Raw genomic sequence first — 144,179 nt, 5'->3', positions numbered from 1 at the left:
CTATCACAGCCAATTCTAAGGAATAGTGGTATTTGCAGTTCAATAGCTTCAGAGGGCTTCTATTATCCTTAAACTCTTGTTCTACAAGTATCAGCACTGCCTGCAAAGAACAGTGGGAATAAACAGCTAAGTAGAACTTCAATACTTATTAGGTATGACACATTCAAATCCCCTTTTTATATTGACATATTAGCTTTAAAAATGAAGTACTTGATTACAAAGGATAACAGAAGGATCTTCGAGGCTAAGGTAAAGGTAAAGATTCCCCCTTACATTAAATCCAGTCCTGTCCAACTCTGGAGGGTGGTGCTCATCTCCATTTCTAAGCCGAAGAGCCAGTGTTATCCATAGACACCTCCAAGGCCATGTGGCCAGCATGACTGCATGGAGCACTGGTACCTTCCCGCAGAAGCGGTACCTATTGATCTCACATTTGTATGTTTTCGAACTGCTAGGTTGGCAGAAGCTGGGGCTAACAGCAGAAGCTCACCCCACTCCCAAGATTTGAACAATCAACCTTTTGGTCAGCAAGTTCAGCAGCTCAGCAGTTTAAACTGCTGTGCCGCCATGGAAGCGACATCTTTGAATTAAGAGGGAAAATCAAAATAAAGATGAATAATAAATTTTCCTTTCTTCGGAAAGTCATGTGCTCAAAACACCCAATTTAGGAAGAGGCTTTTTCTTAAGCCCTTTAGCAATATTTGACAGCAGGTACTAAGACTAGGCTTTCATTTTATCTCCAACCAAGTGATAAATTTATGTCTACCTATCTCATTGGTGATAATGAATTCTTTTTAAACAGCCTGTGATCTGACCATCAAAAGCTGGTCACAAAGGCTGATCACATTTGGATCTATGGCAGTTGAAAGAACAAAAAAGACAAACATCAAACACAATCATAGCAAGACCCATAGAATCGGATAAGTGCACTCAATAGTATTTCTCAAGGATTTGATAGGGATTATGGCGGAGTCTCTTCTCACAATATTAATGATTCTCCAGTTTGGTTACTAACAGGACTCCTAATCGCATGCCAGCAACTAGGGTGTGTTCAGTATTCCTGGTATCTCTAGTTCACACTCAGTTAACTGGGCAGTGTGTATGGTAGGCTCACGCCTATGTGTACATGCAACTTATTTTAGTCTCCATCAGCAATCAGAAGTAGCAGGTCACAATAAAGGAGTGTAGCCTCATTGTAAGAGGCAAGATATATTGTAAGCAGCATTGCAACTAATGCAATCTCAACATTAAAGTATTTTTAAGCTCTACGAAGGGCTCTCAGGTGCTACATGCCTTCCTTGGGCCATCCTCTCAGCATAAGGACAGGGTCGCTTACACTGTCCTTATGCCAGGAAGAGGGCAAGACAAGCAGTGGCTGAGAGCGCTCCAGAGGGCTCTCAGCAGCTGTGTGTCTTCCTCCCCCATCCTTTCTGCATAAGGATATGGTGGGTCACCACATCCTTATGCCAAAAGAATAGGGAAAACGAGGAGGGCCTGAGATAAGCACCCAGGGGGTCGCATCTGGTCCCCGGGCATTAGTTTGCCCATGCTTGTTGTAGAACCTCCTGTTGTTGTTGTTGTTTTTTTTCCAGTTCTGAAACCACAAGCTAATTCCTGGATACTTCTTGGTTTCATTACCCCCCCCCCCCTTTCGCACACGCACTCACTTTTGACAGCACCCAAAGAAACACAGTAGCAGAAAGTTGGCCCTCAAACTTTCCAAGCCTGCCAATCTTGGAAAATGGCGATTTCAATCTTTCCATACTACTATCTATGGTGTCTGGTTATTTACTTAATTGCTTATTTACTTATCTACCTAGGAGCCCCAGTGGCGCAGTGGGTTAAACTCTTGTGCCGGCAGGACTAAAGACCGACAGGTTGCAGGTTTGAATCCAGGGAGAGTGCAGATGAGTTCCCTTTATTAGCTCCAGCTTCCCATGTGGGGACATGAAAGAAGCCTCCCACAAGGATGGTAAAACATCAAAACATCTAGGTGTCCCCTTGGCAATGTCCTTGCAGACAGCCAATTCTCTCACATCAGAAGCGACTTCAAGTTTCTCAAGTCAGTCCTATTTAATACTCAAAGCAGGCTAGGCACAAAACTCAAAGCAGCCTAGGCATATGGGAATTGTTGTAGTTCAGCAACATATGGAAGCTCAAATTACAAATAAGTAAAAAAAAGTATCACAGCAATGGTAGATTGTGCAATAAACCATTATTATACTGTTTGCCATACAATGAGAAAAATGATATTATTTTTCCTAATGCAAAACCCCACAAGCTGGTCTTGGCCTCATTTTTTCAGTGCATTGACACAAAAATTGCACCCTGGCCCTCTTTTTGTTAGAAAATTTTCCACCATGTTTTCAGTATTCAAAGTACGTTGTCTATCCTTGAGTCATTTTTTCCCCTGGCAACTGACCTTTTTGCGTTTTTCCCAGGGCCCATGTGAGGTAAAGCTGGGATCCAGCCTAACTAGCTGATGCATGGCTTGGACAAAACTGACGCAGGACCGGCTGAGGCAGAAAAACAAGCAGAGGAAATGGAGGAGGTTATAATTGCTTCCTGGACCAAGAGAATGCATCCACTTTTTGTTTCTCAGTACATCATTCAGATAATATTTTTTCTGGTCCTTACAATGGACTACAACTGATAAAACTATATTCTTGAAGACTAGGGGACACACTCCCTTTGCAGGTAACCTTCTGAGGCCCTCCTGTGAGCTTTTCAACAGTCAAAAATAAATTTGGATTTTCACCCAAAACAGTGTGGGCCTAAGGAATAGAATCATAGAATCACTGACTTGAAATAGGCCACAAGGGCTTTCCAACACCATGGATGTCCAACTGAAGCAGCAAAATGCCTGTCTGACCAACTGCATCTCCACATATTGACATAATCTGGGAAGCCCCATACCTCTGTCCCACACTCTCATTGAGATATCTCATTGCTATATGGGAACAGGAGAGGAAGTATTTTCAGTGACAACTTTCAGAGTCTGGAATTTCTTTCCTAGAAATGCTGACTGATGTACCACCTGTTATCCTTCTGTAGGCAGGTCAATGCTTTGTTTTGGCAGACCCTTGAAGACTGATTGGACCTTTAGTACTGTGCTTGCCAGGTATTTTCTAAGACCGTAGCACACTGCTAGAAGCATCTTCAAGCCCCAGTTCAACTGGGATCCAAGGTCCCTCCTGCATGGTGTAGGAATTTCACTGCAAGAACAAAACAGACTCCAAACACAGATGTTATTTCCTTTATGCAGGAAGACTTTATCTTCAATAGTTCCAGAAGATATGTACAGCTATACAAAATATATACTTTATCTCCCCATCTCTACTCAGCACCATTATCTCCTCCACTGTCCATGCACTCTCTGTCCAGCTTTCATACTGCATCAGTTCTTCATCGAGCACATGGAAGTCACTTGCTTGTAAACCCTTCCATATTGCATCAGCCACTTGCTTAGTTATGGGGACACCGCAATTTATAAGATTCTGGGCCTAGACCTTAGTGACTCAGCAATTTATCATGTGGTTAGGCCTGAATGCTTCAGTAATTTACCACTTTATATATGCCAGTTATTTCCAAACTCTGACCGTGATGTATATGGAGCCAGTATAGTATGGTGGTTGTAGCTTTGGCAAAGATCTGGAGACCAGAGTTCAACCCCCTCTCTCACTGCGTGACTTTGGGCATGTCACACTCTCCTGGATTCAGAAAAAGGAAAAGGCAACCCTTTTGAACAAATCTTGCCAAGAAAACCCAACGTTAGGGTCATCATAACTTGAAAATGACTTGAAGGCACACAACAATAACTATTAGCTATTTTTGTTGTTTTTCTTATTAATGGACACACATTAGTTGTTTTAAATTTTATCTATAGTTTTATTCTATTTTAAGTTTTGTGAGACATGTACTTTTAGCTTTATCTGTTTAAAATTTTGTAAGATTCCTTGAGTTCCAAGGTTGGAGAAAAAAAATAGAAAACTGATAAATTAAAAAGGGCCAGTTTTCAAAGCAAGGAATGAAGTCACAGGTGGTGAGAAGGTTCACCCATGCATCCCCCTTCACTTTTAACATCTTCACCTGTAGTTTTGGCACACAATTATGACATCTTCACCAGCAGTTACACTGGAGCTTCTCTTTTATTGAATCAATCCACCTGTTGTGTAGTCCCTTCTTTTCCAATTGTATCCCACTTTACCAAGCACTATCGTCTTTTCTAGTGAGTCACATTGTCTGGATATGTCCAAAGTTTGATAGCCTCAGTTTAGTTATGTTTGATTCTAATGAGATTTGATATTTGATTTGCAATCTCCCATAACCACATTTTGAATGAGTTGGTTCCCCTTCCCTGGCAGCTTTCTTCATCTTACAGCTTTCACAACCATACACAGAAAATGAAAATATTGCGACCTGGGCAACTCTTGTTCTGGTTTTGATATTCCATTACATGTCTTTAAACTTGGGCTTTAAAATGGGTTCCCCATTGATTTTTTGTTTGGTTCCTGTGTTTCTTTTTGTGTTCTTGATGCCATGAACACAGTGGGGGTGGGGGGGAGAGATTTTACAGAGATGTCTGTCTATAAAAAGAGCTATTCTGGTCAAATACCAAAAAGAGCTACTCTGGTCAAATCCCAAAGCACTTCATAGACAAGCCATAGCATATTTAAAGCTTACCCATATTGATGGGGAGGGATTTGCCTGTGGGGACAGAAGACTGTTCTAATCTTTCTGCACTTCACAGCAGGAATCCTTAATACATACATTTCTTGCTAAAAGATGCTGCAATTAGATGTGCAGCTAAATCATCACACACCAATGAATTGCAGAAAGACACATACCATGCTATGTTATACATTATACGTTGAGTAGTTATGAGCATCATTTTGAAAACAACTATCATATACCATTGAAATATACTGTACAGCTATCTTAAACATTTTTAATTAAGCTGAGAAGCCAGGCCCTCAAACTGTAGGGCATTGTTATTTGTAGTCTCATTATATTTAGTAGACTGACTTCCATGTAAAGATGGCATTGGAACATATATAGGTATTGGGGATGGGGAGGTGGACAATCAAGATAATAAATGGGAGTTTAAAGGGATGGAAACTGCAGCGCAAATATTACCTTTATAATTTTGACCACACTACTGGAAGGACAAGTTGCAGTCTTTTGTATCTGTCTGAGACTTAAAAGGAGTGCCTGAGCCACTGCTTTCTGGTCCATCAGTATTTGTTGCAGATCTGTTGGGTATCAGGGACAGGTCATTTTACGTAGTGATCTTTTTGTGTGTGCTTTCAGGTTGTCTGTTGACTTATGGCAGCCCTTTACATTTCATAGTGTTATCTTAGGCAAGAAATAATCAGAGGTGGTTTTGCCAGTCCCTTCTTCTGAAATATAGTCTATTTACACCTGGTATTTTTAGTGGTTTCTCATCCAAATATTAATAATGGCTGAACCTGCTTTGCAGCCAAGATCAGATGGGATTTAGATGGCCTGTTAAGTCTGTACTATCCTCTGGAAGAAGACATGTTTGCTTCTCTTCTTGTTTGTTTTTCGGTGGATTTGAAATAGTTTTCCATTCCAGTTCTCTGTTGGATGGTTATTTTAATGTTTTGTTTGTTTATGTTTTTAATTGCTGTTCTTCGTTTTATCTGCTTATTTGGTTCAATCTATTGATGTATGTGCCAACGTTGTTACAATATTTTAATGCAGTTGATTCTGGGTGATCTTTTTATGCTGTTTTAGCAATCCTGAAAGACAGTTTTTATAGGTCTACTAAATACGTAAATTCCCATGTTCAGCCTGTCTGCTAAGACCTTCAATGGGCTTTTCCCTTCAGCTCAAATACACAGGAATCCACCCCCATCTACATTAGGGGAACAAGTATTTGCTGCTCTTTAACAAAACTCTTAGTCTCTTACCAACCAGACTCCTACAAAGTCTGTAAAAACATACACTTTAAATGTTACAGCTTTTCTCTTTACATTAAAGGCTCACCCACACACCCAATGGAGGACCTTTCATAAGGTCATAAAAAAGCTGTATTTGGAGCTGTATAAAATGAGTCACAATCAACACAGTGAGGAAAGTGCCCTTGAGGAAAAAAACAAAACAAAGAAAGCATGTGGGTATAGATTTAATAAGTATATGTGTGTCCCTATCTTTCTTTTTTCCTCTAATAAGACAATGATCACCATATATAGACACTGAAGACATTTTGCTTAAGGCATGGTTGTAATAGCCTACAGTTTTGTTGCAAAATTCACTCTTCATAATTGATAAACAGTTATGCCAGAAGTTACAAGTAACTGTACCACTTGCACAGGTAGTTGCATGACTGTCTTGTGCAAAGTTTCAATTAAACAATAACATTTACATTGTGATTTCATATCTAAAATGCCTTCTGAAGAGATCTGAACTACAGCAACAGGTTGAATTCTCTGAAGAATTTTGGAAAGGCACTGTCAGAATGAAGACCTATCTTGGTTTTCTGAGGTAAGGAAGGTTTGTTTCCATATTTCTGTGAATAATTTGTCACAACCATATTGGTGGTAGTGTGCAGTACATGCCAAAGACAGCACAGTATGGCCCAGAGCCATGACTAGAGAACACCCAAGTCAGGAACATTTTGCTCTTCCTAGAGATCTAAATTTATTGTTTTTTGGGGACTTCTGAAATTAGATCATGTCATCCTACAGTGCCAGGTTGCCCACAACTGATGCAGGACTTGGAAACATTCTTCCTATTCATATTTAAATAATTTAATGTAAAAACTTCATTTTCTCACACACATGTTTTTCCAGATATAGCAAATGTGTCGGGGCAGTGTAGCCTTTGTTGCCATCATTCTCACTGAAATAGCCTGACAACGTTTCTGTTGATCTAGATGACTTTTTGACTGTATCCAGGATGAACATTACATTTTTATTCTCACAGTTGAACAAGTTGCTTTTAAATTCATACCAGAACCAAAAAAAATCCTCTTTTTAATCTCCCTTCTCACTCTTACTCTTTTCCTCTTTGATTTATAATACATCAATGCCATGGGGAAATAGCACTTTTGCACTATAACACTATAACTCTTAAGATTTATTTTACAGGAAAAAAAATCAGGGGAGAAAATTTGCTCTTCAAACCATAGAACCACCTCAGCAAACTACTTTTTTAAAAAAAAAAGAAAAGAAAGAAATCCTTTGAAAGAATCCTCAAAAGAATAGATCAAATGGATACAGAGGTGGCTACAGCTGGCAATCTTAAAGAGCTATGCTATGAGAAGTCATGCTTTTTATGGAACAGTGGTGTTAGCTGATCAGTAAAATAAAACCAATGAGCTGCAGCTCTCAAGATACCTTTGGATTCCAATTCCCAGAAGTCTCAGCTTGCATGACCACTGGTCAAGGGTAAACACCAGAAGGTTTGTGTGCATTTCCTAAAATGTTACACAGGCAGGGCTTCATTGCAACCCACCATAAAGGACCAATTTTCATGTTGCGGCAACAAAAGGATTTCCCTGGAGGACGGCCACAATTAATCTTTCTCTTTCATCATAATGATATAGGAGAATATTTGCTTCAATACTAAGATATAAATGTTGGAATGCTTTAGGCATATATGTGATTAGCTGATTAGCTTTGACTCTTCCAAGCCAACTTAGCTCAGTCAGCAACTGGCGTGAATGATTAGCCACCGTGTTTCCAGATATGGATTTATTTTCTCTAAGGCAGTCCTGAACACATTCATACCATTAAATCTTATGACTGAAACATTAAAATTAGCTTTGTTAGCCTTTTATTAAACTACTTCAGATTATAAATGGTACAGAGAGTATTTTTTTTTTACATAATAAAAGATTCTGGCAAGTAATGAAGCACGATGAGTATGAAAGAGGCCTATTTTCTTTTGAATTTCTAGCTCACCCTTTTACAGTCTGGTGCCTTTCAGAATTGTGAATGACCATTCTCATTATAGAAGAGTCTAGAAGTTGGATTGCTGGAGTGCAACTCTGGAGAACAAGGTTCAAATCCTTATTCAGCCATATAAATTCGCTGGGATTTTGGGCAAGTCATACTTTCAAACTCATCAGATGGGCAAAATTGCCCATCCTACGACACTTCAACTTCACTTGAGGCACGGAGCCCACCAGCTCCCATCATACAACATTAATCTACTTTTGGTGGGGCTCCATGCCTCAAGGGAAGTGGAAGTGTCACAGGAGACAGTGGCAACAACTTCAAGTGGAAGTGTCACAGGAGGTAGTGATGCCAACACAGAAGGCTTCCCTTGTTGCATAGGAAACAACGGAGGTAAACTGGGTGACAACGCTTCCCCCCGTAGGATGAGGAGAGGGGGAAGGCGGGCAATGCTACCCGTCGGGCCCCTCCAGATTTATCACAATGCACGGCAAATCTCAGCCTTAATGTGATGAGATCCTTAATCAGCCTCAGAATGTTATGTAATTTCAGCTTCACAAAAACTCTGCATTCAAGTTCCTGAGGTCCAATCCAAAATAAGACATGGCAAGGTGAATGCAAGGACCTTCACTTCATTTTATTCACTTTGCCCAAAAGTGGGTGTCAGAGAGACATAAAACAATGGATACATACAGAGGGGCCATCCAGAAAGGCCCTTTGAAGTGAGAGCTCCCACTTGTTTATTTGGGGCATCCAAACAATGCCCCACAAAAAGATGCAACTGCATTCAGCACAAAGCAGGAAAACCTTGTTTTGTGGCAAGGTAATTTAACACCTGGAAAGACATGGATCTTTCAGAAGACCTGTGTCTTTCTGGGTGTGGGGCTGTGTAGATGAGGACTGTGGATTGTGCCGCATGACTTCCGGTGCCCATCTACACAGCTTTCTCAGGCTGCTTCAGCTCCTGGAGCCCAAGAAACCCGAGAGAGCCCCCACTCTTTCCCAAAACCCATTTAAAAAGCATTTTTTAAAAATAACTTATCCAGTCTCCATTAAATTGCTGCCAGAGCTCTCCTGAAACATAGGAATGATGCACCAGGAGAACTGGGGGGGGGGGGGGGAGAGAAAATTGCTCCTGCCCCCCTTTCTCCTTGTGGGTCATTGGTTCATTGGTTGATTATGCCATCTGCCTGAAGGAATAATGAGATTATCCTGGTGTCCCGTGTGCTGTTCCCGTCCCCCTCCCCCCCCCCCCCCCCATGTATATGCCTGTGCAACTAAGAACAGGACGTCAGATCACCTCTGAATGTTATTCAGGTCATGCCTTTGAGCAAAAGGTCACCCTTAGACTTTGTTAGTGAGACCCTTCATGGCATCTTCCTTGGCCATGGATTTTGGGGTCCTTTTGGGGTCCTTTCAAGTCTCATGAGACAACTGCTGAGGGGTGGCGACTCAGAAAAAAAGAAGTCACCAGTCTTGGCTACAAAGGGAAGAAGAATGAAAATGCAATTCATTTTCCCCCTTTGCCTCAAAGCTAAGACCAATCAAAACTCTACCTCTCTGACTGGGCCAGTGAATAGTCATGTCATCCCCAATAGTAGACATGACAGCCACTGGTGGAGAGAAATGCAGAGCTGCACAAATGTGATGTTAAGTGATCCTAGATTTTGGTCTATCTTGAGAGAATGTGTTAGCCCAGTTTTCTTCATATGTAAGAAGGGGGGGCACATATTTGGGATATGTTGCATTTGCCAAATATTTCATGAAAATATCCCTTCTTGCAGTTTTAAATCCTGCTTCCTAAGGCTTTGAAAACAGAGAAATAATAGAGATGCAAAGGACTATTTGCAAGGAACATGATATCTCCCCCACCCCCAACATTGAAAATCCCACAGATCCTTCCCAGTAAATCTTCCCTGCATACCTCATTATCTACAAACATTGGGTTGGGACCATACTTGCCTAAACAGCATTTAGGTTTCCCCTTAAATTTCTTGATTGCAAAGTGGTCTCCTTCCTAATTCTAAAGTAACAAAAGTAAATTGTTGTTTATGAAAGTGGTCCTCCTAATTTTCTGGTGCTTGTAGTTCTGCCTCTGTTGTTTCCATTCCAAAGACCTTTGCCAGCAGTGCTGATGGTTTCCATGTTCAGTAGATGATAATTTTGCTTTGGGTTTTGGGGTTGTTTTTCTGCAGACTTTAATGGAGTCGTACCAGGTGATGCATCCCCCAAACTCTTATCATTTTGGATAGTTTCTTTGAAACTCAAACTAAAATCCAGAATGGGTTCACTACAAACCTCTTCACATGGGGCAAAATATCCCCTTTTACCACTTTTATTTGCAGCTTCGACAGGGCCCATTGAGCGCCATCAGATGATACATGGCAGGCCCCACCCATATTTCTCCCAAAGTGGAAGGGAAGCCCCAGAAGGCCCTTCCTCCATCGCCAAGGGAGGGAAATGTGTTTTGGGTAGCTCCAACAGAGCTACCTGCACTTTCCTTCCCTTTTCCCTGTATGATGGGGGAAACGGTGATGGGGCAACATGTGCTGCAGTGCGTTGCCACCCTTTCTCCCATTTAATGTGGATAGGGTGCCAATGCTCCCTTTCCTTTCTCCACTGTATGATAGGAATAGGAAGGGCAGGTGGGGCACCTTCCCTTTTGCCAGCAACTGCTGGCAAAACAGTATGGTCTGAAAGGGCCATGTGAAGATATCATGTATCATGTTCTGCAGTTGGTGGTGGCTGGTGGTGGTAGGCCTAGCCGTTGGAGATGAAAGGGTTAATGTAAATCTTATTTCTAAAGGGTTGAGTAATCTGTAAGTAAGAGTTCATGGGTGAAAGCAATTAAAGGTGGAGGTATGCAAGAGATGGGTTGCAGCTGAGTGTTTCTGGATATAAGGAGCTAGCCTTGTGACTGATCTTCAGGAGAAAAGTATTTGTCTTATTTTAGTGGTAGATGCTGCTGGTTTCCCCCCAGGTTTGTTGGATTTTCAGTATCCTGACCTGTCTCCTGTAATCTTGGAACTCTGGAACCTTGAACCTCTGGACTGGCTTTTGACTATGGTACAGACTCTTGATCCCTGGACTTTGCTCATTGAACTCTCGGCATTTGACCACTGGACTGGACCCTTTTACTATGGTGTAGCGTTTGCTATCAGTTTTTGTTTATTCTGTGGCTGAGTGCTATCTTTATGTTTTATGTTTTGGACTATTGAAGTGCTGTTTTAATTAAATTGTTTAACACAAACTGGGTGTTAGTTTGATTCACTTCTGCCGGAAATAACGGCAGAGCCCTGGCAACGTGACAGAAGAGGTCCTACATCCCTAACATGAAAGTCAGGAATTATTCTAAACATTTTTCTAACTGCTCAAGAAGCTAGAAGGCTAATAACTAGGAGACACCTGGCACTACGTGTTAATTTACTTGCCAATATAATGCATTGTTAAAGATGCAGTACAACATATGGTACTCGGCTGGTCTCTTTGGTACTGATGTTCTGCCTTCTTGTGAAGTTACCCAGAGGGACCTCACCAAGATCATAATTCCAAATAAAACCATGTGGCAACGTCAATTGGACTGAATCAGAACTGACAATGTTTATGCAGTGGTGAAATTAATTACACAATCTGATGGTGAAATCCAGTACCTTCTAGGCACCAATGAATTGTACATCTATGATACAAAAGGTGTACTGATAGGCACTGCTGATATAGAGTATGGCCCGAACCAGCTAGACATATCTTCATCCATGTGTCCCCCTCAGTCACAGATGAAACAATTACATGTGTCTATATGTGTACATGAGTGTATGCATGTGTGCCTCTCGACTATAGTAACCCCATGAAATTCACAGTATTTTTAGGCAGTTAGTGTAAAATTATATAGACTGAAAGATAGTAGCAGATCTTTAAGTTTTCTAATGTTTAAATTTTTCTTATCTATTTGTGTTAAGGATTAACCTTATTCCTTAACATATTGCTAACTGCAGAAGAACGTATTTCCTACTGCAGATTTCTTCCTTCTGCACAAGAGTGTCAAGTTACACATTTAAATAGGGCCTTATGGAAGACACTATCTGGTATAGACCTTTACTTTATGTACTCTATGAGCCACTGACATCTGTGCATGAGAATCAATCCACAAGCAGATTACAGACTTCATATTTCTCATCAGCAAAATACTGCCCAAACATCAAAATATACTCTGTTCATCATAAGGGTTCTTATATAATTCCTTGCCCTATTTTTTTTTTTTTTAGCAATTAAAGGCCTTTGACTGTGCCCAGTCCACTCAACATCCCCCACCCATCACCATCTATGTACTCCTGAACTACCATCATAACAATACCGGCAAACACCAGCAGCTGGAAAAAAAACTAGGTGGGGTGTGTATGTTTCTGTAACCTGGATACTATGTGGATACATATGCTGTGAGTCACCTACACACACAGGTCATTTCAATAGGTTTCATTTCTACTCTCTGTTCCCAGAAAACATTGTGCAGTGTAACAGCTGGGAAGCTCCAAATATTTGTAAAGTAAGAGAATAACGGCGCTCCATGCAGTCATGCCGGCCACATGACCTTGGAGGTGTCTACGGACAACGCTGGCTCTTCGGCTTAGAAATGGAGATGAGCACCACACCCCAGAGTCAGACGTGACTGGACTTAATGTCAGGGGACTACCTTTACCTTTACCTTAAGAGAATATGGCTAATGTTCTACAGTTTAAAAAAATCAACAATCTTGAATGTTTGCTGGCATTGTGTTGATGGTACAAAATGCAGCTTTTTTTACTAGCTCTAGTTATTTAATCTAAATAGATATGTGGGACTTCAAAAACGTTCCACATAATCCTCTACCAAAAATGACCAGGAGCTCCCATCCACCCTATGATATATCATTGTTTGTTCCTATTTAGCACATACATATTTAATTTCCTAAAGTTAATCATTAGCTGCTTTGAGTCTCCTTGAGAGAGGGGGGGTACAAATACTACAAATCAATCAATCATTACTATGTGAAATTAGGGTCTTGAACTAGACAATCTCTCAAATTCCTTCTGTAATTGTACAGAGAAACTCCGAAGATGGTCAAAACTGTGTGAACAAGTCTAGCCAGGTACATTCTTTTGCTGGATAAATTAAAATAATAGGTTGCTATCAGGCCCGTAGCCAGGATTTCGTTTCGGGAGGGGGGGGGCTGAAATTTTTTTCAGGGGGGGTTTCGGGGGGGGGCTGAGTTTTGGGGGGGGCTGTGTCTGAGTGAAAGAGGGTCTACCCTAGCAAACCTTTTGTATCATTACCCCAATACCCCCATGCATATGGGATATATTGAGTATGGTGATCAGATCATGATATGAATAAACATAACAGTTTAAATAATGCACCAGTAAGGCCTTTTCGCGAACCACCATGAAAATTTCGGGGGGGGGGGGGGGGCTGAAGCCCCCCGAGGCCCCCCCCCCCCCCGGCTACATGCCTGGTTGCTATAGAAACTAATTGTTAGATAATCTTCATTTGAAAGACAATTGCTCCTGGATTGTTGGGAGAGGCAATGGATGAAGAAAAGGTATGTTTCCCACTCCCTTCAGATGATCAAAATAGGAAAAAGCAGATTTGGAAAGGTGTAAGACAGACTTGAATTGGTTCTAGACAGTGCCTTGAAAATACGTTTTTTGGACTGCAAAAACCTAACTTTAGCCAATTGTGTTTAGAAGTATCATCTAAGGGTGACCTCTAAGAACTGTTGTTGAATTATTGTTAGACTATTTGATGCTGGTTCACCACTAGCAATACTCCAGGCCCTCCAGATGACCTCCTAAAGGCTGTGCATCCAGGTACAGGTCTGATACTTTTCTGCCACTGCCCTCTTATTCTCCACTGGCCAATAAATGCAAGTATTGAGAAGTTCAAAATACAGAAGGCAGGCTTTTCAGAAGGTTGCACAAGGGAGGAAGACTGCATAGTGACTGTGGAGCTGAACATACACACAAACACACACATGCAGTGCTATTTGTCAGAAAAAAGACATATACTGTAGTGTCGAATTCAGCATCCCACTGGGGACCAGGTGCAGCACCAGTGTGGTAGAAATTTCTTTCTTCTGAATTTATATTAACTATTTTATCAAAATAGTTCTATCCTACCTTCTATCATGACCACATGTTCAGAGCAGCACAAAACTGCAAACCGTATAGACAATTTAAAACAATTCAAGATAAAAGAAAAAAAAGACAAGGCTGAGAGGAGACATGATGGCCATGTATCAATATGTGCAGGGAAGTCATAGGGAGAAAGGAGCAAGCCCTGGAGACTAGGATGCGGAACAATGGCTTCAAACTACAGGAAAGGAGATTCCACCTGAACCTGAGGAAGAGCGTTCTAACTGTGAGAGGTGTTCAGCAGTGAAGCTCTCTGCCTCGGAGTGTGGTGGAGGCTCCTTCTTTGGAGGCTTTTAAACAGAGGCTGGGTGGCCATCTGTCGGGGGTGCTTTGAATGTAATTTTCCTGCATCTTGGCAGGGGGTTGGACTGGATGGCCCACCAGGTCTCTTCCAACTTTAGGATTCTATGATTCTAAAAGAATTTAGACAGGATGAAAGCATAGTAAAACAATCACCAAGTGAAAAAAAGCAGAAAATGTGAAAATATTCAGCTCTATCACTCCTTCTCACCTATTACTAAGGAGGCTGTTCAGGTCCTGAACCAGTGCTTGGCAGCTGAGATGGTCCCCCTGGTCAGTCAAAAGGCCGAACAGGGCATAGGGTTACAGCTTATGCTGGACAGGGTCACATTCTCCCTGAAGACACAGCTTGGGAGAGATCCTAGACTCATCACTGAGCCTGGAACCCCAGATCTCGGCAGTGGCTAGGGGAGCTTTGGCACAATTAAAACTTGTGTGCCAGTTGTATCCATACCTTGGGAAGTCAGACTTGTCCACGGTGGTCCACGCTCTCATTACATCCTGAATATATTATAGCAACGTACTCTACGTTGCTTTTGAAAACTGTTTGCAAGCCTGGTTGCTCACCAGAGCAGCATATACAGAGTGTACAACCCCTCTGCTACACCTGCTTCACTGGTTGCCAATCTGCTACCAAGCACAATTCAAAGTACTGGCTTTAGCCTATAAAGCCCCGAACGGTTCTGGACCAGTTTACCTGTCTGAACGTATCTCCTGCTATGAACCATTGCAAAGTCTAAGATCGACAGGAGAGGCTCTCGGTCCCACCATCCTCGCAAACAGGACTGGTGGAGATGAGAGACAGGGCCTTCTCAGTGGTGGCCCCTCACCTGTGGAACTCTCTACCCAGTGACATTAGATTGCCCCCCTCCCACTTATCCTTTAGAATGAAATTCAAAACCTGACTATGGAATAAAGCATTCAAACAGTAGAGGCAGCAATTTAGAATGAGTCCTAATTTGTGTGAATAACAATGGACTGACCTGGACTATGATTTCAAACCTGTGTAATTTAAATGATATTTTAGTAATTTTAAAGCATTAACAAATTGTTTTAATTGCTTTTATCATTTATTACTGCGGTTGGCATTGAATGAAGCCACCCTGAGTTAGAAGGACGAAATACAAATATGCAAAATAAATAAATATATAAATAAATACAATAGTTAAAATCATGTACAATACTTGTACATTAAAAGAATAAGATTAGCCTCCAAAGGCTGTGATAAAAAGCCATGTTTTAATCTGGCACCTAAAATTAACCAATCAGGGCTCCAAGGAAAAGCATTCTATACATGGAGCATCATATCTTATAGTTTTCCCCATTTCTCAGAAATTATTCCAGGCCTTTTCCCAGTCTCTTGGAACAGGTTTTAGGAGTGTACAAAGCTGAAGTGACAGTTGTGAGGAATTTCTTTGAATTCTGCTGAACACTGAAACTTGGATGATGATACAGCTGTATACAAGCAGATATACACAGTGTCAGTGTCACTGTCAATACATGTTTAGATGTTCTGTCATTTATGCGGGTGTCAAAGCATTCTTGTGTAAATTCAGCATCTGAGATCTTTCTTTGTTCACTGTGATTAAATTCATCTGGAGAAATATCATGCAAACAAACTTTCTAAAAGTCCTATTGTATTCATGTGCTTATGCTACAATGAAAGAAAAAGAAATATACCTAATTGGTTACACATGATAGCCAACGGCAAGCTATGTTTATTTCTAAGGGGATGCTTAATTTCCTTACCAAACCCTCTCTTCCATGTCCTATACCAAGGGAAGTGGGAAAGCCTCAGGGTCATTGGGCAAGAATGGTGAGTCACTGTTATTGTTACTTTTTTAAAATCCCAAGAAGAACATTCTTGGCCCTTACAGTCTAATAAATGTGCATACAAAGCCTGCAAGCCAGGGGTGGGAAGCAAATGTCCCTATAGATGTTGTTAGACTTCAATTTACCACTGAATATGTAGCCCAACATCTGGAGGCCCACATGATTCCTAGCCTGCTACAAGGAGAAATGAAATGTTTAAAATGAACTACATAACATAATGTATAGGTGGGTATCAGATAACTCTGGACAGATCTGATGATACTGTTGGGCAGAGTGCAATGGGAAGCAGGATCAGTCCCACCCAAACAACTCTCCCCTCTCCTGTACGTGTCTTTTTCCATTCCACATCAAAATCACATATAATAGAATATGGATCTATAACTCCCAGCTCTCCTGAGTTGGAAGGGACAGTCACAACTAATACTCTGTTCTGCTTTTTCACAGGCCTTTAAAATACCATAGTTTCTCTCTCATAGCACCATAGAATAATAAAGTTGGAAGACACCACACGGGCCATGTAGTCCAACCCCTTGTCATGGAGGAAAAGCACAAAGTACCCCTGATAGATGGCCATCCAGCCTGTTTAAAAGTTTCCAAGGAAGAAGCTTCCATCACACTCCGAGGCAGAGAGTTCCACTGCTGAACAGCTCTTACAATCAAGATGTTCTTCTTAATGTTCATGTGGAATCTCCTTTCCTGCTTCCTCTTTCTTATGTCATCATTTCACATATTTATACATAGCTATCATGTCTTCTTTCAACCTTCTCTTTTGCAGAATAAACATGCCCAGTTCTTTAAGACAATTCTCACAGGGCATGGTCTCCAGACCTTTGATGATTTAAGTTGCCCTCCTCTGGACACCTTCTAGCTTGTTAATATCTCTTTTTAACTGTGGTGCCCAGAATTGGACACAGTATTCCAGGTGAGGTCTAACCAATGCAGGCTAGCTGCTACATCACACTGTTGGCTCATGTCACTGAGTTGTTCACTAAGAATTCAAAGATCTTTTTCACAAGTACTGTTGTTGATCCAGGCATCACCCATCCTGTATCTTTGCATTTCATTTTTTCTGCCTAAGTGTAGTGTACTATCTTATATTTGACCTTATTAAAATTCATTTTATTAGTTTTGGCCCAGTTCTCTATTCTGTTAAGGTCATTTTTAATTCTGTTCCTGTCCTCTGGAGTATTAGCTATCCCTTCTAATTTGGTGTCATCCACAAACTTGATAAGCACGCCTTCTAAACCTTCATCTAAGTCATTAATAAAATGTTGAACAGTACTGGGCCCAGAACCAAACCCTGTGGCTCTCCAGTAGTCACTTTTTTCCAGGATGAGGAACCTGTTGTAGTTCAATCCATGGTTGTGGCTGATACCAATGTAAATGGGGAAGTGGATCATGGGAACTCTGGGCCTGCGAGCCAACATGAGATTTTAAGTCCTGGAAATAATCAGTCTGTGTCTCCAGCAGTTAGTGAAGGTCACATTCCAGAGAGGTACCGAGATGATGCAGAAGAGTCTTTCTATAGGTAAATGAATTCAGAGGCTGAAATCTCAGGTGGAGAGAATAATGAGTTGCAAGATAATGAGCTGGTTGATAGGAGACTCAGCTTTCGTAAACTTAATGCTACTCAACAAAATCTCCAAAGATCACAGTGCTCGCTAGAGAAGATGTCCATATCAGGAAGTCATGGGAGAAGGCCAGAGGCGGCCCTAGGTAATTTTCAACGGTAAGCAAACAGTATTTTGCCCCCCCCCCCATCAATCATTGATATATATTTTCTGTTTGTCGTGGGAGTTTTGTGTGCCATATTTGGTTCAATTCCATAATTGGTGGAGTTCAGAATGCTCTTTGATTATAGATGAACTATACATCCCAGTAACTACACTTGCCGCATTTGCTCCCTTGCCTGGCCCGCTTTGGCTCTGGAGGCATGCCTGAAGACCCCGGCATGTGCACCAAAAGTCACCTCTTCTCCTGACTTTCTCCTCAGCCATTGGGACCGAGAGAGAGAGAGAGAGAGAGAGGTGGAGATGCCCACCTTTCCTGAAGGTAGATGCAAAAACAAAGGAGGGAGCGGAGGTGGGAGATACCTCCAGCTGGAGGGTCTCTCTCTCTCTCTCTCTCTCTCTCTCTCTCTCTTTGTCCCAATGGCTGAAGAGAAAGTCAGGAGAAGAGGTGACTTTTGGTGCGCACGCTGGGGTCTTCAGACACGCCTCCGGCCCCAAAGTGGGCCAGGTGCGGGAAAGGGAGCCTGTCATGGGGAAGGGATCTAACATGGAGAACGATTGAGCGCCAGCTCTGCTCGCGCACCCGGTGGCCGGGTGGAGCAGGAACGAGAGGGGCTAGGCGAGGCTCAAGGGCCTGGCCCCTTTGGGAAGAGGATCGCCCGGCAGCGAGGCAAGAAAGCCGAGGCTCCCCCCGGACTGCTAGGGCTGTTGTGAGCTGAGGGGGCGCTCCTCAAGTGGCAATCAAGGGACATTTACAGAGGCGCCTCTGTGCCCCTGGCAAAAAAAAAAGTGTTCTGCGACCGCTTACTTCGCGTAATGGGCGAGCTGCCCCTGGAGAAGGCATTATTTCATGTGTATATTAGAGAGGCTGGGGCATTTTCCAGCCAGTCTTGTCAATGTTGGTAATTGAAGCAACAGCTCTTGCCAAGTCCTAGTCAAGCTTTCTGAGAGAATTCTAGTTCCATGTCTTTGCTCCTGTTTCATGCTTTCAAGTTTGAAGGATTGTTCCTGGATTTTTGTATTGGATTCTATGTTGCCTTGAACTTCCTGGTTTTCTTGTATTCCTGTGCTAGATGTCCTGTTTGCTTTGGTATTTTGGATTATTCTTATACCTTGAATCTTGTGGACTATTTTATACATATAGACTTTGAAATGTTTTTTTTTACTATTTTTGCTATAGTGCTTTTTATATAATCTTTAATAAACTGCTTTGCTGATTTAACTTGGACTGGAGTGTAGTACTTAAGTACAAAGGTGTTTTCTGGCCTGGAGTGCTACAGAACCATTGGTGAGCACTCTTTGGGTTTGGTTGTTTAACCAATTACAGACTGCCTAGCCAACATTTGACTAGTTTGCTTGCAAGAAGGTCATGGGAGACTTTGTCAAAGACCGTAATGAAATCAAGATATGCTATGTCCACAGCAGTCCCTGCATCTACCAAACTTGTAACTCTATCAAAAAGAGAGATAAGATTAGTCTTGCATGACTTGTTTTTGAGAAATCCATGTTGACTTTTGGTAATCACAGTGTTCTTTTCTAAATTATTGCAGACTGCCTCCTTAATTATCTGCTCCAGAATCTTTCTTGATATTGATGTCAGGTTGACTGGACGGTAATTGTTTGGGTTCTCTTTAACTCCCTTCTTGAATATAGGGACAACATTTGCTCTCCTTCAGTCTGCTGGGACTTCTCCTGTTCTCCAAGAATTCTCAAAGATTATTGTCAGTGGTTCTGAAACAACTTCTACTAGTTCCTTCAATACTCTTGGATGTAGTTCATCTGGCCCTGGAGACTTGAATTCATTTAGAGTAGTCAGATATTCCTGGACTACTTCTTTACCTATTTTGGGTTGCATTTCCCCTATAGCCTCTTCGGCTTCATACTGGTCTCCTACTCTCACTTTCCTCCTTAATCCTTGGTATACTGAAGATGGTGTAAAGTAAGTTCAAAATGCAAAAGAAGTTTGTACTCAACCTGATGTGGGCAGAGGGAGGGCAGAATCTGTCCTTTTCATGTAGACTATGGCCCCATCTACTTTACCATATAATGCAGTTCCAGAATGCAGTTTAACTGCATTAACTAGATTATATGAGTCTACGGTGTCAACTGAATTATGAAACTGTATTATATGTCATTGTAAATGGGGTCTCAGGCAAAAGCAAACTGTTTCAGCTTTCCCAGCTTGTGAGTCTTTTCTCATTAATAATGTTCTCATCATGGCCATCATGTTGTTTGGCCACACATATCCCAGTTTTCATCTATGACTTTTCAGATGATTATGGACCATCTTCACATCAACTGATTATTAAATTTCGGCCATCAATAGAGCAGGAGGAACAATGGAATAATTAATTCCATGGAATGGAAAGTAAACTACTGATATGGGAGACAGACTGAGCCAAAAACAAAGAGTTTGCTGTACAGCTCCTAAAAGAAAAGCAACCATAACTATGTTCCAAGTGGTATCAGGCCCTACTTATGCTGCTGGGCACACTTGTCTTCTGTGCTGGAGGAATGATTGGAGTAGAAGGACTCTCTATACTTCAAATGGTTATGGACAGACCAACAACTTGTCAAATTTAGACTCACTGGGACTCAGGAACTGATCATACTAAAATAAGTGTCCTAGGATTTTTCAAGCCTTCTTTAAGAATGGAGTCCTATGTCAGCCATCACATGATGTTGCATGGCTACCAGAGGAGGCCCCAACCCCAAACAGGGTGGAAGTGTTCTTGGACACTTCTGCCTAAACACAGAGGCTTTCAAGTGTTGTGCTGACTCCAATAGAGCCAGCACGCTTCTGCCCTGTTTGGGCAAAGCCTCCCCATGGGATGGGAGAAGAGTCACCATACCACAGCACTGTGCGAGGTGATGGAGTCACCCCTTGTGGATGCCATTTTGCAACACTTGCTGGCTAAACAGGATGTGGGGTGGTATGAACCTCATCAGGAGGTCTGATAAAAATGGTCCTACCTAGGGAGTTTATGGATCCAGATGGATTCCTGATAGTTCTTCAAAAAACTCCTGTTATTTTAGGGGGCAGTTCTGTCAAATTTCATGTTGACCTCTGAAATGAGGTCAACACATTCATTCTTGAATATAGTTAAAGCAGACCTTTGCTTTTCTAAGGAGTTGGTCTTAATGAAATAACTATGACAGCAACTAGAGTGAATTCACAGAAAACGTAGAGCAAATCCAACTGAATCCAGATTGGACCCTACTTGAGGGACTACTCAAGGTTGGACCTTACTTGAGGTAATGCGGACAAAAGAGGGGATTTTTCCTTCTCCATCACCAATGTACCTGCAAAAAATCCATCCACTAGATCTGTTTTAAATAATTAGGGGGCTTAGCTCACAAGAAAGAAATTTAGACCTCTTCATAGCCTGCTGTGAGCAATTTATGGACTTTGAAGATAAAATTGCTCAGATCTGCTCTGACTTTGATGCTACAATACAGATTCTATGGATGTAACTTTGTCCAATGTTAATGAATATGTTTCCGTTTGTTCAACCTGAAGAAGTGGACAAGATCTTTGGAGAAGTGACAGCCACCACATCATGTATATTGTATCCTTTATCTTTCCTGGCTTATCAAAGAGGCCAGAGGAGGATGGGAAATGGGATACCTCTCTCCACCAAAGCATAGTCCCAACCTACCTAAAAGAAGCAGTTTTAACAGGCCCTGGTTTAAAAGAGGCCTTTCTGAATTTCATCATATGTGATAATTATTGGCTGATATCAAATACCCTATTTTTCTGCAAAACACTGGAACAAAATTCTGGAATGTGCAATGGCCTCCCAACTTCAACAGTTTTGGGATGAGATTGATCATCTGGATCCATATTGATGGCTTCAAGTTTGGTCATGGGATGGAGACAGTTTTGGTTAGCTTTGTGGGTGGAAAACTAGATGTCCCTGTTCCGCAGGATTCTTTAGTGGCATTCAATATCATTGACCAATGTATCCTTTCGGACTGCCTTGTTAGGATAGAACTTGGAAAAACTGTTTCATATCAGTTCCATTTCTTTCTGGAGGGGTGAACTCAGATGGTAGTCTTGTTTGACACCTTGGCTGTCAACCTGTGGCATGCCTGCCCCCCCCCCCCCCCCGCAATATTAGTTGATACGTACACAAAGCTGTTGGAAGAGTTTATATGAAGTTATGAAGTCAGGTATTACCAATTTGCAGATGTCACTCTATATTATACTTTTTCAGCTGGTTTCAAGGAAGCTCTTCCTGTGCTAAACTGGTGCTTGGAAGCTGCAATGGACTTGATGAGAGAAAATAAACTGAAGCTTAATGCAGTCAAAACGGAAGTACTCATAGTTACCGTAGTCATAAGACAGATCAGGGAATGGGAATTCAGCCTGTGATGAATAGGATTTCACTTCCCCCACCCTCAAAGACACAGGTCTGCAGCTCAGGTGTACCCCTTGATTCAGACCTGATCTTCAGTGCTCATGTTTCCATGGTAGCCAGGATTGTATTTACACAGTTCAAACAAGTACACCTATTGCTTGAGACATCTCACTTGGCTGCAATGATACACTCCATCTCAATTGGATTACTATAATGCACTCTATGTGGAACTGCCATTGAAAAGTTCAGAAATTTCAACTGGTCCAAAGAGCTTCAGTCAGATTACTTGTTACTTGGAGCACACAACTCCCTTGTTGCAAAAACCTCACTGGCTGGCAGTCTATTTCAGGGCACAATTGAAAGTGTTCATTTTGATAAGCCTTACATGGCTCAGGCTCAGACTTTTGATGGAACAAAACTTTCCATATGAACCTGGCTGATCCTTAAGATTTGCAGAGGAGGCATGTTTCTCTAGCCTACTGTTTTACAGGAATGATTGATGGGAGCATGGGAAAAACCCACACTTTGGACCTTCTTTTCTTGAGAAGCTAGGTTGGCTCCTTCTTTGTTCTCCTTTTGGCGGCAGGTTAAAAGCTTTCTTTTTCAGCAAGGCTTTGGAAACTGACTTTAATAATAACAAAATGGGGACTTTTATAGTTTTGAACTGATTTTAGCATGCTTTAAAGTATTGTTTTAATTGGTTGTAATTCTGTTGTTATTTAATACTATTTCAATTCTTTCGTTATTTCATACTGATTTAGTTTTAATCTTATTTTTGTATGTTTTCAGTTATGTGTGTTTTTACTGTAATTTTCTGGGGGTTTTTTTGTAAGTTATGTTGAGTCTCAGCATGGGAAAAAGGCAGGATATAAATAAAGTGATGGATGAATGAATTGATGGATGACAGAGCTTGGAAAGTTCCCAAGGCAGTGTTCTACCTATCACTGCTCAGTTAGGTATAGTTTCAGCACAGCATTATATTCATCTTTCTTCACATGAAGTTCTCCCTTACTCTAAGGACAAGAGAGTTTGCTTTGTGGGGACTCATGGCAAACTTCTCAATTGGCCCTTCCTCCATGAACCTTGCATCCAGAAATTGCAGTGCAGCAATAAAAATGGTTGGAATCCGTTTGCAGGAATGAATCAGCCCTGGATGGACAAAGCGTCTGTTTGCTAATTTTACTCTGCAACTATCTCCTCATCGACTTAATAGGACAGCATGAAATTCCCAACTTTGTGCTTTCCGCATAATAAATTATTCTGTCATATGGATGAGTTCACATGATGGTTTCAGGATATAGGACTTACGGGCAAAGCATTAGGAAGTTCATCCAGTATTGCTTGGGCTGGTGTTGATGACTTAACACATGCCTTTAGTGAAATAAAAGTTTGAGTGGTAGCACCTTAAACATGCTTTTATACCAGTGGTTCCCAGTCCATGGGCTGCAGTCCAGCAATGGGCTGCAAGAACAAAAATCTGTGCGTTCATCTTTATTTTATTTCAGCTCATTTCAGAATCAGCACCCCAAAGAACCAAACTGAATCTAAAATTGACCAAAAAACCCAATTCATAACCCTTTTGGTACTAATGTTGGAGAGTGGTCCCTGGTCAAAGCGGTCCCTGGTCAAGTGGTCCCTGGTCAAAAAAGGTTGGGAACCACTGTTTTACACTAACCGTGTATCCATACTGTAAACTTAAGACAGTCTGACAGCACTTTAACTCATGGTACAATACTGTGAAAATATGGGAGTTGTAGTTTTACAAAATCTTTAGCTTTCTCTGTCAAATGATATAGTCTCAACAAACTGCAACATTCATGATTCCATCACATTGAGCCATGACAATTGAAGTGGTCTCAAACCACATTAATTCTACAGCATAGATGCTCCCTAAACTCTATTCAAAGTGGCCCAATCACAGCAATCTCCTTTAGGGATGGGTGGAGCCAAAGGTTGCCAAATTTGCATGAAATGTTCAAACTCTCAACCAAGTGTAAAACCAAGTTTGCTTAAAATTACTTCATAATTATGCATTCTAAAGCATCATCATCATCATCTGATGCTTTTTTTTAGGAAGTACTCACAGTAGTTATTAAATTGGATCCAAAAACCTTAGACTTACTTAGGTTTTATTAGATAACAAAATTTATTGAATGCTATGGTAAAGTGGGTTGGTTTGAATAGATATAAAACAGCAGCTAGAGAAACTGACAGTTACCTCTTTCTACTGTAAGAATAAGGTCATGAAAGACTTTATAATTTATTTTTTCTTTCGACAAAAGAAGCACACTATGAAAGTTGGGTAGTTAGGATTTTTTTCCTTTTTGGAATGTATGTCTTAAATGATCAGCAGTATGTTGCCTTATAAAGACTCATGATTTCTTTATCACCCTTTTAGTTATTTTTCTCTTGATAGCAACATTGGAAATAAATCAAGAATGCACAAGGATTTTCCGCTTTCTCGCTGACATAATAAAAGATGAAAACTGAGGAGAATTTTAAAAATTAAATATGATGGCATGCTCATATACTCTGGAAGTTATGAGAGCAATTTTAAATATTTTGTAGCTAATTTAAATCCTCCCTTTGATTATAGGCAGACTAAGTACAGTTGTATGAAAGGCAAAAAGTATAATCCACTTATGTGGGTATAAGTAATCATAAAATAAAAATGTGTAAGGCTACAATCCTATCCACATTTACCTAGATGTAAGTCCTATTGTACTCAAAAGAATTATCAATAAATAAATACCCATGTTATAGCAAAGGGGTTGCATCAGTCAGTGTCCCTTACTGATGACCTATCAGCAGGTGGCTATATAAGTAGGAGGAAAGAATCCATCTTTCTCTCTCCTGTGTGACTCAGTGTGAGGATCTGCCTATGTTGTATCTGACTATCTGATGACTCTGATGGTTTGTAAGTGTAAGGAATGAGGCTCTGTGAATACTGATTGTACATTTGTATATATTGCACTGGTAAAAATTAAATCCTCTGAGTATTTTGGATGAAATAAATAAATAAATACCCATGTTATATGATACATCACTATATATATATATATATATATATATATATATATTACAAACAAGTACACCTATTGAATTAAATATTTTGCTTTTAATATAACAACTTTCTTAAAATAAAGGAAAAACCAGTCTCATGCTCAAAGTCATATTCGCAAGGCAGTGGCTATGTAGCATTTGAGGGTGAGAAGCAATTGATGGAAAGGTTGAATCTTCCCTTCACTGCTATTCAAACAAATCAACCTTGTTCGGTGAAAAGTAGTCAAGATGAAGGGCAGCAGAAGAAAAGAAGTCAGGGAGAAAATAATCACTTACTCTGTTTTCCACCCAACAACTAATATTTCTCTCAGCAGTTTGTATACTGAAAGTGTTGCTGTCGTGGTGGTGGTGGTGGCTGTTAGTGCCTACCAATTTATTGGTAGCATTTGTACTTTGCCCTTTAACTGAAAAGCTCCCAAGGCACTTTACAAATAGGAAATTTGGCAGTTCATGACTCCAGGCTTACAATCTAAATAAAACATGGCACACAAGGAAAAAGGGAGAAGGAGAATCAGGAAAAAAATTCTACAGCCAACATACTATTTGGGTGCCTAATTCAGGATATCCTCTTATGTCACATTTGGCAACTTTCACCCACTCATAAAAGGTTCCCATGCTTGAAAAGCTTGCCCAGTTCTATAAAACAATGAAATAGTTAGAACCATGTGTTAATTTCCCTGCATAAACCCATAGAGATACATGCAAAACCTTAAAATTTTGAAGCGAGGGTCATGCCCAAATCTAATAGTATGCAAGGCTAGATTTTAGATGTTGCAACACAAAAACTGGAAAACAGGCTGTCTTTCATTCACTACAAAACAAGTTACTCAGCACATTACTATCTTCTCATCATCATCATTACCATCATCACCCCCACAAAGGATTTCCTGCATAATAAAATCTAGCAGTGTTAGCAACCATAGCACAGTCCATGGCCTTCACTCTCCTCTGTGACTCGTTGTTCAAGTCAACTGAAGGACAACAGCTGATGTACCAGATCCAATGCCAGAGTAATCATGGTAAAATATGACAATATATTTTGAAATATTTTTTTATTTTTAAAAACTTAATTCATTAGTTCTTTGCTACATTAAAAACATAGACAAATAAAACCAATAATTAAGCCACAAATATCAAAACAATCACGATGTGATTCCCATATCCAGGTTAGCAGGTGGGGTATCCATTAATAACTTAAACCATGGATAACAGTGAACCCTGTGTTTTTGCGATGATAGTAAACCCTATTTTTTCTATATAACATTTAAGAGACTAAATGCAGCACAGGAATAACTAATAATAATATTAACCACAACAACAACTACTACTACTACTACTACTACTTTATTTTTATACCCTGCCTCCATCCTCCAAAAGGGACTCGGGGCTGCTTACACATGACACAAAGTGCCTAAAAACAACACATAAAATAAACAGACAGTACAATACAAAAAAGTAAAACAAATAGCATATAAAAACAACAACTCAGAAATAAGGACAGACCAGTCAAAAGCTCAATAGTGAAAACCAATTAACTAAGCAGCAGCATATAAATAACAGAAGAGCTACCCAACAAATGGAAATCAATCACTAAGCAGCAAATAAATCACCGTCAATTTATTGAATTACTATTGCCTAGCCAAGGAGGAGTGCTTGGTACTTACTTAGCCAATTCTTCATTGTCTGAGTATGATGGCCGTCCAAGTTCTTGGAAGATTCCTATACAAGAGTATTTTTAAATGTGTGGAGGCCGGTACAGAGCTGATCAACACACAGTCTTCACAGGGTGAGTGTCCCAAACAGTAGCATGGTTAACACGATGATAGTGGTTTCTAAATCTGTTGCAGCCTTCTTCGGCCTTCACAGCCATTGTAACATGTACCTTGTTATCTTCCGCCTGATCCGCGGTTGAGGTATTCGGATTGTGCTTGGTCTGGAACCTCCCCTGTGGTCCCCCGTGGGAGTGCATGACTCCAGTGGTTACGCCCGCAGGTTCATTGGAACATGCAAGCCCCCTCACCACAACAAGGTGAGAATCCATTGAGGAAGGCTTGGTGCATACATGTAAGGTAGCCTTGTGGTTCAGAATAGAGATAAGCAAGCACTGCCTTGCTAACCCCAGTCAAATCAGAAATGAACTGGCTGTTTGCAAGGATTGTGGTTGCCAAATTATTTTTCAATTTAACCTGGGGCTAATAAAACCACCTTCTAAGAGTCTTCTGTATCTCCAAACATCCTTCAATAAACTGTAGTAGCCCAAGCTGGAAGAGGAATGAGGTTTGCCCCTTCCTGTCTTCCTGATGGTCCTACTGCAGAAGAATTTGGGTAGACTGATACAAGGACTGGTCTATCTCTCCCTTAAGGCAACTGGAAGAACAAGAAAAGAGGTAGATTAGCTATGAGATATGTTATATCACTACAGTTAGGGGATGAAGCCATTCAGAAAGATGAAGATTTTTTTCTCTAGTGAGATTTTAATCTGAGTTGGGAAAGGCTTCAGGGGACTGTTAGACTCACTTCTCCTTTTAGACAACTTTTGCAAGCCCTTGAAGTTTGGAATCTGACTAAGAATTACTTTACCTTTTAGTTCACACAAGATAACAATGCTTTGGTTATGCTTGGTCTATCTCCTCATTAAATAAACTGGTGTCCAGGTCATGACATTACCCAGAATATTTTGCAGCTGAATTTTGTTCAAGTGGCAGAACACGTTCACTAGAATTTAAAAAGACTTTAAACTACTTGGGGCTCATTCAAACTTGTAATGTGTAGCATAGAATTTCCACTGTTTCTTAACATTTCTTGCTTCTCTGCCCAAAGGCTGTTAGAATGTTCTGTGAAAACAAACCTCCCTCTGCAGAATTTATATTATAAGCACACCCAGAAATGGCCTAAATCTTCAGTATCTAAAAATCGTGTTCCTGCCATCTTCCAAATCATACAACAAGAGATAAGAGCTATTGGGACTTCACCTAATAAAATGGTTGATTCCTATGTGACACTAGATTTTTTAAAATATCAAAATAAAAAACAATTAAAGCCTGGCAATCAAATGTGGGAATTTTCTATTGTTAAAATAATTCACTCAGAAGTGAGTTAGGAAGGGAAGCCAATTTTTCTCTAAGAAATCTTTCCCAGAAGGAAGTGAAAAGGCATGGACAAAAGTGCCAAGAGGAGGTAGCTGGATAAGAAACAGAATGTATTGTTCTTGCTTGCCTTCCTCTGTGATCCACCCTTGTCGTCCAACACCATTACATTTAAAGTTCTAGGGACCGTAGGCATTTTTTAAAAAAAGAAGTTCTAAAGGCATTTAAAAAATATTCACACCTAGCCCCAGCAGACAAAAGTCCTTTGTCTCACCCTGGTCATTCCACAGATATATAAACCCATTTTTCCTACTTCCAACAGCCTTCACTACCTCTGAGGATGCCTGCCATAGATGCAGGCAAAACGTCAAGAGAAAAATTGCCTCCAGAACATTGCCATATAGCCCGGAAAAACCTACAACAACCCATTTAAAAAATAATTGTAGAAATTGTCAAAAGCCGTTAAGGGGATCTCATCATGTAACAAACACTCATCACTTAACATGTAACACACACTCTAAAGGACCAGAAATGTTTTCTTTAAGTCACTTTCATTGTTGTGTCCCTTCAAGTTGTTTCCAACTTTTGACCATCTTAAGACAACCCTATCACGGGGTTTACTTGAGAGGATTTGTTCAGAGAGCATTTTGTCTTTGTCTTCCCTTAATGTTGGGAGAATATGACATGCCCAGGGTCACTGACAATGAGTTTCCTTGGCCAGGTTGGAACAAAACAAACATCAGAACAGGAAGGAAATTATACCTCAAATGATGTGATTAGCAAGATATCTTTGGGGGCGGGGGAACTATGTCAAAACAGGTAAATACAGTATTGAAAACCCATGAAATTGCAACACATTTTGTCAGTTTCAGCCCAGTAAAGCAGGAGAAAATGCGGTTTCTCTTGCAGAGAAAGGTAGCTCCCATACCCTCCAACATTTCACAGATGAAAACTAGGGCACATATAGCCAAGGAAAATCATTGGTGCAATCAAGATCGAAAATTTGTTAAAAACACACCTCATCACAAAGGCCCATGGATTCTCCACACATTATGGCAAATCCGTGGGCTCCCGGTGGGGGACCTGGAGAATCCGTCACTCCATGCTCCGTACTGTGCGATTTGCTTTTGCCCCATCCCATGGGGGGGAAGTGTTGCCAACCAGCTTCTCCCCATTACTAGTAAGGCAAAACCGGGAAGGTTCCCATGCTGCCATTGTAGTGTCATACACCACTTGCTCTCCCCTTTCTGGACAGAACCCTACCGGAAGTATGTGTGTGTCATGTAATGGGTCCATCCTGAAAGGGGAGAACAAGAAGCATACGGTAAGCCAAGGGATCATAGCTATTTGCATTATCCCTTGCCCAGTCCTTTTAGCTTGGCCACACCCCCTTTAGTAATTTTGGCCATTGGTCTTGCCTGCTGGAGCTTCAATATAATTGGTTTTGTACTTTTATCTTTATTTTATCTGGGTTTCTAATTTGGGATGCTTTTATTTTAAGATGTTTTGTTCTGTGGATTGCTTTTACTTTTATGTATTGTTTTTCATTTTTATGTATTGTGGACACTCTGTCCATACGTAAGCCACCCCGAGTCCCTTCGGGGAGATGGTGGCAGGACATAAGAATAAATGTATTGTTATTGTTGCTGTTGTTGTGGTTGTGGTTGTTGTTATTTAGCCTGTCCGATAGGTAGCATCAGCTGTTTTTGCCTGAAACTACTGGGAAGGCCAAGATTCCATCTCCTCTTCTCTTTTTCCTTCCTACTTGGGAGGAAACTGCTTTTCACGTTGAATTATTGGCAGCAATTGAAGTAAAGAAAGACAAAGGAGGAAAGTTGGGAAAAGAAAGAGGATCTGGAGAAAAATGTACATTTTCAAAGCAACTGAAAAGGTGGGATGGCAGAGAATTAACCAGGACTATCTCTCTGCTAACTTAGGACAGTTAGGGAGTATGAGACCACCCCCACCCCCACCCCCCCACCCCCCCCACACACACATACCTGGTATAACAAGCTACCCCTACATTGAACTGACAAGGCAAAAGAAGACACTCTCATGGAGCAGCAATGAGAAGTGAATACACAGTTCAGCCATTAAGGATAGTGGCCCTTTTCTAGTTGGACAGCATGGATGTTTTAGAACTGCAAGATATTTATGTAAGTTATTGAGTTACACCCAAGAGTGAACTTTGTCCTATGACAAATCAGATACTGCATGATGTGTTTACTGACTGGAGCAATTCACTACTCAGTCTTAACACGGCACTTTTAAAATTAAACTGACATCTTGTTCACACTCTGAATACAACAGCATTATAATCTGAAAGGAGCTTTGCAGTAAATTCACATCTCTCGTTGTTTAAATTTTTATAAAATAGCAAAAAATGCACACATATCTTTCTATCATTCCTGAAAGTGGTGGTGGTAATAGAATCATGCATATTACCTCATTCAGAAGAAATTCTAAACATGTGCCATTTCAACCATATTCAGACATTATTTGCCTAGTTGGAAAGAATAGTAGAAATCATAGGAAGAGATCCCAAGGGCCATCCAGTTGAATCCCCATTCATGCAGAAAGACATAATCAAAGCAGTCCTGACAGGTGTCCATTCAGCTTCTGTTTAAAAACCAAAAAAAGATGGAGACTTCACCGTATAGCAGTATATTTCACTATCAAACAGCTTTTACTATCAAGAAATTCTTTCTAGTGTTTAGATAGAATATTCATTTTTCTTGTAGTTTGAATCCATTGCTCCATGTCCTAGTCTCAGCAAAAAAAAACAGCTTCCTCTATCTTCAATGTGACATCCTTTCAAGTATTTCAACATGGCTATTGAATACCCTTTAAACCTTCTCTTCTCTAGACTAAACATACCCAGCTACCTAAGCAGCTTCTTCTTATAGGGCATGGTTTCCAGACTTTTGGACACCTTCCAGCTTGTCAACAGTCTTCCTGAATTGTGGTGTCCAGAACTGGACACAGTATTCCAGATCAGGTCTGACCAAAGCAGAATGATATTATTATTTCCCTTGATCTAGACACCATGGACAGCATATGTACAGCCGAGCATCTTCCTCCCCATCTAATGAGTTAAAGTAGGGCAGAGATGCTCAATTATTGCTGTCCTAATGTGATGACAATTGGGGGGGGGGGGGGACAGTGTCTATTGGTGTCTTGAACAGCCTCTGTGCAAACAGGAACCTATCCTGAGACTTGCCATTTTTTACTTGAGAAAAGCAACAAGATAAGTACTGTAAATAAACAACATCTGAAGAGGACTCTTGCTCTTCACCCCAGCCAGCAAAATGAATTATGTTAGCCCAGGGTTTGAGTTTTATGGAAACAAACCACAGAAAAAACTTACGGCATTTCTCAGTAAGGCCCCTTCTACACTGCCACATAATCCAGTTCTAAGCAGATAATCTGGATTTTATATGGCAGTGTAGAAGGGGCCTAAGACAGTCATTGCACTGAAATTCCTGATATCATTGATCTGATCTAGCACCAAATCTAACACCAAATCATCCCTATTGCTATCCAGGATGAGGATTTTTTTCCCCCAAACCACCTGCCATCTTCTCTACATCCAGAACATCTTGCTTGGCTCTGCAGACAGTGTTGAGTAGGATGTTTGCGTGGGTGGGAGCACAGAAGGGTAGTTGTATTAAACATTTGCCATGAGTAACATTACCATCTTCCACATAGCACACAGACATGTCCCCCCTTCCATATATGGGGGGGCGGGTGCTGTCTGTTCAGAAGAACCCATTCAAACTGAATCGGTAGCTAGGAAAAATTATCAAAATTATACTAGAAAACTGGCTGCTAATCAAAAATGCCAACAATGTCTGAGTCACCATGTACTGTGAATTCAACTGGCAGTCACATAATTAAGAAACAAATAACAGAACGCCTGTACCAAGGCCAAAATATATTTGCCAGCCAGCTTCCAATACCACACATCCATCAAGCAAATTAAGTTTCTTTACAAGCTTATACAATACATATTCAGTTAAATTAGGTGCCGTTTAGTATGATATTGTTCTACACTATAAAGAGAAGTATAAAGAGAAGGAGGGCATATTTTAACTCCCTAAAGAAGAAATAGTTGCAAAAGAAACAAAGGCTATATGAGTATTTTATGCAGGCAATGTCAAACATTCTGATGCATGTCTACTCAGAAGTAAGCTGCACTGAAGTCAGGACTATAGTATAACTTTTGATGGTCATTTTAGCATTTCATTATAACCTTTATCAAGAAGTAACAGTCATAAAGAGCATGTATCCCTTAAGCTGATATAGCTTATTCTGTTCAATGTAGTTTTTGAAAGATATTGAGGAGGAGGCAGGTTTGTTTTCTGCTATTCTGGAGACTAGGACACAGAGCAATAGATTCAAGATAAAGAAATGTAAAAGTTTCCCCTGACATCAAGTCTAGTCATGTCCGACTCTGGGGGGTGGTGCTCATCTCCATTTTTAAGCCAAAGAACCGGTGTTGTCAATAGACTCCTCCAAGGTCCATACAACTCTGCTTTTAATGTAATGCAATCTAGAAGAGAGATTCCCTTGGCATATATCTCCTAAGGAGGCAACCTAAGTAAACCCAAATCTGTAATGTACACCCATTCCCATCTTCACAGGGTTTTCAATGTTATGAGTGACCAAGTTTGGTGAAGTCAAGAAGGGCATGTCTATAGACTAAGGAACACATTTTATATAAAACACAAGCAATGTAAATGCTAAAGGATAGTGGGATGTGTGGCCAAATATGTTCTTGGACTACATTTTCCATTTTCCTAAATCATTAGTGATGGTATCTGCTGTGATTCAGAGGGAGTCCAACAACATCTAGGACAGTGGTTCTCAACCTGTGGGTTCCCAGGTGTTTTGGCCAACAACTCCCAGAAATCCCAGTCAGTTAGGATTTCTGGGAGTTGAAGGCCAAAACATCTAGGGACCGACAGCTTGAAAACCACTGATCTAAGAGGTTACGGGTTTGTTATCTTTGAGTGAAAGGAAGTGGACAGCCTTAATGTAATAATACTGTATGCATGCATGTATGTATGCCTATTCTACCTTTCTTTCAGTATAGCTCCCAAGGTGTCTCATGATAGTTTGAAAAAGATAGAGTGCATCAAAAACCTGATTGATCTAAAGTTAAAATAATTAAATACATATTTTAAAAATACATTTCTGCAGTTAAATATATTAAAATGTGGCAAAAATAATTGATAAATAAAAAACCAGACATACAGAGCAGATAATAAATAAGTATGTGGATGTAATCCAGGCATAACAGAAACAAGCTGCAAAATAGTTTCAAAAACTAGATTAGGAGAAAATAACACTAAAACCATAGCAACTTAGTTGTCAGCAAGCTTATGCAGATAAGGACACAATGCTAGACACTATGATATGCTAGCTCTGTGACTGCGTGATAGGGCAGAAGCCCTGCTGTCACAAAGAGATATCCTGGCACAATTGTTAAGATAACCCAGAAGAACACATGGTTGGCTGAATGGCTACAATCAGGTGAAACATTAAGAAAAGAGCAATCCTTCAAAACACAGCTATGACCCTGTCAACAGCATAATTCCACGGAGACAGTGGAACTGATGCTAACACATCCCCTCCTACTGAAGTCATTGGAGGCATGGAGAGAGAAAAATCACACAATAATTCATTTCACTACTGCAGAGTATAGGCTTAGATGGAGTTCCACAGATAATCACAACATGCCAACATTTCTCTCTCTATACAGATAGGAATCCACAGCAGATGACAGGGTACATGATTTGCAACTATATCACTCTGGACTAATCTCATAGCACACATAAGTCAGAACTCTGGAAAAAGGAGCTGGATTCAGTGTAGACTCACTGAATTATATGGTCCGTGTAGATCAGCGGTCTCCAAACTAAGGCCTGATGTGGGCCTCCAAAGTCATTTACCTGCCACCCACCCTAAACGTTTATTTCTTATTATTATTTATTAATTTCATTTGTACCCCGCTACCATCTCCCCAAGGGACTTGGTGCGGCTTACATGAGGCCAAGCCCAAACGCAACAATACAAGCAATAAAACAACAATACAAGCAATTAAAAACATAGACAATAAAATAAACAACATTATCAAAAAACAACACATAATTAAAAACAGAGGGGAGGCCAAATGTAAAGTTAAAATTGGAGATATGCTGGGACATGAACGGAAGATGATACTGGTGTTTATGGAAGGGCATACGAGCAGACTTAAAAAATGTAAAGTGCTTTGGAGGACAAAGTGCTATGGGAACATTATTCCGGGAAAGCACACTGGAACAGCCACATCTTCAAGCTCCTCCTGAAGACTGCCAAGGTTGGAGCCTGTCTGATGTCTTTAGGGAATGAGTTCCAAAGTTGAGGGGCCACCACCGAAAAGGCCCTCTCTCTCATCCCCACCAATCGCGCCTGCGATGCTGGTGGGATCGAGAGCAGGGCCTCACCGGATGATCGAAGAGATCGCGTGGGTTCATATATAGAGATGCGGTCACGCAGGTAGGTGGGTCCCAAACCATTCAGGGCTTTGTAGGTAAGAACCTGCACCTTGAATTGGGTCCGGTAGATGAAAGGCAGCCAGTGGAGCTCCTTAAGCAGAAGGGATGACCTCTCTCTGTAAGGAGCCCCAGTTAACAACCTGGCTGCCGCTCGTTGGATCATCTGAAATTTCCGGGCCGTTTTCAAGGACAGCCCCATGCAAAGTGCATTGAAGTAATCCAGTCTAGAGGTGACTAAGGCGTTTGACTTAGGGTTGCCCTAAATCTGAAACAACTTGAAGGCACACAACCACAAGAACAACAATCCTAATTAACTTTACTATCTCATCAACCAAAAAGAGGCCCACACTTCCCATTGAAATACTGGTAAGTTTATATTGTCTAAAAATGTTCTTAATTTTAAATATTGTATGATTATTTCATATTTTTGCACTACAAATAAGATGTGTGCAATGTGCAGAATTCGTTCTTTTTTTTTTCAAACTATAGTCTCGACTTCCCCCCACCCCAACCAATCTGAGGGATTATGAACTGGCCCTGTTTAAACATTTTGAGGACTCCTGGGACAGATCTGTCACCCCATAGATCTATCCTATAAGGACAGGGATTTTTCACAAAAAAGGAATGTTTGCAACCCATAGAAGAATTAGAGCAGGCCACTAAAATGTAATTTCTTAAAATCTTAATACCTTCCTTGTAGATTCTAGATATCAACACCATACACGAAGCTCTCCTCAGCTTCAGTTTATGGTTGCATCAGCTTCTTTCAGGTAAGCAATGGAAGGAGCAGGTCTAGAAGGAATAGTCACAAATATTTGAATTCAAGTGGGAAGTAAGAAACAGTGACAAGAGAATCCTGGACAAACGTATTTCACATGAGAAAATGTGTGCCTTGTGTGTGTATGTGTGTAGAAAATGGCATAGCTGGACTTAAAAAGGGAGGATGGAGTTGATCCAGAAACTACATTTGATAGGTTTTTGCACACAAAACATATTTCATATGTAGAAAACATGGGGTTTTCTACAGGAAAAAGGTTTTCTGCACAAAAAAAGGAAATAAAAACAAACACCAAATGAATGAACTCTTCACAAACTATGGCCTCAAATGCAAATTGTCTTCAAAAACTGTAGTTTTCAAGGCCTTTTTCATGGTGGGAAGAAAATTGTTATTTTTTTTTTCATTCTGGGAAAGATAATTACAAAGATTTACATCTTTAGGAAGCAGGCATCCCTGCTACAAATGTTTCCATCTGTTTTGTTCTACATTCCTTTTGGAACCCTGGTGGGCAGAAAAGCAATTGATACATATGTTTAAAGCACACACATACAAATTGTTGTAACATCCTCCATATCCCTCCTTCCACCCCAACCTTGCATAACTCCTCCTCCTTTACAAACTCTGGTAAAAACCAACCAATTTATCCCATAGTGGCCTCAGAACAAAACCTGCCTGTTTGTTCATCTGGCAGTCACGGTGGACTCACTTCCAGGAAATATTTTGCTCTTATTAGCTCCAATTGAAGAGCATATATTGAGCTGCATAAGGAATGAAGTAGATCCTGCACAGATCTGTCATCTGAGCAGGACTCATGTAGTTTGGGAGAGACCTGGAAAATAGAGAGTACTCTCCATTCCCATAACTACTATCATATTTTTTATCAGACTGGGAGAAATTAGAGCAGATCAATTTGTTAGCAAAGCTAGCTATTTTCTGGGAACTAACGTGAACAATCAGGATAGTTTTCTACATAAGTGCTGTAAGATGCAAAAAGATGGGAGGATTGCTGTTTTGGGGAGGATAGGGTAAAATGGTGGCTTATTCAGGTTTTCTTCTTTTGGCTTGGGTTTTGTTCTCTGTTCATTCTTCTAAAGGTCGGATACTCTTGCCCTTTGCAAGAGGAAAAGGAGTCACCTTGCAGCCCTGCCTGCTCCTATGAAACCATGTGAAGAAGGGATATTTTTGGATGTACTAAAATGCTTTTGATGCCTGTGTACCCATGCATGCACTTTCATGTAGAAAGCAAGCATTTTAGATCTCTCTCTCCCACCATGTACACATCACTTAAATTATTTAGCTTTCATAATCTTTTATTTACATGTACAATGTGTATATCAATATAATATTAAAAATTTTCCCCAATCCTATTAAGATTCTGACTGAGAATCATATTTTTGCAAAAGAGAAGCAAGAAATGTTTTTTAAAAACCAACTATTGTTTGTTCCTTTCCTTAAATTGATCTATTTTAATGAAAATGAACATTCAGTTCCTCTTCGGCATTCCATCTTGACTGTCATTATCTTCAAGTCTACATGTTCAAAATATCTACCTTCTGGATCAGATGGATTGTACAGTCTATAAGGAAATTGTGATAATTGGATAGTAGCTAAAGACAGGATGCAAACAGAAGAAGTGAAGAACTGCATTCCCCACCAGCTTATCTTCCATTCTCCTCTCCTGTGTTTTATTTTTAAGTCTAAGCTCCTTGGAGCTACACTATTCTCTTCTTGCTGCTTCTCAAAATGCACAGTGATGATAATGTGTAGTACAAATAGAGGGGGAAAGACTCAAGCATTTTCTGAAAGACAGAGTGTAATCCTAGTCATGTTTTCTTGGAGGTACTTACCTCTGTGCAGTGGAGATTGCTCCCTAGCCGGTGTGTTTGTGTAGGATTTTTGGAAAAGCACATACTTGGTTCAAAATACAGTTACAAAGGATAGTAAGACAAGATGTAAAATAAATAATAATAGATAATGTATAAGCAATAGATTATCAGACTGAAATTATGCTTGGGAAAAGAGAGTTGTCTGTGATTCTATTGATCAAAAATCATTGAAACTAGATTATAATTGGAATGCATATTCCCTCCTCACAAGGATATTTCCCCAGAGATTCATGCCTCACAATTAGACTTGTACATTAAGCCTGTATTTACCTTCCAGTGATTAATTACAAAGTGCAATAAATGCTATGACAGACAGATGTCTTTTACCACTTGAGGGAGCACCTTTCTAAGTTCTAAACTTCTCCACACTACCTGTATCCCTTTCCAAAAAGTGGGGAGGAGGGAGTTGGAACCCCAATGCCTATTGAGCCTGAATGTCCTTAACCCTGGAGTGGCTTAATCAGAGCGATCATTTGGTAGTATCCACACAGCCACTTATGTTTTTTCCCCAAATATGAATGCGAATCTGAATAATAATGGTCAGTGATGGAACTTGGAAATGTTAACTATGCTGCTGTGGGAGCTGTAGTCCAAAAATAACTTTGGTAAAACTTTGGCAAAACCTACAACAGGATCACCATTTTCAAGTGAATTAATAGCACCAGATCTCCAAATTGAAAAACCTCAAATAAAAAAACACACCTTTTTACTTGAGGAAAATACCTCTCTAGGAATTTCTAAGTCTTCTAGTACAACTCTGTGGTCAACAACCAAAAATTCCATCACAGAGACATATTTGAGGTTAATATTCAGAGTTAAAGCAGTTTGACACCACTTTAACTGCCAAAGCTCAATGCTATTGAATCATGGGGGCTGCTTTTTACAAGGTCTTCAGCCTTTGCTGGCAAAGAATGCTGCTGCCTCACCAGACTACAACTCCCAGAACCCCATAGCATTGAACAATGACAGTTAATGTAATACCAAATTGGATTAATTTTACAGTGTAGATACACCCCTAAAAACAACATATTAATAAAGATTAAACCTGCAAATGTAGTGGGCTGGTTGTAATGGTTTGCAGTCTGTTTTCCTCATAACTGATTTCATTCATCCACCTAAGTATAAGTTAACTGTATACGTTTCTATTTAATCTCTGTGTAGTTCCTATTTTCATTTGGAAGTCCATACTCCATCCTGCTCATGGCTGTGAAGCTCAAGCATATTGATTAGCTGAGTAAAATGGTGGCATTGTATTGTCAGTAGATCCAAAATTAAACCGTTTGTAAACATTCCCCTGTGAGGAAAGGGGAAATTTCTGATTTGGTTGGCATTATAACTTGAAACAGATATTCTGAAGACTGGGGAGCTAATGGATAGTTTGGAACCAGAAGCAGAATGAAGAACACTGAGTAAATAATGAATTGAGAATCATAAAAAAACCCCTAAGCAACTGGAGGACAGTATAGAAGAGACATGCTACCGAGGAGGCAAATTGTTGAGGCTAACTAGAAGAGATTCTAAATAAATTTCTGTGTAGTTAATATCAGGAAGGATTTATGTTATGAAAGGTGGAGCTAGGTTACAGGAGCCACAAGTATTGGGAATATGGCTTGCTGAAGTAAGGAAGCAATTTTTCTAGGGTCATAACATGGGTGGGAAATCTTTGTTCTACTTTAAATTCTGTTTTACAACTACTACAGTCATTTAGTGTTGGCCACATTGGTTGGGGCTGATGGAGAGAATACCAAAACTTGGGGTTCTAGCAGAAGAATGAAGGAATTGATATACAGTATGATGCCATTATCCATAGATTCAATATCCGTGGACAAGGGGATCATACTGTGCATCAGTTATTCCCTCTGCAAATGTTTGCACACTTTTCTAAGTCCAATTCTGTGGTATGCTTCCAGCCCAAGCACAGTTGGTTTTCTGTATCCACAGATTTAATCATTCAGTGGTTGAAAATATTACACCCCTGCCCCCAAAAGAAACCCCATTAAAAACACAAGCCTTGATTATGCCATTCTATATAAGAGCACAATTTTACTTTTACTACACCAGATGTGAGCATCCATGGAGTTAGGTAACCGCAGAGAGTTTTGGAACCAAACCCCAGCAGATATCAAGGGCCTGCTATATATTGTATTAGTTAAAAGTTCTACTGATATTTTACTCATTTCCCTTGATTTAGGTTTTCTAAATCTGTAGAATTCTAAAACAAATTTTTCTACTGTTCATGGCATAAGGAATCACAGATGTTCAAGCTGGGCTCAGAAACAAAAAGGCATGATGGATCATATTGCAAGCCTATGTTGAATAATGGAGTGCACCAAAGAATTTCAGAAGAAAATCAGCCCATGTTCTGTAAAGACAAAGTGTTTAATTGTGTGGGGCATAACAAATTGTGGATCATTCTTTGAAAAATATGTGTTGCATGAACTGTAATCAGACCTGTCCCTAAATCTCCTATTTTCAGGGGTTATCCTCATATAGGAGGTGAAGTTCAAATTCTGCAGTTTGGAGAGGCTCAGCTCCAGGCACAGAGGAAAGGGTTGGGTACAAATATTTAGTGCAATTTGCAAGGCTTAACTGATTTCTTCCTCTAATTTGCACCCTACCCCCAGGTGTGTATGTCTATGTATTTACTTAATTAGCTTTCTCCTTTCCTCCCAGTCCTTGTGGTGTTTAGTCTCAGCTCCGATCTGTTTCACATCCTTCTGCTTAGAAACAAGTTGTTGTTCTCCTGTGCCATTGAGCTGTAATGACCCTAAGATGAACTTATCACAGGGTTTAGTTGGCAAAATTTGTTCAGAGGGTTTTTTTTTCTGTCAAGAGCGGCTTGAGAGATTGCAAGTCACTTCTGGTGTGAGAGAACTGGCCATCTGCAAGGCCATTGCTCAGGGGATGCCCAGATGTTTTTCCATCCTGTGGGAGGCTTCTCTCATGTCTCCACATGAGAAGCTGGAGCTGACACTCCCCCGCTCCCCCAATTTGAACTGTCAACTTTTCAGTCAGCAGTCCTGCTGGCATAAGGGTTTACCCCATTGCACCACTGGAGGGTTCAGAGAGGTGGGGATTTCCTTTGCCTCCCTGACAAGACTGAGAGAGCATGCTGTCCTCAAAACCAGTGGTTTTCCATGGCTGAGAGTGAATTCAAATAGTAGTCACCAGAGCCATAGGGTGCATCTACACTGTAAAATTAATGCATTTTGACACCATTTCGACTGCCATGGTGCAATGCTATATAATCATGAGAGTGACAGTTTTACAAGGGCAGTAGCTGACTATGCCAAAGAGCACCAATGCCTTATAAAACTACAAATCCCATAATTCTATAGCAATTAAAGCTGCATTAAGCTGCATTAATTCTACAGTGGAGATCCACCCAAAGTTCAAAACTCAAACCAGTGCACCACACTGGATCTCTAGACTCAAACACGTTGGATTAAATGTTCCTTATTACATCTCACTAAATAAGTAAGAAGCTTTAAGTCTATCATATCATCTCGATCTGGAAACAGGCCTCTAGGGTAAGATTTCTATCTTAATTTTCAAACAAGAAAAATATGTTCTGTCTTTATTTGAATGAGAAAGTGTGAACAATGTGGTTGGTACATAAAGCATATTGATGACATCACCAGGGACTGTTTTTGGTTTTGGTCCAGAAACCTTGGGGCCTGGGACAATCCTGAACTAACAATCTTGCCTGGATTGCACTCATGCCTGTTTTCACAGTCAACTGAACAACATTTCTCAAACCATCTCTTAGAGAGATCTCAGGATTCCATAACATCGAGTCATTGCTGTTAAAGCAGTGTCAAGCTGTATTAATTTTACAGTATAGATGTCTTTGGTTATCTCTGAGAGTTGCAAGTATGGTTACACAGGAACCTTATTAATGGGAGATTTAGGCCCACCTGTCTAGAAGGCCAAAGGGTCCTCCACCCATAAGTTTAGATTCAGTCTGGCACCTTCCTTTCTATTGTTGAATCCTGCAGTGAGAAACCCGAACTGGATTGTGTGATTTTCACTTTTTTTTTTTTGCTTCAAGAAGCCTGTGTTATGGATTCCAGAGCTGCGTTTGGGTGTGACCCATAACAGAGGAAAGTAATTTGGGCATATATTCCATTGCTACACATCCAGAGTTTGGGAGGATTCTTTGCTTTTGCATTATCGGGTTTTTAGTTGTTGTTTTTTGCTTTAATCTTATTGTAAAGTAATCCTTGTTGTAATCTCCTCCCCCACTGCTGGCCCTTTTCCTTGTGTGTCTTATTTGGATTCTAAACCTGAAGGTAGGGAACTGTTTCTTCTTTTCTTTGTAAAGTGCCACTGACAGTTATGTGGTTGTTGCTTATTCGTTCAGTCGCTTCCGACTCTTCGTGACCTCATGGACCAGCTCACGCCAGAGCACCATCACCGACAGTGATGGTGCTATATAAATAAATGCTGATGCCTTGAGTTATTCTCATGTTTATTCTTATTGCAGATAAACTATTGTGCTTTTTTATGTAAATCATTTTTATTGTTTGCTTTATGAAATGCAAAGGTACAGGAATACTATTGAATATTTATACCTCAGTATAATCAAGTATGTAGATTGACTGTAGTTCAGTCTTATTAATCTTACACAGAGCTTTCAAAATTGTGTGTTGCAGCACACGTGTCATCTGCAGTATGTAGGCATGTTGTGTGAACGTAACGACAAACCTCCAAATCTATGTGAAATAAGCAATAAATCCTTATACACACACACACACACAAAAGAATTTCATGAGATATGTTGTGTCCCCATACATTTCATGGTCACAGTTTATGTATGTGTCCATATCACTTAGGGCCCTTTATCCCAGGATCTGCTCCCAGTTTTTCTGTTTATCCCATATTATCTGGCAGTGCGGACTCATATAATCCAGTTTAAAGAAGAAAACCTGGGATCAGATCCTGGGATAAAGGGCCTAGAACAGACCTTGGAAGAGGTCAGTTGAACCTCTGGCTTGCCAGTAAAACTGAATGACTATGTTGTGAAATGGTGCATGTATTAAAAAGAAATGTTTGACACCTTGTTGCAGTGAGGGGGCTTGCATATTCCAATAACCTGTAGGCATAACCACTGGAATCACGCACTCCCAAAGAGGTGGATGAGGGGGGGGGGGAGGTTCCAAACCAAGCACAATCCAATGACCTCAACAGCAGATCAGGCGGTACATGGTACCTGCTGGCTTGTCTGTGGGAGGCAAGTGTCAGTGTCACAATTGACCACTTTGATTAGCACTGAATAGCCTTACAGCTTCAAAGCCTGGCTGTCTCCTGCCCAGGGGAATCCTTTGTTGGGAGGTGTTAGCTGGCTCTGATTATTTCCTGTATGGAATTCCCGTTTTCTGAATGTTGTTCAACAAACCCCTCAACCTCTGAGGATGCCTGCCCTAGATGCAGGCGAAATGTCAGGAGAGAATGGTTCTGGAACATGGCCATACAGCCCGGAAAACACTGCAACCTAGTGATTCCGGCCACAAAATCCTCGACAACACAATATACCTAATATTTACTTCCTTCAAAAGGCAACTCAGTGGGGCTGGTTGGGTTCCTTCTTCCCAAGCAGGGTAATAGTATGGTAGCTGGGTCCGGAAGCTAGGAGCGTTATGCTGTTTCTGCTTCGCTCCTTCGGGAGCGCTGTTTGTGCACCGTGATATCATAGAAGCAATGTAAGAGTTCTTTAATGGTAAAACCCTAACCCTAACCCGAACCCCTAAAGCTTACCCAATCCCTAACCCTAAACCTTACCATAGGTAAAGGTTTTCTCCAATTGTGTCTGACTCTGGGGTGTGGTGCTCATCTCCATTTCTAAGCCGAAGAGACGGCGTTGTCTGTATACACCTCCAAGATCATGTGGCCAGCATGACTGCATGGAGCACCGTTACCTTCCCGCTGGAGTGGTACCTATTGATCTACTTACATTTGCAAGTTTTCCAACTGCTAGGTTGGCAGAAGCTGGGGCTGACAGCGGAAGCTCACTCTGCTCCCCGGAATCGAACCTGCAACCTTTCTGTCAACAAGCTCAGTAGCTCAGTGCTTTAACCCACTGAGCCACGGGAGGCTCCTTACCCTACCTTACTAACCCTAACCCTACCTCTAATCCTCACCCTAACCCTATACCTTTCTCTAAACCTTATCCTAACCCTCCCCTCCTTTCTATCCTTCCGCCCTCACGTGGTCCCTTTCCTTATTCACAACCGCAGTTGCGGAAAGTGCGTAAGGCTCGGCGCTTCCGGACCCAGCTACCATACTATCACCCTAAGAGCGGTTCCCCGGCGCGCTTCGGGTTCAGCGCAGCTTTGATTGGGTGGCCGTTCTCCGATAGCATCCACCCCTTTCCAAAACTACATCTCCCAAAATCCTTTGAGGGGAGGAGAGAGAGCTCCGAAGCCGGCTCCAGATTGGAGGGCCGGTACCTGCTGGCTTTTGCGGAGGGTCGGCGCCTTTTGACAGCCTCCCCCCGTCCTCATTGCACCTTCCTTTGGGGCGGCTTTGGCGTTTTCCCGCTGCCTGAGTCCCAACCCTTCTTCCCTCCTCCTTCCTTTCGGGACTCTCTCTCTCTGTGTGTCACCGCGTCTGAGAAGAAGAAGAGGAGGAGGGGCCGGTGCCGCCCTGGCTCTCCTGTCGGGGCTTTGAGACCGAGAAGAGGAGGAGCCAGCAGGAGGGACCCGTGGCTGCCGCATCCCTCGTCCAGCCTGACGGCTTGCCTTTGCGCCCAATTCGCCGGCTGCTCTCGCTTCTCCAGAAGAGCGGGGCGAGGGAGACGGAGGGAAGGAAAGGCACCTCCGGGGGCGCAGAGCTTCCCTCCCTCCCTCCCTCTCTGTCTTTCTCTCTCTCTCCTCCCCCGCCTTTCGCTGCTTTCAGAGCTGCGGGGAGGGGACGCCTTCTCCTCCGGAGACGAGAAAGGCGGCCCCAGACAAAGGAGCTCGGCGCCCAGAGAGAGAGAGCGAGCGAGGAAGCGAGGAAGCAAGGAAGGCAGGCAGGCAGGCAAGAGGCGGAGCTGAGTGGAAAGCCTGCGTTCCCCTGCGGAGGCCAGGTAAGCGCCCTCGGATGGGGAAAGGCGCTCCGGGGAAGCCTCCAGGCCAAGCAGGGGAGTGGGCCTGCACTTCAAGGGCGGCCTCAGAGCGCAAGGGGGCCTGGCAGGAGGGGAGAAGCCCTGGGAGAGTGTGCAGGGCGCTCTCTTGCTTTCCCTCCCGTTTGGGAGACAGGCAGCGAGGGTGGCCGCCTCTGCCATGCAGAGGAGAATATGTGTGTGTCGTGTGTGTATGTATAGAATACCCACGCGCATGTGTACACATATGTCTCTACTCCCTGGCGCTGCCTTTCCTGCCAAGGGGAAAAGGAAGGAGGGGTGCTGGCTAGGAAACGAGAGGAGCCAGCCCTATATCCCCGAATATCAAGGCAGAAAGACCCACATTAGCTGAGTGTAGACTCAGGGCCTTTCTACAAAACCCTATATCCCTGAATATCAAGGCAGAAAGCCCCACTTTATCTGAGCGTGGACTCAGGGCCCTTCCACACAGCCCTATATCCCCGAATATCAAGGCAGAATGTCCCACATTAGCTGAGTGTGGACTCAGGGCCCTTCCACACAGCCCTATAACCCCAAATTTTAAAGCAGAACATCCCACTTTATCTGAGTGTGGACTCAGGGCCCTCCCACACAGCCCTATATCTCCAAATATCAAGGCAGACAGTCACACTTTATCTGAATGTGGACTCAGGGCCCACACAGCCCTATATTCCCAAATATCAAGGCAGAAAATCCCACATTACTTGAGTGTGGACACAGATGACTCAATTTAAAGCAGATATTGTGGGATTTTCTGCCATGATATAGGTCTATGTGGAAGGGCCCCTAATCCACACTCACATAATGTGGGATTTTCTGCCTTGAAATTCTGGGATATAGGGCTGTTTGGAAGGACCCTTAATCCACACTCAGATAATGTAGGACTTTCTGCCTTGATATTCGGGAATATAGGGCTGTGTGGAAGGGCCCTGAGTCCACACTCAGATAAAGTGGGATTTTCTGCCATGATGTTTTGGGATATAGGGCAGTGTGGAAAGGTCCCAGGCAGCCGTAAAGTAGGGAAGTATTAAGAATGGGAAGAAGCCTGGTTGGAGTTGGAATCTCTCCCTCCCTCCCATAGTTTCTCTTTCCCTCCCTCCCCCTCTTGGTGCATCTATACCAGGTATGGGCAAACCGGCTGTTAGGAATTGTAGGAGTTGGAGTCCAAAACACCTGGAGGGCTCAAGTTTGCCAGTCCCTGATCTATATTGACTAACACCACTTGAACTGCCCTGGCTCAATACTATGGAATTATGGAGACTGGCTTGCTGTGCGTTTTCCGGGCTGTATGACCCTGTTCCAGAAGCATTCTCTCTTGACGTTTCAGTGGAGAAGTCAGCCATAGCAAAGCCCATGATGAACCAACTTGGACACAGCATATTATTTTAGAGCACAGAACTGCTGGACCACTCTTAACCACCCTGTCAGGCTGCACAGAAAAGCCATTGAAATCCACAAGCATGTGCACAATTTCAACAGAAAGGAGGAAACCATAAAAATGAACAAAATCTGGCTACCAGTATTTAAAAACTCTAAAATTCGAACAATAAAGAAAGAGCAACACTCAAAAAACAAGGGCATTCCAGATAAGAAACAATCAGGGCTAGCTAATCATCTCCCAACAAAGGATTTCCATGGGCAGGAAGCAGGCAAGCTTTGTAGCTGCAAGGCCATTCAATGCTAATCAAGGTGATCAATTTTGACATTCAGACTTGCCTCCAACAGATAAGTGTTCTGTCTCCCACCCTGGACCTTCCACAGATATATAAACCTCCCTTGCTTACTTTCCAGTATAACTCGCAACCTCAGAGGGTGAATGCCATAGTTGCGGGCGAAAAGACAGGAGAGAATGCTTCTGGAATATGGCCATATAGCCTGGAAAATTCACAACAACTGAGTGACTCAGGCCCTGAAGGCCTTCAACAATACATTATGGATAGTTTTTGTCTGCTGTAGTGTTTATCTACTGTAGCCTTCATTGCTAAATAGTGCTGAGGCCTCCCATGGCACTGAGCCATGACAGTTTGGTGATGCCAAACTGCAGCTCTTCTACAGTGTGGATCAGGCATGGGCAAACTTCAGCCTCCAGGGGTTTTGGATTTCAACTTCCCCAATTCCTAACAGCCTACCGTCTGGGTTGCTGTGAGTTTTCCGAGCAGTATGGCCATGTTCCAAAAGCATTCTCTCCTGACGTTTCACCCACATCTGTGGCACACATCCACAGAGGTTGTGAGGTCAATTGGAAGCTAGGCAAGTTAAGTTTATATATATTTGGAAAGTCCAGGGTGGGAGAAAGAACTCTTGTCTGCTTGGGGCAGGTGTGAATGTTGCAGTTAACCACCTTGATTAGCATTTAATGGCCTTGTAGCTTCAAAGCCTGGCTGGTTGCTGCCTGGGGGGGGGATGAAATTGAAATTGTCCATCAACTGTGCTGGATGGACAATTTCAACAAAAAGGAGGAAACCATGAAAATGAACAAAATCTGGCTGCTAGTATTAAAAAACTCCCAACAGAGGATCTCCCCAGGCAGCAACCAGCCAGGCTTTGAAACTGCAAGGCCATTAAATGCTAATCAAAGTGGCCAATTGCTACATTCACACCTACCTTATGTAGACAAGAATTCTTTCTCCCACCTGGACATTCCACAGACATATAAACCCCACTTGCCTAGTTTCCAAAAAACCTCACAACCTCTGTGGATGCCTGCCATAGATGTGGGTAAAACGTCAGGAAACAATGCTTCTGGAACATGGCCAGAAGCATTCTGGCCACGGAAAACTCACAGCAACCCAGTGATTCTGGCCATGAAAGCCTTCGACAACACACTGTGTCAGTCCTGTTGTCAAGAGCAGCAGAAGGAATGGTCTCTCAGTTTTAGGGAAATAGAAAAACAGTTGGCTCAATGCATCCAGGACTTTCAGCATCCTTTGCTTGAAAATATTTTGTTAAAAACATTCTTTTTTTTAAAGCAAGCCTTGATGTTGCCATTTTATGTAAGGGACACCATTTTGCTACAGTGTTGTCTACTATGAGACTTGAGCATCCACACATCATTGGTATCCACAGAGTAAACCTGGGATCACTCCACCCTCGTGGATGCTGAGGGTCCACCTCTGTAAAAGGTGTTCCTCTGCCATCCACTGAATGGTTCTTTCCCTGTGCAGACACTGGTGAAATGAAGCAAATATTACAGTTGGGTTTATTTAAATCATGTAAATCTCATGATCTTCCTCCCCCCCCCCCCCCTGCATGCTCACCTTTACTCATTTGTCTCCTGCCCAAATAGCCTGCATTAAATAAGTGCATTGGATTTTCCTTGTACCAAAGCAGGAGGAGGGGCAAGGCAGCCTTGCATTTTTATTTTCTCTCCTCCCTTTTATTTGGAGTGGCTCAAGATCCCAGGTTTGCTTAATGTACCCAGTAGTATAAATATCCTTTGAGTGTATTGATGCTCTTTAGTAGAAGAATTGCTGCCAGGTAAAAGGATTGAAATATTTTGGGTCAGAGATTCTTGGGCTTATTTCTAAAGGGAGTGTATCAAAAGGCTGTAAATAATTTAAAAGGTGCTGGATGTCTTTGGAGGGAGAAGGGGTGAATAGGTAGATTATAGAAAGTGCCTTGAACAGGTTATTCAATTTTAGTCATTTCCTGGGCTCAAGGACAAATGGAGGCTTCTGTACTTTTGGTTTGTGTGTGTTTTCCTTGAGAGAGAGGGTGTGGTAATAATGGCTCTGTAATGCAGTACTGCTAACAGTACATGCGCTTTTGCCAGTGCATGGCTAGAAAAAAAATAATCCACTCCTCTCTCCAGCAGAGAGATGGGAGAAACATCTTCAGCTTAGAGCTTGTCACTTTCATAGCCAACATAGTATTTTTCTCAGGCAGTAATTTAAAAGGATGGGGGGGGGGGGGGGGGGGAGGAATGCCAGCCAAATCTATGTTATACCTCCTTGTGAAAATGTACGTATGAGGTAAAATATGATTATAGTATAGTATTTTATATATGCTTTGCATTTAATTACTAAATACAGATAATGTTTTGAGTTTGGTTTTAAGTCGTCTGCCATACTTTGTCCATCCCTGTTTTGTGCATGTTTTTTTGGGTGTGAACCCTCACTTCATTTAAAAAATTGTAGCTTAAATTGAATCTTAATGAGAATACGCTTGTAATAATGGGTTTTGCCCAAGCTGTTGATGTCTCACGGGTGTAAAATGTATAGCATCTACCTGCATGCAGCCAGTTCATTGTAAATAACAGGGTGAGACATGGTTTGAAGTGAATATTATTTAAAGCTAGATTCACGTGTTTCCTTCAAAGAGATGTTTGTTTTAAGTGAGGTCGTATAGGATAATCTTCAGATGAAATAAACACATTACTCTGATATGAATCTGGAAATTATAATTAAGATGTTGCTAAGATAAATACTTATAAATAACTATTCATATCACAATGAAGTATTTTTCATTAGGAATCTGCAAAGGTTGGCGTACCTTTATTATATTTTAAAAAGACTTACAGGAATACCTTGAAATAGTTATTCTTTGATCATACACACACACACACACACATTTGGTCATCGTGTCAGTTTATGACCAAATAATATATTTGAATGTGTTGTCGAAGGCTTTCATGGCTGGAATCACTGGGTTGCTGTGAGTTTTCCAGGCTCTATGGCCATGTTTCAGAATCATTCTCTTCTGACGTTTCGCCCACATCTATGGCAGGCATCCTCAGAGGTTGTGAGGTCAGTTGGAAACTATGCAAGTTTGTGGTTTATATATCTGTGGAATGTCCAGGATGGGAGAAAGAACTCTTGTCTGCTTGAAGCAAGTGTGAATGTTGTAATTGGCCACCTTGATTAGCATTTAATGGACTTGCAGCTTCAAAGCTAAGCTGGTTGCTGTCTGGGAGGATTTTTTGGGGGGAGGTATTTGCTGGCCCTGATTGAATCTTGTCTGGAATGCTCTTTTTTTACTGTCCTGATTTTTAGAGGGTGTTTTAAAATATTGTTAGCCAGATTTTGTCCATTTTCATGGTTTCCTCCTTTCTATTGAAATTGCCCACATGCTTGTGGATTTCAATGGCTTCTCTGTGTAGTCTGACATGGTAGTTGTTAGAGTGGTCCAGCATTTTTGTGTTCTCAAATAATATGCTGTGTCCATGTTGGTTCTTCAGGTGCTCTGCTATGGATGACTCCTCTGGTTGAAGTAGTCTAGGGGTGGGAGAACAATATAGTGGTGTAAGTATTATGAAATATATATGGATCTTCACAAAAATAAAACATGAAAATCAGGCCACATTCTGTGGTATCTCATTAGATTGCAATAGTATTACGTTGATTTTACATTGTGGTATTAACTCTTCAGGTAAGGTCGCGTAGATCTATATAAGAAAAAATGTGTGTGGAGGGGAGGCTAGATACGTTCTTAAAGAAGGTATTTTGTATGTACTTGTAATATGGTGTCATGTTTTAAGTGTTGGACTAAGGCTCTGAAAGACCATGCTTCAAATACCTGCTTAGGTAGCAGTAGGTACGTCATTTCCTCTCAGACTTAGAAGAAAGCAATGGCAAACATCTTTTTAAAATAAACTGTCATAAGTGAACGAGAAGCCACATAACGACAACAAATAAATGTACTCATCCATTTGGTCACACGGAGACCATGTCTTTGGCTTGCCATATTGGTGAGTCATTTCCCATGATGCCCTCAGTTCACCTTTCTACTCATGCTTTGTATGAAACTGCTGACTGCTGCATCTGTTGTTGAAATGGATGAAATACCAAATGAAGTCAAGTGAAGTGAAGACTGTTTCCTAAGAAATGGTGTGTATTAGATTGTAGCTTTGCAGTTCTTTTGTAATTATTAATCTTTGCCAATTTCTCACTGTTTAATTGTTTGAATTGCAACTATTTCTGGTTTCACAAATGCCTGTCTTGTCATTTTAATTGTTGCTTTGAAATCCAAGATTGGTTGTTCCAAGCAAATCAGGCAAATAAACAGACTGGTTATCATTATAGTTATAATTTTTAGGGCCTAAAGGTTCTAGATCCTGTCTTATCATGAAAGTTAACAATTAAAACCACAAGACAGGAGTTTGTGGAACCAGAAATAGTTGCAACCAGCGAGAAAGTGGCAAAGATTAGTAATTACCGAAGAACTGCAAAGCTACAATCTAATACACACCATTTCTTAGGAAATAGTCTTCACTTAGTACAGTTGAACTTAGTCTGACTAAGCAAAAGAAAACCTTTTGGTATTATCACTCTTCACTGTTATAACACTATTATTTCACTTTAACTGCCATATTTTTCTTTGAAGTCCAAGATTGGTTGTCCCAAGCAAATCAGGCAAATAAACAGATAACTATCATTATAGTTACAATTTTTAGGGCCTAAAGGCTCCAGATTCTATCTGATCATGAAAGTTAAGCAGGCTCAGCCCTGGATGGTGCTTGAATAGGAATCCAGTAATGAATATCAGATGCTGTAGGCTATATTTCAGAGGAAGAAAATGGCAAAACCACCTGTGTATATTCGTTGCCTAATAAAACCCTATGGAATTAATGGGGGTTGCCATTCATTGACAAAGAACTTGAAGGCATATGCATCCTTCCTGTTGACTTGTGCAATGTCTGTGGAATGCAGAAATTGCTTCTATAATTTTTAATCTTTGAAGTTAGTAAAGTATAGCCCATTCCTATTATAATGTATAGAAAGAGAAATTTGGGACATACAGGCAATAATTTAATCTGGAGGAAAATTCAGAAGCAAGTAGTTATTGTGGGAAGGAAATTGCTGTGCTCTTGAAATAATAGGAAGTGTGAACACTACCTCTGAAATCTTGATGCATTTCCAAAGAACAGCTTTGTCAGCTTTGCAAGGTTTTAGTTACAACCAATGTTGGCATTTCTTTATGCCCAGAAAAATAAAAATCCGGTCATATGCCAAGAAAACCCCCAAAAACTCAGAAATAAGACAGTTTATGCCACTTTGCACAGTTGCTTGGCCTGTGTGATCTGTTTTCATCAAGATATGTAATCTTGAATTCAATTTATTATTGCAGGGATTTGCTTGAACAAATGATGTACTTGGCTTAAGAAGTCTAGTACTGTAATGATTAGAACTTCCCTTTTGGTTTCTGAAAGCTTCCTATGTATGTAGTTGTTAAATCTTTCACAGAAAGTATCTACAGTTCTAAGGGCTAGAAGCATAGGGTATAAGATGGACAATATTTATGTATTTGTAAGCTCAAGTTCGAATTCGGGGAGTGGGGTGAGCTCTTGCTGTTAGCCCCAGCTTCTGCCAGCCTAGCAGTTTGAAAACATGCAAATATGAGTTGATCAATCAGTACTGCATCGGCAGGAAGGTAACGGCAATACATGCAGTCATGCCAGCCACATGATCTTGGAGGTGTCTATGGACAATGCTGGCTCTTCGGCTTAGAAATGGAAATGAGCACCAACCCCCCCCCCCCCCCCCGAGTCAGACACGATTAGACTTAATGTCAAGGGGAAACATTTACCTTTACTTAAGCTCAAGTTGAACCTTATTCTGATGAGTAGAAGAGGGAACCAGTATGAGTTAGTAGTTGCAGTCTGAAGGTGAGACGTGAGAGATTTACTTATTTGTCTATAGAGATCCATAGAACTCAATATATGATTTTGGCTAAGTCACGATTTCAGCCTTGTCTATTGCACAGGGTTCTTGTAAGGACAAAGAAGGGAGGACAAGCCTGGAGCTCATAGGAAGGAAAGTATTATATAAGTGCAACAAATATAAAACTTTACCCTGAAAGAGAAAAAGCGTTTTGAAGTGGCCTTGTTTCTGGAGAAAATTGAAACAAACAAGCAGATCGAGCAACTTTACTTTGGTTCTAACTTGGCTCATGAGTAATTTCATAGCAATGCCCCGCAGCAAGAGAAAAGTCTGTCTAGTGGCATTTCAGTAAGTCTGACCCCCACGTTGCTTGTTGCTTGTCAGAGCTCTGCTTCCCTTGAACTGTCATTATGTGAGTAAAGGCTGCTATGTCTTGTCATGGAAGAAAGACAGCAGGGGCGTTTTGAACCTTTTGTCATAGTATTTTTTGTATATGACATGAAAAAAATTAAATTGGTCTTAGCAGGGTGGAGAAAGGCAGAATAAGTAGCAGATGAAAGAACAGCAACAGTGTTTAAAAATGATTCTTTTTTTTGTATCTCTTTTAAGTTGCATCACTTGCTGCCTTAGAGTTTTAAAAGATTAATGGTTTGGTAATAAATTGTTGGGAGAAAGACAATAATTATGCGACAATGTTACAGTGAGTACAACTGTGTAGCATTTTTAGGTCCTGTAAGCATGTAATGGAAAATGGATCCTGGAGATAAATCAATTAACCGTAGCCTTCTAAATGTGCAATTAATTGTGATAGAGGTTATCCCTCTTGCTGATAACATTTGCTTTCATTTTAAAGATGTTTATTCTATACTTCTCCCCCTTTTAATTCTTGCCTGCCTTGGTTTCTTGGAATTCAAAGTCAAGGATGAATTAATTATTTGGAAACTTGATCAATAATATGGCATCTTCACTAGTCTATTAAGCTTATTTGTATTAGAATTTTAAATGAGATTTAGAGTGACATTAAGTAGTTATGATAATATTTCTTTAGAAATATTAAAGCATCAGAAGTTGAAATGAACCCTGAAAGTGATGCATTCCTGATGCATCTTAAAGCAAAAATAATAAAATAAATAAATCATATTGCACTTGGTGTGTAAGTGTGGTCCAGATCTATTTTGGGTGCTTGATGAAAGGTACCTTCTTTTCTTGTACTCTTTGTTATTTGAGGACAAACTTGCAGTCACCTATCTTGCAAAGGTGTCCTAGCATGAATCAAAACATTAGCAGAATTAGTGCTAAACATACACGAAGATGTATGTATGGAATGCCCACCCTGGACATTCCATAGAGATATAAACCCCACTTGCCTAGTTTCGTACAAACCTCACAACCTCTGAGGATGCCTGCCATAGATTTGGGTGAAACGTCAGGAGAAAATGCTTCTGGAACATGATCATACAGCCTAGAAAACACACAGCCATCCAGTGATTCCAGCCATGAAAGCTTTCGTCAACACATACACAAAGGTGGTTAGCAACTCACAAAAGTATTTAGTAGAGAGAGGTCTACACATAGGGTCTTGGCTATTCAGATATGGCGAGTTAATTTATGAAATCATACATAATGGTGAAATGTAAGGTACTAGTCCTTTCCTGACATTTTTCTTTGTGGTTTAGTGCTCCAGGCAGCTCTGGGTGGAAACTATCAAACATTTGACCTGGCTTTGGGGTCATGATAATTAAACAAAACAGTCTGGAAAAAGCAAGTGATACTGGAGGTTTAGAATGCATTGATTACTTTTGATAGATTTTTATCAACTTGGTTAAAATTTAAATAAGCTTATGGATGGTGTAGCACATCATATTTACATAATTTATGTACAGCGTCTGTTATATTTAGTGTTGTAGATTGGATGTTATGTATTACAGCACTGATATTGTTGGAGAACTTGCTTCATTTACTAGATTTATCTCAGTCTCCCTCTTGGTTACATCTACTGGTGTACCTTTCAGGAAGAGCATTGGCTACTAATCATGACAGCTATGTATCTCTACCATCCAAGACACTGTTGCTGTCCATACCATTCATTGGGGAGCATGGTAAGCTGCTATTTCGTAGCCTATTTATGAGCCTTCCATACCTATCTGGTTGGCCACTGGTTGGAAGAGAATTTTGCAGATATGAACTCCTTTTGGGTATATATATGTGTGTGTGTGTGTGTGTGTGTGTGTGTGTGTGAGAGAGAGAGAGAGAGAGAGACTCATACCTGTGAAACTGATATACATAGGCATTTCAGGGTCCTCCAGTGTAATTCTATGATATGCTTGAGCTGGCCTTCATTTCAATTGTATTTATTATTTCTCATGGTTTTGGATATCCACACAAAGTCCTGGAGTATATACCCCACTGATTGAGTCAGTGGGTGGGTGGGTCATATGGTTTATCTCAATTTTTAACTTATTCATGTTCCAGTGAAATAACTTCTTTACCTGCCAGTAATTGGCCCACACTTCAATTAGATAGCCTCTAAAGTGCCCTGAACAATTGACAGACAGACCAACAGACACACCAATCTTCCAAATTATTGTTGATTTGCTGCTGCAGGTTCATATGGCTATTTGGGGAAGAGGGGCTTTAACCTCAAGATGGTCTGTTTTCCTTGTCCTAAATATTATCTGTATCTTCATAGTAGAGCACTTGTAGTAGTACTTTAAGACACAAGTAGGGATAAAATATTTAATTCTCTGCAACTATTTTAGGGCAGAACAATGAGCTGCTTGTTTTCTCTGTGTATAAAACAGACAGCAAGCTATTTGTTTGCTGAATAACTCAAGGTCACATGTGGCTTCTAAACATAATTAAAGTACTATAAGATTGTGATTTTTAAAATACAATTTTTGTTTAAGGAGGAATTTCTCTCCCTTGATTTCTCCCCCATCCAATTTTAGTTTTTGTGGCAAAATGACCAGATGTGTGTATGGTGAGATGGGGGGTGGGGCGGGGGGGGGGGGTCTCATATTTTATTGCATAATCTGAATACAGGTTTATGCCATTGTGTGCATGCATGCATGTGTGTGTGGATATACACAGTCATCTTCCTCAAATGAAATAGTTTATGAAATTGTTTATTACTGTCTTAGAAACTCTTTTTGTTAGACAAAACTGATGTGTAGATGTGGTGATCTTTTAAAAACTGAGCAGAATATGCTTTTTCTAGCTTGATCATGAGAATATTAAAGTGCTAAATCTTTATTGTTACAGAGTGTTGTACATCTTCCTTTTAAAAAAATTAAATTATGTAAAGTGGCTTTCTGGCATAACTTTACCCATCTGCTGTAAATCTCATCTTGGTTCTATACACAATGCAGTTGATCAGTATCCAACATAAGGTGCACTTAAGCAAATCATTTGAATAAGAATAAATTTCTACACTAGGTAGGTCTCTGTTTTAATATGGACTGAAATTTGGAGAATAGATTTAAAAATTATACTTGTTAGGGAAAACTACCTAAAAATAAAGCAGAGCATCCAGAATACAAACAGGACACTCACAGCATCTGCTCACGTGATGCAGACGTGAAGTGCCATGTGATGTAGCTATAAAGAATTTAGAGCTTAGGCAGGCAAAGATGCAGAGTGCAATCTTAAAAATCACAGAAGTTTTATTTGCAATAATAAACAATAACTGGATTTCTTAATAGTTAAGAACTGAGCTACTCTCTTCTATGGTTTCAAAGAGAGGGGGAAAACACCAGTCACTACATCTCTCTGACACACGCAGAGAGAGATCTCAAAGCACACAGCACATACTCCGATGCAACAAACAGAAGTCAAAGTAAAGGTTTGCAGTAGAAAAGTATCCATTCTACACAACTGATCAGAATGAGAGTTGAAACAGAGAGGAGAGAAGAAATAGATACATTCCCAACTGTCATCCAGGAGACATGGAGGAAAGGAAACCTGTAGTCTATACTAAACTAACTCCTCCTTGTTGAGGACCAGAGAGTTGGGCAATGTGGGATTGAATTACAACAATACCTACCTTACAATAACTTAACAATACTTAACAATACCTAACAGAAAGGAAGAGACCATGAAAATGAACAAAATCTGGCTACCAGTATTAAAAAACTCTAAAATTATAACAGCTAAACAACAGAGAGGAAAAAACCAGGCACAGATTAACACCTCCCAGCAACAGATTTTCCCAGGCTCAGGCAGGCCTTCAAATGCTAATGAAGGTGATCAGCTAAACATTCACACCTAACTGCAGCAGGGAAGAGCTCCTTGCCCCACCCCAGCCATTCCACAGATATATAAACCCATTTTTCCTACTTCCAACAGACCTCACAACCTCTGAGGATGCTTGCCATAGATGCAGGCGAAATGTCAGGAGAAATGCCTCTAGAACATGGCTCTATAGCCCGAAAAAACCCACAAGAACCTAATACCTACCTTCTTCCCCCCCCCCCCTAATCTTAATGGGTTTCCCTTCTAGTTCAATATATAACTGACTTTTCCTGTCTAATACCAATATATGACTGAGAAAATTGAAGCAATGGGATCACAGGAAGAAAAATAAAGTAATGTTTTATACACATTTTTACCTGTATTTTTCTAAATATTCTCAAAACAGATGTGCATAAAAATCTCGAGAGTGCTTGGTTTGTCATAGTCTAACAAAGAAAAGTCTATAATGTTCAGTTTGTATTACTCAAGATGAGAGAGTCCAGTCTTCAATTACCTGAATGGAACTTGGCAGAGTGTTGTTTGTTAAGCACTTTTATTAAGCAATGTATTTTCCTTTCACCCTTTTCTGCCAATTTCTCATGCCAGAAGAACTTTGCTATAACAGCTGTTTTATATGACCATGTAAAGAATATGGTAAAATATAGTGGTTGGAATTTCCCATGTGCTTCCTTGCTTTATGCTTGGCAATACATTTAGTATTGCACTCTATTCACTATTCTGTTCATGATCTTTCCCCATATTGAGTTATCTTGCCTTATTTTGTGTATCAGTCCCCTTCAATTTTCATACTGTGGTACAAAACTATTGTAGAAGTGATTTGCATTGTGTTGATATTTTGTTGTATATGACTTAATGATTACTTTGCAGTATGTGAGCCATTACAATGCAATCATATATAGCAGGGTGCTGGACTATAAGTTTTTAATAAAATGAACAAATTCCTATGCACAATGCACGTATCTTATTTGTAGTGCAAATAAAATAACAGAATACAAAATTTGAAATAAAGTACAATTTTAGCAAACATATATTGCAGTATTTCAATGGGAAGTGTGGGACTGATTTTGGCTGATGAGATAGTCAAGTTATTTAAGATTGTTGTCATTGTATACCTTCAAGTCATTTCAGATTTAGCATGGCTTTAAGTCTAAAGTTTAGGTGGGGTTGAGTAAATGAACTTGGAGGGCTGCATCCAGCCCACAGGCCTTAGTTTGGAGACTCCTGATTTTGGGTATTGTACTATGAATCTAATAATTATGCTGGTTGATTTTATTGTTTTTAACTATCATTGCATAGTCAGCCTTCACCTGATCAGAGTGATCTGTTGAAGGATATGCTGATATTTTTCTGTTTAGAACATCTTCTGGGATTGCTTGACAATAAGATGCGAAATTTAAATACATTTTTGCTTCAATCATAAAATGATTTAACTGCATGTAGATTTCATAATCTCAAACATTATTGTTTTGCAACTTTTGAAATGGAGGCCTTTATATAGAGAAAACCATACTATTCCTCCAAAAGTAATGTTGATAGTAAAGGGATACTCAAAATACATACTTGCATGTTCTAACTCTGTACTGGGTCTCTCAAAAAATAAGAAAACATGTTTTAATGCCACTGTTAAGGTGATATGCATCTGATTTAATTGTATCTTACCTGGGATTCATTCACTGTATCTACCATATTTCAGCTTGATGATGGATTCCAAAATAAACATTTTCTTAGTCTAGTAGTAAAAAAAAAAACCCTGTGTTTCTCAATGTGTGGATGCAATTTAATCCATGCAAAGAAATGTAGAATAGGTAGAAATCAGGTGAAGTGCAGGTAGATCATGAGAAGTGATGTTAGAAAATTTGGGATCTCCATTTCATCAAGATGTATCATAATATTGATGCGATTAAATAGATCATTTATTAGAAGAGATTACCAGAGTGATTTGATAAAGGTGGATTGCAGTTTCCAGGACTGTGATGAATGTAGGCTGAATGTTCATGTTATCTGGTGATTATTTAATTTTAAATTAGGTGACAAAAGAATAACCAATGTGGTGGTGAGGAGACATGCAAATCTAGAACCATGGTAAAAGTTGTTTGTTTTTTTTAAGAGGGGTAGTGGGTAGTAAGGAAATAGTAAGATAGCTAAGTCTGGATACAGTTGCAAGGCATTTGTTTCACAATGTTAGACTAAGCAAATGTTGCTGAAAATGACTTCTGGTTTATTTAGTTGCTCCCTTTGACAAGTAACCATTATAACAGAAATGACGTAGGTTTATTGTAGAATCAAATCTAAACATCTCTCCCAGTCAGCATAGCTGCAACAGTGAGATTTGCCATCCAATGCACCTGGAAGGAATCTTGCAGGGAAGGTTTTGTGAGTTTCCCCCGGGCTGAGAACAGCAGTATAGAAGCACAGTAAAATAAATAAATAAATAAATAAATAAATTTTTCTGTGAAGGCTGAAATATATCTGTGTAGAAAAACTTTGGTGACTTCCTTTCTCTGACAATATCTTCTTGACTGGATGAAAACCTCGTTCCTACCATTGTGAATGTTAAACTAAAATCACAGTGAGCTTTCTTTTCCCCCTTTTTATCATTTTCATATGAAAAAATATTATTTATTTATTATTTATTTATTTAAAGCATTTATATTCTGCCCTTCTCACCTTGAAGGGGACTCAGGGCGGAGCACAACATATAAATGGCAAAAATTCAATAATTCACCACATCTATCTACTTTGGACATTCCCTTTTACAATACAGAGAGAGAGAGAGAGAGAGAATTATCTAAAGTGCTGGGGGTTTTTTCTTCCAAAATAATAAATTTGATTGGAGCTGTTAGTGGACATATTATCTCATGCCAGGAATGCTGTTCTTAGAGGTGGTGATCTGTTTGAGCAATGGAAGTTTGTTCAAGTTTCTCATTTGTTACACGCTGCACAATTCACTTGTTGAATGATGAAACTGCTCAGCTAACATTTGAAATGTTTGCCAAAATTTCTTAAAGGACATTTAAAATTTAGAAGCTTGAAATAATAGAAGCTGGTCTGAGTCCCTCTGCGGAGGTAGAGAAGATTGGGATATATTTTTTTTAAATAAATAAATAAATAAATAAATAATACGACTCCCTACAAAGTTGGGGACTTTGTGTAGAACTTGTAGGAACTCATGTTACCTTTTTCAGTGTGAACATGTGAAAAATATGTGATAGCACTTTAGCAAACACAGTTACTTTGTCCAGCAATACTTCGATATTTTTTTAGGGTGATGGAAGCACAAATAAAAATAATGACGCCTTTTCCTATGAGCCCTGATGAACTGCCTACTATGACTCAATCATTATAAGAAGCAGTCAAATGTTATAGATCCCAGTATCTACAGGTGAAAATGCAATCCAAAATGCCCTACAGTGTGACAGGGAATGTAGATGAAAATCTCACATCACAAACAATTGAACATAATTTGAGACCTCTTCCTCAGCATCTTAATTAACATTGAAAAGGATTTTAAGTTTATGTATTTATTATTTATTTACTTATTCCATTTATATACTGCTTTTCTTCTAAGTTTATCTCTCAAGCTGCACAAGTGGGTTCCTTGTTCAGTCCATGGTGCAATTAACTTTATTTTTTTATTATGCTCAAAATGTGCTGTTCTATGCAAAAGTAAACATTAGAAATTAAGAGGTTAAGTGCCTAATGAATGTGGAGCTCCCTTTTCGCCAGTAAAAAATGAGTTGTCATATCCTCCGTTGTTTTGATTGAATTGTTGAAGACATATTTTTGGATTCCTTTTTGTTTCTGAATTTAGGTGCTAAAGTCACTTGTTTGTCACAGGACTCAGTCCCATTCGTAATAGTTTGAGAAGACTCTGTATTATTCCAAGTTCCTTTTTCCAGTTCTGTAAAATACTTTCAGCTATAACAACAGGCTGCTAATTATTGCCTCTTTTAAAGGGAAACTACAACATTCCACCACATTACTGTCACCTTTTTTGAGAGGCAAAGAGATCTCTGCAAAAAAGAATGAAATATTCCAAAATATCTTTTAAGCACTTCTGACCTATGCAATGATTCAAAGACTGAAAGGTAGGGAGATCTCATCTCATGGTTAGTATCAGAGCCTAGAACTTGCTCAGTGGCACAGATTAATTTATGTTGCTTGTGTATATACTATAAATATGTGACTCATTCTTCCCACCCTAATGCTTTGAGTAAAACATTGTGAGCAAACTGGTAAGAATACAGTTTCCGAAGTCTACAAGCAGAGCAGTGTTTTGAGAGCTTGGTTCTTAGCATCAGACTCCTCTGATGCTACGGATAGTATTGCTTCCTAAATATACTTCCATTTCAGTTTTAGAATGACTGACTAAATAGTATTCTAGAAAAGAGTAAGAAGGTCTCTTTAATGCCAGTTTTATTGTAGTGTGGGAGAAAGTGTTAGGTTTCAAGAAGGATGCCTACTCTGAACATCATGGATAGGATTTATCTCCCATAACAACATCAGTGTGGTAGTGTGGTAGATTCAGGAAGTAGTCAACCAAAAAGTTAATTTTTCCAAGCTCTGAAACTTGCAAATAGTTTCTGTGTAGGGATTCCCCTATATTATCTCCCATCCCTTAAAACATTCCATGCACAGTTCAGAAAACTTTATCTGTAAGGATGACATAATGTTAATCAAAATAACGCCTCACCTTCTCAAATCTCATCTAAAGCTGACTGATAAACATGAACTCTTTTTGAAGATATTTTTAACAATAGTTCAAAACATTTTATGTGCCACTGTTGTTGTTCTTCTAGTTTACCGCTACATAAAGGGGACCCAAGGGATGAGCAGTGGCAGTGGTTGTTGCAATAGTGAAAACATGAAGTAGTTCCAAGCTATTTAAATTTTCACAAGTCCATGCCTGGGTCCCAGGTCACCAAGTGAGCTTCATGACCAGTTGGTATTCTTAATTTACAAGGACAACACTCGCTGCTACTATTCCACATTGTGTTCAAGGATATAAAAAGACAACACTGCACAATTGACTTCACTACAATTATCTGATGTGCTGAAGAGGAATGCCAACTTATCTTATTTCTAAGACACACTAAAATTGATGCATCTTTGATCCTATATTCAAAGAGAGAGAGGAGGGAACAGAAAACCCATGCATTCTAATGCCCATGATTGGATTAAAAGAAGGCAGTTAAAATAATCTAGATTCAGTGAATTTTAACCACTTTATCTTAATCTTGATATGGTTGGAGGGGGAAAGGAGTAAATTTACAATTGCAGTGATAGGGCAAGAGTCAGGAAGTGTTTGCTCTGATGTTGAGTCAGACACGCATAAAGTGACAACAGGAGAGAGAACTGTTCTCTGATTCTCATGAGAGAAGGGGAGACTTCATATTAGTGCCTAACAAATGGACTTCGTCCTTAATACCAGTTCTGAACTCTGCCTAGAAGTCAAAATGACTAACCTGGGACTGTCATTTTTTGTTCATATCATGAGAGGGCATAACACCTAGAAAAGGGAAGGCATAACACCTGCCTTCTACCTTCATAAGGTAGACGGCAGTAGAAAAAGAGGAAGACTAAAGAAGCACTACAGATAGGCAAGCTATAGCCTTGGGACTGCAAAACATTAGATCCACCGTCAGGTTTTTTTCATATGCAGATTTGACTTGTCTTACTGTGTAACATGCATTTTCTGTGGTGTTTACAATAGACGGAATCCCCTTTTCAAATTAGCATAGGATGAAAGATGTGCAACATAGTCAAATTTAGATCTGGCTCTGGAAAAAGCAAATAGCAAACAGCACTAGGTTTTTGATTTTGTTTTTTACTTTAAATTATTTCAGTTAGTAAGGAGTTTGTGAAACAACCTCTTGAACATAACAGTAATAATTTGAAGAAATTGCTGCTGGATATTCAATAGCTGTGACTAATTCATTAACTATTGAGACTCAATAACTACTAGAAAATATTCACTTTGCATCCCTAATCAGAACTGAACCACCACCAATACAGAATTATACAGTCTGTTTATGTTCCTTGCCAGTGGTGTTCTCATAAATAACCCTAGTTCTATAAATAGAATTCCACAATACTTTTGAACTACAAGTTTATGCAAGATTAATAACACGATTCCTATAATTTTGTTAGCTAACAACAGGAATATATTAGCTAACAGGAATATATTGATGGCTAAGCAATCGGTTTGGACTCACAGTTGGCTGAAGTGGGAGATAATAGAATGAATTCATTCACACAGTCTTGAGTATGCATGCTCATAAACACCATGTGTGGTTTTCGCCACTTGTAACATTGAGCCAAGAACATTGGTTTTTATTCCTGTACTGTTTCCTGCCAAGAGTCTGAGACAGAATTTGTTTGCTTCCTCCAGCCCCCTCTCTTGGTATCCAAAAGGAAGCTATTAGACTGTGCTGAGAGCTTTTGGAAAACATATATTTCAAAATAGATTTGGACTCACGTCAGCCATGTGTTTTATGTGAAATAGGTAGCAATAATCTGATGAAGCCATGTTTTGCTCAATTGTTTGTTGTTCATGCTTATAGTTCAGTGAGTTATTGACATTCTGAATTAAAAAATGGGGCACTATTATAAGAAACACTCATATAATTGGAATGATTATTTTTCGATATATATTTAGCCTGAGTAATGTATATTTAGCAGAATATTAAGCAGAAAGAGTCCACATGCAAAGAGGTTGTCCATTTGAATGTAATAAATAATTTTGTAAAAAAAGTGCAGACTGATGGCTTTCACACAAGTAGGATGGTGAACCTGTTTTGTGTTTTAGTCCAAACTTTAAATGAGCTGACCAGGTGCTGAATGTTTTTAGGGTATAGGATTCAGAACCGTAAGTTGCTCCTTTAAAGTCAGGGCTAAACATTGGCATTGTTATTTAGCACCTTGAAAAGAGGTCTTTGGGAATGCAATCTTGAGTATAGTTATTGATAACAACAGCATGTATAATAACATGCATATGACCATTATCCATTATCTATATATAGCAGGCATGGGCAAACTTCGGCCCTCCAAGTGTTTTGGACTTCAACTCCTACAATTCTTAACAGCCAGTAGAATGTTTGCCAATGCTTGCTGTATAGAGTATATACCGTATCTTTGAGAAAGTTATACCAGTGCTGTGAAGGATCTGGTGAATATCCCTTCGGATTATTCCTTGCCCAAGAAAACCCTATGAAATTCATGAAATCTCCATTAAATGGTCAACTTTATTGCACCACCCCCCTTACCAACTGCATTAAAGGTTGAGCTTCCTAACTTTTGTCTTAGTATAAATGAGACTTGTGTTTAACCTGTAATAAAACAACATTTTTCCTTTGGTACATGTCCCCTATTCATTCATTTATTAAATGTATTTCCTGCTATCCTCCCAAGTGAGCTTCAGGTCAGCTCACTGTATGATTTCAAACAAAGTACAAATACTGGGTTGTTGTAAGTTTTTTGGGGGGAGGGTGTGTGTGGCCATGTTCCAGAAGCATTCAGAGGTTGTGAGGTCAGAGGATGCCTGCCATAGATGCAGGAAAAATGTCAGGAGAGAATGCTTCTGGAACATGGTCATACAGCCTGAAAAACTTAAAACAACCCAGTGATTCCAGTCATGCAAGCCTTTGACAATAAATATTGTACAAGGTACAAATATACATCAGTTAATGAAGTAGATTTATATGATCTGAAGAGAAACCAGAGTTCACCTTGCCTGTTGCACATAAGCTCACCCACTTACATAGGAACATCTAGGTTAGAATCTTCTTCTATGAAATGAGCTGCTTTGCAGAAGCTTTGTTAACTGAGGCATACCTGGGCATAATTAGAAATTAGTTAAAGCTACCGAATAAAAACATTAATACTTCAAAACAATACAAAAGTTATTATGATTTTTTCTTTCTACATGTATGTTGCCATTGAATTTTTGCCATTAATATGTTGTAGACCGCCTTTGAGTCATCCCCCCCCCCCCACATGAGAAAGACAGTATATAAATATAGTAAATAAATAAATAACTAAATAAATAAAATGACATTGAGAAAAATTAAAATGCTGTGCATGGACCTTCTTGAAGATCTTTCCCTATAGCCATCAACTCGTTGTTCAAATGAAAAGGTCTTTACCTGCTGATAAAAAATGATAATTTTGTATCATAGGAATAGGTGCTTCCTGTATCTCCATTAAATATGCCTGTAAAGGTGGCAGGGATGACAAAAACCATCTTCTGAGGGTCAGGCAAGTTCATATGAAGAGATTCAGTCTTTCGGAAAGTGTAAATGAATGTGAAGATTGTTTTAGACCAAGCAGTCCAATGCTTTCTCCTCTTAAACTGTAGCAGTGAGGAGGAGCATTTCCCATAAAGGACTCCTTTGTGAAATGCATATCATATGTAACACATTGCAGTCTATGCAAATTATATCAGAACTTCCCCCAAGATTTGTATTTCAAACCCCTAAGAACTATGCTTGGCAGAATTTTTTCCTTTGAAGATGTCTTTGTGAGCAGTTTGTGATTTTATTATGATACCCTTTGAGTAAAAGTTATCTTTGAACAATTGCAAACTGAATCTAATTGGGTGTGAAGACTGTTTTGATTTTCCCTCTGCTTTGTTCACAAGGGGAAAAGTAGCTATGAATAGAATTGTCTCCGAACAGTTGCTTCTTGTTGCTTCTATATGCAGATTAGCCTTAGAGACATTTTTAGATGTTGCAGACCTCACTCCCAAAAGGGAACCTTTCTAAAATGAGCACATTTTTCCTGGCCAGACAGAATATGGGTGGAATAGTTTCGTCCTCAGGTGTTGTTAGACTACACCTCCATCGGCCATTCCCAACGTAGCTGATGGTGAGGATGATGAAAGTTGCAGTTCAGAAACAAGAGCCATATTTTCCCCATGCTCAAGCATTTCCCTCATTTTTAGCTTTGAAGGTAGCCAGGACTACCCTTTTTTGTTGTCAGGTTCAGTAATGCATTGCTTCTTAAAACACTGTATAAGTTCCCACCCCCCCACCCCCCCCCCCCCCCCACTGTGGTTGTTTTGCATTTTCATTCTGTATTAAATGGTGATCTGAAATAACTGAAATGTCTCAGTTGCTGGTGCAAATATTTTCTTTGGTTTCAGATTCTCTGTTAGGAAATCTTTGTGTAAATGTGCTTATCCTTTCTGGGTTGCTTTCTGGCTGGAAATAGGTGACAGTGACACTTACCACTTTAGTTTACATCTTTGTTTCCTCTAATACAGTATAATAACAGATGTAGTTTGTAAGAGAACTGAATAAAGACCCTTCCCTTGCAATTCCTATTTTTCCTTGGCTTAGGAAACCTAGTAAGATCATGGGAATTGTGGCTACAAGTATTCTCATGCATGCACTTCTTTCATTTGGTTATTTCTGGGGTTGCTGACATTATTATGTGTATTATATTTGTGTTTAGTTATACCCCACTTTCTCTCTCCACAAAGGAGACTCAAAGCAGCTTAAATTAGAAGTATTTAAATAAAATTAAAATCTAAAATATATACAAATATTAAAACAAAATTAAATATCAATGGTATTAAGAAAATTCAGTTGAAACACATAAAAACTGGTTTAAAATATATTCAAAGCTAAAACCACAACACCCTCTGAATTTATCTTTAAAACCTCTGAAAGCCTGTCTGAATAAAAAGGTTTTAGCCTGCTGCCAGAAGGACAACAAGGAGGAGGTCATTCTGACTTTCCCGAGCAGGGAGTTCTAGAGTCAAGGGGCAACTACTGAGAAGGAAGGCCCACTCTCTCATTTCTACCAACCATGCTTGAGATAAAGAGAGGGGTCTTTCCTGAAGACCTTAAAGTCTGAACAGACTTATATAAGGAGACGTGGTCAGCCAAATAGCTTGGACCTGAGCCATATAGGACTTTAAAGATCATAATCAGCACTTTGAATTGTGCCGAAAAACAAACTGGCAGGCAGTGGAGGATCCTGTAAGTAACTTGGACCCAGTAAGGGGATTGTTCACTCCCTGTAGCCAGGCCCAGCTCTTTGGACCAGCTGAAGTTTCCAAACACACTTCAAAGGTAGCTCCACATAGAGCATGTTACAGTAATCAAGACAGGATGTAACTAAGGGCATGTACCACAGTGGCCAGATCTGGCTTCTCAAGGAATGGATGCAGTTGGCACACAAGTTTTAATTGTGCAAAGGCCCTCCTGGCCACCACAGATACCTGGGCCTCCAGATTCAGTGCCAAGTCCAGGAGGACCCCCAAACTGTGAAACTCTGTCTTCAGGGGAAGTGTGACCCCATCTAGCACAGGCTGGATCCCTATTCCATGATCTGCCCAGGAGTACCTCTGTCTTGTCTGGAATAAGTTTCAGTTTGTTTGCCCCCATCCAGTCCATTACTGATGACAGACACTGGTGTAGAGTCAGGACGGCTTCCTTGTCTTTAGATGGAAAATCATGTCAAGATTAAAATGTGAGATTAGCTAAAACTTGCTTTTTAAAGGGGGATAGTTTTTCTTGATGTCTGTTTTCATTATATTTGTCCTCTAGTAGTGAATTCAAGTGTCATATGATGCTCTGTTTTTCACGTTTCCAGTTCTTCATTATATGAATGGATTTATTGTGTAGCAATGGGAATCAACTTGCTTTAGGCAGAATCATGGGTGTGTGGCAGATGATATGCAGTGCCTGAAGGAGCAGCATGTGTTTATAATGTGTTTACCCAAACAGAGTATGGGTGCTCTTTAAATATTACTTCAGGTAGCAGAGTGTCTTCGTCGGAAGATTGAGAACAATTTCTTGACCTGTATTTTCCATGGCATCACAGTTTTATTATTATTACCCACCTCTGCTTAAGGTGGTTACAACCACTAAAAACACATAATCATCTAAAATCATTCTATAAAATACACATATTAGAGCATATTTTTACAAAATACATATTAAAACACAGTACAAAGATTAAACATACGACACAAGTTTAAAATTTGTTATTAAAATTGGCTGGGTAGGCCTGCCAGAAAGAAAGAAAATAGGTCTTCAAATGTGTTAAAATTCCAACAGCTCATTTAGCTGTCAGAGCTCTTCCAGCAGGTCATTCAACAGCAGGTCATTGTGATGGCCGATGAAAAGGTCCTCTGGGTGACAGTGGTGAGTTGGGTTCTGGTGGGCTGGAGTAGTCGCCCCTCAGAGGACCTCAGTGGGACAGATCATACAGGAGAAGGCGATCCTGTAAGTAACTTGGACCCAAACCATATAGGGCTTTAAAGGTCAAAAACCAACACTTTGTATTGTGCTCAGAAACTAATTGACATCTAGTGGTGTGACTTTAATATAGGTGTAAAATGAAAACTCAATGTCTTAGTATGGGGAACAAGTGACATTTAGTTTGAGTGTTAATTATATCACTTGATTAGCGATTCTTTGACCAATATGTAAAGACAGGTGTTCCAGTGGAGCCATTTCATGCCCATTTCTCTTCTGAAGGTGGAAAGACAACTTCTCCAGTGGCGAGCCACCTCTAGTCACATACTGGTGTTTTGTAGCTCCATCTCTTCTAAAGTTCTCAGGTCCATGTTACCTAAAGAGAACCTCTGCAGTTACGCATTGTGATACCACTTGTTTTGAAGTTACTTTTTGTTTCGAAGTGGTGATTGCAGTCATAAAATCAGAAGCAGACTAGGGCTTAGAAGAGCAGCTATGAATGAACTCAACAAGATCCTGAAGTGTTATCACTGAATACTAATGTTAGGATGGTTCATACCTGTAGTTGAGAAAGATGAGCAATGGGGGCTATATCATGAGAAGTGACTCACTAGAAAAGACAATATTGCTGAGTAAGATGAAGAAAAAAGGAAGACCTTATTCTAGATGGATGGAGTCAATCAGGGAAGCTACAGCCCAGATTCTGTAAGGGCTATTCAAGATAGGATGATTTAGATGTCTCTCATTGATAGGGTCTCCATAAGTTGAGCTTGACAATAAGAACAATAAAAATTGTCAATCCCATCCATAATGCCATAATTAAAATGGCTATTTAATGCTAGGGATGATGCATAGGGTAATTAGAATTTTGTGTGCCTTGGTGTAGATAGCGATAATCTCAATGATTTGATAATGTTTATAATTTGCTAGAACTGTGTTAATAAATATCTTAACACATATGAGTACATGTTTGTTTTCCTATTGCGTAATCTTGCTGACTTCATTTAACACATGTAAATGTAAAACAAAGCATATTGCAAGCACAAAAGGTTAACTGGGTGTATATAATGCACAATATTTTCAAATACAGTGTTACATCTTTGCTCTGAATGTAGGTTCCTCCTGGCAGAGGAGTTTTTTTATATCATTTATTGATGGCATCTCATTTGTGTCCATGTGGATGAATATTATTGTCTTCTTTCTGATTCTATATTTTCCTTTTTGTTGCCAGTGGCATTGAAAACCACACACATCTCCAGCAATCAATTTAGCATTCTGATAAATGAATAAAAATAGAGTAACAGGGTTGGGAGGGATCCAGTCTTTGTCCTGTTTAATCTGCTGCTTTAGAGACAGTAAGTTCTTGTACTTTAAAGCATCTCTGACAGGTGCCAGTTCAGCAAAGAACACTTCTGCTACCCTGAAGATTTGTTTTTTAGATCACTTTACATACCCTTTTCCACTTTCAATTATTGGTGAAAAAAAGAAAAGAAAAACCATCTGCTTTAAAATTACTTCTAAATATTGTATTCTTTGGACTTGTCCTAAATTTCATTGCATTTGCAGGTATTTTTATGTCAATATGTTTTTCTATGCTCTTCTAAACCTAATCTCCTATTTGTCATTCTGTGGATAAGGATGAAGCTTTCCTGCATCTTTTTAAAACATTGAAAAATGACAAAACTACATTGCTGGTGCCTTGAACACCTGCTATCATGAACTATTAGGTCTCAGAAGTTTTTTTTTTGTTAAATATTTTTAAAAGCATCCAGCCATGAAAAGCCTTTTTTAAAAAAAGTAGCCAGCCAGTTGCCTAAAACCTGCACAAAAACAACCGTGATAGAAGGAAAAAGGAAATGATCTAGCCTTGTATCACATACAAGATGGAAGTTCTTCAGCCTGGTCACAGCCACTGAGAAAGACTTCTTGGGTATCTCCCACCAAATGTACCTCAGAAAGTGATAGGATGAAGAAAATGACCTCTGCATGGATCTCTATGTTCAATGAGGTGTTTTAAGGGAGAAAATGTCTTGCAGAAAAGCATGAGCGGCCGGAGGTGGGGGTTGAGGGGGAGAGAAGTTCTCAAACCTTAGTGAACTCTGGAGGCACCATCTGTGTTTATGAGTCTAGCATAGGTAATATAGGGATATCAAGTACTGAACTAACACAACAACCTGGAAATTTACATTTCTTTTCTTTAAATTAATTCATGTAGATTGATATGCTTGGTAGTTCTGATATGAACTGGATTGTTATCCTAACCTTATGATCATCTGATGTTGTAGTTGAAGCTCTTTTCCATTATTTTGGCTATATTATTGCAGCACAATAATAGATTTTGTTGCACAGTAGTTTTCATTATTTTTCCCCATTTGCTTTGCTTTCAAGAACCGTTTGGGCTTATAGTCCCAACATATCTAGAAGGCTACATTTGTACAATTCCACACTTCCATAGGACAAACCATAGCAGTTAAAGTAGAATTTAGTGTGAATGGGCTTAGCAGGGACATTGGCAGTCCTTTCAGCATTTTTGTATGGGCTTCGCTGTGACATGTATACCATGTCAACATGTAGGCAGTTCCTTCAGTCTTTTTCTCACACAGTTTTATTTGCAATTTCTGTCTTTCTTGAGCCTCTTCAAACTTGGTAGTGCTAATTAACTATCACAGTACTTCTCTTTTTGCGGTACCTCTTTGGGTTTTTCTAGAAAGGATGAGCAATGTATTAAACATAGATTGGTTTTATCTGGAAGAGTGCCTGATAAACCTGAAAATAGTTAGGCTAAATAGCTAGAACAGATGGGGAAGCAAATTCATCATGGTACTATGCTTATCAAAGCATGGCAGGGAATTTAACCTCCTATAGATTGAATCTGGTTTCATGGCAATCTTTCATGAATTTCTAAACAGCATTTGAAGTATCTATCTCGTAATGAGGCTCTGAAGAGTGGTATTTTGTAATTACAATATGCAAATATCTTCTATTTCCACAATAAAAACAGACATATTAATATTCAGATGTAATATAAACTAACTTTGACAGAAGGTCCAGGTGCTTCGTGACCCTCAGTTAATTGACTGGATTATTTTTGACAGTAATTAATTCTCCTATTACTCCTGCTGGCATTGGTATTTGTGGTATCCTGTCCGCATTCAATTTTAGAATGTGTTCTCCTTTGATATTTCTTGGTTGCTGCTTTTTTATGGAAGGAAGATGTAATTCAGTACTCAATGTTAGGATGCGGGGCATTGTTCTCAAAACAGATTTAAAGGGAGATTGATCTATGGAAGAAAAAGCCTTTTTTCATGTTTAACCAAGCTAAATGGTTACAAGAGAAAAAATGTAAATGAGTTACTGATGTGAAATGTTCTTACATTGTGGTGTATATTCTTCTTAACAGGGTATTTTTCTCATTGCTGTAAAATGATGAGATTTATGGATTCTGTTGTCGAGTAGACTACATGAGAGGTTATTGCCAAATGCTGTTTTTATTGGTTTTCTTTCAGGAATTTTGCTCTATAATATTCCTTTTTTGTTGATAGGGCCTTCCTAAAGGCAAATTGAATATGTATTGCTTATTTGAATTTTGAAGAGGCTGAGCCATTCTAACCATGTTTAACATAAAAGAAAACACTACAGTATGCACACAGAGTACCTGCAGGACTGGCGACTCAATATCACGTACACTTCGTCCAGGTGATCCTATGATATGCTTCCACTGGAAGTCACCTGGATAACTTCCAATGGAAGTCATTCATTTTAGTACAGTTCACTATTATCCACAGTTTCCTGTTTCTTTCATAAATTCGGGAACATATATCCTTCAGAAACAGGAAATGCACTGCATTTTCAATCCATGTATTAGTGTAAGTTTCATGTATTAGAAGTTTCATGTATTGGAAGGTTGTTTAGACTTGTCCTGTGATCCCAAAAACTTGTATTTGGGTTGCTTCTAAAGATGGCACCAGTTCTTCTTGAGAGCATTGGGTGACTCATCTTGCTTTCAGATTAGTTGTGGTATTTGTAGTTTAGGATAGTGATGTCAAAGTTTTCTTCTAGGGTTGTTTACTGTATCAACCCCATGAACTCCCAACTGTTGGCCATGGGGGGAGGAAATTGAAGCCCAAAACTTGTGGAGGACCACAGTTTGAGAAGCATTGTTATAGGAAATAAAAACTACATAATATTTTGTTTCATTGTTCACCAGAGTAAAGTTTGTTTCTGTCCTCCAGCGTTGTAACCAATAAGTCAAAGGTGGTCTTCTGATTATTTTGGAATATGAACCTTCATCTTGGAGAAACTACCATGGACTGTCTTGCCTTGCAACTGGGAACATATAGATTGAGTTAATTGATGTTTTGTTCTTTTACATTTTAAATGCTTATAAATTGGAACAAGCTCATACCATGTTGATGTAACTGTACAATTCTAATTTTAGTGTCCCATTCTACAACTGGCAATATGAGGGTTAATTATATTTTTGCATTTAGTCATAATGCTAACAAAACATATTCTGATAGTTTATAGATGAAAATCTCATTTTTTTAAGGGGCTATGAAGCTATATTACTTCATGGAGTTTTGTCAACATGGGTGAAAGCGAGATATTCTGATTTACAGACAGAGTTCTTCTATTTTATTGAACAAAAATATGGTGTCTCTTAGTCCCTGCAGTGTGTGAACTCCTGTATTTATATATTGTACAATCTGGTGTATTGTGCCTCAGTTTCAGCTTGTATGTTAAACATAACAGTAGTCCCAGAGATGTTACAGTGCCCAAATGGTAGCCAAGGTGAGATGTGAGATGACCAACTTTGCGGAGGAAGAAAGGCATAGGTTCTGGCTTGCTAGCTGATAACCCAACATAGATGTATGCAGCTCAGTTTAAGGCAATACAAATATTGAAATAAAATGTGCATGTATACACATCTTTCAGCATCACTGTAAATGTGTCTGAGAAATATAACTCATCTAAATTTTCCAAGTGTTGGAGCAATGGTTCCTACAAACTGTGTACAAGTGGATTATGCAGGCAAACCTCTGTACATTGAGAATTTTCTTACAGATTGTGTACTTAAGCTTACATTATGATTTAAGTTATTGTTGGGTAAGCTAAGGGTTCTCAAACGCACGGAAATAATGAAAACATTTCTTTTAACATTTGTTAGATTATGTTCCACAGGAAAATCATATTCTAGCTTGAGTATATTTACATCCCAAAATGCTGAGGGGAAAGCATAAAAAAGTATTCAGGAATAGAAATGCCATTATATTCATATTTATATATCATGGAATAGAAATAACTAGTCACCCTGGCTGCTGATGGAAATCAACCTATAATTGTTATTCTTAATTTTAAATCTCACTCTGCCCATTTGATTTTGTTGTTCTTCAATGATTATTATGGAATTGTAAATTTTATATACTATCATCTGTTTTAATTATTCTTATTTATGGTATAAATGTGTATTTGTTTTGGGATTTGGATGAGATAGGTATTTACGTATATTTGTTGTATGGCATTGAATGTTTGCTAATTTTGTTGTTCACTGCCCTGTGTCTCTTCAGGGATTTAGGACAGTATATAAATAAAGTTATCATCATCATCATCATCATCATCAAGATAGAAAGTCAATTTATTCTCAGCTCTGTTTAACAAATGAGTATTTGATGAATTATTATTTTTTAAATTTTGTGTTGAGTTGGAGGCCTATTATGTTGCTAGTGACACGGAGCCATCTGTAACAATGCCTACTGGGATAACTACAGCCAGCTGTAGTCAGGTCTTAACAGAACTACTGTGTCCACCAATCAATCATTCTTTAATTATTTGTAGCATTCAGTATTTTACCCCCAGTTTCTGTATCTATCTATAAAATTACAAAATCTATTGCATGCATGGATGTTTGGGACCTAGACTCTATACATTGGTAATATTTCTGTTAAAACATATTGTAGCTCATTATTTTTATAATTAATCGAAGCTTTAGAAACATGACTGTAAATTTGTTTTTAAATAATTCTCTTCTAAATAGGTAACAGTGTGTTCAGTTCTGTTATATCTTGTCACATATCTTGTATGATATGCATAATTCAAAAGAAATTTCTGAGAAGATACTGATTTTTTGGGCTGTGATAGAATTATTATTTGTTAGCTGTTCCTTTATGTCTGTATCGTTCTTCCATACTTTTCAACTGAATAAGGTTTTCTTTTGCTAATCACCATAACATATATAGTAGTACAGTAGAAGTGCAAACATGTTTTATGCAGATAGTTGTATTAATATGATGAATTCTTGGTAACAGCATTACTGAAAGGGGGATAAGTACAGAACAAAAGAAAAGGAACCCATAAAAGCAGGTCATATGTTCTTGCTATGTTCGCATTTGCCCTCTTAGTCCTCCAGCATGCCCAAAATTTGAGACATGTTAAAAATGTAATCATGCCTAGCTCTAATTGTATCCAGACTATCTGAAAGACACTATCTTTCCATACAAGATTTTAGCTCCACCACTGTTAGAAATAAATGTGATGGGGACACAAGAGAGCGACATCTCAAAGGTTGCTCTCCAGCAGTGGTATAGCCTCTCACAAAAGGCTCATCTTTGCTGTCCTTCTACTGTCAGGTGAAAGGATGTTTTATTCAGGGAGGCTTTTAGCTCTTGACTAGTTGCTGTCAAAGGTTTTTTCTTGTCATTATACTGTGTGATGTGATTAAAATTGTTTTCAATCAATGTTGTTTTAATAGGATAGTTTATCTAACTGTTAGAGAGAGAAAAACCAAGGAAAGGTCTTCTCAAGTAGGAGGGCAATTGAGTAAGGAAGGTCATTGTGGGCTGTTTTCCATAAGTGGCACATAATGATGATGTCTGTATTATAATGAATCAGAACATTGGAAGAGGGGAGGCTGCGATGTTCATGGAAGGCTATTACCTCTTTAATTTGTGCTCATCCCTCAGCTTTGATGCATGGAGATGCTAAGCGAGAATCAAGAAAGCTTATACTCTTTGAACCTCACTTGGTTTCGTCCTCCCTTCCTACTGTCATTGCACAGTTTTCAAAGATGTCTGGCAGAAGAAAGAAAATTATTATCTCCTACAGAAATGAATAATTTAACATAGCATTTTCTATTATGAGCACCAAATTATACTATGTTCCGAAATGGTATTTCCAGTTAAAATGTAGTGTACTCAAAGCCATATGGATGTTGATGCTGAAGGATTTTTCACCATACCAGATTAAAAGTGAAAGAAACAATAATATAAAAAGAAAAACAAAGTTTTCATGTTAAGTTTAATGTCTTAACAGTGTCATTAAAAGATATTTTAAGAAATTAGTATTTTTAAAAGCTGTCATGCAGTATGAGATTTTTTATTTAAGCCAAATACAGGAAACACAATGATATTATTCTTATCAGATATGAGTTAATAAATTTACAAGATCCATCCAAATCCAGCTATACAGTGGAGAAAGATTGCCCTATTATACCAACAGGAGAATAAAGTTGGTGGCAAGTAAATTTGACATAAAGTTTAAACTACAAGGTGAGGCTGTAACTAATATATCTGACCTTACCCATCCTTGTTTTTTCTGTCTTTTTTTCTCCTTGAGGATTTACCCGTACTATTGAATTTCCAGTTACTCTTAGTACAATTCAGAATTTATCTCATTGTAGGTCAGTTGCCAGTATAATTCTGTCCTTCCTGTGAGACATATTTAATTTTTCAGCCAGAGCATCATTTTATTTACATGGGGTTTTCTGACCAGTCTTTGTGTGAAGGCCCATGATTTTGTCACCCATGACTGAATTCTTAGATTATTACACTTCATTACTTGTCTCCTATTATATTTCATTAATGACTTCTTCTGAGAAAACGTTTTCAAACATACATACTTTTGCCAAACCATCTGAACATCATTGTGAATGCCATTACATAATGTGTCTGCTAGTTTTCTGATCTGGGAGGTTGTGGGAAATACCTGAATCTGTTTTTGAAAGCCTTATCTATTGAGTGTGTTTTCCTTTGTCTATAGTGCATGCTTATTTTTTCAAGTCAAAATTAAAAGGGTTCAAAGTTAAATACATTAATACTTATTGGATTCTGTAGCAATGGACCAAAAATATTTTGCTTTCTTAGCATAACTTCTGGCACACACATGTGACTTCTGAAGTTTAGTTGGGTTCGATTCACTGCATGACTCTTCATATGTAAATAGTCATGATTCAGTAGCTGGGATTGTTCAGATGGGAGGGGAGGCAGCAAGGGCTCTATTCTCTCTGTGTATGTGCACTGAGAAAAGATAATGAAGCCCTTTGTACCCCATCTAAAGACCTGCATTTCAGCAGGAATTGGCTGTGCAGCTGCAACCCTGGCAACAAGATGTAGCAGAAAAGAATTAGGGCAGTCTTCCAAATGCAAGGCAGAGACAGTGGCCACATTTGCAGTTGAGTGGAATGCCAAACTTCTACAGTAAGCAAGAGTACCACTTTCTAAGGCAAAGTGGTAGATATTTAAAAAGACAAATAGTAACTTTGATTGCTGTTGCTAGCGCGACCCACCCCCTTCATGATGTGACCTTGACCCTGAGACTTTTGAGGCTGAAAGATGCACATTTGCATGCATCTAGAACTTTAAAAACAAAGTTTAATGTCTTCTTTCCCCTCTGTTTCAGTAGGTTACAACTTCATACTTACCCCATTTCCTTGCCCTATTGTTTACAGCCTGGCTACGATTACAGTAGATTATCGCCATTGGTTATTGAGCGCTGTTTTATTGAATCTTAAGTTGTTGTTTTATATGCCTAAATGTTTATTCTTTTGTATTGTGTCTTCTGTTATGTTCTGTTTTTTAGGCACTTTGTGCTGTGTGTAAGCCGCCCCAAGTCCCTTTGGGGATATAGAGGTGGGATACAAGAATAAAGTTGTTGTTGTTGTTGTTGTTGTTGTTGTTGTTGTTGTTGTTGTTGTTAGGAAGCATAAAAAATAAGTGTTTCTATATGAAAGAGGAACATTTATTTGATAAAATTATTCTTCTAAAATATTATCACATTTTTGTTTTAATAAGTTCTGTTTCATAGCCCATGTAGTTATAAAACATTCTTACAAGATTTTTTTTTTAAAAAAAAACTTTTGCCACTGAGCAGCAGCTATTTGTAGTGTAATCCTTTGACAGAAGTAACTAAAAACATGTCTTTGGGAATAAGATGTGTGCCGTCAGCCATGTGATTTGCTGTTTGCATAAGAACTGATTTAATCAGGATAATGGTGCTGATGTGAATACAATAGGCCTCATTAATGACCCAGCTGTTTAATGTGATTCAAGGAGCAGAGTTTGCACTGTAGGCTTGGTGGAAGGGGGATGGGTGTGCCATCCCTGGCTCCCTCCCCTCCCTCTGCCAGGGCTGAATAGTTTATATTTGAAGCCAAATGATCTGTGACTGAGTGGCACACAAACAGAGCTTTGGGGAGGAAACTGCTGAACGCCATGAAATTTTAGATAGCATCTCTAGAATAGGGATGTGTGACAGATTTACTCTATTGAAGCTGCGGGTGGGTGAGTTCAATCTGATTTATCTTCAGACCCAAAAACAGAAATCAGCGCAAAGTTGCATTTAGATATTCTGCAAATGTGAGTGCATGCAAGCATGGATGCACAAGCTGATCATCAGTAATGTGTGCCTGTTCAAAAAACATTACTAATGCCTTGCGTTGTCTTCTGTCTTTTCTTCATAATTTGAACAGGAATGTGGGCAGTAATGTCCTACTCCTTGTGGGCGTATCCTTGCTCAGGGATAGCAGTGGAAAAAAGAATGTAAAGCCAATCTAAAAGCTTCATGGTAGAATTACTTAAAATTATCTTCATAGTAGCAACCAAACCAAAAATAGTTTTATATTCTTGGTGTCCATAGGGCTCCAAGATGAAACAGTATAATTCAAGCAGGCCCCAACAGGCAAAAATTATGAGGTTTCAAGGCAATCGTTAAAATGCTTGTGCTGAATGAAGCAAAGATCCTGCTGTATCTTAATCTCTCTGATTATTGTCTCTTCTCTTTAATTGTTTGTTACATTTTCTTAGATTATTAATACAGTCAGATGATGTTTCTTTCATAGTTGAGGGAGTGCACGGACATGTAAACATTGACAGAAAACAAAGTTACCATCCTAGGTGTTGTGATTTGCACTGCTGTGTGGTCTACGTGGACTAAAACAATCATATCCGTCTCATAGGTGCTCTGATCCTTACACAAGGCACCCATGACTGTATGTTTGTGTTCTTTTTCTTTAAACTATTCCAAAAAAAAAAAACAAAAAAAAAAACCCTTGGCTTGTACCTCAAGGTTTACAGAAAATCCATACTTTTAGGCATATGACCATCCTTCCAGGTGGTATCACTTTGCACTGCAATGGGGTAAGGAGTTAGTGTTGGTTGGAACTGATTGATAGACAGCAGTATTCCACCCGTGATTCTTTCCTGGGCTGTTGGGAATTGTGGGAACTGAAGTCCCAAACACTTGGAGGACCAAAGGTTGGGAACAAAACCATAAGTAGTGTTCCCTCGCTACTTCGCGGTTTGCTTTTAGTGACTTGCTGTTTTGTGAGATTTTGAAAATATTAATAAAAATATTAAATATTAAATATTTACATCCATTGGAGGCCAGGGAGGCCAGGGATCCCAAAAGTGTGGAGGCCTGAGGTGCAGTGGGGAAGGCCTGCCTCCCTGGCCTTCTGCTACTCGCATGGCTCCAGAGGCTCTGCTGAGGCCTGGGAGGCAGGCAGGTGCCCATGGGATTTTCACTTATCATGGGTGGTCCTGGTATGGAACCCCTGTGATAAGTGAAGGAACATTGTATACATTTTGACTCATAATTTTAAACTGCAAAGCAGTGGCTGGCTTCATTGAGAATGTGTTTCGAATCAATGTATTTGTGTACAAGGATTTTATAGTCATCATGGATGTCACAAAGCCAATAAGTACAGACAATCACAGTGGAACAGGGGCCAGTTTTGTCCTTGGCATCTCTTACAGGTCATGCAGACTGAAAAAAATGTTTCTTCTAAAGGAAAGGGGTGGAACCTCTTGTTTTAAAAAACAACAGCAACAACATGTTTGTGTGTGTGAGAGAGAAATAGTATGGGGAGGAGTACTTACCATCTACTTCAAGAATTGCTCGTCCTCGAAAGTTACAAGTTTTTTTTGCTTGGAAATGTAATCAGAGATATCAGAAGGGATCAAGAACTGCAAAAATAGCTGGGGAGTCACACCTTGGTTTTCCGTGTTCTATGAGACTCATTTCTGAAGGATTGTGCAAGTTCAGTAAATGGTGTGACCATTGCATGTGCTATGAAGATGTTGGGTTAGTGCAGTGGCTCTCAATCTGTGGGTCCCCAGGTGTTTTGGCCTACAATTCCCAGAAATCTCAGCCAGTTTACCAGCTGTTAGGATTTCCACTGGGCTAGTGGGAAGGGGCTGATTCACTCATTAACAAAATAATGCCAGGAGGCAGACTTGTTAGTCTAAAGTAACTTGTTCATTGGGTAAACATCGGGTACTTCTATGTTGGATTGATTATAATGAACCATCAGTGTAAAATAAAGATTCATGTGAAGGGAAACAAAGGAAGGCCTCTGCAATTTGCATGACCTCTGTGATACACTGATTGCATTTGATGTATTTCTGGTTGAAAGTAGTTAATGAATATAATCAAACTTCATGTAACTGAAGAGGTTTGTAATTATAGAACTTAAAGTACATAGTACAGTAAGTCATTGAGGTACCTATGCCTACTGCTCCTTTTTCATGTAATGAGGGTGCTTAAAATTATTGTGTTCTTTTCTGTCTGTTTTATAATGAAACTATCATAAGGCCATCATTATGGTAAAGGTTGTTATCATGCTATTTGACAGTAATGTGCATGTCATTATTTGGAATCATGTGATATTTCGTTGTGTGTGTATATGTTATGTTCCTTCAAATCGTTTCTGACCTACTGCAATCTTAAAGTGAACCTGTTACAAAGTTTTCTTGACATAATTCGTCCAGAAAGGTTTGGCATTGCTTTCCTCTTAGGCTGAAAGAGTGTGACTTGCCGAAGGTCACTCAGTGAGTTTTCATGGCTGAGCTAGAAGTAATACTCTGGTTTCCAGAATTATAGTACAATACTCAAACCAGTACAGTATGCTGGCTCATAGGAGTGATTTAAACTGTCATATTCTTGTAATAGGTGGTATTTTAAGCATTACAAAACAAGAATGGGCATGGGGAATTGCCTTGCAGAATCTCCTTCCTTTTTTATAGTAACAGCAATGTTCAGCAACTGGAGCCAGATGTAAAATAAGTATTAAGGAGAGCAGATACAGAATTGAAGAAAAAGATGCCTAGTGTAATTTAGTTTTAGTCATTGAACTGGAACCCATTTTGGAGACTAATTTTCTTGTCAACTGTCATCAAGTTGGTTTTAATGTATGATGTCTCTTTCAGTGAGGGACCCTCAGTGTTACCACATCACCCTGCTTGGCTGTCAGTTCAATCATGTTGCTGTTACTGCTCCTATGCAGCCATAGAGCTCCATCAAAGCACCTGGCCATTACAGTCATATCTGTGAAGTCAGAATGGAGCACATGACTAGTAAGAAGCTTTCTTGATGGTCACACAGGTACCCTGTTCTGACATCACAAATATGGTAGGCAATGGCCAGTCATTAGGAAAGAGCTCTGTGGCCACCAAGGATTGGTGGCTTCATGGGCACAAGCTGCTTTATTTCCCTTCTGTGATCAGTGCATGGAAAGTGTGATGACAGATGTGTTTGTTTGGACAGGTCAAATTGGACCCAATCCAGATGTACTGATTTCCCCAATTCCTCAGGAATATCAGCCAACTTTGTCAAAAGTCAGGCAATATCATAGTAAAGTCAACATATCTAGGATACTCACCAGAAGCTACTGTGTGTCATGAAGACTGCCAATGGTACATTTGTGGTAATTACATTATTTTTGGCCTGTGTAGACAAGCCCTCAGCCTGGCTCCTCAGCAAAAGCCTATCTGACATGGGACACACTTCTCCGTTACTATTAGTAGAGTCTCTTGCCTTGCAGAAAGCTAGTGCCATAGTGAAAGGAAACTAATTTGGGAGACATTATACCAGTAGCTATTTTATTTTCACTATTTTTAAACTGTTGTGAGTTTGAATTCCTTGATGTTAAACAACCTATCACTTTTGAGATCAGTCAGTAGATTCCTCTCTCCCTTCTGCTGATCCCTGCTATAAAATGCAATTTAGCCATGTGAATTTGAATTCACTACTCTTTATTTTTGTTCTGTAACAAATGCAAATTTTCTTTCAGTATTTGTAGAAACTGTGAAACTGTCTTCATTGTTCCAATTTGAAATTGTCAATTGGTTGACTTTTGGCAGTTAATAGCTGAGATTAAAAACAAAAAGACCAGACAAAATATGATACAGTCATTTATTTGAAGAGTAATGCATTTCAGGCATGTTGCTTCTACATATAAATAATGAATGCATAATACCAGGAATGCATTAAACTGCACTCAGCAATAACATTGATTTCTGGAAAATATGCTATTGATGTGCTAGATGTAGAGCCTGTTGAAAACATCTTCCTCTTCTTTCCACACCTGTTTTCTTTCCTCATGCTGTAGTTTCACACAAGAAAACTACTTGCAGACAACTGAGTAAGTCATATGATTTCCTGTCTTGTGTACTTTTTATAGTTTAATGTTTCCTCTCTTATAATATACTTGATATTATGCCAGAATAATATTTTTGTTTTTATTCTGTTACCTCCCATTTATATAGTCTGCACAACCTTGAAGTGTGTGAAAACATTTTCTTAAAATCAGTAGCTAGGTTTCCTTTGTAAAAACATTAAACATTATGACTTCTTGTAATGCTAGTCAGAACTCACAACCAAGCATAAAGATAAAGGTAATAGTTTTCCCTTGACATTAAGTCTAGTCATGTCCGGCTCTGTCCATAGACACCTCCAAGGTTATGTGGCTGGCATGACTGCATGGAGTGCCATTACCTTTCTGCCAAAGCGGTACCTATTGATCTACTCACATTTGCATGTTTTCGAACTGCTAGGTTGGCAGAAGCCGCGGCTAACAGCAGGAGCTCCCCCCGCTCCCCAGATTCGAACCACCAAACTTTCAGTCAGCAAGTTCAGCAACTCAGCAGTTTAACCCAATGTACCACCGGGGTCTCCCAACCAAGCATAGAAAAGTATTATTTGCTACCTACTTATTTTTCTTAACATTCTCTTAACAGAGTTGTACATATCCAGAAGCAATGTTGGTTTATGTACATTAGAGCTGAAATTATTTTATACAGATTTTAAACTTAAATATCACAGTTACAGTATTCCTGCTGCGTATTCATGAACTTTCAAATAAAAGAGGTGTTCCGTCTTACTATAATCTTTCACTGATCCTCCCAAAGCAAAGTGACCCTTAACAAAAAAAAGTATGTCACACCCCACTTAAATAATACCCACTTAAATAATACTTAAATAATACTTAAATAATGGATGCCAGATGTATACATTTACTGTTGCTCTTGCTGTGTGCCTTCAAGTCATTCCTAAGTTACAGTAACCCTAAAATAAACGTTTCAGAGGGTTTCTTGGCAAAGTTTATTAAGGGGTGGGTTGCCACCCCATTGCTCGAGGTCACCCAGTGGGTTTCCATGACCAAATGGAGATTTAAACCCTGGTCTACACTAAGCATGCACAACCTGAGGCTCTCTAGGTGTTTGGGTATCCAACTCCCAGAAGCCTAGCCAGCTTGTTCAATTATCAAGAATTGTGGGAGCTGATGTTCAAAACACCTGGAGGGCCACAGGTATGCCTGATCTACATTATCATATTAATGAATCCTGACATTATCTGCCATGCCTAATGCTATGAATTATGGAAGTTGTAATTTTACAAGCTCTTTAGCTTTCTCTGCTAAAGACTACTAGTGCCTCACCAAACTGCAGCTCCCATGATTCCATAGCACAGAACCATAGCAGTTAAAGTAATATCAAATTTCATTAATGCTTCTTCCCTCTTGGTCCAACATTCAACCCACGATTCCATGTTGGCTCCCATATATATGTGCAATTCTGAAATTTGAGCTGGAAATAAAAAGAACCTCTTTGTATATTTGAATTGGTGAATTTCACCCAAACCTTAACCTCTAGGCTGCTCCGGTAAATAGGTGGAATCTTCTTATAGTACCTTTACTTCTGTATAAATTATGCACAGCAATAAAAAAGAAACTATTTTAATGAAGATTATGCAGTTGGGAGAAGAAACTAGAGTTAACAATCCACTTCAAAAATTATGTTAGTGGAATTATTTGATTATTAATATTGTTTTGTAGCATAAAATGTTTCCATCATGTGTAAGCAAATATGCGGCCACAAAGTGGAGTGGGGAGAAGCATCTTATTTTATAGAGAGTGCATATCAGACAGTCTCCTTGGGTTGTGCTGAGTGCTGTAACACTCACAAAGCACAGAAAATCCAAAAATAACCACATTACTTACCAGACCTTAAATAGTCATATGCCCTGTTAGCTGCAAGAGGAAGTGGTGTGGGAGTAACTGCAGCACAACGGTATTCTGTGAAAGCAGAATGTCATTTTAATTTGTAGACATTTTAAAACTGATAAACTTATACATCTTTTTAAAATGAGGATGAATTGTGTCTATTATGGCCAGGGCAGCAGGAGTTCGCTTTCGTCAAGTAATAATGATAAGCCTGGAAGGAGGCACACGTGTGGGTGCAAGGCCAAGTTGTACAGCCTGCCAGTTAAATCTGGCTTTTTTATAATGTCCTTGGTGGAGGATCATAGAAGATATGGCATAATGTGTGCGTTATTTCCATCAGCTAATTTCCAGATTTTCTCACCTTCTGACTTGACTTCCAGGAAAGTGCTATATTGTTATGTAGAGAAAGAACTAAGGCACAACATACACAGGTGAAGAAATATTTCATTACCGTAATCTCAATCCTGTTGAAACACATGAGGTTCCTCTTATTCCAGTGTGAAAACACTTTTGAGGGCTTTAAGGTGTGACCTTTGAAAAACTTCTGGTTTAATCCACTGGTTTTGGTTTTTTTTAATATAAAAAAATGTATGGTTTGAGCATTGACTTGGTATCATGTTGGAAGGTGGTTTTGACATAAACACTTCCTTAGGTCACCTGATCATTCATATAATGGAAATAATTCTCTTGCTTGTATCAGTGCCTGAAAAAGTCATGTTGCCTTTTTTAAAAAAGTGTTTGTATGCAGTCAGGTTGTTAGGTAAGTTTTCACCTGTCCTTGCTTTACCAGCTTCACTTTAATAGAAATGGAAGTGGGCAATCAGAATGATGAAAAGAGAGAGAAGAGCTATGTGATTAAGGGAAAATGTGCAGATGTGGTGGGATGTGTGGTCATGTGACTGGACCAATATGGTGAATAGGTGGACACAGGTGTAACACCATGGTTTCCATTTGGATTAAAGCAATAACACTAAAATAGTCAGCCCAGGACAGGGATGAATAGCACTAAAATGGTCAGCCCAGGACACGGATACTGTTCAGTGAAGCTGGGATACAGCTTTAATTTAAATTCACCCCAGTTTTGGAGTCCCCAGTGGCGCAATGGGTTAAACCCTTGTGCCGGCAGGGTTCAAATCCAGGGAGTGGAGTGATCTCCCATCTGTCAGCTCCAGCTTCCTATGCGGGGACATGAAAGAAGCCTCTCACAAGATGGTAAAACATCTGGGCACCCCCTGTGTAATGTCCTTGCAGATGGCCAATTCTCTCACACCAGAAGCATCTTGCAGTTTCTCGAGTCACTCCTGACACACACATACACAAAACCCCCTTAAAATAACTATCAGGCTTAGGTGAGTTGAAATGGCAGAGATTAACATAGAAGCTCAATTTATTTATTATTCTTACCAACCCCAGCCGCGAATAAAACTATCTCCATATGATACCTCAGCAACTGCAATAACCATTAAATACATTTGAACCTTGTGGAAGTTTGTGTGTGTGTGTGTGTGCATGCGTGTGTATGTGCTGTTCTCTTACATATGGATACACTTACATAGTGTGAATCAACATGGAAGCCAATACCTGTTTATTTGGTTATTATATTTTCATTCTGTCTTTCTATTGATGAGGGATCCAAGGCTGTTCCCAAACAAAACAAATTTGGCTAAATACATAGTAATAGAAACTAAAATAATTTCATGGGCCTGAGCCTGTAAAATAACAATAGGTAAGATGAACTTTCTACATAGATTCAGTGGTTATACATGTGCATCCATGCAAGCTACTTCTTTAAAAGTTTTGGGGAAAGTATTCAAATGCCTGGTTCTGGGCTTTTCCATGAACCAACCTGAGGAAAAATCTTGCTATGCAGGGCATGTCATTTTCATTGTTCAAGTGAGTCCTGCATTTCTGGAGATACGATTTCCATATAAAAGTTCCTATCTGGCAGTAATATACAAAATATCTTGTGGATGGATAGTGTAAGATTAACGGAAAGCCACCAATAATAATCATTATTGTTGTTACCACTACTACTACTATGTTTATTTATACCCCATTTTCTCTTTCTACAAGAGACTCAAAGCAGTTTACAGTAAAACCAAATGCAATACAAATTAAAATCTAAAAATATACAAACATTAAAATAGAATTAAATATTAATTGTATTAAAATAAACAGTTAAAATAAACACCAAGGAATACCAGATACTCAATACTATATTTCAGAGGAAGGCAGTAGCAATCCACCTTTGAGGATCCCTTGACTTAAGAAACCCCTGGGTCAAGAGACGAATTGAAAATGTACAGACTCACAAAAGGGATGTTGCAAATGTTGCCTACCACTAGTCACTTGCTTTGTCCGATGCACGGAGAAAATGACCCCATTGTGGAAGGGGTAATAAAGTGTGCAGAAGGTTTGTGTTTGAAACTAAACCATCACAAGCTGGTAAACTCTGTGAGTATGTAATGAGTTGATAGAGAATTTTGGATTAAGTACTATTAAGGCCTATTAGGAATGTGTTGACAGTTTTAAATTTTCTAGCATTGGAGTATGTGTTGCTAGTATTAGAGAGGAAGGAAAATACATAAGGATTAGCACATCATCTCTAGCAGTTTGCTTATCTCAAACAGAGAATCAGATATTTAACATCCTTGCCCCGAGAGACATGTAAATCCATCCATAGAAATAATACCCTAAAGACAAGTGCCTGCGTCCTCTGTTTCCTTGTAAGAAGATCAAACAATGTAAAACTATAAGACCTTATCTAGTTCCAGAAAGATAACAAATGTGCCTGTCAGATTATTTGAACTAAATACTAAAATGTAGAGCAGCAGCCTTCAACCTGAAGCTCTCTGAATGGAAGTCTGTAAGTAAATTTATCATTGATATCACATAGGAAATCAAAATATGTGCATGACATGTAAATGAAGTCATAAAATCCAGAATACTTAATGGAAGATGCAAAAACAAATACTTAATCCACAAACATTCATGCAAAAGTAAAACCATTCTTGAAGGTACTGCCCCATTTGTCTCCCCCTTCCTTCATCCTTTTTATGACTAAAGCAATAATGTAGCCACATTTCTAGCAGGTTTAGCTCTTTTGGAGTTAAAAGATAACAAAGTAAAAAGTAGATAATTGACAGAAGGAAATACACGTGCCATGCCAATACTTAGTTAACTCCTTTCTGAGCCCATGAAGGTTTAAATAATCCTAGAATCATCCTCCTTGTTACATCATCAAAAGACCAGAGAAGGACATAATGTTAAATGTCCTCTGCTTATTTCTAAGAGTGTTATGGGGATTTTGCAGAATCTGTCCTCAGGATGTGCTGAAGGCATAGTGTGAATATTCAGCTAATAAAATACTGCAGATGTAGTAAAATACAACTCCAGTTATTGATCATGCTGTCTGGCATTCCAGTACATTTGGAAGGATCAACCGAAGCTGCTTCAGAGGATGTCGTTCATATTAAAAGTTCATGTTTCCTGTTATCTGACAAATTAATCATTTCCAGTTAGGTATATGCATTGCACAAGGTCCAATAGAGTTTGTTAAGGTTTTATTCCGAGTCAGCATGGCAGCTTCATAACATAACCCTGTACATGCCTATTAAAAAGGAGTCCCATCACGTTTTGTGGAGTCCCCGGTGGCACAATGGGTTAAACCCTTGTGCCAGCAGGACTGAAGACCAACAGGTCAGAGGTTTGAGTCTCGGGTGAGCACGGATGAGCTCCCTCTGTCAGCTCCAGCTCCCCATGTGGGGACATGAGAGAATCCTCCCACAAGAATGGTAAACATCAAAACTTCCCGCGTCCCCTGGATAACGTCCTTGCAGATAGCCAATTCTCTCACACCAAAAGTGACTTGCAGTTTCTCAAGCTACTCCTGACACACAAAAAATCACATTCTGTTATTTCAATGTTTAGCATAAATAAAAATGCAGCAAATGGAATTTCTCTTGACTTTTGGTAATGATTCTGACCAAACAGATTTATTTATTTAATTATGACATTTATATGCCACCCTTCTCACCCTGAAGGGGACTCAGAGCGGCTAACAAAATATATATACATACAATATATTATATTATTAGCATAGTACTATATCAGTATTAAATATTACTATATTGTATTATACCATTATATTGTAATATTATTAGTAATATTACATGTAATATAAGTATATAATTATAATATATTATTAGTATTATATTGCATTACATTATAATATTATAAATATTATATGTATATACAATATATTGTATTACATTATATTATATTGTTAACATAGCACAGGAGGCAAGGTGGAACTGTCCTCTGCCCTCCTCTCTCTTCACTCTGGCCCAGAGCGGCAGTTGGTGCTGGGGGTTTTTATTCCGAGTCAACATGGCAGCTTCATACCATAACCATAGATTCAATGCAAATGGGTAATGTAGTATGGATGATTGTAAATTGGGTCTAGGATTTAGGGCAGGGGTCTCCAAACTAAGACTCACGGGCAAGTTGCAGCCCTGTAAGGTCATTTACCTGGCCCCCATCCTAAATTTTCAACTTAGTCACCCAGTGTCTGAACCAACTTGAAGGTACACAATAACAACAATCCTAATTATCCTGACTATCTCATCAGCCAAAAGCAGGGCCACACTTCCCATTGAAATACTGGCAAGTTTGTGTGGATTAAAATTATTCTTCATTTTAAATTTTGTATTGTTTTTAATATTTTTTGCACTATGAATAAGATATGTGCAGTGTGCGTAGGAATTTGTTCCTTTTTTTTCAAACTATAGGCCGGCCCCCCAACAGCCTGAGAGACTGTAAACTGGCCCTCTGTTTAAAAATTTTGAAGACCCCTGATTTAAGATACTACCACATGCACAAAGGTTTGCCCTGTGGAAGGCTTGTTGTTGCATGCAGACTCCATCAAGTAAAATAATGTGGTAATGTTGTGTGCCTTTAAGTCATTTTCTGACTCATGGCAACCCTATGATGACCCTATAACAAATTGTTGTTGGCAAGATGTGTTCAAAAGAGATAAATTTTTGGAAGGTTTCACTTCTGCTGAAGGCTGTCTAAGTAGCAATCCAACCACAACTTTAAATTCTTATTTTTTAAAAAAGTAGAGTTTTAATGAGACGTATGGATTAACTTTTTGAAACTGTTATACTTCTATTATTTTAGATGTTCTGTTTTAATTCATTTTGTAAGTTGCTTTGAATCCCATTCAGGGAAAATGTGATATATAAATTCAGTAAACTTTGCGTAGCTCTCTTAGACTTTAAACATTCAGCTTCCCATTTTGGGTCTCTTCTGCTTTGCAAGAATATTCACCTAATAAATGTGAAATTTCCCCAACTTTCAGTGTGCAAACACTGTCATAAGCACATCTTCCCCTCTTTTATTTGCTCTATGATAAGAATGGGAATTATGAGGCCCACCAGATATGGTTGGGCTGCGCCTATGAACATTTCTCTCCATTTGCTATTCTGGCTAGAGCTGCCAAGCAACGTTGTCTATTCTAAATTATATTTTTGTAATGCTTTGACAAGTGGGCTATGTAACCCCCTCCCCCCAATTGATGAATGCTTATGAGTTAATTTTCTTGAAGCTATGGATGATGTTGATTCCTGACCTATCCCCATCAGAATTACTAAACCAAAATAAATAAAAACTACATGCTATTTGAAAGGCTGTCCTCTACACTCTTAAGTATACTTTAAAAGTGGATTTGGGGGGAGGAGGGGACTTCTAGAAATCCCGGAAACATGCTGGTCTTCCCAACTCGTTTCCCTAAGATATTGAGGCACAGTTTTTGAGAAAAGCACAGATATCCTCTCATCACATCCAAAAGATTGCATCTCCTTTTGTCTAGACATAAATTAAGACATGGTTTCTACAACAGTGTGTGTTAAGGATGTTAGAGATCCACCATAATGTAGCTGGCAGGTTCAAACAAGCTGCTTGTCTTTCCTTCCAGGACAATTACTTGTTTGCTTCTTTCCTCCCTTCTATTTTTTTTTTCCTTTCTGAAAACAGTGTATTGTCTAAGCTCTGACAGCTAGAACCCTTAATTTCAAACTGTGCATGGGCACCTGCAGTCCTCCTTCCTTTTTGGTTTTCTGTACATGTTATCTCTTCCTCCCAATACTGAGATGGACCAGTTACCACATTTCCTGTTTGAAGTTGCAGCAAAAACATGAAGCAGCAAAAAGGCAAGAGAGGTTGATTCTTAAAGTGGGTCCTTTGAAATTTTGAAAATGGGGAGTTGCTTTTGTTGGATGTCAGTTTCTGAAGAATTTACATACATTATTTTGTTCCAGCATTTTATTCAAAACTGAGAGATGTGAGATTAGAACAATTTCTGCCAGGGATCTGCCTTGACAATTTCTACATTCTTATTTTGAGTTATAATAACAGTTTAATAAAATAAAACAAAGTGAACTTCCGATGATATTCTAAAATTATCCTTGTTCTATTCATTTAGTCATCAGCAGTGCTTTCCCTTCTTCCTGCTTATATTTTTAACTCCCAAGTCACTTTTTCCATTGAAAATACGCCTTCTACATTTTGATAATTCAGTGAGAGGTTTGATTTAGGAGTAAAAAGAATTGTTCTTGAGAGGCAACATTTTCATTCATACAAATTATTATTATTATTATTATTATTATTATTATTATTATTATTATAAGCACAACAAGATTAGTACACAGCAAACAAGATCACGATGCTGGCTGTTGTATTGGATCACACATTGGACACTTCCCAAGTGTCTAGGACTGTGAGATGTATCGGTGAATAATACGTGCAGATCCAAGTAGGGTGGCCTTTTACAGCTGACAGATGGTAATTTTGTCAGTGCTGATTATGTTTTAGTTTTAGGTCACTAGGCATTGCCGATCACCACTGGGACCACCTTGACTGGCTTGTGCCAGAGTCTTTGCAGTTTGATCTTTAAATCCTCATATCTTGTCAGCTTTTCCAGTTGTTTCTCTTCAATCCTCCTGTTGCCTGGGATTGCAACATCAACAATCCATACTTTGTTTTTTAACACTATCGTGAGATCAGGAATATTTTGCTCCAAAACTCTGTCAGTCTGAATTCGTAAGTCCCAGAGCATTATTATTATTATTATTATTATTATTATTATTATTATTATTATTATTATTTATTTATTTACTGCATTTGTAGACCGCCGTTCTCAGCCCTAGGGCGACTCACGGCGGTGTACAACATATAAAAACAATTTACAATATAAGCAATATCACAAACAACAATAACAACATCACTATCAATAATACAATTACACTAAATCATTCGCGACGTCTCATCATAGAATCACAATCCGATCTCGTTATCCATGTTCCGTTCCAATCGTCATTGACAATTGTTGTAGCACTTAGTCAAACGCCTTCTCAAACAACCACGTCTTTAGTCTCTTGCGGAATGTCATAAGGGAGGGCGCCTGTCTGATGTCTACAGGGAGGGTGTTCCACAGCCGGGGGGCCACCACCGAGAAGGCCCTATCCCTCGTCCCCACCAGGCGTGCCTGTGAGGCAAGCGGGATCGAGAGAAGGGCCTCCCCAGACGATCTCAAAGTCCTCGTGGGCTCATAGGCCGAGATGCGGTCAGACAGGTATTTTGGGCTGGAACCGTTTAGGGCTTTGTAGGCCAACACCAGCACCTTGAATTGGGCCCGGTAGCAGATCGGCAGCCAGTGGAGCTGGAACAACAAGGGCGTTGTATGCTCCCTGCGTCCTGCTCCCGTTAGTAACATGGCTGCCATGCGCTGGACTAGCTGGAGCTTCCGGGCCGTCTTCAAGGGCAGCCCCACGTAGAGAGCGTTGCAGTAGTCAAGGCGGGATGTGACCAGAGCGTGTACTGCCGTGGCCAAGTCAGACTTCCCGAGGTACGGGCACAGCTGGCGCACGAGCCTGAGCTGTGCAAATGCTCCCCTGGTCACCGCTGAAACCTGGGGGTCCAGGCTCAACGATGAATCCAGGATCACACCCAAGCTGCGAACCTGCGCCTTCAAGGGGAGTGCGACCCCATCCAGCACAGGCTGTAACCCTATACCCTGTTCGGCCTTGCGACTGACCAGGAGTACCTCTGTCTTGTCTGGATTCAATTTCAATTTGTTCGCCCTCATCCAGACCATTACAGCGGCCAGGCACCGGTTCAGGACCTCGACAGCCTCCTTAGTAGCAAGTGGGAAGGAGTGACAGAGTTGGACATCATCTGCGTACAGATGACACCGCACCCCGAAACTCCGGATGATCTCACCCAGCGGCTTCATGTAGATGTTAAACAGCATGGGGGACAGTATAGAGCCCTGTGGAACCCCACAAGTCAAAGGCTGTGGCGTTGAACAGGGGTCCCCCAATAACACCTTCTGGGTGCGGCCCTCCAGAAATGACCGGAGCCACTGCAGAACAGTGCCCCCAAGGCCCATTTCCGCAAGACGCCCCAGAAGGATACCGTGGTCGACAGTATCGAAGGCCGCTGAGAGGTCCAGGAGCACCAACAGGGACACACTCCCTCTGTCTAGCTCCTGGCACAGATCATCCACTAAGGCGACCAAGACCGTCTCAGTTCCATGTCCCGGTCTGAAACCAGACTGTGCCGAATCCAGATAATCCGTGTCTCTCAAGAATACCTGGAGTTGTGAGGCCACCATGCTTTCCATGACTTTGCCCAAAAAGGGGAGATTGGAAACAGGCCGAAAGTTGTCAAATTTAGTGGGGTCCAGTGATGATTTTTTCAACAGCGGTTTTATAATAGCTTGTTTTAAGCTCGCTGGAATCTCGCCTTCCCGAAGGGAGGCGTTAACCACCACCGTTACCCACTCAGCCAATCCCCCTCTGGCCTCCTTCAGAAGCCAGGATGGGCAGGGGTCTAGGATGGACGTAGTAGGCCTCATTCCTCCAAGTATCTTGTCCACATCCTCGGGTTTCACCAATTGAAACGAATCCATCAAAATAGGACAAGCAGGTGCTCGTGTCACATCCTCGGAGACTGCATTTAATATGGTGTCCAGACCAGAACAGATCAAAGCGACTTTGTCTGCAAAGAACCGAGCAAATGCTTCACAGCGTGAGGCCGAATTGTCAGGGCTCCTGCCTGAGGTGGCGGGAGTTAAAAGACCTCTGACAATCTGGAACAACTCCGCCGGACGGTTCCTTGCAGACGCAATAGTAGCCGCGAAGAAGGTTTTCTTTGCGGCTTTTATTGCCGCGGCATATGCCCTTAGAAAGGACACAAACCGTGCTCTCTCTTCCTTCGCTTCATCACTGCCAACTCCTCAGTAAACCAAGGAGCTGGTTTAGCTCGGCTACTTGAAAGGGGACGTTCTGGAGCGATCGTGTCAATTGCCCTGGCCATCTCTCCATTCCAGAGAGCGACCAAGGCATCGACAGGGTGACCTACCGAGGTGGCGGGAAAATCCCCAAGAGCCTTCAGGAATCCATCCGGATCCATAAGCCTCCTGGGGCGGACCAACTTAATGGGTTCTCCACCTTTGCAGAGGTTGGGGGGCGCAGTGAGCCTAAATCTGACCAGGAAATGGTCGGTCCATGGCAACGGAGAGATAGTCAACTCCTCAATACCGCCACCTTGCTCCCATCCCTGGCAGAAAACTAGGTCCAATGTATGTCCAGCACAGTGGGTGGGGGCAGATATTTGTTGGGACAGCCCCATGGTTGCCATGGCAGACATGAAGTCCTGAGCCGCTCCTGTGAGGGCCGTCTCGGCGTGGATATTGAAGTCTCCCAGCACAAGAAGCCATTGAGACTCCAACGCCAGGCTCGAGACCACCCCCGCTAGCTCAGGTAGGGAGACTGTAGTGCAGCGAGGTGGATGGTACACTAGCAGAATCCCTATTCTCTCCCAGTCACCCACCCTCAGGTGGACGCATTCAAAATTTGTTGACTGCGGGATGGGACTCCTGGTCAGATGGATGGAATCCCTATAGACCACTGCGACCCCGCCTCCCCGCCCCCCGGATCTCGGTTGATGCTGCACGGAGAACCCTGGGGGACAAAGCTGAGTTAAATTCACACCTCCAGCTTCATCCAACCAGGTCTCCGTGATGCACGCCAGATCTGCCCGCTCATCCAGGATTAAGTCCTGGATAAAGGTCGTTTTTCCGTTGACAGATCTGGCGTTCAACAGCACCACCTTCAATCCGGAGGGACCGCCAACCTGGTTACACCAATTTACCATAGGAGACCGGTTTGGGATTATTAATGTAGATATGCGATCCGAATTAGGCCGAATTTGTGGTCTCCTTTTCCCGCATCTCCCCTTCCCCACCACGACTTCTATGGGGGCCCCTCGGCTAGTGGAACACCTCCCCTCCTCCATGCCGCAATCCAAATCCATGGTCTCAATTTCTGTTCCATTAATGGTTGTTTGGTTTGTTGGAGTTTTTTCTTGCCAACTTTCTCCATTCTCTTTCTCCCCCCTCCCCCCCTTATTGTTACTCACCGCCTCCAGCCCGCTTCGTCCCTTGCCCCTTCCACAAGTCACTAATACCAAGGACAGTACAACTAGGTGGATAGGGTACCGCATGGGTAATGATGGAATACTTCACTAAGACTGACAGTAGCAAGGTGCAGTATGCGTCGCAGCTGCGAACAGTTCATAAAGTGCAAGAGTCTTAAAGTGCAAACACAGTAGGCGTCACAGCTTTATGCCACAGAGGCAGTTCATAAAGTGCAAGATCTTAAAGTGCAACCAGGTACCCAAGTCTGGCTCTAAATGTTAACTAAAGTGCAGCATGGAGGGATGGGGGATTAAGTGCTAGTTCAATTTAGCAGCAAGAGAGGCAGGCGCCGTAAAGTGCTATACTAAGTTATTGTACCAATTGGCAGCAGGTAAGGCAATTATTATTATTATTTTCTTGCTCACCTGTTCTCATGGCTCGAAGCAGGTTACAGAACAATTACAACACATAAGCATAGCAAAATCACCACAAATACACATATTAAAATACACAAAGAGATTAAGCCAAAGAAATGCATTTAAAATTCATGTTTATTAAGTCTGCATAAGGAGTTTAAAATGAAGGGAACCTGACCTAGCCTGTCTAGCTTGCAGGGATTGAGAAAGAAGCACCCCAACTGAGTTTGGAGGATAATAGCAGCCAAGAGGCTATGAGATGTTGTGACAAAGAGGCTGTACAGGTTGGTCTCCTGCCTTTGACAGTTTCCACAGTGAAGAGTTACAGCAGTTTGGTCCTACTTTAATGTCTAGGGCTGAATTTATGAAAGTCTGGGATTTATATTTTGTTGAGGGATAATGTTTAGAGTCCTCTGCCAAATAACTCTAAGCACTACACCAAACCATTAGCTCCAGCTTTCCAATAGATGTAGCTGTGAATGTTAAACTGTTGTAGTTTTGTAGTGTGGAAGCACTAGCAGTTACCGTATGCTCAACAGATATACTCCATTTATACATCCTTTTTGAGAGGCAGATATCCTAAATGAGTCTGGTTGTCCTTTCTAAGTGTTCAACTTATGTGTATGTTGTCCTGTGAATTATATTTTAAAATTTCTGTTCCTGGTTTGAAAGTGTTATTTTCCTCTTTAATTGTGCAGTACTTACTTTAAATATAGTACTGCACATTTAACAAATGTGGCAGCCACTTTATTTTGTGGCTGCCACAAACTACATTGAATTGGTTGAGATTCCGTGAGATAGTAATTGAAAAAGCTATAAGAAAAGATGCTGCAGGCTGTCCTGCAAAAACAAAGTTTTTGCATTTCAATAAACTTCTCCTGTGTTTTTATGATAGAACTAATTATGAAATTAAATATATAACTTGTGTTGCTTAGTGTTATCAATGATCAGGCATGATATTCTCATTCTTCAGGACATCACTTGGTCGGTGTGATTCAACATGTTGTTCATCATTGTCTTTTTGTCTGAAACATAATGTAATGTTTGATAGTTTCAGTATGAATTGCTGTGTGAAATTTAAACTCTTCTTGGGGTCACAGCCTGGTACTGCCTCTATTGCAGTACTCTTTCTCTTTAGGGCCATATATGGAGAAAGTGGGCTTTGTGTGCGAAGGCAGAACTTTTTAAAGCTATCTTGACAGAAGAAATCACAATAGTAATGCACAGAGTCAATACATAGTTATACCTTTCCATGTCTCTCTATCTCTAATTCTCATATCTAAATCTGTCTTCTCTTTCCTTCCCCATTCTTTTCTCTCTCTCTCTCTAATCCCATATCTTCTTCTGTGTCACTTCTCCAAACTACATTCATATTATTCCCACCCACCTTCATACCCTGACTGGGATATATTCATTCTTGGCATTTTAAAATTGTAAGTAATGTTAAACTCCATCGAATTTACTTGTGAAGAAACATGTGCATATAGGTTTGTCCTGATTATGACTTCTTCTTCTTTTCTTTTTTTTTTGCTGCATTGTGGTTGCCATCATTTGTCTCCCTCTCCTTCTCCAGATTTTTGGTTATTGTTAGTAGGATTGTTATAGTTACTTTGAAGGTGAACAGGGATTCCTCAACTTGACTGTGAAAGAAAAAAGCTAGGAAGCAAACAAAGAGTGTCGATGGGGAGCACTGGTTAATGAGAGCAAATTATGAAAAACAAAGTTTGGAAAGATATTGGTTTTACATAGAATAGTTTTTTGTTTTGTTTTGTTTTCTCTTTAGGTTTGACTACAAAGCCTGTATGTTGTTCAAACAGCTTATAAAACTTAAATTTGAACCAGTGAAATATTTTCCCATTTGGTAGACTCTGTTTTAATCTGATTGATGTGATTTAAGCAACTGTGGCTGACGTTTACTGTGTCTTTAATGCTACAGTAGAGTCTCGCTTATCCAACCTTCACTCTTCCAGCATTCTGTATTATCCAACTCAGTCTGCCTCCCACCCAGATCCACAGCTGTTTCAATGCATTGTGATGTTTTGGTGCTAAATTCGTAAATACAGTAATTACTGCATAATGTTACCATGTATTGAACTGCTTTTTCTGGTCATTTGTTGTAAAACATGATGTTTTGGTGCTTAATTTGTAAAATCGTAACATAATTTGACATTTAATAGGTTCATTCCTTAATCCCTCCTTATTGTCCACCTTTTTCGCTTATCCAACGTTCTGGCGGTCTGTGATGACAACAGGATGTTGATCTTGGTTTGACCATAAAATCTCAAGGCCTAGGATGCTCCTGACCCAGAAATCCTGGATGATGTGAAGGGGGGCAGGGTATGAATGCAGTACCCCCCCCCCCCCATTCCCCATTGTATCTCTAGGGCTGATGTCACCCAGTGCTGTAACTCATGATGCCCTCCTTTCCACTGAACAAAGGAAGGAAGATATATCCCTAAAAGTGAAACAGTTTTTAAGACCTGTTTTTAAGACCTGAAGGCACAATGCAGCCAATGTCATGGGGGAGAGAGTGTGTCACTGAAATCCTATGTATGAGAGAAAAACAAGAAGGAATGTTCATCTTTTTCAGAAATGTATCAGTTCTCAGTTGCAAGCGAGAAGAGCCAGGCAAAGGGCAAATAGCAGGGAAGTAGGAGGCACTTCAGTTTATAAAAAAGGTAATAATGGCCCTCAGCTTTCCACTTCATAGAGTTGTGGGTGCTGATGATAAAGAAAGATTTCCCGCTGTGAGCATTAAACTGGCTGTAAATCTTAAGTTGTTAATACATTCTTCAGTCCAGTTAATAAGGTTATAGATCTAATATGATTAGAAATTCATTATAGGGCTTGCTCTTTTACTTGGAATGCTATTGCTGAATTATGTAATAGTAAAAGAGCCAATTAAAAGTATTGGTTTCCTGCACCTATGCTTCAGTCTTGTTTTAAGAGGATAATCTAGTGGGGCTGCAATTAAGCTGAGAAGTCTAGACAGGCAAGTATTGTGTTGCCTGTAAAACAGTTTCTCTCTCAAAATGCAGCATTGCAGTCTTGATCCTGCCTCTCAATCTACAGTCCTTCACAAAGAATAGTAAGAATTGTTTTCTAGTTCATAATCATGAGCACTCTGAAAATATATGTGTACAAGCAAATACACTCAAAGCTTTTTGTATGATTCCACTGCACCAGAATGCATCAATACTTGGTAAAAACGAATACCTATTTTTCCAAGATTTTAGGTTTATTAAAAAACTTTTATTGGCATGATTTAAACTCTTTAATTGCAAGACACCTGTATTTCCGATGGAGTTGGGAGGGAAATGGAGTTATTTCCCACAATCATTGTGGCCATAAGTCATACTTTCACGGGTTTTTTTTAATAATGCCTCTAACACAAGCATGGGCAAACTTCAGCCCTCCAGGTGTTTTGGACTTCAACTCCCAGAATTCCTAACAGCTGGTCCAAAGCACCTGGAGAACTAAAGTTTGCCCATGCCTGCTGTAATATCATCATGACATCATTGTGATGACATGCAGCACTGTCTGATGCATGTGAAATTTGTGACTGGTTTCTAATTTTTATCCTTACAACTTCAAAATTGCTCCAGAATCTCAGATAGTGAATAAAACATGATAAATACACTATAGGTTTTTTAAATTTTTCATTTGAATAACTGGAGCATTAAAAAACTATGTGCATCCATGCCTAGATGCATATACAGAGTATCTATTTAGCTCTCTAATGCCATTAGAAGGCTGTTTGGGGTCAGAATGACTTTGAAATGTTCATAGATATCTTCTAATTTACATCATAATTCTTACATTTATGAATGCTTTCACCTCTTGTATGATTTCCGGTTCTAGCCAGCGGTGCAATGAAGCCAGGGCTCCCAAGACTGAAGCCCTGCAACTTTGTGATTAACAGGGACAATATCATTATCTGCCCTCTTCGACTGCCCTCTGATTTAGCTGAAGGGGAAATGGATTTTCTCAGCAGTAGTGAATTGTTATGAGCTATCACTGTTAGGCCATTAATACCTAAATATATTTTATATAGATAGATGGAGACAACTGCCTACATTTTGGAATTTCTTTCAGAGTGTCATTATGGGGACGATTGTGATGACAGCCAGCACTTCAAAAAATTACCGATGTTTAACTCTATAGATAGTATCTAAAGGATGTCCAATTAAATCAATTGCTGACTGGTAAATCTGCACTTATGAAAATCCCATTGATGTAATAGGTTTACTCTAGTTGAGATTACTAGTTGGGCTTAGACCATTAAGTGTTTCCTATACTTTTCTTTGCTATATAGAAAGAGCATCTTCTAAAACAGTGGTTTTCAACCCATGGGCCCCCAGATGTTTTTGCCTTCATCTCCCAGAAATCCCAACAGCTGGTAAACTGGCTGGGATTTCTAGGAGTTGTAGGCCAAAATAGCTGGGGACACACAAGTTGAGAACCACTGTTCTAAAACAAGGATGGGCAAAATAAATCCCGAAACCTGCATGTGACTCTGGAGGCTTCCTCAGAGTCAGAAGACATTTGGAAGAAAATCTTCAAAATGTACTTGCCCCAGAATGTCTTCCTAGTTCCCTGTAAGGGGCATGGGGCATTGCTGCCATGCTCCCCCCCCCCCCCCCGCCCAATAAAATCAAAACAAAACATTTTAAGCCTGGGAAAGTACTTTTGGTTAATTCTTGTGAAGATACACTAAGCAAAAATATACATTTTTTTAAAAAAAAGGTGTCAACATTATATTATTAAGGTGACACAAATCACTGCTGCTTAACCTGTACATTCAGTTTTAAGGAAGTTACTGAAGATGGAAGGCCTCTGTTTGGTGGGGGCACTAATAAGTCTGCTGATGACGGTACTTTAAGACAGAAAACCTAATTCGAGAAATGGGTGAACAACAAAATCTTAGCACAAAACAGTACATATTAATTTGGTGTGAGAGTTCAGGAACTGTTTATTACCTATCTTTTGATGTCAGTACAAATATTCAGTTATTTGATCTGTATGTTATTGCAACACGTTATCTAGCTCAATAAAACTAGCAAGCTTTCACAGTTTGAGGTGTGGCCAAAGCTTTCCTGGCAAGGGATACCGTCTTGCCTTGTGGGTGCCATCAGATTTTTCATATACTATAACCAGAATTTACAAAGGTGACTTTTCTTTTTTCAATCTATTTTTATTAAGGGTAAAGGGAGGGGGGGGGGCAAGGGTGAGGAACACAAAGGGGAAGAGAAGATATTTTTCTGCTTTTCTTTTACAAGTAAAGTGGGAGAACAATAAAATAATAAAATAGTAGGAAAACCTATATAGAGAAAGAAAGATGGAGAAAAATGGGAAAAGAAAAGAAAAAAGTGAAAAGAAAAAAATATTGAAAAATTGAAAAAAATAAACAAAAAATGTATTACTTCCATCTAGTCCTTTGTGGCTTTGCCTTTATCTTAACCTACATAATTACCAATCACGGTTGGCTTTCATAACATTTCAATAAAACAAATCAGCTCTTTATGTTTCTCCCTTACATATTAATATCTTTTAAAGGATCTGATTAGCTTCTCGTTCTTGTCTAGCTGAATAAAGGTCAGATTGTTTTTTTTTTTAAAAAAAAAAACTGCAAAGGCAGTCCCTAAGTTACAGACAAAAAAGGTTCTGTAGCTTTGTTCTTAAGTTGCATTTGTATGTGAGTCGGAACACGAACATTTTAAAGTGTAACTCCAACCATATATATAAAAGCTTTGGATAGCCTAGGGAAGGCTTAACCCTGCTGTAGTGTTGGTTTTGCTGCCTGTGCCCCTGTTCAGAAGATTTCACCACTTTCTGTCCCTGTTATAATTGGGTTTTTGAAAATTTTGGCATATTACGGAAACAAGTATTAGTGAGAAAGCTTCAGTGGAGCCACCTTTTCCCAATGATAACCCTTTTAGGTGAGAATTTCACTTTCAATTTCCCTCACTTCATATAGTTTCACCCCCATGCTTAACTAGGGGCTTCATTACACTAGAGAAAAAATCCACTTAAAATCCAGATTCTGCCTCCTACAGGATTCTGGGGTTTGTAGTTTAGGGAGGAGCCTTTAACAGCCTCACTAAACTACAAAGCCCAGAATTCTGCAGGAGGCAGAAACCAGATTTAAAGTGGATTTGTTCTCTAGGGTGATGAAGTGGTAGAAATCATTTGTAAGTCAGGTGTTTTGTAATGCAGGTATTGCCTATATTCTGTCTTACAACCCTTACCAGATCTTAAGAGAGAGTCTAGCATGATCCCCTTTCTGATGGCTTATTTAAATAGAGTGCCCAATCTACAGGTGTTGGGATCTCCAAATGGAAAAATATACAAAGATAGGCAGGACTTCTGGCTCTTGATTCAGTGGTCAATAGCTTTGATCTATTCACCAGAAGCAAACAAGCTGGGCCAAGAAGAGAAAGTGGCTGACCTCACTGAATTTGTATGCTTTGGACCTCTGCCTTTTGAAGTGTACCCAGTGCTCAGTCAAAGGATAGACTGGGACATACATCCATTGCCATCCAGGGTCAACAGAATGAGTCCCATTCTCATAGGAAAAAGAAACACAGTCTTCCCCAGACAGTGTGACACACTTTCTCCAGTTGCTGTGACACAGATTCTCTCCAGCTTTCAAAACTGCATGCATTCTGAAACTATCAGGCAGAAGATTTGTCCAGTTTTATCCCCATTTCTTCTGTGCTTGGGGGGGGGGGGGGGGGGATATTCTAAGTTTTGCAGCATAGGCACAGAAGAAGGTCTCTCTTCCCTATTTGTGTGGAGAAACAAGGTTATACTTACATTCAGGTTTTTGTTGAAATGAAGAACATTTCTTCCCACTTTAGCAATAATAATCAATATAATAATTGTATTAAATATAATATAACTGTATTAAGTGCTGTAGGTCAGAAGAACCCCACATGACCATCTGGCTATTGTAGCAGGGTATACCTTAGTAAATGCCACTATGGCTACTAGATCATTGGAGAGAAGGGAGAAAGAAATTTCAAGGAAGTACAGCTTTATAGTTAGAGTCCTAGAATTTTAGAGATGAAAGGGTTGCAAAGGCCATCTAGTGCAACTCCCTGCCATGTCCCTTGCCTTCATTGGAATGAGAGCAATGACAGATTTGGTTCAAAGGCCAAGCAGAATGAAAATACATAACATGGCTCACTGGAGTACATAGAAATGAGAGATGGTTTCAAAAAGGAAAGCGGAGGAACAATTTTTCTTTCTCATCCTCATGAAATGTCCTCCTACTGTGATATATTGTGCTAAAGAGAGCAGGTTTAGGGCTATCTGACAGCTCAAAATCTAAAAATGAGTGTATATATTTAAGGAGAAATTAGGAAAGTTGCTTCATGCAATTTAACCTTTTGCTAAGAAGAAGTTTCCCTCCCACTATCATGGTACATATTTGCCAGATCCCATGACCCATCCAAGTTAGTGCTGGTGAACTCAAACCACCATCTTCTACTGTAACTGATATCTCCAACATTTCATGTTCAACTGTCATCTGTATGCTGTAGTGACTAAACAGAGTTCCTGTTGGTGGTAGTTAATGTTTAATTTGCAAACTACGATCATACATTCCAGCATACCTGGGAGTTCACCAAGTATGCAGAAGTACCTTTTTGTTTTCATTCTCCCCCCCCCCCCCGGTACCTGTTTTAATGCCCCCCCCCCCCCCCCCCGAATGTTAATAGTCCTGGACCCCCATGTAATAGGTACAGAACTATTAACATTCAGCACTGGAAGAAATGATAGGATCACAAAGGCTTCTAAATGTGCATAATAAGGTTCCGTATCTTTCAGTGTAATATTTTTCAAGATTGATTTACAAGGATAAGCATGGGAAAATAGGTAATATAAATGACTGAAGTGAAAGCACTGGGAGGATAACACTTATTACCCTTTCAGAGTTATATGATTTCAGGTTAGAGATTAACTAGCCTTTCAGTTTCGCGAAAGAATGGACAAAATCTTATGTGTGTCATTTTTCCACTCCAGGAGCTTAAAACCTTTTAAGGTAACAGTTCATACTTCAAATATCATTTTTCCATTTTGAAAATACTACTACTTAGAGCAGCAGGGTGAAAGTAGTTATATTATGTTAGTCTGGCAGCCCATGAGCTCAAATACCACCAACACACTTCAAGAAGGCTGCATTATTTTAACAGGCAAGCAAATGATGGTGATGGAGGAAAAGGGGGGAGTGGGCCCTTTCAAAACTTTAACAGGTTAAGGGATTAAAATTACTTCTCAAGAGCTGGGAGGAATTAATTATTCTATCACACTGTAACAAAATATAGAAAATCCACATATGGAAAATCCTATTTGGGGGCGCATTATAGAAAATCTTACGAAAAACGAAAGAGCAGTAAAAATACAGTGAAATGTGCACTTTGGTTCTCTGGATGTTGAAATGTATTCCCTACTAATTGCATTGAAGCAAAAGCATGAAGATTGTATGGTCTGACGTATACAGTAGAGTCTCGTTTATCTGACCTTCGCTTATCCGACATTCCATCTTATCCGGTGCCCCCTTTTCCTCCAGCATTCCCCCTTCAATTAAAAAAGTGCTCTCCAACTCTCTCTCCATTTCCAATATGTGAAAAAGGCAAGACGAGGAGGAGGAAAAGAGGCAGGACTGGAAGTGGAAGCGTCCTCCCTCCTTCACTCTGTGATTTCCATGGTCCTTTTCCACATCAGGGCACTTCCTGCTGTGCCGCTCTAGCCCCGAGGCATTGCCTTGCCTTAACCCTTTTGACTCCTTGTTTTTAGTATTCTAGGTGTCTAGCGCCACATTGGACAAGTAACAGTAGGAGATTACTATCGGAAAATTTCATTTATCCGACATTCTGCCGGCCTGTTTATATCGGATAAGCGAAACTAATGTCAAACCTAGAATATTCTGTGAATAGAGTATGTAACATTGGGATTTTAACCAGTTGTTTCAGATGTTGTGCTACATACAGTGACATACATTGTCATTTTTCTTTTTCCCAGGTTACTATCTACTTGGAAACTAATAACTGAAGAAGAGCAGTTTTTGTGATGCCAGGGGTGCTGTCCCGAGAGTAAAAAGAAAAAGAGGACCACTACTTGTTGCAAACTTGAATGGTATTGTAAAAGACTGGAGTTGTAAAGACAACATTTTATTTATCAACTGTGGGATTCCTGAACACTGAAACATTGACTGATACCATCTTACATATTTGGAGCTTTGTGTCTTGCTCCTAACTTTGGTATTTGCACTTTGAACTGTTAACAAAATGAGTGAATTCTGGTTGTGTTTCAACTGCTGTATTGCAGAACAGCCTCAGCCGGTAAGTATGAATTTTATTTTACTTCTATGCTTTAGTGGTGTTTAGCATTCTTCACTTTCCTGCTTTTGTATGCTAGAGTTTTAAATTACCAATTTGTCTAGTCGCTTGAGTTACTGAAATCATCAAATCTGCTGCCTTTCTGCAGTGCATGCCTTTTATGCCTACACTTTCTGATAGTGCTGTGAAATGGCCCCCTTTTTTTGATGTATCTGGCATGGTTTTAAGGCTGTGTTTGATGTCATAGCAAATGATGTTTGATCTTACAGCAATACACCTCTGTCAATTGATAGTGTTGAAGTGGTTGCACATAGTGCAGTGATTTCAGTATTAGCATAGAACTTTGGGAGATCAGAATTTGAATCTGCACTCAATCACAGAAATCTACTGGATTACCTTGGGCAAATGGGACTCTCTGAACCCTAAAGGACAGCTGTGACACTTCCATTGAATAAATAATGCCTATAAAATTCTACAGCAAGGTTATCGTAAGTATGAGTTGATGTGAAGGCATGTAATAACAAAATAAATGAAACAATGAGTTGTTGAAGGCTTTCCTGGCTGGAATCACTGGATTGCTGTAAGTTTTCTGGGCTGTATTGCCATGTTCCAGAAGCATTATCTCCTGATGTTTCACCCACATCTATGGCAGGCATCCTCAGATGAGATAATGCTTCTGAAACATGGCCATACAGCCCAGAACACTCACAGCAACCCAAAAAATTAATTGTATGTGTATATGCCAGCCTCAGTAGGCCCCAACTATTATAATGTGTGTGCATACCTCTTACAGCAGTTGGTGCCCATTGAGGCTGGTGGAGAGAAGCCAGCATAGCTAACATTTTCTAGAAAAACATACTGAATTCATATGCAGCATAGTGCAGTCAGGAGCCCTTGATGGCACAAAGGGTTAAACCACTGAGCTGCTGAGCTCGCTGACTGAAAGGTTGGTGGTTCAAATCCGGGGAGTGGGGTGAGCTCCCACTGTTAGCCCCAGTTTCCGCCAAACTAGCTGTTTGAAAACATGCAAATATTAGTAGATCAATAGATCAATAGGTACCACTTTGGCAGGAAGGTAACAGCGCTCCATCCAGTCATGCCAGCCACATGACCTTGGAAGTGTCTACGAACAATGCTGGCTCTTTGGGTTAGAAATTGAGATTAGAACCAACCCCCAGAGTCAGACATGACTAGCCTTAATGTCAGGGGTGGAAAACCTTTACCTTTACCTATAGTTCAGTCTTTTACAAAAGTTTCACTTCTCATAATTCCACCGAATTCTATCAGGTTAGTCACTAATTCTCCTATTTAAAAAAGGCTTTGGGAAAACAATTAAGTAAATTCAGAGGTCTGAAACTCAGAATCACCATCTAATCACATCTTTTGGGCTTTCTTCCTTATATCAAGGCTTTCTCATTGGGTGGCCAGATGCAAAAAAAGGCAGGCCACAGCAAGCTAAGTCTGTTAATCCCTTCTTATAAAACGATTTAAAGTGCAGAAGTTCTATCCCATTTTGCATTTGGCCACACAGATGCATATGTGCACAAACACACTCTGTCTTACAGCAATTATAAGCAATATATTTACAATCATCCCCATAAAAAGATTACTCACCTGGTGCTGAAAAAGTTCCAGAATTTGTTTCAGCATGTTTTGGTGGTGAACTGAGTAAAGGAGAGGCCGTATCCCCACTGAGCCATGGAAACCCATTGGGAAACCTTGGGCAAATCACACTCTTTCTGCATCAAATGAATGCAGGTCCAGCTAAGGGTTGCCTAAAGTCAGAAATGACTTGAAGATACACAAGCATGCTGCTGGCTACCACTTGTCTCACAGCCTGCAGCAGAATGGAGATAAATCTTTGGAAGTAGACCCCAGTTCACATAAAAGCACATATTATCATTAATAGTAATTAACCTTTGATTTGTCTGTTAAGGAACTCATTAAATGTGAAACTGGGAAAAAAATCACCGAAAGAGCAGGCATATGCACTATACTCTGGGGAGAAGGAGTTATAAGAGAAAGAAATGGAGACTATTTCCAATCATGTGTTCCCCAGATGGTTTGAACCACAATCCCATCTAGCTCACCATCACCTATAGTGAACAGCCATGGTGCCTTAGCTCAAAAAGGTCTGTAAGACTTAAGGTTAGCAAAAGGTAGAACTACTAAACACAGTCACATTTGTGGCGACCACCTTCATTGAAGCACTGAATCTGCTTCAAGATTTAATCCAAATTTTAAAGGATGCATCAGATATGATCATTATAATGTATTGTCGAAGCTTTCATGGCCAGAATCACTGGGTTGTTGTGAGTTTTCTGGGCTGTATGACCATGTTCCAGAAGCATTCTCTCCTGACATTTCACCTGCATCTGTGGCAGGCATCCTCAGAGGTTGTGAGGTCTGTGGAAACATTCCACAGATATATAAACCCCATTTTCCTAGTTTCCAACAGACCTCACAACCTCTGAGGATACCTGCCATAGATGCAGGCAAAACATCAGGAGAGAATGCTTCTGGAACATGGCCTACAGGCCAGAAAACTCACAACAGCCCAATGATAAGCATACCTTGTAGATAAGGCTCAGCACTTTGAATAGACTGTTCAAGATTCAAAATAAAACCTGGAATAAAACTCAGAGCATATTCAATACCACACTGACATTGTAGTCACGACTGCAGAGAGGGAATGATCATTCCAAAGTTTTTTATATGATCCTAGGAACTGCCCCAGATATTTGCTGAAACAAATGTATGACTATGGTATATTCTGACGTCAAGTAGCTTTGAAGGTCCTGACAGCAAATATTCTACAAATGACAGCAATAATAGTCTCTGAGCTGTGTCCTCCTCCACAGTTCAAACTGTAAATGTGTTCATGCCAGTTTTAATGAACATAATTTTAGGAGGTTTGCATATCTTGAATGCCAGACTGGGGAGTTCATACACTCTGTTAAAGTAGAATGCAAGTTTTGTAATACTAAATGGATTTTAAATACTCAGGAAAATACATATTGTACAGTCTTCATTGGGTTGTATTACTTCTGCAGGTGTAATGAGACCAAAGAATGTTTTAAAAGCTATCCCTCAGGCTTAGAATACAGATCAGCACTTAAGGCTCAGTTAACATCCAACTCCCACTGTGCTGGCTGAAGACATGGTACTGTAGTCCAACACAATTAAAAGTTGCCAGGTCAGGAAGAGCTGATCTAAGTTCCAAAACAAAGCATTTCCATGGTTTGTTTGCTGAAAGTATTTTTAACCCATCTTTGAGGGCATCAAGGTTGTTTGTGAGTAAAATGGTAAAAATCTAACAAAAAAATTAAACAGCGAATTACAAGAACCTAATAATAACAGCAGCAGCTGCTGAAATGTTTTTTGAGAGGGGTCTAAATGAGCTACAAAGACTTACTGAGAAAAATCCCTTATTTACATTGCTTCCATAGATTAATACAGAACTTCTTGGGAAAGCAAAATGTGATTTTCACATAATTAATACAGTGGCAATATTTCTGTGGTGACTTATAAGAATGTATATTGGGAAATTAAGACCATATTTTGCTTCTACTGACTTTACTATTTTACTGCTATCATCCCAAGCAATCGCTAGCAATTTGTGTATCCATGATTCAAAACATTGGAGAGGGGAGCTGCTGGACTGAGTTTTGTGCTTCCCCTTGTCATCACTTGTTGACAACACTGATGATAATTGGGTGATGCATACAAAGTACAGGATACTCTCATTGAACAGTCAGCTCAAGTAGAGCACATAGTTTGTGTTAGCTTCTCTGTGTTTTGTTGTTGTTGTTGTTGTTGTTGTTGTTGTTGTTGTTTTGGCTGGTGTTATTTGCTGTTGTGTGCCGAAGGCAAACTTATCATGGGGTGTCTTAGTAAAAATTTGTACAGAGGGGATTTGCTATTGCCTTCCTCTAAGGCTGAAAGACTGTGATTTGCTCAGGGTAATTCAGTAGTTTCTATGGCTGAATGGAGATTTGAACCCAGGCCTAGTCCAGCATCCAAATCCATGCTGGCTGTTAGCATTAAAACAACTTTATAAAAACCTTCAGATATTTACAGAAGGTTAAATGTTCAAAAGTTTGGCAAAGACCAATATTTTAGCTTGATGCTGAAGACAGTCTTTATGTCTACTGAGTTCCAACAATTCAACAACTGGAGTACCAGAACAAATAGGCTCCTCCCCAGTGTTTCCCTTGTGCGTTACAGTCACTGATGGGACATAGTAAAGGAGAGCCCCTTCAGCAACTCTCAGTGCTCTGGCAAGGATACTTAGACTCCATCTCCACTGTCATATAGTGCGGTTTGAAACCGTATTATATGGTCGATGTAAACTCATATAATGCAGTTCAATGCACATAATTTTTGTTATATGAGTCCACACTGACTATATAATGCAGTTTCAAATTGTGTTATATGGCAGTGAAGATGGGGCTTTAGGGAGTGACATTCCTTCAACTATTGAAGCCCCAGGTGTTGTGCTTTAAATAACATCACCACCACTTTGAATTTTGACTAAGGGTGTATCTTCAGTCAGTGCAGTTCTTTTGAAACTGATGTTGAATGATTTCTGCCAGCTGTTTTTCTGCTACATATTTTTCTAGTGACTGCCCTCAATTTCCATGTGACCCCAGGTGCTTCAGACCATGGAGTCCACCTGGGCATTCAATAACTTGCATGACTGTATAGCCAAGCTATATATCTACGCTTCTAAGGAGAGTCCAGCTCCAGATTTGCTCCATTTTTAGACTGGGAACCAGTAAAACAAAGAGCTTCTTTCTTGCTGGAACTCAGTTCCAGTTTATTGGCCCCTGTTAGGTACATTGCAGCATTCAGGCTGTGTAAAACATATCTTGCAATGTTAATGTTGCAACCCTCTGTATGCTTACTTGGGGATAACTCCTTTTGAACTCAACAGAACTTAAATCTCAGTAGTTGTGGGAAGGATTGCACTGCTAAAGGGTGTAGCCTCTACACAAAATCATTAACCTGTTTCAAAGACTATGAAATATCTATGAATCATGGTAACTGTATTTGTGTTACTGTATCAGAGGATAACATTTTCCAAAACCCATTGCTGCAGAAATTGAAGAATTCTGTGCGGCTAATGTCCTGATTGTGGCCCTCTGATTGGTTGCAAGATCAGAGTACTGGGTTAGACTGGCCTTTTGACACCTGATACATTATAAATTATGAAAACCATCTCCCGCCTTTGCAATCATCCATAAGGAACCTGACTTGATTATTTCCAGAGGAGTATAATGTTATGAGAACTAGATGTGGGAAAGGCAAATGCATGTCAGAACCTTTTTTGCTGTGGGGTTATATTGATTGCATTATGCAAGCAAGGGTTAATGGGTTTGTCTCTCCTCCTATAATTATAGTGAATGTGTTTTAAAGCCTCTTTGTAAACTTTTTAAGGCTAAAATTCGATATGATTTCTAGAGGTAATACTGATTACACTAAAGACACAGCAAGTAGGTATTATGGAGGCTAGTATTTCAATTGTAGAAAGTTGAGTAGGCTGAGTTCTTTAAGATATTAGACACACTAGAAGATTTATTGTCTTTCATATAAACTCTTCTCCTAAAATAATGGTTGATTAAACAGCCACAGATTGGATTTTGTTAAAGCAAAAAAGAGACACATTTGCAAAATTAAAATACAACTAATTGAACAGAGTGAGATGAGAATAGGGTTAATAATGATTATTTTATTTGAATTGGAGGAGGGTAAATAAAAAAAGATAAGAATCTGTGGTGGCTAGCAAATCAAATATGATATGAAGGAAATGGTATTGTTGTTTATTCGTCCAGTCACTTCTGACTATTTATGACCTCATGGACCAGCTCACACCAGAGCTCGTTGTCTGCAGTCACCACCTCCAGCTCCTTCAAGGTAAAGCCAGTAACATCCATCCATCTTGCCCTTTGTTGACCCCTCTTCCTTTCTCCTTCCATTTTCCCCAGCATCATTATCTTCTCCAAGCTTTCCTGTCTTCTCATTATGTGGCCAAAGTACTTCATCTTTACCTCTAATATATTTCCCTCCAGTGAGCAGTTGGGCATTATTTCCTGAAGTATGGACTGGTTGGATCTTCTTGTGGTCCAAGGCACTCTCAGAATTTCCCCCCAACACCAGAGTTCAAAAGCACCTATATTCCTTCACTCAGCCTTTCTTATGGCCCAGCTCTTACTTTCGATGCCAGTGTGATGTCTCTATTTTATCGAGACTGGTCATTGCTCTCCTCCCAAGAAGTAAACATCTTCTGATTTCCTGGCTGCAGTTTGCATTGCAGTAATCTTCGCACCTAGAAATATGAAGTCTGTCACTGCCTCCACATTTTCTCCCTCTATTTGCCAGTTATCAATCAGTCTGATTACCATAATCTTGGTTGTTTTTATGTTTAACTGCAACCTAACTTTTGCACTTTCTTCTTTCACCTTGATTAGAAGGCTCCTCAGCTTCTCCTCACTTTCAGTCATCAAAGTGTTATCATCTGCATATCTAAGGTTGTTAATTTTTTTCCAGCAATTTTAATTCCAGCCTTGGATTTATCAAGCCCCGCACATTGCATGATGTGTTCTGCATACAAGTTGAATAGGTAGGGTGTGGGTATACAGTCCTGTCGTACTCCTTTCCTAATCTTGAACCAGTCTGTTATTTCATGGTCTGTTCTTACTGTTGCTACTTGGTCATTATACAGATGCCTCAGGAGACATACAAGGTGACTTGGTATTCCCATACCACCAAAAACTTGCCACAATTTATTATGATCCACACAGTCAAAGGCTTTAGAATAGTCAATAAAACAGAAATATGTATATGAAATCCATATATGAAGGAAATGTCTTATTACATATAGTTCCTGCCAGTTTGATGCTTCACATGTAGTCCTATCCTTACTCAGCTCAGCAGTGTTCTGCCTGGTGTAGCTAAAAAAAACAAAAAAAACAACCCCTTCTTGTCTCATATTTTATGCTACTACCCAGGTACAAGTCCACCAGCATAACTTGCCAGCAGGTTCTTCACAGAAACACTTGGATTACTTTTAATCTGGAATGGGCAAATGTGCACCTGATGGCAACAGATGAGCATTTTATGAGTGAAAAGTGAATCTCAGCATGAAAGCCGAACAACCGTTATTTAGAAAACGCAGTTGTGGGTTGGAGGGCAGTGAGATCTTCTGTTCCTTCTGTGTATCCACTAGCTGAGACTATAGGATGACTCTTTGAAAGTCATTCATTCAATATTTTAATGTGTCTATTCAGTTCATCTGTAGCACAATCCGTTATTGTTCCTCTTTGGATACTTTCATTTCCAGAACTTGGGACATAGAGATTTCTGTAAGAAATCAAAAAGTTATTCTGTAACAACTAAGAAGGTTATTATTATTACTTTTTTGCATGACTTGAACTGCTTTTTATTCATCTAAAAATATTGTGAGTTAGCATTGCTGAATATTATCCCTCTGTTAGTCTATTGTTTCCATATCCAAGAAAAGAATGTGTGCAGTATTATGAGCAATATCGAAAGCCACCTCCTGAAGGTGTTAGAAAAAGTGGTATTAATGTTTTTGGATTGGACCCTGTGATAAAGGATAAAGTAGTAGTTCATCAATACCCTATTCTGAGATTTTTGTTGCTTCTTAATAGCAATCCACAGATTAAGAACCTTAATTTCCTTGCAGTCAGTGTGGAACACTGGTTAGAGTGTTGGAAAATTTAATCCTGAAGACCACGATTCAAATCCCTTCCGTGCTACAGAAACCCACTGGGTGACCTGCAGCAAGTGAGATTCTCTCAGCTTTCAAAGAAAGCAAAAGCTAACCTCCTCTACCTAAATTTTGCCAAGAAACCCTATGGTAACATTTTCTTGTGTGAATGTCATTTTTAAGCACATAACAACAAATTCAAGAATTACTAATAAAATTGACATTCATGAATTATATGATTGCTATTAATTTATCCACTGAGTTGCTGAACTTGCTGACCAAAAGGTTGGCAGTTCGATCCAGGAAGCAGGATGAGCTCCCACTGTTAGGCCCAGCTTCTGCCAACTTAGCAGTTTGAAAACATGCAAATGTGAGTAGATCTATAGGTACCACCTTGGCAGGAAGGTAACAGTGCTCCATGTAGTCATGCTGGCCACATGACCTTGGAGGTGTCTACAGACAATGCCAGCTCTTCAGGTTAGAAATAGAGATGAGCACCAACCCGCAGCGTAGGACACGATTAACCTTAATGTCAATAGAAACCTTTATCTTTTATTTATCATTTCTAAATAAAATAATACACCAACTGCTCGGGATGGATAGTAGAAGTTGGCAATCAAGGTAGGAGAAAATTGGTGTGTGAGTCAAACTGATTTAACCCTCCCGTTCAAGGTTCACATAAAACAACCTAATATGAAGACACTCTTATTCAGCCTTATGTACAAATGCTGATCCTCCACACACACACACACACACACGGTTCTTTTTTTTATTTAAGATGTACATGTACATGTCACATTTTCTTTGGGTCCTTAAAAACTTAAGACTCATCTTGCTAATGAACCTAATAATGTCCTCTCCTGAGTGTTGCTGAAAAATAAGCATGTATATATTCTCTCTGCAAAAATAAATAAATAAATCCGCTGCTGTTTCTTTTTTTCCCCTAAGAGAAAATCTCAATACTCAGTAATTCTAAGTTGCTGTTCAGGGAGATCACCCAAAGAGCATGTTTGTGCATGTAGCATCTCCTTCTGTTTGAGGTGTGATTTGATTCAATAAGATGTCACTGTATACATTGGCTTATGTTAAATGCTAATGTGAGGTGCCAACAGATTAAAGGTGTTTTAACGGCTCAGAAATCCCGGTTGATAAGTAGCTGCATCTTACCCACTTTGTGACATCATATGGTATTTGTGGCATTAAGCAAAAACCTAAAAATGTTTTGCATGCAAAATCATCCTAAATCCATTATCTAAATCAAGAGTCATCATATTGCTGTAAAGTCTGCAAAATGCTTCCTCACACAATACAGAGTTGCCAAATTCTTCATGTTTTGCTTACACATACGAAAGGGGTGTCAGGAATTTAAAAGAGTTTATATCCAAGTGATATTTTAATAGATTTTAACCTTTTTGGATCTTATGAATCACCAGGTGTCCTGTCACTTGAAGTTTTTCACACATATCATGATTTGAACAGTCTTTCTAGAACTAAACAGTACACAAGTGACTAGCTACATTTGTCAATATGGGATGGTTGTGTGTAGCGAAAAGAAAATCTCACAAAAAACATCTTGTCTTTAGTGCATAAAGGCTTGGAACTGCGCCAGGATTTAACCTGCTGTTTAGAAGTCTTCTTTGCTTTTCTAATTCTCTGGCTACAAGTTTACTAGGTTCTCTACATGCTTTCTTAATGTAATAATCGGCTTTGTCAGCATCCTCAAATTTCCTTGTTTTGCTTTTGCAAATAGATCTGCTAGATGACCCCAAAAGCCTCTTCAAAGCTTGAAATAACACACAACCTGTATTTTAAGTATACTTCTCTACTGAGCTCTTTTAATACAATCAAGGTTTTTCCCAGTTTCTGAACAAATGTAAATATGAATTCTAGCAGATCCTCCTTTTGTTTCATTTTGTAGCTTAGCATCACAATGCATTGGGCTAGGAAAAGGGAGGGCCCCAGCCACGAATAGCACCAGAATGCATGCATTAGAGGTGTCAGGAAAAGACATTGTTTACATGTAGCCATTGTCTCAGTTGGGGGCCAGAGTGTGTAGTGGTTTGAACTTTGGACTAGGACACTGAGAAACAAGGATTCAAATCCCCACTGGGTGACCATGGTTAAGTCAGGCCATTTTCAGAGGAAGGCAGCTGCGAAGCTACTCTGAAGAAACGTTGCCAAATAATCCATGATAGGTTCACATGATGTCACCAAAAGTGGCAAATAATTTGCGGGCACACAACAACCCTTGTTCCATTAGACTGAAACTGGAAGAGAACAGGGTGACCTGCCAAAGTAAATACACCAAGTGATCGCTGAGTGAAAAGTATGGTAGGAGATGGTTTCTCTACTATGTTGGCAACAAGTGTGTAACCTTTTAAAGAGACAGTATAGGCATCCTATCAGCCTTTAAGGAAGGTTGCTGTTATTTAGTATCTTACAAATTTCATAGAAGCATTATGGTTAATAACTGATGATAGATGAACTTGTCAGTATGTCCAATTCAGTTCACAACCACCAGACCCATGACCATTGTCATATTTTGTGATCATAGAATTAATAAGTTAAACAATAGGTGTCACATCTATGGGTAAAGGGCCATTCGATATCTACTCTTGCCTAACAGAAAAAGAGAAAGAAAATCTGTTTTTCCACACAAAAAATACTTTTGAAAACCTCTTGTCATAGCAATGAAATACTAATCATAAGGTCATTCTGGTTGGCATTTTCTGTACTGCTTATAGTGACTTGAAACCAATAGCTATACTAGAATAATGAAATAAAGTGGAATAATATACTGTAGCTTGAGCTGGTGTATATGTTCTAGTTAGGATAAGTTGTGAGATGTAGATCCTTATAATGAGTGTGTATAATTTCCTAATTAGTTTTACATAATAGGTTTTTTAACGGTAGTAAAAGATTCCCCTGATACCTGATTATTTTAATTGGTCTCTGATTCATTTTGAGATGGAAATAGTATGGCATACAAATAGAGTTTCTGCAAGTAGATAATAATCAGTTTGGCTATAGATGGAATGGGATTGCTATATGGCTGGATTTTATATTTGGTCAAAGTTTTAAATGTAAGACAACAACAACAACAACAACAACAACAACAACAAAAAACTTTATTTATATACCGCTCTATCTCCCCAGAGTGGTTTCCAAGTAACATGATCAATACATACAAGAGGGAAATAAGGAGACTTAGTAGTTTTTATTTATTTATTTATTCATTTATTTGCTGCATTTATTAACCGCCGCTCTCAGCCCTGAGGCGACTCGCGGCGGTGTACAATATACAAAAAAGACAGTTTACAATGAGCCAACATGACAAAAACTAACATATCACTACTACACAGACATCTAATTACACTAAAATAATCCGCTTCGTCTTATCGTAGAATCATAATCCGTCTCGTAGTCATATTCCGTTCCAGTTGTCATTTCCAGTTACTGTAGCACTTAATTAAATGCCTTCTCGAATAGCCATGTCTTCAGGCTCTTACGGAAGGACATAAGGGAGGGCGCCTGTCTGATGTCAACAGGGAGGGTGTTCCACAGCCGGGGGGCCACCACCGAGAAGGCCCTCTCCCTCGTCCCCGCCAGACGTGCCTGTGAGGCAGGCGGGATCAAGAGAAGGGCCTCCCCAGACGATCTCAAGGTCCTCGTGGGCTCATAGGCCGAGATGCGGTCCGAAAGGTATTTTGGGCCGGAACCGTTTAGGGCTTTGTAGGATAACACCAGCACCTTAAATTGGGCAGATCGGCAGCCAGTGGAGCTGGAACAGCAAGGGCGTTGTATGCTCCCTGCGTCCTGCTCCAGTTAGTAACATGGCTGCCGCGCGCTGGACTAGCTGAAGCTTCCGGGCCGTCTTCAAGGGCAGCCCCACGTAGAGAGCGTTGTAGTAGTCAAGGCGGGATGTGACCAGAGCGTGTACCACCGTGGCCAAGTCAGACTTTTTGATAGAGCAAGCCTCTTTAACCTGTGACTCTCCAGACATGGATAGGTAAAGTGTTGGCTTTCTTGCTGAGATAACTAGTTCAGTAGTCTCAAAAAATGGAGTGTTCCTATATAATTTGTCAAGGAAAAAAACATACCATAATTAAATGGGTGAAAACCATTTTCAGGATGTGTGTCTCCGTAGCCAAGGACAAAAGGTTAGAGTAGGAGCATTAGGCAAGTCAGACAAATTCCTCCTGCATATCATGAGTTTGATACACTACCAGGCAATGTTCTCTCTGAATTTTCAAGGACAACTGGAATTGTTCTAGACTGGCAAAATGCATTTTGGCAACACACACACAAAATTAGCCAATGCAGTAGATTCTATGTTGAAATTATTGAGGCTGTGCCAGTAATGGTACCAGCTCCTGGAAACAGACCAACAGTTAACATAAATACTAGACATCAAACATTTTATCAGTTTGGTAGCCTCTATCAAAGTGTTCTGTTTAGATTCTCTACCCAATCTTGTCTTTAAAAGATGAACTTACAAAAAAATTTATTGCCAAAGAGACCAAAAGCTATGTGACTTTTGGAGACAAACCCATTGCACAGATGTGCTGCCATTGCACCACGTCACAAAAGCTACACTGATCATTTTTCACTGAAGCTACTTAGTGTTTTTTTCACAAAAGTATTAAAACAGCCAGCGATATGCTATCTAGTTAGCTTTTGGACAAATTGAGATCTAAATGTGTCACACCCACTTCTTTGTGCATTAAAGCAAATTACTTTTTTGCCTTCAAAACTGAGATGACGGATAAACCAGTTTTAAAACGGAGCATTAAATTTCCTCCAGGTGCATGCAGTAAACAAGTCTGTGGAACTGTCCTAGTTTTCCTTTGCTTTTTGAATCTTCCTTGGTGTTGTCACCAGTTCTTTTCCTGGCACTGAATATTATCCCTCAGAACTATTGCATATTAATGCCTTGTAAGTGCTTGTTAAATATCACCTTCTGATATTTAGCTGGTAATGTGGTCACAGAGCTAGCTAGTTCACCTAAAGTGAGTCAGATAATCTCAATGATAGGATATAGTTACACTCCAGCTATTGGGTGGCAACATTCCATCATATGACAAACTCACAACAACCCAGTGATTCCGGCCATGAAAGCTTCGACAATACACATAATGAATCTAGTTACAAACTGTTGCTTGCACTTGATTGATCCTGATTTATATTTAGAGATGAGGTCATGAAGTGGTTTTAATTGTGGCTCACTAAAACAATTTAATTTAGTTGTTATTCAGAACAATATAAAAACATCTGCCTCTCAGAGCTACCTGAAGCCATTCAGTAATCATATTTTCACTACTAAGTATCTGGATATGAAACATTACAGGTATTTTCAAGTTTAGCATAACAACAAAGATAATGCTATCATGTCTGATGGGAAGATTAAACTAGTCTTATTTTTTAAAAAATCAAACAAGCTCACATGGAGTACTGCTTATTGTGTGGTGCACAATTAGATGTTTATCAATGACAGCTTACTTCTCTCACTCTCACTAACTGTGCTAGCTAATGGTGATAGAAACTGTAGTCTACCAACATTGGGAGGACCATATGTTCCCCAATCTCATTTTGATGTATCTTAACAGCCTAGATCCTGAACTAATGTTCAGGCTTAATGAATGTGCTTGCCACACTTCACTCTTACAAGCCCCTTTTAAGTTCTCATAGCTTTATAATAGATTACCCTCATGCCCTTGATGAATTGTCACCTTGTTGTGGTGAGGGGGCTTGTGTGTTCCAATGAACCTGTAGGCAAAGCCATCAGAGTCATATGCTTCCAGAAGGGTATCCCAGAGCAGCAAGGTCACAGGTGAGGAACCAGACCAAGCACAATATGAAGTCCTCAATGGCAGAGCAGGTGAATAGTAACATGGTACATGTTACAACAGCTGTGAAAGCAGAAAAAGGCTGCAACAGATGAGAGACCTCCAGTCATCGGGTTAACTACACCACTGGATGTGAACCTTTCTCTATGAAGACTGTGTGTTAATTGGGTGTGCACTGATCTCCACACATAAAACAAACTCACACACAGGCATCTTCCAAGAAAAAGAAAAGAAAACCAACAAAAGTCCCAAGGTGATCAATGAGTGGTGACAGGGGTAGGACTATGAACTCTGGAAGCCCCTAGCCACAGACTGGCACATGGTCACTGGATATGGATTCAGTCATTCTACCCCAAAGTTCAAGATAGTTGAGCAGTCCATGACTGCGCAACCCTATTTAGGATCCACTCTGTTTACCCCATATAGGGAGGGAGCTAGAAAAGGTGTCCTAAACATAGTCTGCCTCTTTTATCCCTGATTAAACTGCTGCACCCAGTGTTCTGGAAGAAGCAAAGACCACCAACATTGAAGCAATGATCCCCGCCATCGCTGGACTAGCCACATTATCCATATGCCCAATTACCATCTCCCAAAATAGTCACTCTATTCTCAACGCAAAAAATGGAAAATGAAATGTTGGTGGACAGCAGAAGAGATGTAAAGATGGACTTCAAGCTAACCTTAAAAAACTGTGGCATAGACACTGAGAACTGTGAAGCCTTGGCCCTCAAGTGTTCTAACTGGAGGCCAGCTGTTACCAACAGTGTTGTGGAATTCAAAGAGGCACAAATGGAGGGCGAGAGGGCAAAATGTGTCAAGAGGAAGGCATGTTGAGCCAAACCTGGTCAGGACCAGTTCCCCCTGGAAATAGAAGTTCTCACTGCAAAAGAACATGTGAATCCAGAATAGGTCTCTACAGTCATCTACAGACCCAGCCCCAAGACGCTGTTAGATAAAAATGCTGAGTCATTTAATCTATGTTCAATATACAGTTTGAGGTACATGTAGAAGCACATGGGGAATGACAAAGCAAGTTATGATGTAACCCCTAAGGGGCATGCAGTATGGCTGAAGCATGTGGGTTTGTGACAAGAGGTTGCATCAGCCATTGTCCCTAACTGATTGCAAGTCAGCAGATGGTTATAAAAAGGGGGATGAAGTGCTCCCTCTCTCTCTCTCTTGCTCTCTCTCGCTCTCTCTCTGACTCTTCTAATTTTCACTGAACGTTTCTGGATCTCTAACAATCTGTGAGTAAAATCTGATTGTGGATCTGCATATCCTGAATGTACACCTGTAGATATTGTAATAGTGAAGATTAAAGGCTCCAGGTATTTTGGATGACAAACACTGTGTGAATTTACTAAACAGTGGGTGGAGTGGTCAGATGTTGCAGTTTGTACTCTGCTGACATGTTTTTACAGTGTTTACTGTGTTTTGCTTGCCTCAGAGATGCTTGTTTGTCCCGAGGGCAGCAGGTACAGGGAGGTCGTGACAAAAATACTATAAGTCATCACCCCCTCCCCCAAAAACTCCACACTTGGAAGGCAATCATACTCAGACACGAGGAATCACCGGTGACGATGGTGGTCATGATGATGATGATGATGATGATAATGATAAGGAGATTACCCTTTTGAAACTTGTGTTATCTTTATCTGGGGCTATATGTTTCTGGTGAATGGGATAAGAAAGGGCATGGTATACGTTTACTATTTGCTAGTGATGACTACAGAAATTGGGGTTGACACTAAATTTGTCCTCTCTAAGCATGGCACTACATATAAGTGTGTAAATTCAGACTTGCTCATAATATTACACTGCAAGCCTGTCAAGTTGTATATGTCATTTGTGCCACAGAGTTGCCTAAACTGAGAAATAGACCACAAACAGTGCTCTGCCCTGTCACCTAGAATTAAATTTTAACCAGTGGCAATTTCTTGGAATTACCCTTTGCAAATTTATTGTAAACTTCAAGCAGAAAAATGCTGGAGTGATGCTTGCCGCCATTGGATTAGTTGTGACTAAGACTTGGGGAAATTGTTCTTTCAGACACGAAGAATCATACCATCATCGCTACTTCCATATCCATGGATTGGTAGCTTGGAACTATAAAATAACTTTCCTGAGCTCTAGGTCATTAAGAAGATACCACCATCTGCTCTTGCTCTTATGTTGCTGTTTTCTACTTATCATAGACCTACAGTGACTCAAAAGAGCTCAGACTGCATATCATGTATTATTCCTAAAAATACTATCTTGTGTAGCTTCCCATCCAGACTGATAATAGGCATCTATGTGACTGGGGACCATCATGTTAGATAATGACATTTCCCTCTTTGCTGTGTTAAAAGTAATCTCATGAATGGTTCCAAGATAAGAAGAGAGACAAAGTAGATGTAATAAGACATCCACCCACGTGTCTTCACTATTCATGTGGGGATCGTATACATGAAAAACAAGACTCAAGAAGGGGAAAGAGAGCCCCAATTCAACTCATATCATTATACATAGTCTACTGTTTTAAGAAAGTTGCTCCCAACTAGACAGTGTACCAGTTTCATTCCCCTCCTCACAGGTACTGTTTTTATTTCAAGCAACTTAGAGCAATTTCTAAGCTTCCCAGACTTCTGAGACAGCAGTCCAACTATGAATAAAAGACTTCATATAACATCTAGATTGTCCCTAGGAAGACTTATTCATTTTAATGCAATACAAAACCATTAGTATCAAATTTGGAAGATTCATTTCTAGTGAAAAGCATGTCTATACATTCTGTATATACATCTTATTTGGTAATATCTGTCATGGGAGGGCATCTGAGTTGCCTAAACATCCATGGAAATACAGGTATAATTATTTCAATAAAGGGTAATGATGTAAAAAGTTTAAAGAAATGATATTTCAGTCGCACTTCTTTTTTTGCAGATATTGTATTTTGAGGGGTTTTTTAAATCTGTGCAACTTCTTGCAAAGGCCAGTTCTACTGCCGCCGCCCCCCCCTCCCCCCCAGTGAATGTGACAGTTATTTGGTTGAATAGGAAGGATTTAGTGTTGTAACTACTGACACACATCCTGTGGTGGAGCTGCAATATTTCATCATGTTGGTTGACCTCTCTCCAAATATTTCCTGTTTTAGCTTCAAGAGCCTCAGCTGAAAGTGAAAAATCCTTTCCTTCATCTTTGTTTGTTTTCTTCTTGCTTGCTGTTTTTACTTAAAAGTAGAAATCACTTTGGTAATTATCGAGAGGTATTTCAAATTGTTCTATTGCATTTTTTAGGTGGTACTTTCCATTAGTAGGAAGCTGGAATAATTTCAGTTGCAATCACTTCTTATTTATCCATTGGTTTTTGAGATTCTTCCTGTGCAGATTATGAAAAGTGGTTCTAGGCTTTCTTACAAAGATAAATCTTGAAATTCCCTCTTTTAAAATATTATTATTATTATTTGTGATTCCCCCCCCCCCTGTAATAACTCAAGATAATCTTATTCAAACATAAAGGGAACATGGTCTCTATACGATGTTTCCAGTTGTATTCTAATAGACCTAAATAATCTAAACACACCAGATTCTGTCTGATAATGGAGGTTAAACATGGTCAGCCCTGGTTAGTTCTTGGATGGGAAAGTGCCAATGAATAATCTTTGAAATTCAAGGGGTAACCTTAAATGGATAGGAAACTAGAAAGCAAACACATGTTCAACTTTTAGCAGTGGCAAGTAACTTGGTGTCCTTCAAATATTTTGAACTACAACTTTCCAAACTACTTCTAGTATGGCCAATGGTTGTAGGGAAAATATCTTGAGATCCTGATTTGCAGCATAGCTATCATAATAATTAATCGTAATGTGATGATCAGTGAGTTGCTTCACTCTTGTCTACCAATGTCCTAGTATTTCTTTAGATCTTAATCACTTGGTCAATGTTTGGAAAACAATTGGCAAACTGCTTATCTTAATACCTTCATAAACTGTATCATTCAAAATAAAAAGCATGTTGACTTTTCTTTAAAATCTGAATTAAGATATTCCTAAATGAAAAATTTGTTACAGAAGTCCATAAACCTATTTAAATAGAATTAGAATGATTGCCACAAGTGCTGTTTCAAGTGCTGTTTTTTTATTATCTGTAGTATATATTTTATAAGGGATGGAGAGATCTTTTGCAATTGTTTACTTCCCCTTTTCAATTAAAACAATCTAACATTTTAGTATTTAAAATCCAGATCAGAGGAGGGAGGGAATTGTGTAAACCTCTAGATGCTGCTGAATTGTAGCTCCCAGCTTTGTTTTGCATTGGCCCTGCTAGCCTGGGATCCTGGCAGTTGTAGTCCAAATGTTTGATATAGAAAACTGGGAGTTCCAGAAAATCAGTTTTTTTAAAATATTAGAGAATATTTGATACTGTTTGTGTAATTCTAGGAAATTGAAGTTTCCTTTTTTTATTGGAATACTTGTATAAATGTGTTTTTTTCTAAATTGACTGTATTTCTTGAATATTTGTTGAAAGACGCTTGTGGAAGGTTTTAGAATAAAAGACGGATTTTTCCCACCATCCTGTTTAAATATGTTCTTTGAAAGAACTATTATTTTCCAGAATCATTTGACAAATGTTACTGTTTAAGGAACATGGCCTGAAATCGCTAAGGTTATCATGTGATGAGCAACTCAACAGTAACGGAACAACAATTTCAGTCTTCTGTATAGAAGCGGTGTATTTTCAAAGATTTCTAAGGCAATAATGTTGTGCTGAGTTAGGTTTTAAAAAAAGAATCTTCATGTCCCAGCACTATGACATGAATATGTAACTGTTCAATAATATCAGGAAAAAATAATATCATTTCTACATGGTGACTTGTACATGAACTGCTTCAGATTTCTTCTGTTAATTGGGGAAAACACAAGTGCTGCATTTCACTTAAAATATGTTTCAGGCATCCAAGTTAATTTACTTAAGATCATGGAATAGCTCTGAGACCAGTAAAGTAAATCACCCTGAGTACAAAAAAGTTCAAATTCTTGTAAAAGTTTTACATATTTCAGAAATATAGCATTGTCCTCAAGCAACTAAGCCATGAAAGATCAAAGCAACGTAAGTTTTGCAAAAGTGTTCCTAATTCTCTATTTTGCTGAATATCAGAAACAGCTTAGTTGTTTTTCATTTCCTTGTTCTTATTAGTTACAAACACAAAGCCTACTAGAGTATGGAAATAATATGCATTCATTGAGATTTTAGCGATTTGATGTAACAGACATAAATCGCATTTCAGAATTAGCTTTGTTTTGGGATAAATGGCATCAGTATAGCTTGCCATTGACTGCTGGTATATGCCCAGGCCCACCAGGAATTAGGATGGATGGGTGTTTGTGTGGATAAATCAGGAGTCCTGATTCAAACTTTCATATGAATCAACACTATTCTTAACACACACACACACACACACACACAAATAGCTGATCTCTCTCTCACTCACACACACACACACTCAAGCTCTCTCTCTCTCTCACTTAGTTGAAAAATAAAAATGTATTGTGACAAGCCTGCCTCTTTCTATAAATAGATAGGTAGATGAATGACACTGTGTCTGCCATTTGGTTTAATAAGCTACTTCTATCCCAAATAAATCTCTCTGTTTCTAATTTTGATGGGAACCCCGGTGGCACAGTGGGTTAAAGCGCTGAGCTGCTGAGCTTGTTGACCGAAAGGTCGCAAGTTCGATTCTGGGGAACAGAATGAGCTTCCGCTGTCAGCCCTAGCTTCTGCCAACCTAGCAGTTCGAAAACCTGCAAATGTGAGTAGATCAATAGGTACTGCTCCAGCGGGAAGGTATGGCGCTCCATGCAGTCATGCTGGCCACATGACCTTGGAGCTGTCTATGGATAATGCCGGCTCTTCAGCTTAGAAATAGAGATCAGCACCACACCCCAGAGTCAGACATGACTGGACTTAATGCCAGGGGACAACCTTTACCTTTACTTTCTAATTTTGATACTTGTATAGCACCCATGCATGAAAGGAAAATCTCTAATGAGATCAGATAAGAGATTTACATGTTAAAAAAATCTTATTTTTTGTTATCCAATCTTTTTGTAATAGAAGAAGTTATATTTTGCTTAATTACATCTGTTCATGTTTGACTACTACTGCATCACTGGAATGTTTTTTTAAAATGTTTGTAATATTGTGATGCATATGTTTTCTAGCAGCAAGTGAGGGATATGGCACAGTAATAATGTTGGGGTAGTCTGCGCCTTTGTAGAAACAACTGAGAAGTACAGAGAGGATGTGCAAAAATAAGCCAGACAAGTAGAGGCAGATGTACATAGACAAGTTCATGTTGAGGTTATGTGAAAGCTTCACTACTGCTAATTGGAAAAATAATCCAGACCCTGGTCATAATCCTTTGAAAATTAGACACCCGTCTACAATTGAATCATACTTACCTTTGCAACAAGTAGTCATTTTGGATATTTGGGAGAGGGGAGTATCTGAATTCCCTGTGACTATTTTTTAAAGTAGGTTTTCAAAGGACTGCGGAGATGTAGCATTGGAATGATATCGTAGTATTTGTCCATGTTTGCCACAGTGGTATGAAAAGGACTATAAAAAGTATTTTCTTTATAGGTGAAAGCATAAGTTCTGGTGATGGTTTTCCTGACATTTTTTCAAATAGAAATTAGCAGTGCAGGACCACAGAGACCCGCTCCATATATTTGACTTTTCTACATGTTTTCTTTTTGTGGATAAAACAGAATGTGTTACACCTACAGCTTCCTGCAGGGATGAAAGGTCTGCAAGGGTAATTAGTCTTGTATGAAGTTAGCCCTAAAAGAGAAATGAGAAAGTGTGGGAGTGGAAAAGGCTGCAGATTCACACATGAAAAAAAACCCCCAGATACAAGGACCTATATGTCGTCTAGTAAGAACTTTGTGTGGGTGTGACGTTTGTGCTTAGACTCTTCAAAACAGGAACAATTTCAGCTGGTGCCTCCGTTGTCATAGTAACCAGTCCCAAAAGTTAATCTCTTTAATGTGTAAAGAAATTCTAGAACTATCAGAAACATGTTTTAACAGGTTGTTTTTTTTTAAAAAAAACTTGCTTCTTTTCCTATTTTGTACCAAAATAATTGTCTGAATTAATCCATCTTACAAAATTACTTTTGACTACAATTAAATCAGCCCCCTCCCTCCTAGCATTTAGGAAACAACTTAAGATCTGGTTGTTCAAGAAGGCATTCGGTGAATGACAGGAGTATAGAAATATGGAAATATATTTCGGGATCTTTGAAAGATTTAAATGTTTTATGTTGCATTGTGACTGTTGTTTATAGTTTTATATTTTTAATGGTTTTAATCTATTGTTATATGTGGGTAATTTGATATGTGATGTTTTATACATGTAAGGCATTGAATTTTCCATGGGTTACGTTGCGAACCGCTTTGAATTTCCCTAGGGATGAGAAAAGCGGTATATAAATGCAATAAATAAATACAATTTCCAGAATCCATCACCCGGCATAGCATATGGCAGCAAGATCATAGGTCTTAGGGAGAAGAAAGGTCAATCAGAATGAAGTCAGTTACAGCATTATAGATGTAGTTGTATTTGCAAAATAACAACAACTGTTATTATTTTTATTTATTTATTTGTTACCTGCCCCTCCTAATGGCTCGAGGCAGGGTATAACACAGTCAAAACACACCAACATAAAATACATACATACATACATACATACATATATATATATATATAAACACATCACTATAAAATATGTCCACCAAAACTCATGGTACAAATATCAAAATACAGCAGCAATAGAATGCAAATATAAAACTCACGATTCAAAGTTGACTGGGTAGGCCTGTTGGAAGTCATGGGTCTTCATTTGTGTCTTAAATTCTGACAGTTCATTTAGCTGTACAATCTCTTATGGCAGGCCATTCCACAGTCTTGGAGTGACTGATGAAAAGGTCCTATGGATGATACTTACCAATCGGGTTCTGGCTGGTTGGAGTTGTTGCCCCTCAGAGGACCTCCATATTCTAAGGGGCGGATTAAAAATTGCCTCTCTATTTAGCTAATGTTGGAGATCCAAATGAAGTACTGGATGTGTGGATATTAGGCCTGTTTGATCAAGAAAAAATTTGTTTCTAAAATCGATTTGTAATTGGGGTGTTTTTTTTTCGATATTTAAAATATTTACAAAACTTTCCAAAAAAATGTTTTGTTATTTACGAAATTTCGTAAATATTTACAAAACATTTTGTAAGTGTGAATGTTGCAGTAATGGTCACCTTGATTAGCATTGAATGGCTTTCATTTCTCCCACCCTGGACATTCCATAGATAAACTCCATTTGCCTAGTTTCCAACAGACCTCTGAGGATGCCTGCCATAGATGTGGGCAAAATGTCAGGAGAGAATGCTTCTGGAACATGGTCATACACTCATACAGCCCTGAAAACTCACACAACCGGCCTCCGCGCGCCATCCAATTGGCTCTGGCTCCTGCGCCCTCCTCCTTCTCCCAGCTGTGTTGCAGGAAGTGCCAGGAGGAGGAGGAGGAGGAGGAGGGCGCAGGAGCCGGAGCCGATTGGATGGCACGCGGAGGCCGGTTGTAAGGGTGAGCGCGCGCGCGCCATCCAATCGGCTCCGGCTCCTGCGCCCTCCTCCTCCTCCTCCCAGCTGTGTTGCAGGAAGTGCCAGGAGGAGGAGGAGGAGGAGGAGGGCGCAGGAGCCGGAGCCGATTGGATGGCGCGCAGAGGCCGGTTATAAGGGTGAGCGCGCGCGGGCCGGGCGCCCAACAGGCAGGGGCGGTGCACTGCTGGGGTGCTTGGGAGCGCCGGATTGGCTCCCAGGCACCAGCAGCACTCAGCAGCCTCCATCCCATTAACGACACGAGCTGAAGCTCGTAAAATATATGGGGCTGCTGTTTCGATATTTTTAAACCCTTCTGGGTTTGAAAATGTGTTTTGAAATCACGTCGGATGTGGTAAAAATAACGAATTAATAACGAAATAACGAATTATCAAACGAAACCGCACAGGCCTAGTGGATATACCTCTATTATAAATTCATATAAGCCCACATTCTTACTTTATGCTCAACATTTCAGAATTATATGCCAGGAATATTCTTGGTACATGTTTTATTTTGTTGTTTTTATAATCTGTGACTAGTACAATGCGTACATGAGAAGTAATAGGGTTCAACCTAGATACATTCACATATAAATGGGCTGACAGTAGCTGGTTTCATGCCCATAATGCTTCCCCCGAAGTTAGGCAAAAACAAACTTTGGAAATGGCAGCACTGAAGGTGTCTACTTGAATGGAAGTTTCTACTTCTGTTCATGGAAATACAGTCTCCAGCCCACTTCTAGTCTTCCTAGAAGTGTCTTGGGTAGGTTGTGAGCTGAATGGTTGGGGGATACTGGAAATCGGACTAGTGGACATACCCATATTACCTCCCTTCTGTTACTCCTCTTGTGAATCAGCTGTGAATGCCTCTTATCAGTTGTAGGTCCTTCATGTTTTTGATAAGTTATAAGTTGGCAGGTGATTCAAAGGCACATACACACAGAGAGGCAAATTTATATAGGAACTTCCTTTCTAATATGATTTATTCATATTAGTGGTCCAGTATCTTTTGATGTCACAGAGAAAAGACTTGTGATTTTCCAGTTCGTTCATAAAGTTAGCTGTTGCACTAGTAAGGTTTTGTGTGTGTGCTCCTCCACCTCATACTCTGGATGTCTTTTAAATACATCCAAGCTGATTCCTTCACACTTCCGAGGACAGGAAGACAATATGTCAGGAGAACTCTGCCAGCTGTCTTCTTGCTCTTATCTTTGCCAAGTATTTTCAGTACATTAGCCTCAGTGGTTCTGCATTATGCATTTGTAGTATTTTTGTAATTATCATTTTCTTTTTGCTCTCCTCCAGCTAATATCACTCTTTTGGGAACCTTCCACTAGCTAAATTGGGTGATAGGATTTGGCTATAACCTTAAGTCCCCGAAAATAAATTCCTTTGAAATCAATGGGGCCCTTATCCAAATACATGTGTTTATGATTATAGTGCCAGCATTTTTCTCTCTCTAGTTCTGGCATGCTTTCCCATGCTTAACATTTGTGTAACAGAGTTCAAGCAAACCAGTGTGTTAATTGTCCAGAAAAAGTGGGGAGTCTGTGAAAAGGGCACGTCTGTTGTGGGCCTGAGTTCATTCCAAACATATCTTGTGTTTATGGGCTATGGCCCATGATGTATTCTCAGCTGTGGCTTTGATTTGCAGTGACTCAACTGGGGCAGTGTTTGGACAGCATAAATCCTGCTGATGTGATGCGTAAACTCCCACCCAAATCTCTAGGTGGTCTTACCATCTCATCACATAACATGGGTAAAAAGATGCTGGTCTTGTAAAACCATGTGATAGAGGAAATGTTTATAGAAGGGTCAGGAAATCTTTAGGGGGCAATTGTGTCTCTCTTGTTTAAAACCCCATGCAAATGGCTGCATTATTCAGAAGATATGTGGATTCTTTGTGACTAACTCAATGACAGTTAAGAGAACAGTTGGTATTGGATGTTGAATTACTATTGGACTTTCATTTTGCTGAATCTAACTTTTGAGAGAGAACCTTGTACTGGAAAAAATATCCATTGCCTGGTTCCTTTCTGTGTTTCAAATTGAAAGGGTAGCTAGCTTCTGTCTGCGTTCTCAAGAGTTTTACATTTGCTACTTGTTGCTTGGATTCAGTTTCAGGAAAAATATAGCAGCTATTCTATAAGAACTAAGCCTAAATCCAATTACTAGAGTCCTAGCTAGAATAAGACTCATTGAATCAACAGAAATTTGGCAAGACAACCATTACATAAGCTTCAATGGTTCAGTGGGTCCATTCTATTCAAGACTGGCAATTGGATATAGCTCTTAAGGCTTAATGTGCTAGACTTGTTCAATAGGTTAGAGACAAAATGACCAAGCACATCAAATAGAGGTATAAAGTGATAATTACTTTTAATTATAATATTATCACAAGAATTATTAACAATATAGAGAAAACAAATTGATCTTGCTCCCCATCCATGCACCCCTTTTCTAGTTATTGTTATTTTTTTAAAAAATCCCAAATTGTTCACTTAGCCCCTTGGGAAAAGGATAGGAATTGTAGACAAAGGAGGAGGGACCAGCAAGCAGGAAATTCCACTTAGCCAGATACTTTAGGCAGCAATTCCCAGAATCACTGATCATCATCCATGCAGACTTAAGGCTTTGGGAGTTGAAATGGAAAACATCTGATGGATAATGGCTTGAGAAGTTCTACTATGCCGACAGCCTAAACAAGACTGAAAAATGAGACTACTTCTCACTGACTTGGGCCTTTTAAATATATAGATAACACTCAGTTAATGCAAACTTTTTTTAAAGGAAGAAAGAAAAAGATAGCATAAAGATGAGCTCTGAAATGAAAATGTAATGAAGCTCCAGTTGTCTGTTAAGAGTAACTTTTAGTTTGTTGCACTTAATACCTGGCTCGTGTATCATATTAAAACTTCATTCTTTTTTAGTTAAACTAACCTTTCTGTTTCTCCACCTTTCAGAAAAGACGGCGACGGATTGATCGGAGTATGATTGGTGAGCCAACAAACTTTGTTCACACAGCTCATGTAGGCTCAGGAGACCTCTTTAGTGGAATGAATTCGGTAAGTGCTATTGCAGGAATTACGTAGCATTTTTTATTTAAATTGAAAAGGTCCATAGTTTAGGACCACAGTCTTTATCCCAGATTTTATATTTAAAATATTTCAGGGCTTATGTGTGTTTTAAAAAATAAAGATGTTAAATAACTTACATTTTAAAATAAAATACTAGTGTGATGAATCATAAAGTTATACCATGATGAAACTTACTGAATGAAGTTACATGTCTTTTGACCGGACAACGGTTTTACAGGCCTGTTTATATAGAGGGCTGAACAGAAAAACAAGTCAGGTTATATAAAGAGAGACAACGAAAGGAAACAAATGGAGTGTGTGGATCAATCCATCTGTTAATTAAGTTCTAATATGTTTCTAGTCAAGGAAATCTAGCAAACAGATGCATGACAGTTACAGTTCAATCTTATGTGTGTCTACTAAGAAGAAAGTCCTATTGCATTCAGAGGATTGTGTTGCTAGTTAAGGGAGTTAATGGATGGTGGACTTAGTATATTGAATAAAAATGGTTGTGAATACACTTGTATCTTCCAAGCTTGTTGTATAGAATTGTTGTGAATATAACTGTTTCTTCTAAAAATGAACATATCTCTTAGAATCAACATATAGTACAGGTTAAGTTTCCTTCTTCTGGAAATCTGAAAATGTTGCTACCCCCTACACCTTTGAGGAAAGGTGGCTAATTAAAGAACCAGTCCCTGCTGAGCTTTTTTCCCCAAGGGATGGTCACTTTACCACTGTCAGAAATTTGACAAGAAATGAAAGAGGGAATGACTCTGAGTTCTGCTGCTGGATTTACACCAATCTCCTGTAAAAAGCAGGCATCAGAGGAGGGGAAAGTCCAAACACATCTGGGTGCCATGGGCTCAGGAAATATTACAAAGCACTGACTGCTTGACCAGCCGACATCATGTTTTCCTTCTCTTGACCAATGGTGAAGCAAGCCCCGGGAAGTGGAGCGAAAGACTGGGCAGCTAGAACTGTGCAGCATTTCCTTAGTCTGAAACATACTTTTGGGCCTTTCCCTTCCTTGTATAATTTGTACTAACAAATTCCCACTAGTTTTAACTAGTGTATATACTCATTTATAAGTCTAGAAAAATCATTTCCCAAAAACTGGGTCACCTTATCTATGTGTCAAAGTGAATACCTTAATCATATCAGTAAAGGAACCATCTCTGAGCAGAATGGCAAAAAGTGAGAGGTGGCATGCTCTTTCCCCTCCCTGAAGAACATAATTTTGGCCCCTAAACTTGTCTGTGACTTATACATGAAGTTGGTGTATACATGAGTATATAGTATGTTAGGAGAGGCGAAAAACTAGCATTAAACTATGAACTATAATGCTGATTTGTAAGAAACTGTGGTCAACATTCATTCAGTGCAATAAACTGTGATTAAAGGAAGCTGGAAAATGTGTTGTCCAGTTCTTGTGGCCACACCAAAAAGGATGGAGGCATGTGCAAACCTGAATTTTGCACAGTCATATTTAATGGTGGTTGTGTAATGCCAAATTGTCTATTTTTAAAACACAAACACATGTATGCTCACACATATGCATCAGAAATATTGTTTCTATCTTGCTAACAATCTCTGACAGTGTAGCTCAGAAAGATTTATATAAGCAAGCCTCTGTGTGGAATAAAGCCTCAAGAAAGGCAGAACATGAAGGTGCTGTAACATCCAAAGAACAAGAATTACAGAAAGCACACATGCTCGCACATAACATGTACTTTGGAAAGGAGAAATTGGATTTTTGTTTCCTATTTGATGCTATGACCTTTAAACATTATTTCTGCATAACTAAAAAAAAGCCCAAAGGGACTTTGGAGATAACATGTTGTTGTTGTTGTTCATTCGTTCAGTCGTCTCCGACTCTTTGTGACCTCATGGACCAGCCCACGCCAGAGCTCCCTGTCGGCTGTCACCACCCCCAGCTCCTTCAAGGTCAGTCCAGTCCCTTCAAGGATGCCATCCATCCATCTTGCCCTTGGTCGGCCCCTCTTCCTTTTGCCTTCCACTTTCCCCAGCATAATTGTCTTCTCTAGGCTTTGCTGTCTCCTCATGATGTGGCCAAAGTACTTCAACTTTGTCTCTAGTATCTTTCCCTCCAGTGAGCAGCCGGGCTTTATTTCCTGGAGGATGGACTGGTTGGATCTTCTCGCAGTCCAAGGCACTCTCAGAACTTTCCTCCAGCACCACAGCTCAAAGGCACCTATCTTCCTTCGCTCAGCCTTCCCTAAGGTTCAGCTCTCACATCCATAGGTTACTACAGGGAATACCATGGCTTTGACTATGCGGATCTTTGTTGCCAGTGTGATGTCTCTACTCTTCACTATTTTATCGAGACTGGACATTGCTCTCCTCCCAAGAAGTAAGCATCTTCTGATTTCCTGGCAACAATCTGCATCTGCAGTAATCTTAGCGCCTAGAAATACAAAGTCTGTCATGGCCTCCACATTTTCTCCCTCTATTTTCCAGTTGTCAATCATTCTTGTTGCCATAATCTTGGGGTTTTTTATGTTTAGCTGCAACCCAACTTTTGCGCTTTCTTCTTTCACCTTGATTAGAAGGCTCCTCAGCTCCTCCTCGCTTTCGGCCATCAGAGTCGTGTCATCTGCATATCTGAGGTTGTTAATGTTTCTTCCAGCAATTTTCACCCCAGCTTTGCATTCATCGAGCCCCGCACATCCTCGCATGATGTGTTCTGCATACAAGTTAAAAAGGTTGGATGAGAGTATGCAGCCTTGCCATACGCCTTTCCCAATCTTGAACCAATCTGTTGTTCCGTGGTCAGTTCTTACTGTTGCTACTTCATCCTTGTACAGATTTCTCAGGAGAGAGACAAGGTGGCTTGGGATGCCCATCCCACTTGCCACAATTTATTATGATCCACACAGTCAAAGGCTTTAGAATAGTCAATGAAGCAGAAATAGATGTTTTTCTGAAACTCCCTGCCTTTCTCCATTATCCAGCGGATATTTGCAATCTGGTCTCTCGTTCCTCTGCCTTTTCTAAACCCAGCTTGAACATCTGGCAGCTCTCGCTCCATGTATTGCTGGAGTCTTCCTTGCAGGATCTTGAGCATTACCATACTGGCATGAGAAATAAGGGCCACTGTACGGAAGTTTGAGCAGTCTTTCACATTTCCCTTTTTTGGTATGGGGATATAAGTTGATTTTTTCCAGTCTGATGGCCATTCTTGTGTTTTCCATATTTGCTGGCATATGGCATGCATCACCTTGACAGCATCATCTTTTAAGATTTTAAACAGTTCAGCTGGAATCCCGTCATCTCCTGCTGCCTTGTTGTTAGCAATGCTTCTTAAGGCCCATTCAGCCTCACTCCTCAGGATGTCTGGTTCTAATTCATTCACCATACCGTCAAAACTATCCTCGATATTATTATCCTTCCTATACAGATCTTCTGTATAGTCTCGCCACCTTCTCTTGATCTCTTCAGCTTCTATTAGGTCCTGCCATCTTTGTTTCTTATCATACCAATTTTTGCCTGAAATTTACCTCCAATGTTTCTAATTTTCTGGAAGAGGTCTCGTGTCCTTCCTATTCTGTTGTCTTCTTCCACTTCTATGCATTGCTTATTTAAAAATAGTTCCTTATCTCTTCTGGCTAACCTCTGGAATTGCGCATTTAACTGGGCATATCTCTCCTTATCACTGTTTCCTTTTGCTTTCCTCCTTTCTTGGGCTACTTCCAGTGTCTCAGCAGACAACCATTTTGCCTTCTTGGTTTTCTTTTTCTTTGGGACGTACTTTGTTGCCACCTCCTGAACAATGTTGTGGACTTCTGTCCATAGTTCTTCTGGGACTCTGTTTACTAAATCTAGTCCTTCAAATCTGTTCTTCACTTCCACTGTATATTCGCTAGGAATGTTAGTGAGATCATATCGAACTGGTCTGTGTATTTTCCCTGATCTTTTTAGTTTTATTCTAAATTGAGCAATAAGAAGTTCGTGATCTGAGCTACAGTCAGCCCCAGGTCTTGTTTTCACCGACTGGATGGATGTCCACCACCTTTGGCTGCAAAGGATGTAGTCAATCTGATTTCGGTGTTGACCGTCTGGTGAGGTCCATGTATAAAGCCGTCTTTTAGGTTGTTGGAAGAGAGTGTTTGTTATACACATCGAGTTTTCCTGGCAAAATTCTATCAGCCTGCGTCCCGCTTCATTTTGTTCTCCTAGACCATGCTTGCCTGTGATCCCAGTTGTTATTTGACTTCCCACCTTGGCATTCCAGTCTCCTGTAATGAAAATAATGTCTCTTTTTGGTGTATTATCCAGTAGGTGCTGCAGATCCTCATAGAACTGATCTACTTCTGCTTCTTCAGCAGCTATGGTTGGGGCGTATATTTGGATCACTGTGATGTTGAAAGGCTTTCCTTACACTCGAATTGAGATCATTCTGTCATTTTTTGGGTTTTATATCCAAGCACTGCTTTAGCGAATTTCTTATTAATTATGAAGGCTACTCCATTTCTTCGATGTTCCTCTTATCCGCAGTAGTAGATCTGGTGGTCATCTGATGTGAAGTGGCCCATTCCAGTCCATTTCAGTTCGCTGACCCCCAGAATGTCTATCTTTAGTCTTGACATCTCACCAATAACAACATCCAATTTGCCCTGGCTCATAGATCTTACATTCCAGGTTCCTACAGTGTGTTGATCTTTAGAGCATTGGATTCGTCGTTCACCTCCAGTACCGTCGGCCGCTAGCCTTCCTTTCGGCTTTGAGCTAGCTGCATCATCACATCTGGGGCTAGTTGAACTTATCCTCTGCTCCTCCCCAGTAGCATTTTGGCCATCTTCCGACCTGGGAGTCCCATCTTCCAATGGCATACCAACATATCTCTGGTTGTACTGGTCCATTTAGTTTTCTTGGCAAGGATACTGGGGTGGTTTGCCATTGCCTTCCCCAGGGATCACGCTTGGTCTGACCTCTCTGCCACGACCGTCCCGTCTTGGGTGGCCCTTCATGGTTTCGCTCATGACATCATTGAGGTGCTCAAGCTCCAGCGCCACAACAAGATGGTGATCCTTTGCTGGAGTGGAGATAACATAGGTTGCTGGAAACAAGAATCCTGAAATTACACATTTTAATTTGGACACAATTATATCCAAGCCTATGTAGAGTAGTTAAGTCTTGGAGCAGAGCTGATGCTTCCTAAGTGATGCTTAAATAGGATAATGCTACACATTTCTTCGCCACACAAAAATATGGTGGCTCAAGTTCTCCGTCCTTTTTTTCCTTTCACAACAGCACCATGTTGAAATGACTTTGAAGGGATAGAGGAAGCCCTATCCATTGCTGTGATGGATTGGGATCTCTTTTTTCCCAGGAATACATAGTCTGTATGTACAAAAGAAATTCATCTGTGTGCATGTTACAGCACCTTCATGTTCTGCCTTTCTTGACGCTTTATTCCACACAGAGACTTGTTTAATATTACAGTTTGTTGTCCTTAACAGCAGTGACTGTTTTGATTCATGATTTGCAAATCCCAGTGAGAAATGTCCTAGACTTATAGATAGAAGTTGCAAGACCTTTTGTCTCCTTTATTTACTTGATCCAAGAAGTATTTATTTCATTTATCAACATTCCACTTAAATCAATCCCCTGTTGAAAGAAATTGAAGTTGGCACAGTTAAAGAACAAACAAATCTTTTGCACCAGATTATGCATTACTGTATTTATCTTTCAGAAGTCAGAGGCTCCACTGTCAGTTTACAAAGCTAGTTCATTCACATGCTTATGCATAGGTCAACCTTATTGTATAGTTATTTCTCAGATATGTACAATGTTACATGTGCACGGCATTTCTTTTTTTAAAAACACTACCAGTATTTTGATTTAATTTTTATAGTTTGAGATCACACATGCACACATATTAGTTGCAGCATCAACTGATTAAATGGCTGCTGTGGACAAAACCATTCATACCCCCTGACATAAGCCAAAACTGTATTTCAGTGGAGATACTTGGCTCTGTAACCATAAGTAATCAAATAAGTGTCCATTCTTGCAATGTATCTGTAACACTGGTCAGCAAAATTTGGGGAATGTTTTGTTTCCTCCACAATTTTGGGTGAACCAAGTAGCACACTGAAAACAACTATCTATGTATTATGTCTGTATCACGTATGGTTTTCCAGAAAAAGACAATGCATCCTAAGCATTGCTATATGTTAGGGGTGTCAATTTCTTCACTAGTCATAATAAATTGCATCAAATTTGATAAATCTGTACTTACAATGCAATATCCAATGCACAGACGTGGCCCGTGCCAAAAACCTAAGAATCGAAATGTACTCAATTTTTTTGTTTATATTTTGTAAACCTTGGAAGCCTCCCAAAGTCAGTTTCGTTTTCAGCACAAGGAAGCAAAGCAAGGCCAGAAAGGTTGCCATTCATCTTTAAATTAAATTCCAGAGGGTTCGCTGGAAAAGAGACTGAGAAAGCATAGAATTCTGGGAAGTGTAGTTTGAGAAGTCCAGAGAATTCAAAAGACCCTGCCCTAAACTACATTTCCCAGAATTCTGCTCAGCATCAGAAAGCCCCAGTCAGGATAGGCGAGAGATTTGTCCCCCCATAGCAGCAGCCAGCATAGTTCCAATAAATTGCTGAATCTGCAAAGAGGAGGACTGACTGATACTTCTATTAAGGAAATCTCTGTGCTGGGCTGGGAAGAAATCCTTAAATTGAAATTGTATTGGTTAATATGAGATAGCTGTTGTGGATTTTAAAAAAGTTTTAAACAAAACTTTAAACATTTATCTAAAATCAGATGTATGTATATTTATGAAAATGGGGGGGGGGGGGAGGGAAATGATCCCCTGTTATTTTGTGTCATTTTCTAGAAAATTCAAGGAGATAGCTCTTGTAGGTTTTTTTGTTGTTTAGAAATACTTTGAAAATTCTCCAAACTTCTGTAGATAAGTGAAACATTCTGAAACTTAATGTGCTAACAGTGGTAAATGGGCTCTAACCTTGTGGCAAGTTTAACCCCTGAAGTTTCCCTACATGCACAATTACTATAAGAAAAAAGTAACAAAGTGCCATTACTCTCATTATAGTAACAAAAATTCATTAACAACACTTTAGTAACACTTTAGAAATGAAATGCCCCTAATTTGAAGCAGACTTTCAACCTGTTGGACAGGTCTCTACATAATCAGAAATTTATTCTTGTGGTATTTTAGCAGTCTGAGTCTCTGTTACATGTTAACATAATGTTGTTTATGGCTGTTAAAGATATGAGCTATCTAAAAATCATGCAAGTTACTATTGAACAATAACTAAAACAAAATTGCTTTTTTCCCTCAAAAAACGTATAGCATCTTATATGATGTGATAATTTTGAAGTTATTTATGTGATCAGCATCAAAAAATCTATTTTGTACACAAAAAATGGTAAAGGAAACACAATACCCATTTTCCAGTGTAATGGCTGTTCATGTGATAACAAGGTCACACTGGACGGTTGTATCCTTAAAATGAAACACATCAACAACAACAACAACAACAACAACTTTATTTCTAACCCACACTCTCTCCCTGAGGAATCTCAGGATGGCTTCCAAAACAAAGCAGACATTCAATGTCCCATACTGTATAAAATAACATCTTTAAATTAACATTTAAATACAATTAAAAACAGATAAACACAATCCTCGACAAGCAAATAGACTATGGCCGCATTGAATGCATCGAGCAGTTAAAATTCTGTTTAAAATAGGAGCATGAAATCTAAGAATATAAAATGACAAGTGAAACTACAAATAGATGGATACTAGCAAGGTGATCAGTCAGATAGGGGCCATGAAATATTACTCAGCTTCCTGTCCATAAGCTAATGTACACAGGTATGTTTTTAATAGCTTTTCAAAGGAGAGAAGTGAAGGGGCAGTTCTAACTTCCTTAGGGAGGGGATTCCAGAGAGACAGAGCGATCACGGAGAAGGCCCTCTCATCCCCACTAGCTGCACTTGGAACGAGGGTGGGACTGAGAGGAGGCCCCCCCTCCAAAGATCACAGTGGCTGCGTAGGTTTATAAACAGAGATGCAGTTCCTCAAATATCTGTCTCTGAGCCTCATGATAGAAATTGGCATTTCAGAGAAATGCTTACACATCTAGAGATCTATGCAGGCAAATTTCCTGAAAGAGGGAACTCTGTTTGCCTTATGTGTAGGGAGGGCTTCCATGACAGTGACCCAACTTGGATATCAAATGATGTGTTTTGTCTATTGCTTGTAGATGTGTACTTCTGCATATACTTCCTGTAGTTGTATATTCCTGAATGGACTAGATTGCCCTTATGGCCTCTTCCAATTCTTTGATTCTATAAAAAGTGCCTGGGGAAGTCCCAAATGACTTCCCCAAGCAACCATTTTGAAGTAACAAGTGGCTACATTAAAAAACTGACAACATTGCCATTTGTTCTTGGTTTTTTTTTTTGCAAAAGGGCCAACATTGTGTCCTTGAAGGTGTTAACCAAATCACACCTCCCAAGCTCTATGTAGATGCACATACATGAATCAACCCTTGGAGGAGAGAAACCATAACAGATTTTAACAGTATTTTGAAAATGACACCAAGTCTGTGCAGTGAAAAGACTGAACTGACAGATAACTTGAATGAGAGAATGAAAGCATATCTGATGTGCCCTTTTTGAACAGTGGTTTGGCCATCTCTAAGAAAATAATAATTTACCAATGATCTTGCATTGACTTAATAAACCAGTTCATACCTTACCATATACATGTCTTTTCTACATTACTTTTTTTTCTAGGTGAGTTCAATTCAGAACCAAATGCAGTCCAAAGGAGGCTACGGAGGAGGCATGTCTGCAAATGTTCAAATGCAGCTCGTAGATACAAAAGCAGGATAACTGTGGCATGCATTTCCAGTGAGTATTATAAAGTTTGTAGATAATCTTGCCTACTATTTCTGCCTGGCTGGGATACAAAGGCAACAGGACTGTCAACTGCAATGTTCAATTGAAATAGATCTCTAAATAGCAGACTTGTTTAGATTTGTTATCCCAAAGCAACCTGCCAGTATAAAAGTGAAAAAGAAGAAAGATGTGTGTGAAAATGTATGTGCTGTATTAAGCAAAGAAAGGGAACAAAAAACAGAAAGTCTTTCCAGTTATTTAGAAAGATTTAGTTAAACTGATTTCACACACTTATCCGTCAAAAGTTAGCTTTAGGCACTCAGTGTTCTCATCTTAGCAGGAAATATTTGCACTTAATTTTTTTCTCAGTGCCAAAATCATTAAGACTTGAATGCAGATATGGGGGTAGGAAAAAAAAACATTACAGTAAAACTTCAAAGAATTGTGTAATTGTATATGAATGTATTTGTTGTTTCAGATAAAAGAATGTGATTTTAATACAGGACTGTTTAAAATGGTGTTATGCTATACAGTTCTTTTCCCCACTAAACATCACTACAGGAGGGAGGAATGTGTATCTCTCCAGAGGCTGTAAAACTGCAATTCCCACATCTCTCACTTGCTGGATCTGATGGGATTTGCAATCCAACAAATTCCAGAAGGACATACTCCCAATGAATTGGCTTGAGCTGATGGGGAAAATACTATGTAAACAGTTATTTCTGGACTACCACCTCTGGAATCCCCCAGCCAGCATGGATATTGTGATCCAAAAGAGAAATGTTTCCATGCTGTACTCAAAACATGCCATGTTTTCTTACAAGTTCACTGTTAAGGAGAACTCAAGCCTAACCAGTGACAGCTAGATTTCTTTCCCTCATAATTGGTACATCTGAACCCCCAGTAGCGCAGTCGGTTAAGCCACTGAGCTGCTGAACTTGCTGACCAAAAGGTCAGTGGTTCTAATCTGGGGAGTGGGGTGAGCTCCCACTGTTAGCCCCAGCTTATACCAACCTATCAGTTCAAAAATATGCAAATGTGAGTAGATCAATAGGTACTGCTCTGGCAGGAAGGTAACGGTGCTCCGTGCAGTCATGCCGACCATATGACCTTGGAGGTGTCTACAGACAATGCTGGCTCTTTGGCTTAGAAATGGAGATGAGCACCAACTCCCAGAATCGGATATGACTGGACTTAATGTCAGGGAAAACCTTTACCTTTTTTATATTTCTACACATATCCTGTGAATGCTGTCTTGCACGTTTTACTGATGCAGTGCTTTGTTCTTTCCAGGCCCTTGTGAATTTCTGTCCCTTCTTTCCTGTGTCCCTCTCTTTATGCCTTGGTGACTGCTTCCTGTGCTCATGACGAGAGAAGTTGATGGCTCATCATCCACCCCTTGTGATTACACCATCGAAACATTCCCATTCTGCTTTTGAGGATGATATTTTATCAGACTGGTCTTGTTGTGCCTTTCCAGTGGCAATCCTACATCTTACTGCTACCAAAACATCTGTGGATTATAGTATTGGTTAAGTTGGGTTTTTTTGGATGGGGCTTTTCCCCATTCACTGTCAGCATTTTTTTAAAAAAAAACACGTTAAGCAAACTAAATTCTCAACATGTAGTTCAGTGTTGGGTTTATTTGAGTTTTGTATTTCCTCTGCAAGGCCCTTTTTTGGGGTGTTCTCATCTGTTTGGAATTTTTTTATAGTCTTCATTTCTTTTTCTGTAATTGGAAGCAAGTTCCTAATAATATGTTGAACCTGTTGTTGTTAATATAGATATTTTTAAAGGTCTGGGACCTGCAAGCACAATGATCATTTCACACAGTCAGAAATCAGCAAAGTATATGAGCGCATGCTATGTGAATTTGCTTGGTATGGTGGCCTGTTGGGTGCCAAAAAATATTTTAGTTTTTTTTTTTAATGCTTGTTCTTGCAGACTGATGATACTATTGCTTCTTACAAAGTTTTGCAGTAGCACCCAACCATGCCAATCTCTTACAGGTGGGTGGGGGAGGACTTGTAACTTTTAGCTGCTTTGGAAAATACATTGTCTTAGGGTTTTAATCCAACTGGTCTTGAGATAATAAAGAGGAAGCTTGCATTCATAAGGCATTTTGTTGTAAATGTTCAGTATATTTATTTTGAAAAAGCTGACCTCAAGATTGTAAGCCCGTGTAGTAACGTACAAGCTAAATGTTGTGGTGGCGCTTTTGTCTGGTTCAAGAGGCATTGTTACGTTGACTGCTTTCCCCTATTATTTCTTCGACATCCCCGTCTCCCTGGAGCTTGGAAATTTTAGCATTGGTGCTAAGGCGTTAAAGTTGCCATTACAATGAAAATTAATTTGTAGGCATTAAATTGTATGAGTGAAGAACTTTGGCATTACAATTGTGTATTATTTGATAGAATAAGGTCCTTTTAATATTTTTTTAAAAAAATTAAACCCCTAAATTACCTTGCAGCAATAGCAAATTAAACTAACACAGACCATTAAACACAGCAGAACTCATTGGTGCCATTGTGATAACAATTGATACAATTGTTATTTATTTATTTATTTTGTAAAATAGGGGTAACAAATTAATTTGAAAAAAATTACTTCCAAGCTCGTGTTTCCTCCCTCCCCTCCTTCTTTAAAAAAGAAAACTTAATTTTAGGCCATTCTGGTATTTCCAGTAGCAGCATGTTGAACTGCCTGCAGTATTATAGCTGGAATTTAGTTGACCTCTCAAGTAGTTGGCAGTTTCCTCGTACTAAATATTTAGGGGTCATGTAAGTTGCTAGGAGCAACATAGCAACCTGGCAGGAACTGATGCCAGCAAAAAGAACATACAGGGTGGCTTTTTGCTATAGTGGTAAATAAGCCGTTTGCTCAGGTTCCAAAGCATGTTCCTCTTTCACAAGGTGTGAAAATTGTGTTTTAATATTGCACTGTTTTGGAAATATTTCTGTAAGTGATCCTTTTCCCTCCTTTTTTTTCCCTTTTACTTTTTGTCTTGTCCATCCTCATGTCCCTTTGGTCATAAGAAACTGAAGTCAGTTGATTGAACACTAGCAAAAGATTTTTATTAAAACATACTTAGAATCCTCCTCATGCACAATTCTTAACATCTTAACTGGCAAATGGAACAACTGAGCCTAATTCGACATAGTGGTTTACCTAAGTGGCAAGCACATACACAGAGAGAGAAAGAGAGATTTGGGCTGCAGATATTCAAATAATTTCAATGGGGATCATGCAGAAACCACATTTCGGCCTACAAAATAATTACACAGCAGCATTGCTTTGTAGTTAATCCCTGTTGGTATTTCTCCACTCCCATTCATATGTAAGGGGGCAATATCAACATGAAGAATCAATCACATGGATACCTTTTAAAAACAAACAACCCAAAGCCTTGGCCAGCATTCTTCAAACAATAACAGAGTGAAATCCTTATCCAAGATCTCTGATAAGAGAATAAGCAATAGCTGAGCATATATATGCCAACTGTTGTCCCATATCTGTGGCCTGAGTTCAAAAGACTTCCCTGATGCTCACTGAGGGTCTGGAAACAGAGAGTGAGAAGGTTGTTGGGTAAATACTGGCTCAGGTAGGCCAGTCAGATATTTTCACTGACTGAAACTATCGCCCATTGTTTGCTCCAGATATATGGACATCCTTGCAAAAACGATCATGGTCAATATTTCAAATGTTTTTCTTCAAAGGCTCTTCAGAATCCTCTAGGATTTGGTACTATTTTTGACACACACACAAAAAAAACAAATTTAAGAATTGTATTGGAGAACTCCCACCGCAAACAAAACAAAATAACCCTCAGCTCAGTCGCCAGAAAAGAGAGACATATTTTTATAACAAACATACATTTTTTGTACATTATGTTCATTCTTAAATGATGTAAGTTCAATGTTGTCTTGTAGATATTAAAAGGAGAGTATTGACTTTTGATTCAATAAATGTTTTCTTTCAGTTGCTGGTTTGCCTTTTCTTTGTCAAAATCGAGATCCATTTTCTCAAATTTAGGAGACTTCATCTAGCTTAGTGGTTCTCAACCGTCCTAATGCCACGACCCCTTAATACAGTTCCCCATGTTGTGGTCACCCCCAACCATAACATAATTTTTGTTGCTACTTCATAACTGTAATTTTGCTACTGTTATGAATTGTAATGTAAATATCTGATATGCAGAATGTATTTTCATTCACTGGACTAAATTTGGCACAAATACCCAATACACCCAAATTTGATTACTGGTGGGGTGGGGGTGTTGATTTTATTCATTTGGGAGTTGTAGTTGCTGGGATTTATAGTTAACCTATAATCAAAGAGCATTATGAACTCCACCAAGGATGGAATAGAACCAAACTTGACACACAGAACTCCCATGATCAACAGAAAATACTGGAAGGGTTTGGTGAGCACTGAATCTTGAGTTTTGGAGTTGTAGTTCACCTACATCCAGATAGCACTGTGGACTCAAACAATGATAGATCTCGACCAAACTTGGCATGAATATTCAATATGCCCAAAAGTGATCACTGATGGGGGTGGGGGAAAATAAAATGTGAACAGCTGAATAAGGATTTCCCTCTGATTTCACATCTTACTTACATGTGAAGGATCTTCACCCATGATTTTCCTTTGGTCCACTGATGAGAAGCTGTATCAACTTTCAGTTGAAATGTCCATCTTTAAAATAAAATCAGAGAATTACTTTCAGTTTATTTAACATATCTTCATCCACAGCCTCCTATTTTATTTATTTATTTTATTTACCACATTTATATCCCACTCTTCTCATCCCCGAAGGGGACTCAGGACGGCCTTACAAAGGCAACAATTCAATGCCATATATATGTACATCGGTAAATAAACCAAAACATTAAAACTAAACCCATGAAAAACAGGATTAAAACATCAATTAAAATCATGTAATCCAAATCGTATTCCAGGGCTAGTCCAAGTCATCATTATACTAATTTACAGTCCCATATTGCACTACTGCCATTACTGGCCAAAAGCTTGATCCCAGAGCCATGTTTTCAGTTTTTCTTGAAGGTCAAGAGGGATGGGGCACATCTAATTTCACTAGGAAGGGGCCACCACTGAGAAGGACCTTTCTCTTGTCCCCACCAAGAGAAGGGCCTACCCCAATGATCTTAACCTCCGAGGTGGGTCATAGAGGGAGATACATTCGGACAAGCAAGCTGGGCTGGAACTGTTTAGGACTTTATAGACTATAGCCAGTACTTTAAAATTGTGCTCAGAAGCAGACTGGCAGCCAGTGGAGCTGATGTAACAGGTGAGCTGCCGCCTGTTGCACCATTTGAAGCTTCTGAAAAGTCTTCAAAGGCAACCCCACGTATACTCAATGTAACCAGAGCATGGACCAGTATGTCCAATCCCATTTCCCAAGGTAAAGGCACAACTGGCACAAAAGTTCTAATTGTGCAAAAGCTCCCCTGACCATTAAAACCTGGGGTTCCAGGGTCCGCAATGTGTCCCAAGCTGTGAACCTGTGTATTCAAGGGGGAGTGTAACACCATCCAACACAGGATGTAACCCTATACCCTGTTCGGCCTTGTGACTGACCAGGAGTACATCTGTCTTCAATTTCGATTTTTTCGCCCTTATCCAGATTGTCACATCTGCCAAGCACTGGTTCAGGACCTGAACAGGCTCCTTAGTAGATGTTAAGGAGTGATAGAGTGGCTCCATGTAGATGTTAAACAACATGGGGGACAATATTGAGCCCTGCAGGACCCACAGAACAATGGCTATGGGGCCAAGCAGGTGTTCCCCAACAACACCTTCTGAGAACGACCCTCCAGGAAGGATTGGAGTCACTGAAAACAGTACTTCCAAGCCCCATTCCCACAAGGCATCCCAGAAGGATACTGTCAACAGTATCGAAGCCCACTGAGAGGTCCAGGAGAACCAACAGGGACACACTCCCCTGTCAAATTCCCTACAGAAATCACCCATTAAGGCGACCAAGGCTGTTTCCGTTCCATGTCCCTGCCTAAAACCAGACTGTGCCAGATCCAGATAATTAGTTTCCTCCAAGAACATCTGGCATTGCAAGACCACCACACATTCCTTAACTTTGTCCAAAAAGGGGAAATTGGAAACTGGCTGAAAGTTGTTCGGTTGAGTGGGATCCAGTGATGGATTTTTTCAACAGCGGTTTTAGTACAGCTTCTCTTAAGCAGGCTAGAATCTTGCCTTCCTCTAAGAAGGCATTAACCACCACCTTCACCCATTCTGCCTAAAGACTATGTCTGTCACCAAGAAGATTTGAGTCATTATATTAACATGTAATTAATTTGAATAAATGTGTGCCAGGATTAAATGCAG

General features: G+C 39.7%; 1 protein-coding gene across 1 annotated transcript; it reads left to right on the top strand.

Moving 5' to 3' along the window:
* The first annotated feature begins 44,642 nt into the window (after positions 1 to 44,642).
* Positions 44,643 to 139,396, top strand: CDC42SE2 (CDC42 small effector 2). The gene is made up of 5 exons (XM_060762014.2): positions 44,643 to 44,731; positions 103,297 to 103,616; positions 128,792 to 128,893; positions 137,709 to 137,825; positions 139,107 to 139,396. Exons 2-4 carry the CDS (start codon positions 103,563 to 103,565, stop codon positions 137,805 to 137,807), a joined length of 255 nt encoding a protein of 84 aa, XP_060617997.1. The 5' UTR covers positions 44,643 to 44,731; positions 103,297 to 103,562; the 3' UTR covers positions 137,808 to 137,825; positions 139,107 to 139,396.
* Positions 139,397 to 144,179: the final 4,783 nt, after the last annotated feature.

This window comes from Anolis sagrei, chromosome 2, assembly GCF_037176765.1.
Source record: "Anolis sagrei isolate rAnoSag1 chromosome 2, rAnoSag1.mat, whole genome shotgun sequence".
Classification (NCBI taxonomy): Eukaryota; Metazoa; Chordata; class Lepidosauria; order Squamata; family Dactyloidae; genus Anolis; species Anolis sagrei.
The sequence above is the reverse complement of the archived record's forward strand: the minus strand, read 5'-3'. Positions and strand labels throughout refer to the sequence as shown.

Bases quoted from the DNA above. Each gene is read 5' to 3' on its own strand.
- CDC42SE2 (XM_060762014.2), top strand. From the start codon at position 103,563: ATGAGTGAATTCTGGTTGTGTTTCAACTGCTGTATTGCAGAACAGCCT. The intron at 103,617-128,791 runs GTAAGTATGAAT...TCCACCTTTCAG, and splicing joins TTGCAGAACAGCCTCAGCCG to AAAAGACGGCGACGGATTGA. The intron at 128,894-137,708 runs GTAAGTGCTATT...TTTTTTTTCTAG, and splicing joins TCTTTAGTGGAATGAATTCG to GTGAGTTCAATTCAGAACCA.